Source organism: Rhipicephalus microplus, chromosome 2, assembly GCF_043290135.1.
Source record: "Rhipicephalus microplus isolate Deutch F79 chromosome 2, USDA_Rmic, whole genome shotgun sequence".
Lineage (NCBI taxonomy): Eukaryota > Metazoa > Arthropoda > Arachnida > Ixodida > Ixodidae > Rhipicephalus > Rhipicephalus microplus.
This window is the reverse complement of record NC_134701.1, coordinates 295006010-295124669: the sequence shown is the minus strand read 5'-3', so window position 1 is coordinate 295124669 and position 118660 is coordinate 295006010. Positions and strand designations below refer to the sequence as shown.

The window sequence follows — 118660 nt, the reverse complement described above, 5'->3', positions numbered from 1 at the left end:
ATACATCCGGCAATGGAAATATCAGCTTCAATGTTTCAATGCCTTGAGCGTAATGGAGCTCACTTTTCTTCTTGAGACACATAAATCTTTCTACGAATTTTGCATGGCCCTTGCCACTCTAATCTAGTAGTTACGGTGCTTGACAGCTGACCCAAAAGTTGAGTGGCAAAATGCGGGCCGCAATTGTTGCATTTCAATGCAGCTGACATGCTAGATTTGAATGCATAACCCCTGGAGGCTGATCTTTCCAGAGCCTTCTGTTACAGAGCTTCTCACAATCTTATTGTGGTTTCAGGACGTAGAACCTCAACCATTTTTAATTTCCTTTGGTAAAGCAGGGCCAGCCACCTTTTATGGCAAACAAGGGGCCTTAGCTATCCTTAGCCAGATTTCAAAAATATGTCAACTACGACACAACCAAATGCTTGTTGTTGACTGTTGCCTAGAGTGGGTCATTCTATTTTTTCGTGTTTCGTTAATTGCTTAGTTAAATCATTTTAACAAACATTTGAAGCAACAAAGCTGGATGAGAATTCTAATTAGAAAGTTGTAGATATGAAAATTTTTAACTTCCTATCTGTTATTAGTTTTTATATCCTTGCTACAGCTGCCCGTCAAATACACACAGAAAAAGCTTAACATGCCCGCTAGTGTGCCAGTGTGCACGACGATTCTATTACTCCATGACAATCCTCCTGCAAATAATCGTAGCATTTGCCTGGTTGTGCTGTGTCGATAGTCATGACAATGGTGGTGGCTGTGCAATGAACACGTTCTGCTAGTGACAACAACGGCGATGACTGCCAAGTCTGCTAATCACTTTTATGAACTGAAGCAAAGGAAGCATATCATTTATACACAGAATGTTAGGGAGCACAGCAGTCATGCCTTGCATAACACGCAAGTGGGTATGTAATGTAGTATTCCTTTTTTTTTATATTTCACGGGCATCTGTAGTAAGTCGTATAGCACTAATAATTAGCAGACATAAAGTTCGAAACTTTTATATTTGAATTTTTTGCCCAGCTTTATTGCTTAAAAAGTTGGTTAATGTGGCCTAATTAAGCCACTAATCGGAACACAAAAAATAATCTGGCATACTCAAAGCAACACTTGGCAACATGCCTGGGTCGTGTCGTCGAAGAGTGTGTCTGTATATTTTTGAACTCGGGCTAGAGATAGCGGGGACACTTTATATAGTGCAGCAGCTAATGCATGTGCGTCAATACTTTTTGCTTAAAAATTTCATAACTGCTCCAACAAACCTCGCATCATGCCTACAGTTTTATTGTTCTTCCTCAAGGCATAATGTTTACATTTCTAAATCATTTTTAGGTATCATGTTAAAATGCAAGTTGTTAGTATGCTGTGCTGCCACCAGTTTCTGCATGTTGCTCTTGTAATTGATGGGATTCACTGCTGAGGGTAGCTAGTGCATCACTGCACAAAATTCTGCTGTGGACTTTTTACCGTGTTTGTAAACATTACTATTTTCGCAGGATCATATAACCAGACAGGTGTACAACAGCGAAAACACAGGTAGAGACTTTTGCAACTTGTGTTTACAGAGAACACATAAATCAACCTGCAATGATCGTTCATATTCCACTTGTCGGGTGGCATAGATCATCCATTATAAAAATAACCTGCCACCCTTTTACGATTTTTCTCCAGTTGGAAAGCTTGGGATGCGTAGAAAGGCTCCGTGCATATTGGGGGACTGGCAGAAAAATTTTAAGTTTTTTTTTTTCGTCAATTGAAAGGTTAAGGCCTCAAGAGCCTAGAAAATGTACTGCTGAGCATGAGTGAATCCTAAAATAGTAGTGTGTTATTGAAAGTTACTTTTGGTTTTCACTGTACCCTAATGTCGCAACACTGCAAGAGCTTCTCGTCTTGAGCTCGCACAAGATATTGAGAAGTTTCCATGGTCACTCGGCACTGTGGCGCCGTTGGTGATACGCAAGTGGCCATTTTGGAAGTTTTGGTGCTTGATGCGATCACAACTAGCCAGACTGCTAATTTTCAAGCAATCCCAGAATCGCCCGCGGGCACACTAAGCTCTATGGAAAAAGCGTGCACGTCGGAATCGGCCGATTGCGCCGGCTGTTTTTTGTCTCTCATTACTCCTTGACGCCGTGAGAGGAGCACCAAACAAACAAAGAAAAAAGAAATGCGTCACCGCTTGTTGACAGTTGTCACTAGAGACTGGATTATAGGCAAATGCTGAAAAAATAGGGAGCCACATATACTCAATTTCATCAGTTTCTTTTAGCACTGTCAAGGCTACAAGGCCAATAGGAAGGCCGATTAGCCTCTGCACATGTATTCATCTGTGTTCTGTCGGCTGCTTGGTACATCTTCGGCGTCTGCTCGCATGCGTAGAGAACAGGAGGTGCTTCTGTGCTGTCGCAGGGTGATGAACAAAACCGAGGAGTGTCATCAGGTGATAGTAGAGTGTAGACAAAAGAAAAAAAAAAAGATGACCACGTGGTTTTTGTTTTGTTTGTCATTTACTTCTTAACCCTTTACTGTTGAATGTCACGAATTCATGACATACTGAAAATCGTCTGGCAAGTAGGTTGCAAAATGCATGCCACCTTTAATGCCGGCTGTCAAGTACTCATGGGACATGCAGCTTTCAACATGAAAAATCTAGCACTGTCTAGTCTAAGGTATTTTAAGCTAGAACCAATTGTGTTGGAGTGGATGGCGGAGAGCGCAAAGAGCGTACAACAGCTCTCACCTTTTCGTTTTTTATCACCTTGGTGACGTAAATTCTATCAATAAATCTGTTTGTTTAGTGTGTAAGCACTCGAGAGGTGGCACACAACATGTTATGAAGTTTTGAAGTGCAAGGTCCTCGCTTCTGTGGCATATGGAGAATTCACGAGATACATAAAAGTATGCATAAAAGTATGCATAATTTAACTGGCCCCGCCACGGTGGTCTAGTGGCTAAGGCTGCTGACCCGCAGATCAAATCCCGGCTGTGGCAGCTGCATTTTTGATGGAGGCGGAAATGTTGTAGGCCCGTGTGCTCAGATTAGAGTGCACGTTAAAAAACTCCAGGTGGTCAAAATTTCCGGAGCCCCCTACTACGGCGTCTCATAATCTTAAGGTGGTTTGGGGACATTAAACCCCACAAATCAATCGATTAGATAATTTAACTGTGGAATCATTTAAAATTTGCTTTTAAAGCTGGAAAATGAAAATTATTTTGCTCAGCAGTTTTATAAATCGGGCATTAAAGGGTTGAACGACGCATGACTAGGTCGCATGAGAAATTTTACTTAGACACTGGAAATTCTTGCATGCCCAATGAAAAGCTTCGTACCACTAGAATGTTTTCACTGGTTCATAACGAGTCCCGAAAGCATAATGGGAGGAGGTGAGCTTGAAACGTTTACCACTTGCCCAGTGTAGATTTTGCTAGACCAATTCCTTCCCTGCCCTCTTCACTATCGGAGCAACTTGGAGCCAGAAGTTCACAAGATGCCGGCGCATCAACACGTCGTGCGCACGCAAAGTTACATTCACATCACATGCCCATGCCAGGTCATACACACGAACAGTGTGGTGTCGCTTGTACTGCCCGTTTCCGTGCACGTTTGGTCAGGATGGCATGGATAATGTGTCCCTATCACAATACACAGCGTCGCACCACTGCGACTGCTCTGAGGGACGATGCTCCAAAAACCCGTTAAGCGTCGTAAATGCTGGCACCGACACAATGCAAGTTTGGCGAGAACACCAACGTAGACGAAATGGAGGCACCTTAGTCTTACATCTCACTCGGCATGAAGTTATGACCTACTCGTTATGCAATTTGCATTGTAGGACACCTGGTTGTTCCTTTACTGTTCTAAAGTGCTTTATTTTACTTATATTAATCAAAGTTGCCTAAGGTCAATTTGCAATGAAGTTTCATGCGCTGGCGTGGCTCTGTGGTAGAATACTTGGCTGACATGCAGGCGACCCAGGTTTGAATGTGTGTTTTGTGCATTTTATTTACTTTCTTATTTTGTGCGATAGTGGTTTTGCACAACTGCAGCGACTCTTGCTGTGATCCCATACCAGCTTTCGCTGTAAAATTTACATAGACAGCCAATTAGTATCGGGTACTGATATGGTAAGTGCATTTAATAAGTACTGTCTCAACAAGGAGACACAAATACAACCACACACGAACCTCGGAGCCAAACCATTTTTTCACTCAATCACGAATACAATATTTTTTGCCCAACATTGATGAGATCTGCACCAAAGTTAACAGAACCTGTGTTCAGTTCAAAAACTGGGTGGTGTTGAGTAGCGCCACCTGGAAGTGGCACTGCTGTCGCGACAGGGTTTAGCAAGTCCAGAAATGTGCGCCGGATCGCAGGTTTGACTGTGGTTGTTCTGTGTCCGCGTGTTCTAGTACGTAGACTAAAGTGATTTCGCGTGCTGATGTGTAGTATGAAGCGTGAATGTTTGTTCACTTGCAATGCCGTCTTGTCATGTGCCTGTATGCCCAAATGGATAGGACTACGTAACAGTTCCCTGGGACACTTCTGTGCTCCACGTGATCCGGCGCTCTTTGCAGCATAGGGTTGTGCTATCGCCCTTCTTGACAAAAAGCTGTTGGACAAATCAAGAGTTTGTGATGTGCATTTTTATGCCGAGGACATTTTGAAAAGGTACAGCCTCGTTGACGATGGGAAGAAAAGTTGCAATTGCAGTGGTATTGAAGGGGAGTCTTCATGATGTAAAATGTGTGTAAAATGCAGTGCATAAATACGACACATCCTATTTTGTGTGTCATTTTTATGTGCTCCATTTTACACTATCAGACTAAACCAACTCGCCCATTTTTGTACGCTGCTGAGGGGGAGTCTAGTGTAGGGAACTGCGCCTAAAGTTTTTCCTGACCTGTCATTGTATCTTGCGAGAACTGATACTGTAGTCTTAAGCAGAGACTATAGCAGGTGTGAAATATTGATACAGGATACTAAAAAAATGCACAATAGTCAAAGAAAATACATGAAGTGAAAAATACAATGCATACAGGTAAAACAATAAGGCTGAGAAGGTGAACAAGCACACATAACAGCAAATAGTAACTGCAAAATGCAAGAATACAAGAATAAGCTGAGTAAACACAAAAGAGAATAAAATTCAAGGAAAAAACTTGTCGAATAGATAATCAGATTGAATAAGATTATGCAATAAATAGGAATTAATTATAAAAAAGGTTTATTCAATGGTTTTAACAAGCTACTGCAAGCATTTATCAAAGAAAGTGAGATTTGTATTGCAGTACTGTCGGTTAGGTTATTCCAATTAATAATAGTTCTACACAAAAAAAGAGTATTTAAAGCAGTTATTTCGTGGAAGTTATCGTGAAAGAATGTCTTTGCCTGGTTTTGTAACCCTGAGAATAACAAATAACCGGAGAGGAGTCTATGTTGTAATGTCCTTTAGCTAATTGGTAAAATAATTTAAGTCTGCAATTTCTACCTCTATTGCTGACTGAGGGCAACCCAGATCGTTTGACGAGTTCAGTGATTGAGGAACAACTATACGAGTTATATGTCATGAACTACTTTTTTTTTATTTGCTGATCAGTACGGCATATTCAAGCATAGGAGATATAATGGACTGGTATGCAAGGAAACAAGCGGAAGGAGTTGATATTGCTACGTGCCAGTGCATGGAGCTGAAGAAGAGAAAGCAGATAGACTGGCACCAGCTAATCTGTGTGGCTGGCGCTGCTCGCCTAACCGGCTGTAAATACATCGATGACTACCCCTCTGAGTCAGTCTCCTTCCCGTAACATATTTGGTGGAGTTGTGCGATCCCCGTCCTCGCCACGGAACTACGAAGCGGACGCTCTCACAACATGACCACTCAAGACTCGGCTACATCCTCTCCGGTCGCTCCCCCTTCTGCCCGACCTGTCAACCCAGCGCCCACGACAGCTTTCGTGATGCTTCCCGCGCTCAAAAATCCCGGCGTGTTCTCGGGCAGCGAGGGTTCTGACGTCGACCAGTCGCTACGCCTCTACGAACGCGTCAGCGTCACTTACAGGTGGGATCCCACTCTTATGCTCGCAAACGTCATCTTTTATCTCGACGGAACCCCTCGTGTTTGGTTTGATAACCACGAGCATGACATAACAAGCTGGGACAGCTTCAAGGCAAAGATCCGTGAGCTTTTTGGCAACATCTCTGGTCGTCGTGAAGCTGCGAAAAATGAGTTGTCGACTCATGCACAATCTTCCACGGAGCCCTAGATCGGTTATATTCAGGCTGTCCTTTCACTATGCCGCCAAGCTGACAAAATATGTCTGAAACTGAAAAAGTTATGCATATCCTAAAGGGTATCGCCGACGATGCGTTCAACTTGTTGGTATTCAACAATGTGTCATCTGTTGATGCGATCATTCAAGAATGCCGCCGGTTCCAACAAGCTAAAAGCAGACGCATCTCCCATCAGTTCCATCGCCTCCCGAACACCACTGCAACGTCCTCGTGTCTCGACACATATCATCCACCAGACGCGAGTCATCAGGCGGGAGCTTGAAGCGGCTGCTCCAGCTAAGGTGGGACCAATGTCCTCTGACCCCTCTCCGCCAATTACGTTGCCTCTCATTCAAGCAGTCGTCCAGCAGGAAATCGCCAGCTTGGGAATCCACTCTATCTCACCGCCTCCCCACACCGACTACCAGCCCCGATACACGCCTGCACGTCCGTTCCCGACCGGCTCTCCCTCAACGTTCCGTAATCCGTCCGCATGGCGAACGCACAATGACAAACCGATATGCTTCTCGTGTCACAGAATCGGGCACATTTCTCGCCATTGCAGAAGTTGCTGGGGTCCTCCTGCACAACCGTCCTCTCGTCCCTTCTATGCACATCCTACCTATCGCCATCAGACTAGCTGCGACCATTTTGCCCAGGAACCTGCTTCTGAACACCGCTACTCCCGCTCTCCATCCCCCCAACGTCGCCAGTCTCGTTCTCCACAGCCCCGCCGACCATCTTCTTTCGCCTTCCCACGAGGTTCTCGATGGAAAACTAAGCGTTGCAGCCCCCGGAGGTGGCGCTGCATCGCTCGGACACACCGAAAATCCTCTTTTGACGATACCGTCAAAACGGAACCTCATAGACGTACAAGTAGACGACGTACATGTCACTGCTCTTGTCGACACCGGCGCCCAACTTTCCGTGATGACGAGCGATTTTCGCCGCAAGCTTAAGAAGGTTCTAACATCTGCGACCACTCAGTTCGTCCGTGTTGCGGATGATGGAATAGCATCTATCGTTGGAATGTGCTCCGCTCGTGTGAGCATTGCGGATCGACACACAGTTGTTCTCTTCACCGTCCTTGATAAATGCCCCCACGACGTAATCTTAGGCCTCGACTTCCTGTCTGCGCATTCTGCCCTCATAGACTGTTCGACCAGTACGCTCCGTCTACACTTGCCCGCAACAGAACCTCTTACACAATGGCCGAGTCGCCTCTGCATAATGAGACACGCGCGCCTCCCTCCACAGACACTGACCTAAATAGAGCTCGTCTCAATACCACCAGTTCCCGACGGTGACTATGTTCTGACCCCTATTACCGATGTTCTCATAAGCCGTGCCATTACATTACTGCACACCATTCTGTCCGTTGCAGGAAATTCTACGTGCCTCCCAGTTGTCAACTTTAGCTTGACACCTCAAGGTTTGCCACAAGGGATCTCTTTGGCGTCGCTCTGCACCTTAGAAGACAATACGGTAGATGTTTTCGCGATGGCCGCTCCTTCTGACCCCCATGCTTAACATCAATCTGCCACTTGCTCCGACAACGCTATTACTTCGATAATCGCTTCCAACTTAACGCCGCAGCAGACTGATGAGCTCCACTGGGTTCTGCTGTCCTACATCGATGTTTTTGACATCAGCGGCCGTCCGTTGGGAAAAGTTACCGGTATGAGCCACTGCATAAACACTGGTAATGAGCATCCTATTCATAGGCATCCATATCGGGTGTCGGCGGCCGAGCGTCACATTATCCAAAATGAGGTCGACAAGATGCTCGCCAAAGACATCATTGAGCCATCCTGCAGTCCTTGGGCTTCTCCTGTAGTGCTAGTCCGCAAGAAAGACAGTGCATGGCGTTTCTGTGTGGATTATAAACACCTAAACAAAATTACCAAAAAAGACCTCTACCCTCTGCTACGAATAGATGATGCACTTGATTGCCTCTATGGGTCCCACTATTTTTCCTCTATAGACCTTCGTTCCGGCTACTGGCAGATAGAGGTAGATGAAATGGACCGTGAAAAGACAGCATTCATCACTCCCGATGGCCTATATCAGTTCTAGGTCATGCCCTTCGGCCTTTGTAACGCTCCAGCCACCTTCTCGTTCGGTACGCTCGTTCGGTACGCCGATACGTTGCCACGTGTGAGCTATGCCAATGTCGTAAGACGCTGTCGCTGCTACCCGCTGGCCATCTTCAACCAATTGACATACCCGCGGAACCATTTTACCGTGTTGGGTTAGACCTGCTTGGTCTTTTTCCCACATCCACATTGGGAAACAAATGGATAGCCGTTATTACAGACTACGCTACACGCTACGCTATTACGCGAGCTCTATCGACCAGCTGTGTAACCGACGTCGCTGACTTCTTGTTATGGGACGTTATATTGATTCACGGTGCTCCGAGACAGCTTCTCACAGACCGTGGCTGTACATTTCTATCCCAAGTCATCGCCGACATTCTGCGTTCTTGTTCCACGCAACACACACTGACAACCGCTTACCACTCTCAAACAAACAGCCTCACGGAACGATTTAACCGCACTTTAACAAATATGCTCGCTATGTACGTGTCGCCCGACCACCGAGACTGGGACCTTGCTTTACCCTACACAACTTTCGCGTATAATTCATCCCGTCACGACACAGCGGGCTTTTCGCCGTTCTACTTATTGTACGGAAGAGAGCCGACTTTACCACTGGACACAGTCATCTCAGCTCACACCTCGTTCACTAGCGAGTATGCCCGCGACGCGATTGCGCGAGCTGATCATGCCCGTCAGCTCGCTCGCGCTCGGCTGATGGCGTTGCAAACCAACCAATGCCGTCGGTACGATGTGGAACATAGAGACGTACATTTCGCTCCCGGTACCCTCGTTTTACTCTGGTCCCCTCATCGTCAGCTGGGCCTATCCAAAAAACTTCTGTCTCATTACACGGGACCCTACCGTATATTGCGTCAAGTAACACCTGTCACCTACGAGATCAGCCCCATCTGTCCATCATCATCTACTATGCGGCCCAGTGATATCGTACACGTCTCGCGGATCAAGCCCTACAATAATGCGTCAGATAACGACTTTTAAAGCACCGGGACCGGTCATGCTACGTGCCAGTGCATGGAGCTGAATAAGAGAAAGCAGATAGACTGGCACGAGCTAATCTGTGTGGCTGGCGCTGCTCGCCTAACCGGCTGTAAATACATTGGTGACTACCCCTCTGAGTCAGTCTCCTTCCCGTAACAATATTTTTAAGGATCGCCTTAAGAAGAATAATTTATGCAATGCCTCATTCATAATATCTGTGTTTCTTGACCATGATAAATTATTTGTTAACCATAAATCTAGGTATGAGTATTCGTTGACCTCCGAGAGAGTGTTTTCCTTTGCCCCATAATGAAATAAAAGTGGTTTTTTTGTGAATGATTCGCATAAAGATCGTCTTGTCGTAATTAAGTCATCTTCCACTGCTCACACCATGATATTATTCTTTGGAAGTTTTCATTTAACGTAATCTGATCCTCGATTGACCTGTACCATAAATCACGTAGCCATCTGCATAGAGCTTAATCTTAACATAAACTCTTCCGTTACTGCGCGAAAATGGTTGTTTTTTATACATCTCAGGAAGATCGCTTTTGCTAGTTTAAAAAGTACTCCAGCATGCATTGCATCACACTAAACTTTGCACAATGAAATGGTCTTCTCTAAAAATATGTTGTAGAGCAACAAAAATATTTTACAATGAATAAAAATGTGAAAAGTGTAAAATTTTTTATTGCCAGTTAGTAAACAGTGGAATAAAAAGTCTTATATATGCAAAAGAATCCTAAGCAATGAAAATTCAGAATATACATTTTGTAGATAAATGACCCAGGAACAGTATAAATAATAATGTTGTACAATATGTTTCTCTTTACATAGACGAAGAAAATCGGAACCGAGGTGCTGCTTCATTGCTTATGCTATGGTTTTTCATGAGACGCACGTGTACTCTTACACTTTCTTAGTAAATTTTTGTTTTCTTGCAATGAGTCTCTAGGTGTACTAATATAGATGGATAACCATGATGTGAGTAATGCCTCCACACATGGCATGTCTGACGAACTTTGCCAATTTAGCGTCACCTGTTTCCATGAGCCACCTCACTCAGCCCAGGTTACCGTTCCAATATATGCATTCAAGCATATTTCTTTGCATTTTTGCGCATATCGTATTAAAGAAATGACAATATCAGGCGCAGTTATAAATTTTTTCACGCTGCTCTGTAGTCAGCATCAAGATGTGCTCCAGGAACCTTCTTGCCGTTAAAAAAAGCTCTGCAGCCAGCGCCAGGACACTTCGCCCCAGCGAAGTATAGACTACGCACGTTGCCAGAGTAGCTATAAGATTGCTACACACTTGCAGTGGAAGAGACATATTGAGGCCGTAAACAAAACAAACCCACGGAAGGATGTGGATGTCTCAGGCTGACACAAAGCCCCGCCGCGGTGGTCTAGTGGCTAAGGTACTCGGCTGCTGACCCGCAGGTCGCGGGTTCGATTCCCGGCTGCGGCGGCTGCATTTCCGATGGAGGCGGAAATGTTGTAGGCCCGTGTACTCAGATTTGGGTGCACGTTAAAGAACCCCAGGTGGTCAAAATTTCCGGAGCCCTCCACTACGGCGTCTCTCATAATCAAATGGTGGTTTTGGGACGTTAAACCCTACGAATCAATCAATCAGGCTGACACAAAACATGATCTCCATAAAATTTGAAGGTGAGGTGCTGTCATCCTCACGCTCTAAACTCTAAGGGTTGCAAGACAGTTTCAAGCAATGCATGTTCTTTGCAGCGCTGGTGCGCACCCATGCGTGCGTGACGGCTATATCATAGGAGCGACTAGTGACACTGCATGAGTGTTTGCATCAAATATAACAATGAAAACAAAACCAAAGCTGCTGGAAACTGTCAGAGAAGGCCACCTCGACACTTTAAATGCACGGCGAACCTTCGTAAACACGTTTTGTAGAACAAATTTTTCCAGACTCCTAGGAACAGCTCTCTATTAAATATCTGGCGAAAATTTCTGGTAATAATTACTGCGCAACATTGTCGAATTTCAAAGCTGACATTTTATTTCGATATTTGGCTTGCAAAGGTTCTCTTCATTACAGAACCTTAATGTTGCTGTAGCATGATCTCGAGGAGTATGCACTTCTGTCAAGTTCGCCAGCCTAGTGCACTTTTTCAACAATACAGGCATATTAGTTTGCGCTACAGTCTGTCAAAGATCACTATGTTGCCAAAATGGGCAAATTCGAATTAATTCTGAAAGTTGAGTGGCTAAACTAACTATTAGAAAGTGCTGGGTGCACGATAAACAAATTTAACATGCCAAAATAGATCATCCAAAAGCGTCGATCATTAGTGATCGATTTGAATAAGCATGGTAACAAAAGAGTTAATATCAGTGGTGATGTCATTTATAAACATCAAAAATAACAGAGGCCCAAGCATGGACGCCTGAGGGATGCCAGAAAGAACTTCGACACAATCTGATCAGGTGCCATATAGCGAAACATATTGGTAACGGCTCATCAGGTAAGCTCCAATCCATGCCAGTAGAGTATGATTTGTTATAATAAAACGTAGTTTTTGAAGTAATTTATTATGCAATACTTTATCAAAGGCCTTACTAAAGTTCATGTATGTAGCGTCTGTTTGATATCCTTTATTTATACCCTCGGGAAAATCATGCTCGATTCCAAGCAATTGTGTATTTGTAGAATACTCGCCTCTAAAGCCATGTTGTGCATTTGTTAGAACTTTATACTTTTCAAGAAATTTGACTATATCTTCATAAATTATGTGCTCAAAGATGTTACATAAAGTAGATGTTAACAAAATGGGCCGATAATTCGAGATGTCGGATTTGTCACCGGATTTTAACAGTGCTTTGATTCTCGTGGTTTTGCAGTCCTCCGGCAAGGCACTGTCATCAAGAAATTTTTTGAACAATACGAGTAAATACTTAACACACCACTCTGCATATCTTTTTAAGAAAGCGTTCGGGTATCGTCTGGGCCAGGATAACATCTATGTTAAGCAGAAGTTGAATATCCCGTTCAGCGATTCTCACGTCAGGCATAGGTGGAAAAGACATTGGAAGGAAGCCATTATCTGTTGTAAATACAGATCTAAAGTGAAGCAGCTGACACAGCTGTGTCATTCCTCTATAAAGTGAAAAGCGAGCTAGTGCTACTAGAACTCAGCTTAATTGATTTTCTAAACTTTTCAGCTGATGCCTTTATATAAGAGAGAAGTGATACACTATGGGAATCATCCTCCTGAGCTTGTAAATTCAGTTTTGTTGCTAATGTAGCAATAGAATCATCTAGTGAATAGCAAAAGGAATTTCTGGCCTTCTTCAGTCTCGTAAGTTTGCGTTGTAGCTGGAGCGTTTGTCAGGTAATCTAAGCATTTTTACCGGGTTATTTTTTAGTGGTACACAGCGCACCATACATTACTTAACGTTTTTGGAAGTTTGCCAAAGATCGTTTATATTGATTGTGTTTTTTGGGAAAGCATTAAAATAGAAGTCCAGAAAGTCAATAATGGACTCATCATCAGCGCGAGAAAAGCTCGGATACTGGCGACTGACAATGAGCTGATTATATGAAGTGTCAGTTACAGTTAAAACCACAGCTTCAAGATCAGATATTCCTGGTACAACATCACACAATACATCATTTTTTTTCACAGTACCACTAACAAAGAAGATATCTAGGATTGAAATTGCACTTTGAATTTTATTAGGTTCGAATACAATCTGTAGCAAATCGTAATTAAAAAAGCTATGTCTAGTATTCTAGTGTCACTTAGATCAGAAAACTGCATAGAGAAAGTAGTCTATTCAATACTCGAAAAGCGAGAATCGACCTGTCTTCTGGTATTATATGACAGCACATGTAATCTTAAGATTTTTGAGAACTGAGACAGAGGTCTCAGGCGGCCTATAAATAGCTCCGAGAACATATCCCATTTTGTTTATATAGTCAAAAAATGCTTTCAACTCATGAAATTTCAGGCACTCTTTCGAGTTGCAAGGGTGTTATAAATAATATAGCAACCCCGCCTCCTCCTCTGTCTCAATATTTACGAAAGCACATGTAGTTTTTTCGGAACAAGTTTGCGGTCGGGCATGTCATCGCTTAATTTAGTTTCTGTAAGCACAATGTGGTTTATAGGTAAGAAACAAGGCTTCAAGGAGGACAGTTTTAGTTACAATGCTACTAAAATTTACGTTAAGGATAGATAGATTTAGAGTACTCACTTTCTTGCGTCATTTGCTACGCTTCGAAATTTTATACCCGTTATTGTTGGTTTCATCCCAACGGTATAGAAAGTCGTTTACATACAGCTTATCATATACCAGCTTGACTTTTGAACCATGTTTCTTTTCATGTGTCGCAGTTTGCCCCAATTTCTTCCGGGTTTCTCTAACAAGAGAAAAAAAATTCGCTGCAACTGAAACAGATGATCCTTTTACTTAAAACATGCCTTAATAATCAAACAATTTTTTTATCACAGGAGAATTTTTAGCAGACTTTTTACGTATTCTATAGCACCGCTCTGCACCATTGACAGGAATTTCAAGACTTTTTGAACAAGTTCTCTTGGACATTAGTGGTTAGACTTTCAGTAGTTTCGGAGACTGCTTCTTTAATACCTTATATTATTAGGTGATTTCTTCTGCTTCGATTTTCAAGCTCTTCATGTATTTCGCTATGCGAGACACATAGCTTGTCTAAGCTTCGCAACTGTTAATTTTATTTCATCTACTGCATAAAGTAATGGAGGTAGCTGATGTTTCAAATTTTCAATACATTTGTTTAATTTGGTAATTTCACTTTCAAATTTATTTTGTTTAGCTAAAATATCATTGATTGACATAGTTATGTTAGATTGTCCTTAAAGCTACTGTATCGACATATCCTTTTCTGCTAGTCCAGGGTTAGATTCAACATCGCCACATGCCAAAAGGTTATCCTTGAATGTGTAAATATTTATAATAAGTTTTTGAATAAACTGGGCATGGCAGCAGCAGTAAAAAGCTGTTATCACTTCTGAAGTGACGGTACATCCTGTGGTACGTGCCAGATGCACTGCTGCCATGCACACTGATCTCTGCCGGCAAAGTTGGTTTTCTTATAGCAGCAGGGCTGTCCACGTGATGAGATGTTGTCCAGTAAAGAGCATGTGCAGACTGCAGTTTGTTTGGCAAAATGGCTTCACGAAAAATGAAGAAACTTGAGTTCAACGAAACGTTGACGCTGGCACTGCAATCCTGGTTGGCCATGTATTCTGAACTTGCGCAGGTGGTCGGCATCGGCTGTAGGTATATCCACGCAACTAGCATCTAAACGATAAAGGAAAAAGGGCTTGGCATCCTGTGTTACGCTCCAGATGCGCTGCTGCCATGCACACTGATCTCTGTCAACGATGTCTATTTATAGCAACAGGGCTGTTCATGTGATGAAATGTTCTCTAGCAAAGAGCATGTGCAGACAGCAGTTTGTTTGGCAAAATGGTGTCACAAAAAATGAAAAAACTTGAGTTCGATAAAACTTTGACGCTTGCCTCTAGCGTGGGTCCTAGGCGCGTGGTACCGCGGCCTGCACGCCGGAAGCCCTCGTTAGAAGCAACCATTCGCGGCAACCGCCATGCGCAGAAGAGACTCGCTCAACTCCTGCCCGCCACCAAGGCTTGCCTACCGCCAGGAGTCACCACCAGCGCTACCACTGTAACAACCATGATGATAGAGGTGCTCAAAGTGGACACAATGCCACCTACCGCCGGTGTTTGTAACCCGAAATGCGGTTTTGGGCGAGACATGCGCACCAAGCAGTGCAAACAACTTTACAGGGAGTGTCAGCACCCCCACACGGTTTAGAACTGGCCATAGCTTGGCCTTTATCTCTCCTGTTTCGGAGTTAGAATGTGTGTGTGGATGCAGCGAAAGTGGACGGGCCACTCGGTTTCCTACTATCACCCCACTGAGCCTTCTACGAATGGCACGTCGCCCTAGATCGCTTCAAATCGGCGATGGTTTCACTGGCGCCTCGGACAACGGAGTGTGATATGTTTCTGTCGTGGTGTTAATAGGGGGAATACTGTTGCTGCATTTCTAAGATTGCATCGTTGTGTTTTGGTTTGAATAAACAATCTTGAGTAACCGTTTTTGGCGAGATCGCTAAATATATCATGTTTTTTTCTCTTGTTTTAGTTGTGTTCTTCACTGGACTTAGGCTCTTCGCATTACTGTCCTTACTACTGATTTATCGTGCATTTTCGGGTGATCTGAAGTGAACTGAGGATATCAGTTAGGGTTGGTGTGTTTGCAGTTTTATTTTCAGGCTGCGAGAACATCCAACAGCGACAATGAGCCTTTGTTTCAAGAGGAACTGAATACTTGTTCAATAAATTTAGATGAGAGAATATATGCGACTTAGGATCTCGTGAAACCACAGTTCTTCAGATGAATCTGGTCCTTGAGAAGATGTGGCTATGGTTGGAATAGAGTAAAAACATGTTCCTTGATGCGTTTCATTGTTATATTTATCGCGGCGACATGCAGGCACGGGCTCAGAGTTCCTGAGAAAGTTTGTATATTTAACAAGCTTAATGCATTGTGATGTAGCAAAAAAATAAGAGTCGTACAATGTATCTGAAACGGCAAGGGTGCCTGAAGTACCTCTTTCCTTCTTTTTTTTTTTTGTTTCAGAGGATCGATAGTTAATTTGAGTTTATCCTGCCGATTTGAATTACACACCGTTTGCACAGCAATAGTGACACTACTTGGAAAGACTTTAAATCTAAAGAGCATTGTAGCAGCGAAACGCGTTTGCCTTCGTTCTTACTTCGTGTTTTGAGGAGCTCATTCATCATGCAAAAAGAATGTTTTTCAGCAAGTAGTGTTCTTATTGTTGACTACTTAAAGAAAAACAAGCTGTGAGGCGATAATTTAGTGGTATCTAGGCACTTGAGATCTTAATCTCTAATTGCATTAGGAGCGTCCAAGTGAACCAGGTATTCATGTATTCAATGCAGCAGATTTGCCCATGTGAACTGGATAATGTTATAAACGGCAAACAACATTGCGAACTCTTGTTCTGAACATACATGTATGAAAGGGAAAGAAGACAACCATTCGTTCGTACGAAGCCACACGGAAATTCATACAGATTTCTCAGAAAGAAAGCCTCTTAGTTACCGAAAAATTCGTCATGGTACGTGGTTCGAACAGGGACCAACACCTATCTAGGGCAGTTGCTCGGCCAATTGAGCTAACCAGGAAGCTAGCATTTGACAGCACAAAAGTGTACTCATTGACAACTCGAAGCACATGGACACAAGTATTACAAATGTATGCTGCAAATGTTGCTCATTTGCAACATACATGTAAGTAGCACTGCATACACAGCTGGTTGAGCTGCTAGATGCAATACATTTTGAAGTGACATACACTGTGCACTAAAGCCAAGTCACGCAGAGCATTGTCATTGTACACAGCCCCTCTTCCACCAAGAATAAAATAAAAACGGTCAGACTGACGACTCATGAAAGCACCCTTTTCTTTTTGTACAAAGCTGCTTCACTAGAAGCGAATGCAGCTCGAGCCACAGAGCATGCGGTTTCTGCTCTTTTATTATAGGAGTAGATATGTGAATATGACATAATTATTAGAATAAATCGGGCAGTTTCACCCTTCCGCCACTTCCTGGATTGAAACGAGAACAACTTGAAAACAAGGCTGCACTTACGAGAGGGAGGGGGTCGACCTCTGGTGGGGGAAATTAAAACCCCTGATTCCCGCCCCCTTTGGTGCACAACTGATGTAGGTGACTCGGTGACAAGGACATTAAGGCATATAAGAAGCTGGTTGAGCTGCTAGATGCAATACATTTTGAAGTGACATGCACTGTGCACTAAAGCTAAGTCACGCAGAGCATTGTCATTGTACACAGCCCCTTTTCCACCAAGAATAAAATAAAAACGGTCAGACTGACGACTCATGAAAGCACCCTTTTCTTTTTGTACAAAGCTGCTTCACTAGAAGCGAATGCAGCTCGAGCCACAGAGCATGCGGTTTCTGCTCTTTTATTATAGGAGTAGATATGTGAATATGACATAATTATTAGAACAAATCGGGCAATTTCACCCTTCCGCCACTTCCTGGATTGAAACGAGAACAACTTGAAAACAAGGCTGCACTTACGAGAGGGAGGGGGTCGACCTCTGGTGGGGGAAATTAAAACCCCTGATTCCCGCCCCCTTTGGTGCACAACTGATGTAGGTGACTCGGTGACAAGGACATTAAGGCATTTAAGAAGGGGCTAGGTCGGCCTCTGAGGGGGTTATAACCCCTTAACCCCCCTTGTCGGCGCGCCAATGTGCGCTGCTGCCATGCACACTGATCGCTGCCGATAACGTTGGTCTTCTTATAGCAACAGGGCTGTTTACGTGATGAGATGTTGTCCAGCAGGTAGCATGTGCAGACACCGGTTTGTTTGGCAAAATGGCTTCATGAAAAGTGAAGAAACTTGAGCTCGATGAAATGTTGACGCTGGCACGGCAATCCTGGTTGGTGATATATTCTGAACTTGCGCAGGTGGTCGGCATCGCCTGCTGGTATATCCACGCAGCTAGCACCTGAACGATAAAGCAGAAAGGGCTTAGCATCCTGTGAAACGTGCCAGATGCGCTGTTGCCATGCACACTCTGGCCTTTTATGCAATAAAAAAAAGGCAAAAGATTGCTCACTAGTCAATGAAAAATGTGTCACCGTCACTGAAGATATGCCAGTGAGTGTTGGTGCTCATATGTGTGGTGCAAAGACAATTAAGTCGGACGCTATTACCGCGCTTTCACAGCTGACAGAACTGCTCGCAGGTGTTGACACACTGAATGTGTGCCCAGGACCGTGGATAAATAATGAAAATTGGTGGTTTTTAAAACAGATACCTCCACCACACCCCCCGAAAAAATTTTCTACTCACAGGCCTGACCAGAACTTTTGGAGTTCTTTACGTTAGCTGTAAAAAACTATCACGCCATATCCACGAAGTGAGTGATGATGAGTGGTCGAAACCCTGGAAGTAAATCTGGTAAACCGTAAATTCTCCGTACATTATGCCCACTCAATCATCATGTAAATACGTAAGAAACACGGGGGTGGTACGAAACTGCGATCTATAAAGTCGCGCTTAGAGCGTGCATCAGCTCCGCCAACCTTAGGCAGGGATCGCTTCAGGCGCTTGGCTGCAGCATCCCTTGCCCGCACTGCCTCGAGGGCCCGCTTGCCGGTGCTTCCGTGCCTTCGCCGCTTTGCGAGTTCTCAGCTCCAGATCCATTTGTCTTTGTGCGCATTTCCCCACCGTTGCATGAGCCCTCGCTGCTTATGGATCAATGGCTCGTTGTTGTTGATGGAGAGCCCGTGCCACCCCGCCATCTCAAGCTCAAACCTCCAAGTTTGAAGGCGAGTCCGTCGCTCCGCCACCTTGTCTTTATCGTTTATCAAAGCGCAGAGAGAGAGAGGACACGTGTGGGAGTGGGGATGATGGTGATAGATGGCTGTTCCATTTGAATCAGTTTGTCACAAATATTGTGACCAAGCCGGTAAAAAAAAAAGGCAGATAGGAAGTCTCAGAACAGACAGTGGGGCACACACTTGTCACATGTCTTTATGCACTCCAGAAGTGCTGTGTCTGTCCTATCAGTGCTTATTTCACCGTAGCCTTCCACCACATTTGTAAACGAGCTTTTGTTGTCGACACGGCAGTGGCGTGGTTGGCATCGTGATCTATGGATCGGTGGCTCGTCGTTGTTGATGGCGAGCCAGTGCCACTTCGGCATCTCAAGCTCAAACCTCTTAGTCTAGATTGCGAACCCGCTGCTCTGCCACCTTGTTTTCATCGTTCAACGAGCGCCGCAGAGCTATCTAGTGGGCGTTCAAGTATTAGCGGCTGGCTACGATGCGACAATGGCATTGTTCGCTGCTGCATTGTTCGCTGCTGTTTCTGTCAACGTTTTTAGATACTGTCAGTTGGGTAAGCGCGCGTGGTTGCAGCGGCGAGAAGCGGCCCCCTCTCGTATCCCATGCAGCGGCGGCAGCTCAGGTCCTGCAATGCCCTGGCGTGCCTCCGATTTTATGGACGACTTGGCGTCGCGTGGAACAAGTGTACGTTGACGCGGCGGCCCCGGACGCTACGCCAGACGCGAAGAAGGCGTTGCTGCCCAACACGCTTGGAGTGGAGGGATTACAAGCATACAGGGCTGCTGATGAGCCGACGCTGCTTAACGGCGTCCAGGCTTCAGGAGATGGTGCAACATGCGACGCGTACCAGCAGGCCTTGGCCGTTCTGGACGCATACTTCGTGCCGTCTGACGATGTTTCTGTGTACGGGCCCGGTTCCGGCGGAGAGTTCAAGAACCGGACGAGACTCCCGTCGAATTCATTATAGCACTGCGGCGGTTGGCCAACAACTGCAATTTCGGCACCGCAGCAGAGAAAATGGTACAGGACCAGATTTTGCACGGCCTGCGTGACCTCGACCTGCTCAGGTCATTCGTTCAGTTGGGGGACGCTTTCACAGTTCAGGCAGTGTGGAACATGCCAGGGAAGAGGAGTGCATCGACCGCGCATTGCAGCAGCTGGCTGCTCTGCAGGCCAACTCGACTACGCGACGCGAACATCAACGCCGCGGCATTCGTCTTACTCGACCCATGCTGCTACGTTAGGCTACCAACCCTGCTGTGCCATAGGCCCCTCCAGGGTCTGCGGAAATTTCGGAAATTCTACCGGGCCATACTTCAACTTCACATGCAGCGACGATCCTTGCTCGTATTGAGAGCGTGCTCGCTTGTGCTGCACCAGTTAGCGTCCCAGCTGGTCATGCTCCTGAGGTGCCTGCTCCTGCCGTGTTACCGGCAGTTGAGCGTACCATGGTTCCACCTGGTTCAACTGGGAATGCTGTTGCGATGATGGCTGTTCCGATCCGGTCCACCACTGCTGACCATACTCTTCCTGCATCAGGTGTCCATCCTTCGCTTGAGCCTGCTCCCGTTCTGCATGCTGCTCCGCCCGCTCCGGCTGTACTTCCTCAGACTGGTGATCATCTTCGGGAGACTGTTTTTATTCAGTGTCCGATGGAGGTGCATCCGCCAAGCGTTCTATCCGTGATTACGGAGTCAGTCCCTATTCTACGTGCTGCCGAGGTGCTTCCGCTGGTGGTTGTGGTGGTGGAAACATTTCTTTAACAAAAAAATGGCCCGAATCTACATGTCACACTGTAAATGTCATCGAAAGACGATAGTCTTGTGTCTAGAGAGAGTGAACAAAACGTTTATTTGATGTTCTGCGCAAGAAAATCGGTCAATGGTATTCTGCAGGCGCTGCGTTAGAGTGCCTCGAGCGTGTGGCGGAGGCGAACGAGCGCATCTAGGCACATTAGACACAAGTGCCATCTGGCACTTATCTTCGAAAACGAAGTCGTGCAGCTCGCAAAAAGATGCGCGCCAGTCTCGAAGGTGATAAGGTGTAGAACGCAAAGCGACGGGCAGGTGCCACCACCTTGACGTCGTAGCAAAGCGTTGGAAACACCTTTTTGCGCATCGCGTTGCACTGTCAGCGCAGCTCGATTAAACACTACATTCCTTAGAGTTACTTGTGTGTGCCTCTTCTAGTATAAAGGCAGACATAGAAAACATTGAAGCGTTGTTGTGGGGCCTCGGATATGCGCAATAACTGCTTTTTAATTGACAATCACACAACTATGAACACTAAACCTTGAGCACTATTGGTGGGCACTGCAGATGAGGTTAGCCGTTTGGTGCCGTTTGAGGTATCGTTAGGGCAGACAGACAAATGTACAGCCAGACAGACGGACTAAAATTTTTTCGTCGAAGGTTTCCAAGAAAGACTTTAAAAATGGCAGAATATCCGCAGACTGAATAATGGAGAGTGCAGCGAAGCATCTGTCCGTCCATGCGTCTGTCTGTGGGACCGTCCGTGCGTCTATCCGTCCGTGCAGCTAACCATGCGTTGTCCGTCCATGCATCTGTCTGTGTGTCCGTTTGTCCATCTAGTCAACACTCCAAGTACCACCATCTCGCATCTTTTCGTCATATATTCCGCATATAGAAGCACCGCCATCCAGCGAACATTCCAAGGACTAAACGATAGGTGGCACACGCACACTTTCTTACGGCTTGCGTTTCGTGTCTACTTCCCACCTTTAACCACCTCGAGTTCATGGTATATACTAGGTCACTGTATTCATGGCACTGTGACCCAACGCTCGCTAAACCTTTCTAAAACCAAGCAGGTTACGCCCAGTGAGTATAACGTAGCAACCCTTTCTTGTCAGATAGTGCTCAATGTACATGCCCATGGCTGCTAATGGGGAATGAGAGACGAGAGAATTCTGCTTTTAGTTAACGTGCACGCTGCGAATTTTTTATTGTTCAACAACGCACAGCAGAAATCTCCCACCGGCACCACCTTGCAGGTCAAAACATAAGACCGGTTACGCGCTACAACGAGGGACGAACAGGTGCCGCTTTAAAAAGTTTTGCCCCTTAAAAAACACACAAAAAAACAGGAGGTATGCAGTGACCGCCGCTTGAGAAGGCAGCACCCACGATGATTGGGTGGGGATCCCTCGTACGGGCTCGTGGAACCAAGGCCTTTTAGGCCTGAAGGTTAGAGCAAGCCAAGCAGGATCACCTCCCAACCCTCCCTGTACAGCAGGGTTGCACGGGCAGGCCTACACCTTGTAGTAGATGTCCGAAGACGTCTCCCCAAAGTGTGAGCAGCTGCCAGAAAAGGCGGGATCAAAATGTTTGGGGGCTGCCGGGCACAGCATAGTATTCGTGAAGAGTCGGAGTAAAAGTCGCTGCTCCGCTTTATTTAGGCCTTTGCATGGGCGTGGATTAAGGCTGTGATCAAATTGGAAATAGTCCACAATTTCGCGGAACGAATACACCGGATTGAATTCAAAGTCGTCATGATCGGGGGAGGTGAGTAGGAATACCTGGTGAGAGAGCGCGCAGGTGTCGGCTGCCTAATTCCCTTCGAATCCCATGTGAGCAGTAGCACAGGCAGGGATTCTCTGATACTACGCACGTTGCAATAAACGGTAGGCCAGACAAGCGGCCAATACAATGGCTACTTCCATCGCATGGATTATGTCTCGGGCTCGAAACGTGAGCCCGTTAACTGTTTGGTTCTCTTGTACGACAATGGCCGTGTACCAGCCCCCAGAGTGTGGGCCGGAGGCGTCCACGTAGAACACGCCGGGTTTTGATCCATAGTAGCGGGCCAGGGTTTCCGCAGAAGCCAGGCGCTGGCCACTGTGGTCTTCTTTTGTCATATTTTATAGAAGAGGACGCACGTGAAGGGCGCATCTCCACTCGAATGGGGGTTGAACACGATCTTCCGTGATGTGAATGTGTTGTATGTGTAGGCGGGCTAATGGGTGGTGCCCCACTACCGTCTGTGAAAGTCGAGTGTACTGGTTTGAGAGGTGGGCCTCTCAAAGCTCCCGAAACGTATTCACCATGTCCAGGCCTAGAAGGTGCTGATTAGAGGTGTTCACGTGGAGGTCGAAGGCTTGTTTTACAATTTTGCAGAGGATGACTTCAAGTGCATCCTCGTCTTGCTTCTGCAGGTTCTACTGGTTACAAATGCATGCGCCAGCTGCAAGGAATCTCTGCACCGTAGCCCCCCACGTTTATTAGAGACCTGGCGGACCATGCGGCCCACCTGGTCGCCCACCTTTCGGAGTTTGACCAATGTGATGTCTGACCGCCTGTTTTGATTTATAAAGAGCTCCAGTACCCCGACTTCTTTTTTTCAGAGATTGGAGCTGTCTCCAGTGAGAGTGCAATTTTGGCCGTGCACTTGGGTGAGAGGCGTATGTGCACGAATTCTGATTTGGGTGGCGAGCACTGAAGGCCACACTGGCAGGCATAGCGGTCGACTATGCTTGCAGCTTGCTGCAGGTTCGCCTCAATATCTCCGAGTGCACCCTGCGTGGCCCAGATGATGATGTCATCAGCATACAATGCATGTTGTATACCGGGAACATCAGCCAGCTGAGCCGGCAGGTGCATCATGGCCAGATTGTATAATAAAGGAGACAGCACCGCACCTTGTGGTGTAACTCTAGTTCCTAAGGGGAGGAAGGGCCATGTTCCTTGTACTGTATTGAGAATGAAGGATTGTCTGTTGGTTAAAAACTGCCGAGTGAATTCGAATGCTCTCAAGCCACAGCCAGTTTTTGAAAGGTGTGTTAAAATTGCCCCATGAGTTACATTCCTGTTCTCGGCGCGAGTTCTGCATCAGTAGCGCCGAGCCATGCTCCATCGGAGCGTCGTTACTTGCTTGTTCCGGCCCCTATTACACCAAAAGTACCCTGGCTGCAGTGTTCATGGACCTATTCGCTTGCTCCACCGGACTGCTGTGGGTGACGACAGTCCAGCCGCTTCCTGTAGGAATGGCACCGGTACAGGCATCGGCGCCGTAGACACAAACAGTAGAGCGACTATGCGAACATTCTCTCTCGGGGGAAGGTATGATGGGTCGTATATTTCGCACTGTGCCTTGCTTTTATGTTGCGTGTTTGGGTAGATAGTGTGCCTGCCGTACATTCGTATCTTACATTGTGCTACGTGCAATGTGTGCTTGCTATTCCTTCTCAAGTGTGCCATTACCTTTGTATTTTCGTGTGTTTGTAGTGTAATTCTTCATGGGTTATGTTGTACATTTTCTTACTATTCTGTGTATTCTATGCATTGCATTATTGTGCATTGGTTGCGTGGAGGACCCGGCATCATCTTCATTTTGAGGGGGAGACGATGTGGTGTCGTGGTTTCGGTTCTGGTTTTAGAACCGGTTGGCTGGCCCCTAAATAGCGTTGTACATATTTATATAATATAAAAACAGTTGTTATAAAAACAGTTGTTGAGTGTAGGAGAGTTAGCGGAGGCGGCTGGATAACGGGATTAGGGTTGAACTTAGGGCTGTCGGGTGCTCGGTCCGATGGTCGGGTGGGCGATGGCTAAGGAGGCTAGGAAAACAACGGGTGAGAGTGAGCTGGTGCAGTGCGAAGAATGCAAGCGCTGGTGCTACTTGGACGAGACAGCATTTACAAGTTTGGCAACGCGCAGACGGCGAGCTTCGTGTGCAGGCTGTGCGAGGCACTGAAGGCGACCGTGCAGCGCATGGAGGCTAGCATCAAGGGGCTTCGGGGGGAGCTTAGGGCAGAATGGGAGCAGGGGATAGAACTCCAAAAACAGCTCGGAGCGTCGCGTGAGCTGGAGGAGGCTACCACCAGCTCATTAGAGCAAATGAAGGGTGACCTTCGAAAAGAACGGGAAGGACGGACCGAGCTCGAGCAGCGGGTAAAGCAGCTAAAGGCACTTTGCCCCAGCCCCGAGCAGTGTGAGATGGAACGCGTGGATAGCGGAGAAGGCGACAGGCGAGAAGGGAGGTCAGGGGGCTGCAGTGTCTGGCCACAGGACGGAGGTTCCGAGAACATACAGCTCGGTGGCGCAGCAGTCTTCGAACAGGGCAGGAACACTGGACAGACAGCAGAGAGAGAAACAGGTAAAGCAAAAAGGGGCGCCATCACAAACAGGAAGCCAGCGATTAGAGCGTAGAAGGGTCCTAGTGGTGGGGGACTCTAACGTGGCCAGGGTTAGGGATGGCGTCTTCACGACAGTGAAGGAAGATGGGAGAGTGAGGGTGGAGGCCCAGTCAGGGAAGAGCATGGTGGATGCACTGGCCAAAGGTCAGGAGGTTGTAGGGGACAGCATGGAGGGCAAAATCTCGCCATTATTTATGCTGGGCTCAATGATGTGTTGAAGGGCAAGGATCAGAACCTTCAGAGACAGTAAGAGAATGGGATGCGTAAGCTCCGGGAAACCACTGGGAGTGTGCATGTGACCATATGCACAGTCCCAGAGGTCTGGAGGCAGTCTCGTGGGACTGTAAGGAGGGCAGTGGAGGCCAACGGTGTGATCAAGGGTATGAGCCGGCAACTCGGATACAGCGTAATGGAGGTGAACCAAGATGTGTACGAGCCCGGCGCTCGCCCCTTTGCCCAGGATGGCATTCACTACAGTGGTGTGACGGGCAGGAGGGTTGGTAATAGGATGGGTCGTCAAGCGGCAGCTTTTTTAGGGGGGCCCAGAGCCCTGAGGCCAACAGTGTAGCCAAAGGTGGTTCTAAAAGGGCACAAATATTCAAGCCACACGGAGTCCGTGGGAGAAGAAATTGACGTAAGCACAAGGGCCGAGCTAAGTCAGACATAGGTTATATTAACATGCACGTTGACAGGAATAGGTTATAGTGGGAGAGATAGAAGAGCAGTTGAGGCAGGAGGAGCTGATGGTATATGGGGTTGCGGAGACACATCTTCGGGACATGGAGCAATCACTTTGCAATCCAGACTACGTATGGGAATATTGCAATAGGGCAGAAGGCAGCAAAAATGGGGGTGGAATTGGTGCATTCATATATAAAAGTATGGGTTGGCAATGAGTCAAGCACGGATGCATGGAACATTTATGTAGCTGGGCAGATGACACTCCTTGGTTTGTTGTAGTTGTGGATGGGAGCAAAGGCCAGAGAGGAAAACCAAGCAATGGTAGAGTGTATATCAAATGACATTCGGAAGTTATGAGGAGAGTACGAGATAGTTATGCTAGAAGATATGAATGCGCACATGAAACGTATGATGGGTATACTGACTCAACAGCCAAAATGATCGTGGATATGCGTGAAAGGCATGATTTGATCATTTGCTACAGTACTGAGAAGTGTGAAGGGCAAATAACATGGGAGGTAGAAAGGCTGCAGTCAACGATAGATTACGCACTGATGTCACATAGGATGTATGATAGGCTCAGGGGAATGCACATAGATGAATGTGGCTCCAGAAGTCTCGGTAATTATCACAAACGTATCAAGCTAAGTTTTGAAAGAGCAGTGAAAGTGGTAAGGAGACAGACAAGATGAGCAACTACAGAAAAATTTTTATTCAGAAAGGTAAATTAAAAATTGTTGGACCTCTGAGCCTTACTGCAGCGGCGTGGCTCACATCGAGCAAAGAACACGTCTTGCTAGATGAAAGGCTTTAATGGAACAAAAAAGAAATAAAAAGACAAGGGTGAGCCGGCGCTGCCACGAGGCCAAGCGTCAGCTCGTGAGGAGGCTCAATAATGATGATGAGTGCTCTTCTGCTGCGAGGAATGAATGAAGGAAGTCACAACAGAAATAGCTAAACAAATTGAGAAAATAATCACTGAGAATAATAAAACAGTGTGGACATACACGAATCTAATTAGACTGTTTGAGCTAGAGCTTGCTAAGGCACGTGACAAGTCACCCCGGAAAAGAAGACACAAACCCAAGAGTTGGTCGGATGAGGAACTTAAGAGAGCCATAGCAAAACCTCAGGAAGCCTCTAGGGAACACAGACATGCCAAGCAGCAGGGTGAACCGACAGATGATGTTGAAAGAAAATGGGACATCTTTCTAAGCTGTAGAAGGGAAGCATTCCTTCTGATCAATGAAAAGATTAGAAGAAAGAGGGCTCAGTGGCTGGCAGAAGTACATGAAAAAGGATAGAAAGGCAGCTGCAAAATTTCGGAACTATCTAAACTCCTTAAGAAATGAGACAATTCTAGAGCAGAGGTTTATAACTACAGCTCAAGATGCTATGCTAGAAGGGGACGAAGCTATTGAATATATAAGAACAAGGGTGACAGAAAAATTTCAACGAAGAAGTGCCTTATGCACCACAATAGACAAGGATGGATCATGTGGCGCGATGGCTCCATTTTCACAACGAGAGTGAAAAAGGGCTGAGAAGAGGGTTCTAAGAAAAGGGCTGAAAAACGAGTGACGCCAAAACGGTCCCGAAGGCCCCACTGCTCTGATTTCCACCGGGAAGGTCACCAGTTGTTTGGTAGCGTAGGTTTCTCAGCTCGCGACTGCTTCTGCGCAGAGTTGATAGATGAGCGGACAAGACGACGGTGAGTTAAAGCAAGGTTTATGTACAGCAAAGAAATAGAGGCGTTATAAATTCGGCACTGGGGCCGAAAGTTTAGAGACTCGAAGAGCCGAGCTCTCTTCTCTGACACATAGGTCTACTGCTGGCGACGCACTGCAGGGCTGTTTTTAAGGCACCGGGGGGATCCTTTGAGTAACCAAATGTACAACCAGAAGCGCCGCTGGCCATGAGGTCAGAATCCTCCAATGGGGCTCGCTGCTGGGCCGCGTCATTCTCATCAAATCCAGAGCCGCTGCGCGTGGCTGCAGCCAAGGACAAGTGATGTCGCCACGCTTTGCGTAAGACACGTCAGACTGGAAAGCGCTGATTGCTTCAACGGGCTCGCGGGCTGAGGGAGCTTATGCCTGCGAGCTTCAACAGGCTTGCAGGCATAACAGCACCCCTGCCGCCAGACAATGCGCCGGAGAGACGAGCTGCTTCCACGTGGCTCGGATGTCAGGCACGCTCGTTCGCCATGTCCCTCTAGGTTCGCCTTCAGGGCCATGGGGAGAATGCAGCTCCAGACTCCATTCCGGGAACACATCTTTGAGGACGGATCCCTGCTCCACTGGCTTGTCGCCACAACTTGCCGGCCAGCTTCGCTCGTCTCTTCTTACAATTTTTGGTCTCGGCACTTGTCGATGTTTGTGCAACTTGTCAAGAATGGTTTGACAACAGACAACACACGCCACAAGCAAGTGCCCTCGGTCACCCGACAAAACACCAGACAAAGTATATTAGAACATATACCTAGTTTCGTGTCTATCGGAATTTCGTTCCCTCTACATCAAGAGGCACATGTGGGACACAAGACTCTTAAACTGAGAACTCACATTTTTACACGTACAACAACGTAACTAAATAGGATACAACATACAGTTGGCTCCTTGAGCTCACTCTGGACGAAAGCGCTCAGCTAACCTTACAGGTCGACTCCTTTGGAAAATAGATATAGGCCTGCCGAACTGCTCATGGGTCGTTGGCTGAGATACAGGCTTTCTCTTTGTTCCACCAAACTGACACCCCAATTGCCAGATAAAGACAGCCTTCAGAATTTTGAGGAAAGATACAGAAAACATCAAAGGAAAGACTTCGACAGACGTCATGGAGTCCGCGACTTGCCTGAACTTCTTTATGAAGATGCCGTGTAGGTGACGAATCTCAAGATCAAAGGGACAGTACAAGCCCCGGCCGAGAAGCCTCGATCTTATCGGGTCAACACCGACACTGGTGCTGTGCGTGGAAACCGGACGCAGCTAGTCCACGTCAATCAGCCTCCTGCCTTCTCGCTCATCCCTGACGACTTCAACAGGATTTGATATGGGGAAAGCCACGCTCTCGAAACACGGACACAGCAGACGCTGTCGGAACGAACCAGAACAACACGCATTTATTTAACTGCTTTTAAATCGACAATATCGAATTATTATAACATCAATGGGTATCAACACGCTAAAGCAGCCTTACACAAAATTACATAACACTCAACAACATAACAAACACAATAACACACCCAAGGCGGCGTCGCCAACGCTTGACTTACCACGAGGGCCCCCGGCGCGCATCCCGCGGTGCCATGCACTGGGGACCCTTGCTAAAGACAACCGTTTGCGCCAACCACCACCGATAAAAGAGACCCGCTTATCTCTCTCATGTGCCTCCACCCAGGCTTTCCGCCAGGCATCACTACTGCCAACGCCACTGTTCTAACCATGATGATGATTGTAGTGGCAGTAACAAACGCTCGCGAGCACAACGCCACCTACTGCTTAATAGTTGGCAAGCCGAAATGTGGCTTCTTGTCAACCCGAAACGTGCTCCACACGGCGCAAACAACTTTACAGGGGGTGTTAACATAATAAGACAGATGCTTGGGCTAGTTGGTGATTGGGAATCAGGTTCTGTCGCAGTCTACACCAGACCCCAATAACCTGCCCTTTCACCGTGTTGTCACGTTTTTCAAAGAGAATTCACTAACCTTGTTGACCGTGGATAAGGGTGGGGGTTTTGCTGTGTTGCCGAATGAAGTGCTTCGCTCAAAAGCCAGCAATGCTATAAGTTCCGTGTTCGAAAGGCAAAGAGACTCAACACTGACAAAAGTTAAAACTGAAGCCAAGAAGTTGTGCAACGCGCTGAAAATAAGTAACCTTGCGAGATCCATTGACAGAAGCAAGAAGCTTAGCTTAGATTTATTCTTTACGGTGAAGACTCACAAAGTAGACTGGCCGCATGGAGTCTATGTTTCGGGAAATGGGACGTGGCAGAAGGAAGTCGCCTTGTTTTTACAAGATAAGCTAAAGTTGCTGACCATCGACGACCCTTTTCTGGTGAAATATTCTAATGACATCATCTCATTTCTGTCATGTAACAACAATGGCTTATGTGCTTGCTCCATTGACATCAAGAATCTTTACTACTCTTTACCACATGACACGCTACTACGGTGCGTTGAGGACTGCATTGACAACTTCGGTTCAGTTGCATTCCAGAATGCTGCTGGCATAACAGTCAATGGCTTTCTTGAGCTCGTTGGCTTTTACCTAAAGACAACGTTTGTATCATAGAATGAAGGCATTTTTATTCAAAAAAGAGGAGTGTGCATCGGTTCATGCATAGCAACTGTTGTAGGTGACATTTTTCTCGCTCACTAGACCGACTCTTGGCTAGCCGCCTCGACAAAACGGCTATCATAAAGGTGTTTCGTTTTGTTGACGATTTTCTTGTGCTTTTATACCGCGATGATCGGGGCTTTGAAACTGCCGTTTCTAACATATTACATCTTTTCAATGAGTGCATGGCACCTCTTATTCTGCAGAATGCTTCGTTGAGGTTTTTAGATTTGAGATTAAACATCTCAGGTGATCACCTTTGCTGAAAATGTGAGCTTAAAGGAAGCAAACCTCTTCTACCGTACTTGTCGGCTCATTCAAAGCTCATAAAGAGAGGGATTGCAAATCATTAAGAAATGCCCTCCGAACGTCTTGCGGCCACTAATTAATCAGCAGCTTCGTTGAGCATTCTTCCCGTCTGATCAGCGCTGGTTTCCCTGATCATGTGCTGGTTTCGGTGGCGGAAAAGATGCTTAGGACAAATCAACAGGGACGAGAACCACCAGTGAACTGCGTGGCTAGTAGCTTAAAGCATGTGGCTGTGATTGCCTATCTACATAAGATTTCTCACAATTTGAAAAATATAGGTGATAAGGTAGATGTGAAGGTGGTTTTCTCTGCCCCAGAAAAGCTTTAAGCGCTCTGCAAACAGGTGAATGTGCAGTCCGCACTAAGGAGCTGCTGCTCAATCAAACATAGAAGGCTATTCGTAGCATGTGTGATAGCCGTCGTTTATTTGCTCCCGTTGTCATAAGGCAAGATGTATGTTGGGCAAATGGGCTGGTGCCTGAATGAGCGTTACCATGTATTCCATGTATTCCGAATTACCATATATTCTCTGCTGTTCAAGGTCATTTGTGTATCCATTGTAGAGATTGTGGTTGCAGACCGGAATTCGAAAAGTGCACTGTTGTAGCCAAACACCGTCAGCAGCTAACTCGATCGAGAGATTATTGAGGTCAATCAAATGCAAATACTGGGTGAACGATGTGTCAGCATGCCCTTGCTTACTCCGACTAAAAAAGAAATAGAGTTTCTGGCTTCGACACAATAGATCGTGAATTTATGCTCAGCTGTGGTGTCGTAACCATATAATGAGATGGTGATTATCTTGCTGTGATGCAATAAGTTGCGCAATTGTGCGGTGATGTGCTGTTACGAGTATACATGTAAAGCGTTTTCGCTAATAAAATTTCAGTTGAAGTCAGCGCTTTTTCTGTCCTTGTCTGTTCTTCTGTAGTTACCTCGTAACTACTCGTAGTCTTGCGCTGTGTAAATATGTTAACACCCCCACAGTTTAAAGTGCTTTACTTTGTTTCATCTAACATGATACACACATTTTATACTTTGGAAACATTAATATGATATTCTATTTAGAAGGTTACGAAGACTTTTGAAGGGTTTTGTTGTAAGTGGTCCAACATACGAGTTGCATTATTTGCCGTGCAGTTGACGTAGGCTTGCCAAGAAGGCTTAGCAGTTATGTGAACAGCCAGACACTTAGGCAAGGTTACTTCACCTAACAAAAAGCCATCAATGTGATGCAGAGGAGGGTTACAAGTGGCCAACTTTCAGGAGATCCTCACTAGTTGACACTTTTTACCGTACAAATGCACTGGCCATGCATAGCACCTGATCGTAGCATTAACATCAGACTGAAGTATAGGTCGGCAAAAACTGTCGAGCTCACTCACATTCACTCATGAAATATATTTACCGCTTTGAACTCACTTGGACTCAGACTCGGCAAAATTTTCCTTAGCTGGACGCATAAAACTTTTCTTCACCCTGACTCAATCTGACTTCAAATTCACCAGAATATTACTCACTCGGATTCAGGCTTGGAGTGAGTCGGAGTGAGTAGACTCATGCGTTCATTAGCCTCGAATCAGTTCTTTGTCCATGGTATCAATGCTTTTTAGCACCAATGTCTCTTGGTGCTCTTTTCAGTGGAGTATCTTCCAACACGAGTTATAAGTGATTGCCAACTAGTAGGCACGTTTTTCTTGATAGAGGTCACAACAAAATATATATTTATCAAAAACTTGCCTATCACAATTGGCTAGGGGGGGGGGGGTTAAGGCACCTCTACAGGTGTTATAAGCCTGTGATGAACAAATATTTAAAAGGTGTACCAACACTACTGCTTCGGACTACATGTGAGTAGACGCAAGTATACACGTGAATCCAAGCAAGGTCGATAGTAATGCTTATGATGAGTAGATAGGACAATAAGTCAGCGAAAGTGAAACTCACTCAGACTGACTGAAGAAGTGTATCTCACGCTTTGGACTCACTCAGACTTAGGCTGACCAAACCTTTCCGCAGCCAGACTCAGTCGGACTTCTAGTTATTATCTTCCACCAGGCTCACTTGGACTCAAACTCACCGAAACATTACTCCGCTCATACTCCGACTCATGGCTCGGTTTCAGTCTGAGTGAGTCGACTCATGAGTGAGTTTGCCGACCTATCGACTGTAGTGCTCCCAAGATGATATTATGTGGCAAATTATGCAGTCAGCAGATATCCTCACAGATGACTCAACTACACTCGCCAGGTTGTTTTTCCAGATTAAAACTGAAGGAAGGCTGAGAACAAAACCTTGTTGCACAGCAGAAAAAAAATAATAAAATCAACCTCTTATTGCTGTCCATTTAACTATCCTATAAAACTGCCTACTGATATAAGAACACAAGCATGTCCTTCGCTTTGAAAACAGGTTTTGTTGTTAACTACACAGTACTTGCAGAGATACCACAATAGTGTTTAAAGGTGCCCTGAAACACTTTTTCAAGTAACCATGGAATAAATTCACTGGAAGAGCTTATTGCCTAACAAATTCAACACCACAAAAATTTTAAAAATTCATCCAATTCAACTGTAGTTACAGAGATTGTGGCATACTGCAGTCGCAATCTCTCTTCTTTCGTCCTAACGAAAGCGCTGGAAGCTAAACAGGGAGTGATGGCAGGGGCAAAGAAAGATGTCATACGCGCCTCGTGACTTTGAGCACATTTTTCTTTCTTTTTTTCTTCAGATGCGTAGATTTTTTAGTGTGATAGCACGCGCACGCGTGGACAAGTCACGGCCTTTTGCGGCAATCTCTGTAACGACCAAGCGCCATGTTTGAATCAGCCAATGGCTGATAGATGGGCTTGCTATGAGTTATTTTTGAGCGTCTTGCATGATTTGTCGAGAGAACAGAAAGCAACATTTAGCTGTTCTTGATAACTTACTGTGAATTCCACGCCGCATGCTGTGGTATAATATTTGGTTCGGGTGTTGTCGGGAGCCTCTACTACCGATCGGCTGCGTTTTCTGACTATGCTCGGATTTCTCATGGCTTGATAGTTGCAAAATACGATGAGCTTTGATGTCTGCATTCCTGATCTAAAGTTCAAAAGACGTTACAAATTAAATCACTTATTACGTTCATCACTGTAGTCGTCGCAAGCTTCCATTTTTTCCTGCTGCCAATTTCTTAACAATACTAACAGGAAAGAAAAAGAATTCAACAAAAATTAGTAATAAAAGTGGTAATTCGATGACTGTTATGCTGGCACAAATAATTGGTACTGGAGTGACATCAAAGAAAAGACATCAAGCAGGAACTTTTAGCTAGCACAAAACAAATTACAACCATTATCTGGTTTATACAATGTGGTGAGCAGGCTTGCCAAAACCATGGTTTACTGTAAGTGCTCTAATACTCTTGTTACACAGGCAGCCTAAACTGCGGTTACGCTAACCGCGGTTTTAAGAAACCAAGCTCGGCAACCTCAATTTGGCATATAATCGAGAAAATGACGAGGGCGCGTGGCGTTTTTTTGTCGTGGGAAACGCAGCGTTTTCTGCTCTATAGAAGCTGTGTAACATCGGCAAACTATGGTTGGCACTAACCGCGGTTCAACATGTTAACTGTGGTTGGTTGTAACCGCGCTTAGCTTGCCTGTGTAACATGGGTATATGGGGAACTCTAGTGCTGGTGTCTATGGGAGCTGCAACACACGGAGCTTTAGCGAGCATAGGAATGAGGGTAGTACATGAATTTGTCTAATCTTAGTTTTTTTGGCTTCATCTGGCCTGAATCCGCTTTGCCGCAAGACCAAGTTCACCAAAAGTCAAGCAGTTATGCTTCACCTTGATTTTGTAGGCTTCACAACAGTGCATTCTTTCACTCGAAACAACACAGCATAAACAAAGCCACAAGTATGTTCAAAGCCTGCATTTCCATGGTGGCCGAACGATCACAGAGTTTCCTCTAGTGAATTACAGGCAGGCCCAAATGGCCTTTCTCTTCTCCCTTCTGGTTGAAAGCACAGGGGTACAGTTATAAACATGCATCAGCTGAACTACATTTTGACGATCTGATTAAACACCAGGAGTCACAATTGCTTTAGCCAAGAACGTATGGGGATTTATTTCGTCGCTTCAGGTGGGCACTAAGAATGCGAGCAAATGGTTCACGCCTGAGAAGCTTATAGGCAAGGCCACCCAACATGTTGACGATGGGGTGAAGACTGGCATGGCCGGCACAGAAGAGGGCAATGCTGAACTCAAGACCCATGCCATAGTCGCATTCGTCATTGGCAATGTGGATCCACGTCACAAGTTCCTGCAGTCTGTCCTTGTGAGCTCCTTCCTCACGGTCATCGGAGAATTTAGCCAGAAGTTTCTTTAGTTCAGCTGTAAAGTGAAATACGGTGAAGGGCAAGTTTCTCCGTGGTACATTAAAAGAAGTTGCCAGTCATTTCACTCAGTGAAAGTGGATTACCAACACAACACAGAATTTTGACTCACAACCACACCATGCAGCTAAATTCAAAATGTCAGTCCAGTAAGTGCTTTCAGAATTTAACGTAATCAAATTTTGTATTTCACATTTTGAATGTGCATTTCAAACTTTGAAGCTTGTTTTTTGAGCAGCACGGTGACTGCAATCATAAAAATCAGCCTGGTCTCTGCTTGGTTTTCAACTAAGAAAACTGTGACAGCAAAGAATCCACCTACTGTCTGAAAGGGGCAACTTGCGATAGCCAACGCCCATTTTGCTGTCGTAGGGAACCACCAGTCCAGCCCCATGGAAAGTAGCGCTCTGTGGCTTGGGTCGCTCCTTGGAAGACTCCAGTAGTGAGTGGCCTTTCTTTTCAGCAAACTCCACCAGTGCCCCGTTGAGCTTGCGTAGCTTAGCCTGAGGGTTGTCACACTTCTTCAGGGCTTTGGAAATCTCTTTGCTGGTGTAAAGAAAATAGCTCCACTTAGACAGCAGGTACACATGCACCACATGAGAAGAAGCATCTTCATCAAGGAGTGTATGCAATTTTGTGGCCCTAGGGGCACTTTTCATTTCTTGGCATGCAGCCCTAACGCTTTCGAAGCACTGGACACATGTGTCAAATATTTGATTTTAAAGTCAGTCCAACCACAATGAACATCATCACAACATGTCTGGGCAGTTCACTGGGTTGGTTCTGCATGCAACCAAAATCGATGAAATTGCTATGAACGATTCACTCATCATTGTTCACTTGCACTTCATGCAAGTGACAGCAGATGACAGAGCCGCTGCAAGTACATAACAAGTTACTGTACCCACAAGGCTTAAACCTGAATCCCAGTGCACTCACATGTCACAGTGAAGCTATCCCCTCTATATCCAAGTCAAAATTGTGTTTTTGTTACTAGAATTTAAAATATACGATACTTTTTTTGGTTAGGCCTTTCAACAACAGGCTTTTGTTTAGAGCAACAATATGAAGGTTTCTGAAATTTGTGCCGGTACTTCTTGTACAGGAGTACCAACATGAATTTAAAATTTTTCAATTGTTGCTCTAACAAAAAAAAAAAGGACGTGGTGTAGAGATGCCTAAAACGAATATTGTAGTGCTTGGTAATGCATTGAGATATAGAGAAGCATCTTTATTTAAAAAAAAAAAAAGTACGGTGAGTTATTCGAAGATCTGGGCAAATATTCCTGCCCAGGTGACGGCCCACAGTTGATCCTCGTGGGCATGGCTGAGCAATGCACTCTCCTCCCAGCGCGTTCAGTTTGAGGCTGTGTTCCCGTCTGAAGCCTCGCCTCTGTCACACTCCCACAACATTTGCAAAACTTGCAGCATGACGGATAAAGCACAGGGGTAACAGAGATTCCAGGTCATTGGGTTCAGAAACGTTTTGGTCTGCAGCTGTTGCCACCTGATTGCCTGCCTTTTGTTCAGTTTTGGTGTTCTGGCAGTCTGTAATGCTGTGTAATGTCCTTAAATCTCGTGAGGCAATCCTCCCACTCCCATTCCTCACCTGACACCGCGGCCGAGGTGGCAGTGGTGCTGGCGGTGCCAGCTCAGTCCGTAAGCCCTCAAGCCGCCTCGTTGCCGGCAAGTGAGGTAGTGTGGGCGGGTGCCCATAAGACGTAAAGGTCTCTATTTTCACTTTTGTCGGCAAGTAAAATTCATAATGCTCGGGAAGACATGGTGGTTGGCGAAGTTGCAGACTGCTATCTGAAAGTAGCTGGCTTGCAGATGCTCAGCGACGAAAACATTAAAATTGAAACAAGATATCTTATATGTGTTACCTGACTGGGGTGTGTAGAAAGTGTTGACGCAGCATACGAAGGAAACAAGAACTGTCCCTTTTGCTATGTCTTCAAATCATGTCAGTACTCCTTTAAATGAATGAATTGGCAACATACTGTCACAGTGAGGCAGAGCAGGTGTGCAGCACCATTCGTTCAAGGCCAACAGTGAAGCATGCAGACATTTTATATTTGTGGCTTTCTTCATGCCTCGACATCCTGTTTTGCTTAATTAGTTTGGCTTAATTAAAAGCCATGCTTTTTGGATCTAATCAGCCACAAGCTGACACATAACATTTGAAACTTTAATGGAAAATGTATGTATGTGTTTATGCTCTAAGAGCATCTATTTCAACTTATTTATATAAACGAGTTGAAACATCATGTATATGGTTTGTGAGTTTCTTTTTTCAAATGCTTCTTATTGCTCTAGGAAGCATGGCACAATCTTGAAGATTTGTAATTTTCCATTATTAACGTATCGGTTCCGGGTGCTAAGTTGGACAGTGAAGTTATCATTTAGGTAGCATCATAATGTGGGCCTCAAACCTGTCATGTACACACAGCTGCATTGTCTGCACACACATGCAAGCAACTGCCCTGGTGCTTTCAACACTTTCTACAATTTTTAACACAGAATTTAGATGTGCAAGGTATGTGCAAAAGTATTTGCGGAGTATTGGGTTACCAGACAAGAGCACATACACCTCCTGTAGCTTTAGACGACCACTATTACTGACACATTTCTCTGTTTCCCATGAATAAATGTCTCAAAAGGTAACACATCTGAAATCATGCCACTACCAACAGAACACACCAGCAGTGAAGTACAACACACTAGGTTTCTGCAATAATAATTCTGTGCTTGCTGGGTTCATCTTAGAACCGTCAGATGGGTCCACCTGTCCAGCCTCTTACGTTTTCTTCAAAAGTCCTGAACTAGTGCCCGCCCTGCGGGGAAAGATGACTGGACAAGATTTGTAGGGAGCCCTTGCTCGGACTAAAATTCAAGATGGCAGCTGAAGATCCACAATAACAAATGCACACTTGTTCTTTTAATGAAATGCTTTATTGAATACACATGCATTTGTAATAGTAGGGAAAGTTGGGCGAGTTCGTTTGATGACATTCTTGGAAACATTTCAGGGCGCACATAGTAGATGAAGAAAGGCATTTGTTTGTGTTCTTGCCTTCCGTTTTCCTGTCCACTGTGTGTGCGCCAAGATGTTTTGAATACACATGCATTATTTGCTTTTTTTTTTTTTACTGAACCAGAGGCATCCTTTAAATGTTCTGACAATTTGACTACTCAAAATGCGACCCCAAGGCAACACACTGTAAAAGCAATAAGGAATAGAGCACATATTTAAAAACCTTCAGAACTTGCAATCCTAGGAATCACTGCAGCAGGATTCTGTATCAAAAACAGGTTTAAACAAAAAAAGTGGCAGTTGCAAAGACAGGAGGGGCTCAGTCACTGACTCATCTTTCAAATGTCCTAAAAAAAGAGCAAGGGGCGCTCGGCATATTACGGTAAATGCAAAGTGCACGGACTGATACATAAAAGTGTGCTGAAAGAGGGGCGCATGGTATGCTCCCTTAACACCCCCCTCCCTATGTTGATTTCGGTGAGCTTGCTGGTACAAAAAGACAGAAAGCACTCAAAGCTGTGCAGCGAATTCTCCACTCGTACTTGACGGATTCTAGACATTTTAGTGAGCCACTGGAAATTGCTTGGATAAGTTTCGCAGAGACACTTAATGACAGTAAAAGCAGAACGCTTGACGGCTATTTACATTAGTCACTTTGTGTAACAGTGTTGGACACAGGCCTTCAAAAAGGTGGAGCGGCCATTTACACTTGCGTTGTAGGCAAACTAGGCTTCAACTTTCGTCATGAATTTGTTAATTGTGTGAGCACTATCTATAATCACGTATCCAGAAACTGCGGTGTCATCAGCAGCAGCTGAAACAAGCAGTAGTTTCTGGTTTCTTTGTCTGCACTGCGTAGTTCCCAGCCGTGAGAGTGCATTTAGGTTTTTTATACTTTGGCTTCATTGCTCAAAAATTTTGTTTCAACTTTGTGGGTGTAGGCCGCACACGTGCCTTTCAAACTGCGTAAGTGCTGCCCACGATCGCATTGTTAGCGACCATCGTTTCATCCACAGCATATGCAGAGGTTGCTTCGTTTTGACTCGATGCAATGCATGTGTAATGCAAAAGACACGACAGAAGTCACTGAAAAAGAGGAGCTTTCAGCCACGGTATGCATGATGGCATAAAACTCATCTGCAGCATTGTAATGAATGAATAATCAGTTTCCGGCAAGAAAAACACCATGCGCATGTGGTGGTGTTGGTAATTGATAATATCTGGGGTTTAATGTTCGAAAACTGTAACATGATTACAAGAAAGGGCTCTGGATATTTTGACCATCTGGCATTCTTTCATAGCACGCACAGATATCACACAGTACAAGAACCTTTAGCATTGTGGTGATGTTGGTCGTGGCGGTACATAACAAGGGAGGAGCGCTGAAGACTCCGTATTGAACATAGGGGTCTTGCACTGCAGTTACATTGTGAACAAAGCAGGGTGATGGCAAGCACTTCCTACACTGCTTTTATGACAAATAAGTAAAGAATTTTGTGGGGTCTCGGAATGAGAGCCGCCGGTTTCACAATACACGGACACAGTAGGCGCAGTCAGACCCGAACCAAAGAACACATTTATTCAATTACTTTTACATAGACAATATCATCAGCCAACTCGAATACATCACTAGTAATTAAGACACGAAAACAACATTACACAATATTCCAATACACTCAATCAACATAACAACAAACAAGATAATGCATATGCAGCGCCGCCAACGCTCTACTCACCACAAGCCCGGCCGGGCGAGACTGCACCTGTGCGCTCCCTTCTTACGGCTTTCGCAACGGGTGTAGTACATGCCTCTCACCACTCTTTGAGGGGGGCGCTGCGATTCTGCTATTTTCCGCCGCTTTGTACAGCGTGCGAACACATGAGTTCGGGCGCGCTTTTCCATTTACCGCGCGTTGAAAAACAAGTTGCCTAATAGTTGAAGACACAGAAATGGTTTGTTTTGACTTCTTACTTGCGTCAGGTGTATCGAGGTTAAGTTTATTGAAAAATGTAAGAGCCCGAAGTACAGCTTTCCGCCATCAAACGTGTAGACATTCTGAGGTTTGAAAATAAATATTTATTGCTCATAAGCACTGGCAATAGTTGAACACTTTCAAGTGAAAAACTTTCCCGGACTTCACAAATGTCTTGTTCACAGCCTAAAATGCTTCCTAGTCGGCTTGTGTGTGTAGGTGGAATGCTTGTCGTTTGCGTCAGTCAGTTGGTTGGTGTGGTTGACGAGGGGAATTCTTAAGAATTTTTCGGCTATGAGATCTGCGGATAGTCGGGAGTGGCTGTCGTCAACGCTTTCAGGGCAGCTTAAGATGATAGCGTGTTGCAAGTAGGGCTGGACTGCTGTTTGCAAAACTTCTAGCACATTTCTGCGTGGCAAATGTTCAAAGGCCTTATCGGAAAAGACCGCTATCTTGCCCAAAATAGCTGGAAACTCAGGCCTCGGGTAGTGTGGTAGCTTGTACAGCTGATGCTGCTTGTTGTTGGTCGTCAGTAGCGCAGCGGAAGAGTCGCATCCGAGGTCTGTATTAAGCTTGGCGATGTAACCGCCGAGGTATGCTAAGCCAAAGAATGTGATAGATGGAGACGGACAAGTTTGGTACTCCAACAAAGACCTCAGGTCCTTATCAATTATATTCGATATCATCGCAGCCTCTTCCTCAACTTCTACATTTGATAACTTGATTTCTTTCGGTCTTGGGATGTGCAACTTAACGATGTGGTCCAGAGCAACGGTGATCACTCTAGCATCCAGCATGTCATTCCCGCCGTACATTGACCGCACCCTTCTGAAGATTGCTTCGATGGGGTCGCTGTTCAATTTCTTTGTCAGGACAAAACTGACGCCTTGCTCAAGGAGGAATTCTGTTGTTTCCACCGTCGACCTTGTGGTAAAAAGCAAGGCTTCGTACATCTGGTTGGTGAAGCCAGCACTCACTGATCTGATAGAACTCTTCTGTATTTTTCCACATATGAGATAAACTCATTCTTCAGCTACAGTAGGCGATTGTCATCATTCGTAAAAATGGGAGCTTTGAAGCCGCTTCCATTGAATAAAGTGTCATGGATGTCAACCCATTTCTACATAGACTTCATGAAGGTGCTTTCGCTGAAGGTGCGAGAACTTGAACTGCTCGCATCATATTCATTTTTTTCCTAATTGGAAGGGTAGACATATTTCCTCGTCAAATTTCGGGCCAGCTTCACAGTATTGTGTTTTTGATGCTCGTATAATTTCTGCACAAACACACCACTAATCACTCCTGTGCCATTTGAAAGTTCACATTCGAGTGACTGGTTTCTAACGTTTTTGAGCACGTGGCACAGGTAAAAACTCGGAAAGACAACGCGGTTGGCGTCGTGTGGATGATGTACAACTGTGTTGACGTTGCCATTACCCATGTGCTTAAACATCGTCACATTTACTGAATAATTTTCCGCGACAATGATAAAGCCACATAATTCCACGGCAGCAATGACCTCCTCCGTCCATGCAAAGAGGTGTCTACCACTCAGTTGCTTCGTGAAGTAGTACGAGCACGGAATCTTGTACCGACTAGTCGTACCATGCAGCACAAAGCAGAGGACTCTGTTCGGAAGGGCTTCTTTCACTGTATTCACCATGCTACTCTCTTGTTTGTCCTTGAGGCTAAAGACTGAATCAGCCTTCCTATCATAGATGCACTTTTGTTTTATGCTAGCTTCATCTATTATTAATAAGGCCATATGTTGTTTGCTGCTGAGTAGCAAGGCCACATGAACCAGACAGTCTTTCATAGCATTGCTCATACCCGATGATGTTGGGCTTGGACCTTTGTGCCGCTGAAGAGTGCACATTGCTGGCAGTGTCTGAATCCCCGAAGTGCGAGCGCGATTGTAGCCTTTTGGGGACAGAAAGCGCCATATCACACACTCCCTAACAACTTCTTCTGGGTACAATGAATGCTTATCTGTGTAACATTCTATTTGATGAAAAAGAAATACGGCTTTTTTCTCTCCTTTTATGTGCATCTGTTGTGATTTTCTCAACACATGCGTGATGGTTGATTTTGTGATAATATGCGGACTCCTTTTCCACTTCTTTTAACAACTGCTACAGCTTCTCACATTTCGAACGATAGTACGACACTTGGGAGCGTAATCTTTCTATCATAGCCAGGCATCGACCCGCGCGATGAGCATTGTTGTTCATTGTTTGCGTACAAACACTTACTGTTTCTTCTTTAGTGAAAGCATCTTGTGAAGTAGCAACATCCAGGTCTCGTTCGTTCGTCTCCGCTTTTCGCTTCCTTGATGTTTGGCGTAGGGGCGAAGCTCGTGAAGCAGGATCTTTGCGGGGCTCCTTTGCACTTGATCTCATGTAGGAAGGATACTCCTCGAAGAGAGTGGGCGCAGAGTCGGGAAGAAGTTTTCTGATGTGCCACGCAGGCACATAGTCTACACCGCCGAAGTGTCTGCCGCATACTACAGTCGATGCAGACTTGTCTTTGATAATGAGGTTCTCTCTCCAAATATTTTTTTGCCATTTAGCACACAGTTCAGCATTGCTTGAGAATTGGTGAAAAGAAACACCTGGTGTTTTTTCGAACAGGACCTTCAATATGGAACACAACAATACACCATCGCACATCTAATATATATTCATACGTACTGCTCATACTGAAGGTTGTACGACCGTCTTCCGGAGTCAAAAAATCACTCCAGAAGCTCTGAACAAAATGCAGCCGCGGTGAGCAAATACCAGAGTAAAGCAAGTCTCACTACAGGGAAAGAGAAATCGGCAACAACCTGTTTGTAGAGCCACAAGAGAATTAAAAAAAAAAGCTGTTAACTTGCCGAAAAGTTGGGAAGTGAGTTTCTCTTCCTAAACATGTTCTTCAACAAACTCGAAGTATAGCGCAGAAATTATTTGCCCTAAATATTTTTGTTCGAAAGCAAGCGGCTTGCGAGCTTAAGCATCCGCATTCTTCACATTATTCATAGATGTGGCTAGCAGTACGAAGGAATGCAAAAAAGCTCGGGGTCTCCGAGCTCTTTTAAATTAATGTTTACAGGTGGTGTTAACATTTTGACAATGTACGCCACTCCTCCAATGCATGCCGTCCTAAGAGGTTATTCAGCAGCAAAAGTCCACTTTTTTTTCCTTATATTTTTTACCGTTAAAGATACAAGCCACGTACGTGTTTCAAAGAGCTGTCAAGCAGCAGACTGTAGCTTTTAGCCCTGAAAACCACTACAGATGTATTTGTAAAAATAAAGAAATAGAAAATAGCTAGAAAAGGGAAGGTGTGCTCGTTATTTCTGTAAGCGACCTTTAATTGCGGCCTCGTTGTCCGACGAGAGCAAGTGCCAAAGGTGTTTGGTACTCGCAGCTTGCAGAAAAGATGCAGTGTTGTTTATCTATCTCTCTCTGATCGTTGTCAATGCTTTATGCTTCATGCATTATACCTCGTTAGCCAATTATTTTGCATTTTTATTGAGCTTCAGCTTGTGTCATCACAAGCACATGCACACCTAAATTATGCATCGAGCTGTCTGATAACATTAGTTTTTTTTAGAGGAGAGATGATCCCTTCACCCCCGACTTCTTGAGTAATCCCCCTCCCCCTCAACGTCGAGAACCCTTGTTCCACGGCTTCACATCGACAATCTACCTTGCGCCGTGTGCGCGGCACAGAAGATGCAATGGCAAGGTCGCTGCGCCACTACCGTCGACAGGTGGCAATGTACTCAGAAATTCTCCCATTGTTTTCGCGACGGCTGAGAAGGCCGTAAGGAAACAAGCGCGTGCAGGTTCCAGTCTAGCCTGACTGTGCCACGAGAAGCCCACGGGAAAACGGTCCACGGCGTCATCCCCACGATCCTGCCGCGGGAAGGCGATCGTTCGTGCCCATCGTCACATGCCAAAGAGACTTTCTTAAGTGCCATGTTGCACCACCCAGCCTCGCTGCCAGGCGTCACTGCTGTCGCTACCCCGCTAACCATGATGATGATGGTAGTAATAGAGGATTGATAAATGAATGAATGTATAAGGCTGTGCCCTTTAGATCAGGCGGCGGTTCACGCCACCTAGCTATAAAGTTAAGTACTATCATTGTGTGTTGAAGGATTGAATTTCACTCGCACCTTGATTGTTGCCGCCAATCACTTCCTCCTGGTTATTTCTAGCCGTTTAAAGTATATTTTGCCTTCACTGTCCCTAAACCACAACATTTTGAAAAATTCGACGCCATTATCTTGGATTATAGGGTGAAGCCCTTTACAGAACATTATCAAATGTTCAGCCGTTTCCTCCTACTCTCCACACACACTACATGACGTGTCTGTGCCTTCGTATTTGGCTGGGTACGCCTTGGTCCGTAATACTCCTGTTCTGGTTTCGAACAGCAGAGAACTACTCTGAGAATTATCATAGATAAATGCTCGCCAGCACAGTACCACCTACTGCTTGATGTTTGTGAACCCTAAATGCGGCCTATGTGCGAAACACGTGTGCGCCATGAGGTGGGAACAATTTTACAAAGGTGTTAGCCCAGCTCAATTTGCATAGTCATCCATAAAATAAAAGTGAGTTGATATGGCTACATACCAGTGGCATAGCGACCAACACAAAGAAGAGGACGACAGCAGATAGACTGGCGTGAGCTCTTCATATTGCTACATTCATGTTGACATTTTGTGGGACGATGCACGTGTCTGCCTGACAAAGAGGACAAAGAGTGGTCTACGCTCGGTGTCTGGTCAAGCGTTAACGCCGCTGCTGCTGGTTTGAAATATATTACATCCACAGCCTCGTCGATACGGCGTCTCTTCTCTTCCATAAGATATTTGGTGGAGGTGGAATGTTCCCCGTCCTCACCATAAAGCTTCACAGTGGCCGCACTGCCCAGCCTCCGGGCATGGCTTTCAATGATAACAACCAGTCACCGCCTTCAGCTGGAGCGCCAGCTACTACGTACCTTGCGATGTCCCAACCTCGTGATCACGGTACGTTCTGCTCCAAGTTTGGCTTTAATGTCGACTACTGCCTCCGAATGTACGAGCCCGTTAGCGATGGGACCCTACCATGATGCTCGCTAATGTAATCTTTTACTTGGATGGCACTCCGCGTGTATGGTTCAACGCTCATGATGCCGAGCTCATCAGACATCTTCAAGGAACGACTATGCGACATTTTAGGGGACCCATTCAGTCAACAAATGGCCGCGTGACAAGAACTCACCACCCGTGTACCGTCATCAACCGAGTCGTATGTCTCGTACGTACAGGACGTGCTCGCGTTGTGCCGCAAAGTGGACGAGCAAATGAGCGAGAGCGACAAGGTGAGCCACATACGCAAGAGCATCGCGGACGGCGCTTTCAACTTGCTCGTGTACAACAACGTCATGACCTTCGATCTCATAATTAAGAAATGCCGCCGCTTCAAAATCGCAAAAAATCGCCAAGTCTGCCTAAATTTTCGAGGCTCCCAAACACGGCTGTCACGTCAACCTGCACCAATCTCGGTGCCACACCATCCTGGCACGAGAATGTTACATGCATCGTTCGGCACAAGCTTGAGGCGGTCCGTCCGGAGGCCTTTCATCCACTTCCACTCAACCTGGGCACCATGCAAACACCTCCGGTGGTGTAAGTTATTCAGGTAGTCGTGGGGCGAGAAATTGCTAACCTTGGTTTTCCTGTCGCCAGCTCCGTCTCCCGACCGGACTACAGACTGATGCTAATGAATGCACCACATCATGACCCATATTTTCTGCCTAGATCCTGCAATCTGATGGAATAGAGAACAGCAGACGACAGGCCAATCTGCCTTCACTGTCACTGAGTTGGCCATGTGTCCCGCTACTGCCGCAGCACATGGACACCCCCCCCCCCCCCCCCCCCCCCCGTTGTAGCCAATTTCCTTCTTTCCGCCCATATTTTTATGGGCCGAATTTCTTTGTAATAATGAACCACCATGCGCTATGTTGGTTTTCGTCACTGAAGAATCCTACTGCCAGCTTGGGCGCTGGGCTCTGCGACTGCAAGAAAATACCTATATAGTTACGTACAAGTCGGGACGCCTGCATCAGGACGCAAACTGCCTTTCCCGCTACCCAGTTGATAAACTGAGCACCATCCCTGACACCAACACCGATACTTGTGTCTTCTCCGTTTCGCAACTGACCCACATCAGTGACGAGCAACGGCGTGATGCATCCTGGCGTGCCATAATCAAACATCTCGAATCACCATTTTCGGACAGGTCTCATCGCTCATTCGTCCTCCACGATGGTGTCCTAAACCGCCAGAAATTCTACCCAGATGGACCAGCCCAGCTGCTCGTCATTCCAAAACACCTCCGCTCGGCTGTTCTCAACGAACTCCATAACCTTCCAACTGCCGATCACCTTGGCGTGTTAAGGACTTACGACTGGATTCGCCGACGCTTCTTTTGGCCAGGGCTTTCACGCTCAGTCAGAAGATACGTTGCAGCTTGTGATAAATGTCAGTGCCACAAAACACCATCTACGCTTCTCGCCGGACACCTTCAACCACTTGACATTTCGTCAGAACCTTTCTTTCACGTTGGCTTAAACCTCCTGGGCCCTTTTCCTTTGTCTTCTTCTGGCAACAGGTGGATAGCTGTGGCCACAGACTATGCCATGCGCTACGCCATCACACGAGCACTTCCAACAAGCTGCGCCGCAAATGTTGCCGACTTCCTCCTACAAGACGTAATCTTGCAACATGAAGCTCCACACCAGCTGCTTACAGACCATGACCGCACCTTTCTATCGAAGATCATAGCCGATATCCTTCAGTCATGTGAAACAAGGCACAAGCTCACTACGTCGTGCCACCTGCAGACAAATGGACTCATAGAGCATCTGAATCGAACACTTATAGGCATGCTTGCGAAGTATGTTTCTTCCAACCACTCTGACTGGGACCTTGCTGTGCCATACGTGAGCTATTGCATATAATTCTTCTCGCCATGACACTGCCACTTACTCTCCATTTTTTTCTGTTGTTCGGCCAAAAACCTACATACAGTCATTTCATCTACCGCGGCACCGACCAGCGAATATGCCCTTGACGCTATCACTCGGGCTGCCCACGCACGTGAAATTGTCCGCACTCGCTTTCTGGCCTCTCAAGAGAACCAGCGGCGTTAGTACGATTAAAGGCACTGCGACGTACACTTCTTACCCGGTTCATTGGTCCTGCTGTGGTCCCCAACCCGTCAAGTCGGCTTGTCAGAAAATCTTTTTTTCTCGCTACACAGGTCCATATCGAGTCCTTCGTGAGGTTACTCCTGTGACATACGAAATTACCCCTGCTGCCTCATCGCCTTGAACTGCCCCACAGACCACTGATATCATACATGTGGTACACTTGAAGCCTTACCACTTTCCTGCTGACGTTGACATCTAGATGTGCCGAGGCAGCACTTATGCCACCAGGGATTATGCTACATGCATGTTGAAATTTCGTGGAACAATGCCCGTGTGTGCCTGACGAAGAGTGGTCTCCGCTCGGTGTCTGGTCAACCGGTCACGCCGCTGCTGCTGGTTTGAAATATATTTCATCTACAGCCTCGTCGATACGGCATCTCTTCCTTTCCGTAACAATATTGGCAGCTCGGCTCAGCTAACCGGTTATAGACACATATATTCCCTCAGGTCTGCGCCTGCTGGGTCTGTATTCCTCGTAACATAATTGGTGGAGATGCAGGGCTTTGGCACTGCTTTCCACCTTAGAAGAAAACACAGTGGGTGTTTTCACTGTGACCGCTCCTTCTGACCCCTCTGCCCTGCCCCACTCCACTCATTGCCCCAACAGTGCAATTAGGTCGATGATTGCTACTAATTTAACAGCGCAGCAGACTGAAGAGCTCCACCGTGTTCTGCTGTCTTACATCTATGTCTTCGATCTCGGCAGCCATCCATTGAGAAGAGCCACTGGTGTGATCCACCGCATAAACACTAATGATGAGCCTCATATTCATAGGTGTCCGTATCGTGCATCATTGACAGAGTTGCATTATCCAAATCGAGGTTAACAAAATGCTTGCCAAGCACATAAAGGCATTGAGCCATCATGGAGTCCTTGGGCATCCCCTTTCGTGCTAGTATGCAAGAAAGACAGCACATGGCGTTTCTGGGTCGATTATCGCCATTTAAACAAAATCACAAAAAAAGATGGTACCCTCTGCCACGAATAGATGATGGTCTTGGTTGCCTCTACAGTGCCTACTATTTTTCCTTTATAGACCTACGTTGTGTATGTTTAGTTGTTTCCAGGACTTTACGAATGCTGTCACTTTTTCTGCCTCGTATTGATGGGATGTGGGGCTAGTCAAGCTGCGTTTTTATCGCAGCTTTTTTCCCACATTCCACACCACACATTGTACGGTGTAACACTGTGGTGAAATAAACTTCAAACTTCAAAAACTTCAAGTGCACTGGCAAAATGAGGTGGATGCCATGGATCGCGAAAACACGGCATTTATTACACCCGACGGCCTATATCAATTCAAAGTCGTGCCCTTCGGCCTCTGTAACGCTCCATTGACGTTTGAATGGATGATGGACTCTCTGCTCAGAGGCTTTAAATAGTGCACGTGTTTGTGCTATTTGGACGATGTCGTTGTTTCTTCACCTGCACTTGAAACTCACATAGAGCGCCTATCAGCCATCTTAGATATCTTTCATCGCGCTGGCCTCCAGCTGAACTCATCCAAGTGTCAGTTTAGGCGCCACCAAATTACATTTCTTGGCCATTTGGTGGATGCTAATGGCGTACAACCCGACCCAACAAAAATCGGCGCAGTCAAACATTTTCTAGGACCATGATCTTCAAAGGATGTATGCAGCTTTCTCGGACTGTGCTCCTACTTCTGTCGCTTCATCAAGAATCTTGCGGACACAGCGAGGCCTCTTACACAGCTCCTCAAGCAAGACGTCCAATTTTCACAGGGCTCCGAACAGGTATCTTTCTCGAATCTAATCACACACCTTATTTCTCCTCTGATTTTGGCCCTCTTTCACCCTACTAAGATTCGTATTGATGCAAGTGGCCATGGCATTGGCACAGTTCAAGCTTAACGACGTGGCCATGACTGCGTTATCACGTACGTCAGCCGCCTCTTATACGCATTTGTACAATTATTAATAATTAAATAAACTCTATCACAGAGCGCGAGTGTTTGGCTCTTATCTGGGTGCTCCCCAAGTTCAGGCCATACCAATACGGACGCCCATTTTCTGTAGTTACAGACCACCAAGCGCTCTGCTGGTTGAATTCTCTGAAAGATCTTTCAGGACGCCTAGGTCGCTGGGCTTTCCGTCTGCCAGAATTTTTTTGCTCAGTTGTGTACAAATCTGGTCGCTTGCACTAGCATGCTGATTGCCTCTCCCTGTTGACGATCTTGCTGACCCCAACACGGACAAGCTGCACTCCATCTTCTTAGTGTCCAACTTCATTGGGAACAAAGAAAGGATCCACTCCTGCTTGACATCATCAGCCACACGGAGTTGTCCCCAACAGATGCCTTCGTCCGTCACTTTGTGTTTCAAGACGGCGTCCTATACATACCACCACAATTTTCAAACTGACGGGCCTGACTATCTCATTGCCTTCCTAAGCATTTACGGCGCAGCGTCCTCGCTGAACTTCACTATGCACCCACAGCAGAACACCTTGGCATATCACACACGCACGAGCGTGTACGGTGCCGTTTCTACTGGTCAGGTCTTTCTCGCTCGGTATGCTGATGCGTTGCCACGTGTGAGCTATGTCAATGTTCGCGAAACACCATCGCTGCTACCCGCTGGCCAGCTACAACCAATTGGCATACCCACGCAACCATTTTACTGCGTTGCTTCAGACCTGCTTCGTCATTTTCCCGAATCAACAGCAGGCAACAAGTGGATAGCCGTGGCTAGTGATTATGCCACAGGCTACGTACTACTTGAACACTACCGATGATTTGTGCAACCGACAATACTGGCTTTTTGTTATGTGATGTTATATTGACTCACGGTGCACCAAAACAGCTTTTTACAGACCATGGCTGTACATTTCTCTCCTAAGTCATTGCCGACATCCTGCATTCCTGTTCCACGCAGAACAATGTGACCACAGCTTACCACCCGCAAACCAACGGCCTCACGCTTTAATTGTACTCTTACAGATATGCCTGAAATGTATCACTGTAATATAGAGACTGAGATCTTGCCCTATGCGATGCGACGTTCGCGTACAACTCGTCCTGACACGACACAGCAGGCTTTTCACTTTCTACTTATTGTATGAAAGAGAGCCGACTTTACCCTTGGAAACCATCATTTCAAGCATGATGGTGGTGGTAAAAACATATTTATTTATTTATTTACACGAATTTTTCTGCGTAGAAGCTCCGAGTAGTCGGAGATGCTTGGCTTGCGGTGGGGGGCCCTTAGTCCAGGGCTCCACTTGCAGCAGCCGCTCTGTGGGCCCGGTTGATCAGACTCAACTGATCTTCCAGGTTCTCGCTGGCCAGCAGCTCCTCCCATCGCACCGCTGTCGGATTTTGTACCGGTTGTAAGGTTGTAATGGCCCGACACTCCCACGTGACGTGGTACAGAGTGGCTTTAGCTGAACACCATGGGCAGAGAGGAGAGTACGCCGAGGGGTGCATTTTACTCAGGATGTGCAAATTTGTAAACGTGCCGGTTTGAGTTTGTCTCCAGCTGACCGATTCCTCTTTATTTAGTGTTCAGTGTGGTAGCGAATAAGCTTTCCTAAGTCCTCTATAATGGTTCAGGATGGCCGAATAGTCGAAAGAGACCGGAACGAGTTCCTCGGGGGTGGAGTTGGAAGGTGCTCGGCTCGCATACCCTCGAGCTACCCTATCCGCTGTCTGATTCCCCTCCAGTCCCATGTGGCCCGGAGTCCATATAATCTGATGCCAAATTCTGAGTGGATGTGTAATGAAATGCTCGCCAGTGTCTGTAGCGCTCAGGATGACGTTGAGAGCGGGTTGGCTGATGCGCCCTTGTAGGTAGTTGCGGCAAGCTGCTTGAGAGTCCGTGAGACCTGTCAGCGACCTTTATTGTCTGTAGCCGAGGGCAAGCGCGATGGCAGTTTCTTCAGCCTCGGTGATGTTGTGGCACCGCACGGAAGCGCTGGTACGTTCTGTGAGTGTGTGGTCCACGACTGTGGCCACAGCCTTATTGTTTGCATGGTCGTAGTTGGCGGCGTCAACGTAGTACGTAGTGTTCTTGTGTGCATAAGTTCACTCGAGGGCTTCCACTTTGGCTTTCCGCCGGCCCTGATGTAGTCGGGGATCCATATTGCGGGGGATGCGAGCGACCTTATAAGTGGCACGAAGTTGGTCCGGAATGGGCTTGCGACGAGCTGCGTCGTGAAACTGGCTGATGTAGCCAAGGCTTAGGAGCAGGTCAGAGCCTGTAGGTGTTTGCGTGAGCCGCTGCAGTTGTGTGGCGAGTTGCGCTTCACAAAGTTCTTCAAAGGTGTTGTGTAGAACCAATGCGAGAAGCTTGCTAGAGGGAGTGCCCGGTGGTAGCTTGAGTGCCGCTTTGTAGGCTTTGCGTAGCATTGCGTCTACTTGGCCCTGTTCGCTTTTGGTGAGGCGTTGGTAGGACAAACTGTATGTCACCCTACTGACCACGAGGCTACGTATGAGTTTCAGGGTGTCCTCCTCGCGCATGCCATGGCGACGAGTGGTTACCCGAGATATCATTCGGGCCACTAGCAGTGTAGTGGTGCGGAGAAGAGAAAGTGTATGATTCACATGGCGGTTCAACTGTACCTACATGCCTAATATTCAAATGGTGGATTTATCTGGGATTTGTTTGCAAGCAAGGACGACCTGGTGGCGGGAGCCTTGGTTGTTCTGCGCCGATGGTGGGAGCTTGCGTCGATAAATTCGTAGAAGCTCCATTTCAAGCATGTCGTCCACCAGCGAGTATGCTCGTGGTGCTATTGCACGAGCCGACCATGCCAGTCAGCTTGGCGGTGCTCGTCTGACAGCGCCGCAGAGGAAGAAACGACCATGTTACGATGCTTCACATTTCGCTCTATGTACCCTTGTGTTACTCTGGTCTCCTCATCGTCAGGTGGGCCTATCTGAAAATCTTTTGTGTCATTATACGGGACCTTACTGTGTATTGCAGCCAGTAATGCCTGTTATTTAAGAGATTGGCCCCACCTCTTTATCATCACCAGTTCAGACAAGTGATGTTCTCGTGTCATGACTCAGGATCTTCAATTGTCGTTCTGAGGACGACTTAAAAAGCTTAGGGACTGTGGTTCCGCCGCCAGGGGTCATGCTACGTACTAATGGCATAGCGATCAACATAATAAAGGACGACAGCAGATAGACTGATGCGAGCTCTTCGTATTGGCAGCTCAGCTCAACTAACCAGTTGTAAATACATATATTCCCTCAAGTCGGTGCCTGCTGACTCTGTCTTCCTCGTAACAATATAAGGAACATTTTTTTTTATTTTTGCTTTAAATAAACTAAAATTATTTGTTGTCCTGTGAATTCTAAATTATTGAGCTTTTACTTTAGTATTTACCTTTTGTGCTAGTGTCTATGAACAAAGGTTCACAGCACAGTACCATATACAAAAAGCTCTTTAAGTCAGATATAACTGGACCGATGTGCCAATTAACCGAATGACAAATTATTCAAAGTACCATGAGAACAATAAGGAAGTGTCTTACATCAATGCATCTTCATTTTCTTTATGAACACATAAATCCAGTATGTATTTTACACAAGAAAAGCCACAATTTTCATCACAAGTGATTTCATTCATTCACAATCTGACCGCTGCTCAAAACCCCCATGGTGTGACGTCCTCGCAAACACGGACTGAACCGCGGACCTTCCTTGATGTTTTCGGTCGTTTCTCAAACCCACAAAAAAAAAGAAAAAGAAAACCTTCAAGGTAAAGAATGGGCATTCCGGAGTGAAGTACCAGAAGGATTAGTTCTACTATTCTCGCGGGCTCCCCCGCGCAAACACGAGGACCGGGCGGCGCCTTGTCGTCTACAGACCGTGTGACAGCGTACGGTGGAGATAATCGGCGCGCACCCTTCAGATCTGTGGCATGGAGGAGCAGCAGAACACATTTTGTTGGTTCGGAGAATTCGACCTTTGCCGCAGCGCCTGTGCCGGGTCCGGTCTGACTTCTGTCAGCCTCCGTGGCTCTAGGACTCATTACTGCGTTCTGCACGGATGGACCCCGCCAGTGAATGACGAAGAAGCGGCGGCTACGGAGAATTTCGCGGAAGACGCCGAGCTGCATAGAAACGTTTAGACTTGGTCTGGACATCGGCTCACCAAGTACCGGAAGCATCGAGACCATTGTTCGCCCGTAATTAAAGTGTCTTCGGTCGGCTCGCCCATCACTCTCCCTGAGGCTTGAGTTTGTACCTTGTTACTTGCCCGGCTTTGTTTAGGAGAGGGTTTTCTACTGGTGTAGGCCGCGGGAGCAGCCGTCGAAAATGACACACACCGACTGAGAGAGAAATATGCCGCATGGATAGTGGCGATTGTTTTGGTGCCCCGGTAGGGCGGAGTCAGGTCCTACAAAAAGAGACTACGAGACGATGCGAGGGGAGTCAGAGAGACTCCCCTCTCTACCATTGAGATGGTAGAGAGACGGAATGGAAAAGGAAGATAACGGTGCGAAGAGATAGCGACGAGAGGCGATGAGATGATGACTGGGACAAGGACGGTACGATGAGGAATGAAAGTTGGGGATAGGAGGCGAGTGAATGGAACGTTACGTAAGAGGGCTAAGATGGAAATCACTGAGAGGCACGACGAAGGCGACGATGACGAAGACGATGAAGATGCTGTCGAATTGTACAATGACCCCAGGAAGAAGCCCTGAGCCCGGACTCGAACAACCAGCTCCGAGGCCCCGTCAACATGGACCTTTCGTGAGACGGACTTTATGAACCTTAATTAGATTAGCTTTGCGGGAAGGGAGGTGACAAATCGAGACATTGTGCGGTTTTATTAATTTATGACTTTATCATTTGTGTCGTCGTGTATTTAGCCTGTATTGAGGCACCCTTGTATTGTCACAGTTACTTCGTTTATGTATCCCATTTCGCGTGTCCCGAGTATTTGCTGATGTGTTACAATTTCGTGTAACAGAGATATGTCGTTCATGGACAATATGTGTGTGCGCCATTTGCACTTGCTATTAAATTAAATGAATCAGTAAACAGAAACAGGTCGTAGCGTCTCTTACTTCCCGGCCCCAGCACGAATCCCTGTATGTGGGAAGTGATTGAGACACGTAGCCAGGAGGGAACCGAATAGAAAAAGGGTTGAGTGACCTTCCCTCTCTTTGGCAATCGGTGGCGTAGCGGGGGACGTCTCAATGGCTTATCTTAAAGCAGGCTTTGACCCAATCCCTTATGATGTACCGCCACCGCCAATATTACAAGCATGTGACACCAAGAAATGGCCAGCAACTGAATGTTCAATGCAGCAAGCAAGTCTTACACTGGCATTCAGTCGGCATTTCAAGCTTTTCAACCTCAACAGCTTCCACCTTGCTTGAGTTTTGTGACATGCATTGCCTGACGCCAAACGAAGCTAGAGTGCTGTATCTGCAGTGGACAAAACTGTCATTGCCTGTCACAGTTTTACTTTAGTAGCCACTGATGCACTCATAGATATAGCATGCATCAAGTGAAAGCTCAAACAAAGCAATTTTGTTGCAGCCGCTGAAACGTTAGTCACCAACAACACGATTGTAGATGGTGACCACATCTTTTTAGAGACCCACGGCTGCTTTAGTTGTTTAGGGAGAAAGCTTTTGCTCCTTTGCAGTGCTTTGCATGCTGCCCAAATTAATGAGAGCTTGTGCCACTAAACAATGCCTATGCTTGCCAGGACCAAAGAACATCCAATTTAACTTATAATAAGGGTTTGGATTAACAGCCTCTTACTGCATTAAGAATCTTTTAAACAATTTTGGTCTCCTAGTTCCTTCTGCTGCAGTGCGCTGTCATATTGGCTACAGACCAACTTTTTCAACCTACTTTCACATTCAGGCGTGAATCCAACGAAAAGAAGCACTGCAAATTAGTGTGACAAGAGGTGATGGTGCAAATACAGTGAGCTGACTTCACCATAAAAATATGACAAGTCGGCTGGAACATGGTCCAACTACTGAACATGGCTTTTAATGATGTCAAAGTATAACATCTTACCTGAGCACAGCAAACAGGTTTCCAGCTACTTTAACAATTTTGCAGCCTTCTGATGCAACATTTGATGCCAGGAATACAGGCATCTCCTCTGGGTCATCCCTAAAGAAATTCCAGAATTAAATTTTCTATGACAAATATGCTCTTCATCTTCAGCTAGGGAACATGAAGAAACTTTTGCCCAACACATGAATACGAATGGACAGTTAACAGAACGTTAGCCAGAAGCAAAAAAAAAGGGGGGATATTGTTGGAAATGCACATTTGCATGAAATGCCCACATCTAGCCCCCATTTTAGGACTATGAGGTCAAAGTGAGCAAGGAATGTCTTTTTTGTTATTATTAAAAGCAAAATAACACAATCCAGACAGTAAATTTGGCTATTCAAGCATCATAGTTGCATTCAAGAAATGTAACCGAATATATACGCCACTAACTAGGCATCTTTATTGCTTCACCTTGCAGTGACAAACAAGAAGCATTAATACTGCAGAAACCCTATTAATTAGTGGCTCCATTCAGTTTTAACACAGCCAGTGAATAAACTTTGCAGAGGTGCGCTTCCACAAAGACAGACTTATTCTGAGCACCTCCAATACAGCAGACATGACATTGGAAAAGCCTCCGGCAGCTTATGACCACTGTACAGCCATGCAGAATGCCTTACCTGAAATAACCAATGTGGTACATTGTCTCGTCATCTCCACTAAGGACAGTCTGCATCTCAGGAGGATCGTAAAAGTAACGCCAATGACAGAGAAAGTCATCAGACATCCTAGCCCTCTTATTCGTGAGTTTCCCAGCCAGTACATCAAAGGGGCCAACAAGCCTCAAATGAAGCAACTCGTAAAGTGCATCTGTAGAAAATGAGAAGAGCTATAAAAAATGCAAGCAACTCTCAAGGGAACTCACACATAACATGAACTAGCAACAAGTTGCTTGAAGCTACCTCTGAAACATTAGCCTGTACAACCAGTTACTATGTAACACCATCAAGTACCTAATATTTCAATGAAGTGATCGGCCATTTGACAGCTTTGCATGAGTGCCACCATCCTGAACACTACTATAGTAGACACACAAAGACAGCTGGGCTGGTCCATCCAACATTTCATGCCCTTGCAACATACAAGCAAACCATTTGTTTCACAGCCCAAAATGGCATTGCCCATTAGCCCACATCCATAGAAGAAATTAAGTACGAAAAAGCCAACACAACAGTCTGTTTATCAGTTAGCCCTGCTTGAGCACAATGGAAATGCCCAATGCCTATGAGAACAACTCTGTTCCTGTACATGTCCTACTGACATCTTAATTGAGAACTGACAGACAATTATGCCAAAGAAAGTATATGAGACGTTATTAAAAGTAACTGTAATGTAGATGTGAAGACAGAAAAGTAGATGAAAAGATAGCTTGCTGTAGGACCCAACCTGCGACCTTTAAAGAACACATTCGATGCACTACCAACTGAGCTACCATGGCGCCATCCCTCCATCCACATAATTGGGTATGTATATGCATTAAATGTGGGAGCGTCCGCCAGCGCCGCCTGTTGCCATTGCGGTGAGTGTAGGACACTCCTTCTTTTTTTTGCCTATTAGCATTATGTAGTACGTGATCTTAATGTGAGCTGGCAGCACTTTAAATGCTCCCACGTTTAATGCACATACATACCCAATAAAGTGGATGGGGGGATAGCCACCGTGGCAGCTCAGTTGGTAGAGCATCAAACTTGTTATTCGAAGGTTGCAAGTTGGGTTCCTGGCTACGGCAAGTTCTCTTCATTCACTTTTTCTTTCTTTACATTAACATTACGATTACTTCTAATATCTTCTTTACTTTCTTTCACACAATTTTCTGTCAGTACTAATTAATAATGTTTCTAACAAAGAAAACGAGCTCTTATGTGTACACTTCTTTCTACTATTCACACCTGTAGTATAAAAAAAAGGCCAATGGTTTCCCGAAGGCAAAAATAGCACATTACATGCACAAGATTGTTAATTTCTCATTGATGTTTGTGTGAGCAGCAAAATTTCCTGCAGATGACCTTCTGATAAGACCACCTTTTTGTGATGAACTTCATTTTTTTTTTTGTGCACTGATGCATGTATATATGTAAATGTAATGAATTGTCCACACTTTTGGAGATTTGGGCAGCGAAATTTAAGAGGTCTGGTCAGAAAGCAACAAGACTGTTTCTTGACGCAACATAATTGAAGCTAGTGATTTTACTTGCACACAGCAAAACCAGATTACCAATTATATGGTAACTAAAGCCTAAAAACAGAGAATTCATACAGCTATGTGGACAATGAGCCATAAAGATGAATGCACAAGCACTGCAGTGTACTTATTGACACTGCAGTGCTTGTGCATTTATCTGTGTCTTGGATCAAACCTTGTGCTCACCTAGATTACATTAAAAGCAAACTGGTATGGCTGACCATCAGAGAATTAAAATTACCAGGGAATCAAAATTTGCCTCATTACACCAATTAATATTCTCCCCAGCCTAATGAATCCTCCAGTACACAAATGTAAAAATAAGTACCATATGCAAAGGAACCCAAAAATACCCCACGACAATGCACAGTCCACTGCAGAAACCTACAGACAACGCATAATTAACAGCACCTGCGCAACATTTCCGTAATGTTGTCGACAACAATGCCACACCCAAGATTCATCCCTCCCACTATTTATTGTCCGTTCCATTTCTTACAGGCAATGAACATTTGTTGTGCTTTATAATGCAACATGCTTCTCAGCTGCCAAATGCCCCTGTCTACAGAGCAGTTTTTCTGCATCACTGTCATCAGTCTCAACATTTCACGCCAATTGACATCTACGCATGCACGACACTGCTATTGGAGCACAAATGTCCAATGGACTGAGTGTTTTGCATAAAAACAAATCAACAATGTCTGTAAATGACAAGACCCAGGCTCACGGTGGCAAGTGGCATCGACAGGGTATGACCTCACCATCATCAGTGCATATGTAGGTACAGGGGCCTTTAACAAAAACTAATAATAATAGTGTACGGTGCTTTGATGCCAGCATCACTGGTAGACAGCCTAGTTGAGGACACACCTTTGCATGGCCCATAGACTTCTGCGACTGAGTGCACAAATCCAGTAGTGGGCGCCGTTCACAAAGAATCAAACCTTGTGCCGTATCTTTTGGTACAGTGAAGTTAGCAGGATAGTCAAGCAACTGCACAATGAACCTCTTCCTTCATTTTCGTGTGCCACCCTGTGCCGTTTTGGTAGGGGCAAGACAACCGGTATTGCCAGAAGCTAGGCCTCCGAGATTTTCGCTAGGGAAAGAGCGCATGCACCGGGGCATCGTAAAAAGCCCTTTTCGTCATTCGAGTGTTCCAAGCATGCCGCACCTGAAGGGCTCTCCTTCTTCAGAGAACAGCAGAAGTCCCAGAAATCATAAAAGTCTTCAGGCATTTCCACCAAGAACTTTTGTTTAATTGATTCCCGCACGTCACCCGGCGAGTCGGGAAGACTGCTGTCCTCGCCTGTTGGTTTCTCTGGCACCTTATTGTCGACCGGTGCTGCGTTGTGACAACAGAATAAGCAACAGCGATGAAACATTACACAAGAACCTTACGTGCGTCTTGAGAAACCCCGGCGTCACGCTGCAGCCCCTGAAGAAGAGAAAACAGTCGCTGAAGAAACGAGGTAGCCACAAACGCAAGTGTCATACCATCTCCGGGTGCCTAAAATTTTTCTTGTGATCGGTGCTTTTGCGATAACATTTGGATCCATATTTGCAGGGCGGCCTATCATCTTTTGCCGGTCGCTTTCGACCATGAGCACGATCTTTCGGCATCCCGTCGTAATGGGTCGAGTGAACTGCTTTCGTGGCAACTTCGCGACTTATTTCTCAAAATCGAATTCAAATCCACGAGTTGCGCTTTGTGCTACCATGCGCATGTGCGCTGCTCAGTGTTGCCATAACAAGTGCAAAAATAGTCAAAATATTTCTACAATCAAAAAATATGTTTTTTCATTCCGCTAGAGACTGCAAAACGAGTGCTTCCGAAAAATAACAGAACACGGACAGCAAAGTTATTGGTTATACAGTGGTCATACCTGGTTCCTTGGTAGCATGATCTGCTTTGCACCAGCCAAAACCACGACCAGCCAGTTAGGTCGTGACCAAAACCCAAAGCATTTTTGTTTATAGTCGTTATTAATACAATCAATTCTGTTGAATATGCACGTATACTTAGGTAAGAAATATCACGTTAATTTGTTTCATTTGCGATGGGGCGGGATGGCTGTAGCTGAAAATTATCGCCGCCAGGAGCAGCCTTACTGCCATCATGGTCGAAATGATTTTCTGCATAGCCTCCTATGTTTTCTGTCGGTGACGAGCAGGGAGTGTATTGTTGCTTGTCATCAGCGGCGGCATCTTATCCGTCTTCTCGTGTGAGGTGTAGTACTGTCGATACGCGCAGTCAAGTTTGTGTTGGCCTTGAACAGCTTCGCATCAGCACGGCTTCATCAGCCAGTGGGCTCGGCCGCGAGACCGGAAGATGGCCGCTATCCGGAAAAAGCTTGTGATAGTGGGCGACGGAGCCTGTGGAAAGACCTGCCTTCTCATCGTGTTTAGCAAGGACCAGTTTCCTGAGGTTTACGTCCCGACTGTTTTCGAAAATTACGTGGCTGACATCGAGGTGGACGGGAAGCAGGTGCGTACGGCCGTCGGTGCTCCCTTCGCTCATTAAGCCTAATGAGGCGGCGTCCCTCGCTCAAAACAAAATGCATGCATCTCGTCGTCGCGATCGTGTTGTGCTCAGAGCGGCTCGCTTGACAAGCGCTGTTGCGAATGCTCTCCGTTTACTACTCGACGTGGAGGGCGTCAATTTGCCGTCTTTTGGGGCATTCGGCGTCTCTCGCCGGCACAGCTTCGCCGATGCGGTGTCGTGTCCACGGGAGCGCCCCGCTTTGCTCACCGCTCCTTGTGCGATGTAATCTTTTCTGGTTGATTCATTTGGCGAACGCCCGTACAACACGCCGATAGCCTTCCTACCGTTTTTTCCCCCTTTCTCGTCCGACAATTTGCGGATATTTCGAGTTCGTCGGTCGCGCAGTGCTCGAGTTCGTGATGAAATTCCCCCGTAATTTGGTTTTGGTTCCTGGTGAGGTTGCCTGTCACATGACACCAGCGGGCGACCGCTCTGGTCTGCACCGCTCTGCACGAGAAGCTTCGTTCTTTTGTTGCGGGACAAAATGAAAGAAAAAAAAACTAGGCTCACAAGTTGATTTTTACCTGTTGTGTCGGTATAATAGCGCAGCAAAAGCCACACCAAGCAGTCCCCGTTGAGGCAGAGCCAACGCAGTTGCTTTTCGACCTCGCGCGACTGGTTCCAGTCGCAGCTGATAGGGCGGTTGTGTGCATGCTACTTGGAATTTGGAAACAATGGAGCGCTGACAGATCTAATAATGAAAACTGACGGCGGGTAAATTTTAGGAAGCGAAGCTGTTTAACCAATCTCACCCAAAACATTCGTCATAATGCACCGCAGAAATCGAGTCGCTACGGGTCCACCTAAAAGGAAGGCAGCCCAACATCTCGTTTGGGCCACAGAAATTTGCGCGGCCTATCAAAAAACTGTTGTCGCCTTAAACGCGTATGTGTGTTGGCCAAAGGTTGGTCAAACTTAACTGTCTTGAGAGATGTCACTGCCTTGATTGAATGGGTTTCTGAGAGCGCCAGCTTGGAGCCACACATCAATGCCATGCATGTTAAACCCATAGTCACACCACTGTCGCGTGATGGGTGTACCCTTGTCACACAGTAATTGTAATGTCATTTGTTTGCTGTCACACGGGAAAACCAATGTCATTTGATGAAAAGGGTATTTTCGGTCGAATGAGTTCCCAAAACACAATCGCATTCGATTTTGGACCGAATGAGTAGTCTTGACGCCAGGGACTTTTATGCTGTTAACTTAGGTATACGTAACTTTTATCATTTGTGGATATCTTGTTCTTTACTAGGTCAACTTAATACTGGTTTGATGACATAATAGCATGTGCAAAATATTCTAAGAAAAGGCTACTCTACAGTGGCTGGATGCCGACCATGTTCGATTTTTGCTCTGTTGTCGTTGTGGCCTGTATTGCAGATGTTGATTGTTCGATTGCACGTGTTGCGATTACCAAAGAGGTGACTACGTGAAATCGCTGCTGCCGTGTCATTTCTGCATTCGGGAAGTCATTAGTGCGCTCCGCTTCAGCTGACTGTACTCGTGCCCGAACGCACGTATTGTCGGCCATGTTGGTTTTCGAGTGTATCGTGCAGCTGTGGCAAGTTGTGTAAAACAGCCATGTTTATATTCTAGGAGCACCTTTTTACCCATAAAAATTATTTTTGTGGATACATGCATGTTGCATGCAAGTTTCAGTATAATTTTATTCGTCCCCAAATTTGTTGCTGAGGAAGGCTAAGGTCATGGTCATCATTTCAAAGCGACATTTGTTTTCGTCGTGCACGCAGGTAAAATATTAGGTCTGCTTAATGTCATTCGTTGTAAATGGCATTAGGTTTGCCGTGTTACAGGGGTATTGATGGGTAGATGCGCTTAATGGAATGGATAAAGTTGACTTTGTCAATGGCTGTCGTGTTGCAGCTACAGCCAAGTTGAAACAAGAGTTCTGTCTCGATACCACGCAATAAATAAGCATGAGTTCCACTGTGTATTGTCGTGAAGTGACCCCACCGGTCTCTTGGGTAGCGTGTCGCGAGGGCTAACGTCGGGCTGGGAGCATCCAGGCAAGTGGCAAGACAAAAGGCAGCCAGAAGGAAACAGCAAAATGTTTCTATTTACAACGTATGTACAGAACGCGGACGAGGAAGCCTTCAACGCTAAATGCGCCGGCCTTTTGTGGGTGCCGAGACTCTCTAGGAGGAGGGCACTGCCCGCTGTTAGACGCCTCCGGCGTCCTTGAAGGACGTGTCAGTGTCTCCAAGAGAACCCCAGTAAGGGAGGTGAGAGAGCACTGCCCAGTGCGTAGTGAGTTTATAACAGCATCCCCTTCGGGGTGCGATGACTTGATGGACAAGGGTCTGCAGCCACTGTCCAGAGGGTCCCTGTTCCGCAGCCCGAAGTCTACACTCTTGATGGCTGCATGTCGTCGGCCCCAGCTCACTTGTCCGGAACTCTGCACATAAGGCGACGGAACACAAAACACACCACTGCTTCGTTGGCTTCTCTTGTGATGGTTGGGAAAGCTCGGAATGTTTTGGCCTCCAGGTTTGCTTTCAGCAGAAACACCATCACAGGGATGCCCGTAAGCACCGGACAATTCCCCCTAAGACCTGCCAGGCTCACTTTACTTCAATCAATAAAGCTGGCAGGCGAGAGGGAGAACTCCCTGCCTGCTCAAGTTATTGGGTGCCATACCAGACGGGGGAGAGAACCTTTTTACATCCTGACCTGATCCGTTACAGAATGACGCTTTGAACCAAGTCCTTTAGCGTGTGTTTCTCAAGACCCGCGTTTGATCACTTGGAATTGCCCTCCACGACGGAGCAATGACTGGGCTCAATGCATGGAACCGGTTTCCGAACGTGCGAAGGCAGAAACGTCTCAACGACCTTGGCCTGCATGCAAATGCCTTTCTCTGCCTCAAGTCCAGAATTTCAGGCACTGCGCCGTGCTCCCGACCGGGTTGCAGAAATTAGGTGCCTTTTCTCATCTTCTAACCACTACCACCACCAAGTCCAGAATTCGATTCCTCTGTTTCTACCACCGTATTATTGCGCTTCTTTCGGTCATGCTTATGGTGTCCACTGTAGTAACCAGCAATATACCACAATTGGCGGCCACTCGCTTAAAATCTGCTTTGCGATGTTCGCTGACGCTCTCTGAGGGACATTGCTGTATTACCCCAATTGTGCCATTCGGTAGAAAGTTTACCTCTTGCTCGTTACAAATGCCTGCTTCCTCTTTGTAGCATCGGATGCCGTTTTAACCATCTAGATCAGCTGCGCATTCATTGTTCTTGTGCCAGGTGTGTTCTCAATTTCTACCTTGACTGCACCCGGACCACCGTACGTTCCAGTTTTTTCTTAGGGCTATTGCTGTGTTGCAGTTCGCTAGAGGGCCTAACGCGTGCTTTTTCTGAGTGGCACCGGCCGCCTAACTCACAAGCCACCTCAACTGCGTGTTCAGCGTTTGCGGCACCCACTTCATCACGAGCCGCTGCTCTATCTACACACTGAACATTAGTGCGTTTCGCTAGCACAGCCTGAAGCTCACACTGCTTTAATTCGACCTGAAGCAGTAATCTTTTCTATTTATGCGACCTGCCTTTTTTGCCATCCGCGCGCTTCTTTTCATCAATTGCCGAGCGCTTTAATAATTTTTCATGATTTCTGAAGCTTGCTTTCATTTACTCCTGAGGCAAATAATGCCTGAATGATGTGCGGCTTTCTTTCGGCGTTCCCCACGTCCACCCCCAATTCCGGGCATAGCAATAATCAGTCGGGCTTGCCTAGTGAATTGAGGTCCATGAGCTCAGACTTCAATCTCTTCTCCCTGTGTATTCTCCATCAATATCCCCAAGTGCAATTATGCAAAGGGACTGAATATTGAGGAATAAAACCTGTCAGCATCAAATCTGTCTTTGAAAAGCCTGGTTAATCACGAGGGAAAAGTCCGAAACGTTGTCCACGTTTCAGTTGGCGCAAGTTGCAAGGTCCACTGCCATCCCACTGCTGCAAACCAGTTGTTAAGAAGTGACCCCACCAGTCTCTTGGATAGCGTGTCGCGAGAGCCAACGCCTGGCTTGGAGCATTCAGGCAAGTGGCAAGAAAAAAACGCAGCCAGAAGGAAACAAAGCGAAACGTTTTTATTTACAACAAATGTACAGAACGTGGACGGGGAAGCCTTCGGCGCTAAATGCGCCGGCCTTTTATAGGCGCCGAGACGCTTGAGGTGGAGAACACCGCCCGCTGTAGGACACGCTCACAGCGTCTCTAAGGGACGCGTCCAGTGTCTCTCAGGGATGCCTCCGGTCTCTGTGAAGGAGAGAGAGAAAAGACTTTATTGTACACAATGGGCCGGCAATTTGGTCTCGGTGGCTTTGGGTGGCGGCTCGTAGTCCCTGGACACGGGCGGCATCCTCAGCGTGCCGGACGGCCCAGAGTTGGGTCGTTCAGCTGTGGGCTTTGGAGGGCCGCCTCCCAGCGGCGGCGTCGCTGACGAAGAAGGTCCCCCGCGGCTCCCGCAGCGAGAGCGGCGGCAGGAACGAGTGAGCTCGAGGCTTCCTGTAATTTGGTATTGACGTGAAGGACATGTACCCCAGCAAGAGAGGCGAGAGCAATGCCCAGCGCATAGCGAGTTCGTAACAGTATCTAGCATTGCCTGGCTTAAAGGGCCCGTAAACCACCCAGAGTTCAAAATTCAGTTGTGGGGAAATTGTACCCGATTTCACGACGAACACAGAGCCATGAGGATTTTTCGAAAATGTGCTGTAATAGTGAAGTTAAACGCGTTTGCTCATGGGAACTGTGACGATCACACCTTTCGCTCTCTCCTCCGCTGGTCTCTTCCACGCTGATTTGCCCTCTCGCCAAGCGCCCCTCTCAATCTCGCGCGGCTTACGTCATCGCTGACGCGCTGCTTGAAACACAGTCTACTTCTGGTTACCGCGTCTCCAACCGTTGACTCCGTCAGCTGCGTGCTTATTGGCGAATCGGCTGCCGTAATCGTGCCGGTATGGAACCTGCATTGCGCTCATGCGTTCATGTGTTCAAAGGATTTACAACGCGATGGATCCGTACGGGGACACGCCGTGCCCCGCACGTGTTACACAGACGCTGGCAACATGAACAGCAGCAAGCAGCGCGGACATCTGCTTGCAGACTGACCGGAAGTCGTAGACTCTTGCTCGATAGCATATTTGGCTCGACGCGTCACGCGGAGGGCCGAAAGGTCCGGAAAGGAAGAGGAATTGTTTCTTGAAATTTGTGGCGCGCTGGCGGCTCATAGCGCTGCCACATGCAGAATCCTTGATCGCGACGGCATTTCGAACACGATGCGCGCGTCTACTTGAAATGCTTGAAAAAATATTGGAGGTGGTTTACGGGCCTTTTAAAGGCAAATATGAAGTCTATTTCGATTGTTGAAATAGTGGTCCAGAAACCTCGTTGTGCTACTTTTGTGTCAAAGACGTGCTTATTTTGAAATAAAATGTTTTGGTGGTCCGCATCACGTTAGCGCATTCTAGTCACTTGCCTAAAAGTGGTCTTTCTGTCGTCACAGTTTACGTGACCAACATTGCCACGCCTTTACTGGTGGCCGCCAACACAAGCAGCAGCAGAGCGAAAGAAGTGGGAGCCACCGCAGCAACAACGGCTATTGAACACTACACTGTATTTGAACAATTTTCTGCTTGCTTTGTTCAACTGGGCCCTGTTAGGCGGCGGCACCTATACAGCCTATCCAGGCGAAAACCGAACTCTTGAATCACTCCCGCCTATCCCCGTAGCATTGTCAGGCAGTTTTTCTATGAATAGGGGTGGAAGTGCTGCGTCATTCCACGCCAAGCAGCGCTCAAACGGTAATTTGCATGTGCAATGCCAAATTTAGTCGAGTTTTTATTATCAACCGGGCAACACACGTGGGCTACACAAAAGGTGCAACTGCGTTCATATCAAATTAGTTCGGTGACGTATTTTGGTTCATGCATAAATATTGTTAAGGTGCTGTTTGTGAGCATACCTCATTATGCGCCTCAATATATGTTTAACAGCAAAGCTGTTAGGTAAACCATATAAACTGAAAAAAAAAACAATGTCAATTTCACCGGTGAAGTGATGATTGCAATAGTAAAAAATTGTAATGGTAATGCAGCACGCGCTTTCTATTTTTGCTATCGCACCGTTACGCGTGTAACGGTGCCTTGCGCGGTCCGCTCCCGAATTATTGGGAACAATCTAGATAATCTTAGAACCTTCTGAAGAGTATAAGAACTTACGCAGCTGCTAGCGATAACACGAGAATCTTCGATAACACATGTATAAATGCCGACGCACTTTGCTGCTTGGCAGATTATCAATGGCTGACGTTTTGGTTTGCAGCTACAGTCTACAGCTTGCATTGCTTCTAGAGTGACGTTTTGTTTTCCAGGCACAGGTTCGCCCAAATAAGGTTCACTGATGAAAACAGCGGCTGCTGCCTTCGTCCACCTCACGACCCCGTGACAATGCGAAGGTTGAAAGCTAACGCTTTTGAATCCGACATCGCTACACTTTGCAAATTGCTGGTGTAAAAAAGGACGTACGGCCGCCCCAGGGAGTAATTCTCTTACTGCACAATCTTTGATAGAGGGGGCACCAGGTCGAATGGTTATACGAGCGGCGCGCCAGCTTATCACAACCACGTCCTTAGAATCAAAGTTCACCGCTGCTGCTCGAGCGACCCCCCCCCTTCGGGTATTTTTTTCATGGTCATTCAAGACGGGCGGCGTGTTTGCTTTCTGCTTGAGCATTCGACGGCACGCCTAACACGCGGTGAGATAGTATCGCTAGAGTGTACTAGCGCGGGTAGAACGTATGATGCGCGCGGAATGTTACCAACTTGTAGTTTACGCAGAACATGGCGGCGGCGACGGTCAAAACCCGTTAAGTGCCTATGTAGTTCTGATCCCAATAAAAAAGAAAAATCACTTATTTGCTTAGCAGTGGCGTGGCGAGCCCATCTAAATTTATTCGCGTTTCTCACGTCGGCTGTGGCACTTCAATGACCGGAACAAAAGTTTTTACATTTATTTTTATAGAGCCCTATTGGTTTTGTATAAAAATAACTTTTATTATATTAGTTCATCTCTAGTATTGAGTTGCTCTGCTTGCAACTTTATTGCTGTAAGGTTTAATATATATATATATATATATTGTCATACCACCAGCTACAGTGATGGAATTCCTCCGTAAACCGACAACAATGGAGCTAATGCTAAGACAGTGGTCTTCGCAGTGTGAGCCGTCCGACAACCTTGCATGTCTGTCGGCACCCTTGGCAACACCCGACGTCACAAGCGTGAGAGACCTTGCTGAGCTAGTCTGTAGCATTGTACGTGTCTAGCTGCAAAAGCTTCGCGCAGTGCCTTCACAGCCTCAAGTGCTCTGACAGACGTCGTCCGTGAAGGAGTGGGGCAGCTGGTGCGACCATTAGTGCCACCTCCAACTGAAGCTCCTCTGATAAAGAATGCGAAAGCTGCACGCACTCCTGCAGCGGCAGCCAGCTATTTGCCCCGACTGGCCTGCAGACGCCGTAGCACTTCTCGGGCCTGTCGCACTATGAATACCCACGACCGACTTGCCTGCAGATGCCGCAGTACTTCTCAGGCCCGCCACACTATGAAAATCTGCGACCTAATGTGCAGAAATCTAGCGTGTGATGCGCTTCCGACAATTGGCCACTTTGCTACCACTGTGGTGAGCCAGGTCACTTGTACCGGGAATGCTCGTACAGACAGATGGGCCTACCTGGATTTTGGCCAGACGCTCGTCGGCCCAGGGATGGGGATTGACCCCGCGCCATCGCAGAATACTTGACAAGTCTACCGTCTCCGAATCTTCAGTCACGCTCTCCGTCTTCTCGACGCTCTACGTCCTCGAATCAATACTCTACTTTCGCCGTTGTTGCGGGACGATCCGCTAGGTCCCCAAGTCCACGCCAGGGAAACTTGAATCAGCGGCCTCCGGGGGTGGGACCGCTGTTAAGCTATCGTCAGATGCCTTCTCCGACCCATTGGCCAACCTTCGACAATTCCTTTCAGCCAACACCTCACATCGCTGACAAACCCGTTTCTGCTGACATTGCCGTTCTTGTCGACAACCTTGCAGTAACGGCTGTGGTCGGCACCGGCGCCGACTACTCAGTTACCAGCGCTGAACTTGTGGCGGAACTCAGGAAAGTTACGACTCCTTGGGGGCATGGACCAAACCTTCGGACAGCAGGTGGTCATCTCTTGACACCAATCGGGAGATGCACCGCAAGGCTGCAAATCTGTGAGTCGACGTTCATTGCTTCTTTGGTTGTGCTTCCCGAAGGCTCCCGGATAGTTATCCTTGGCATGGATTTCCTTTGCGAGCACGGCGCTGTTATAAATCTTCGAGACTGCCTTGTAACGTTTGCTGACGACTATGGCCCGAAGCCTAGAGATACCGATCCGCAGAAGACTGCGCTTCGTATTGTCAATGACACCGTCACACTTCCGCCACGCACCAGTATGTTTGTTACTGTACAGGGCGACATAGATCATAACAGTAGTGGTATAGCTAAAGCCAACCTTTCGGTGCTCGTCTTGGCAAATCTGCATTGCCCGCGGCCTAATTCAATTGAAACGTGGGACGACTGAGTTGTTGGTCACAAATTTAAGTGGAGCACACCAACATTTGGCCAAGTGAACAACTATGGCTCATTTCGAATCCATTGACAATGAAGCGTGTATGACGATAGCCCCAATTTCTGCAGCCATTGAAAGTGACACTGCGGTAGCCGATACAGTCGATGTCAATCCGAAGCTGTCATGTGCGCAGAAAGAGCAAATTCGTTGTATCCTCCGCATGTTTAGCGTCCGTTTTGCATCTACATCCAAGATAAAGCAAGTGCCAACCGTAAAGCACTGCATTGTCACTGACCATGCTGAACGACTCATACGTCAGCACGCCTACCGAGTATCACAAAAGGAACTAGAGGCAATACGTTCTCAAGTGAAGCAGATGCTGGAAGATGGCGTAATCCAATCCTCGAACAGTCCATGGTCGTCCCCCGTCGTACTAGTAAAGAAGGACGTTACTCTTCTATTTTGTGTTGATTACCGCAAACTTAACAAAGTGACAAAGAAAGACTATCCTTTTTCGCGCATCGACGACTCATTAGACCGCCTCCAACGCGCCCTATACTTCTCCTCTATGGATTTACGCAGTGGCTACTGGCAGATCGAACTTGATGAATGTGACCAAGAGAAAACAGTATTCATAACGCCTGACGATCTGTACAAATTCAAGGTGCTGCCCTTCGGTCTGTGTTCTGCTCTTGCGACATTCCAGAGGATGATGGATACAGTGCTCTCTGGTCTCCAAGTGGGAAGCATGCCTTGTTTACTTAGACGACGTCGTTGTCTTCTCCCAAACGTTTGAATAGCACTTGCAGCGACTTAGATCTGTGTTTGCTGCAATTCGCACGGCAGGCCTATCACTGAAACCAGAAAAATGTCATTTTGGTTACAACGAATTAAAGTTCCTAGGCCACCTTGTTAGCCATGATGGTGTTCGGCCGGACCCAGACAAAACATTGGCTGTCGCAGATTTTCCACCACCTGCCAACAAACTTGATGTGCGTCGATTTTTAGGCCTCTGCGCATACTACAGACGTTTTGTGCAAAATTTCGCAAACATTTCCGAACCCCTCGCTTGTCTGACAAAAGAGGATGTTCCCTTCGCGTCTTCCTGTGGAGCCCTGAGCAAACATGCGCTTTCCCCGAGCTCCAGCAGCGCCTCCAGGCTGAGCCCTTACTCGGACACGACGATGAAGGTGCTGACACTGAACTACACGCAGACGCCAGTAACATCGGCCTTGGTGCAGTCCTCGTCCAGCGGCAAGGCGGCGTCGAACGCCCTATTGCTTATGCGAGCCGGATTTTATCATGTGCGGAGGCGAATTACACAACCACTGAAAAGGAGTGCCTCGGTGTTGTCTGGGCAACTGCTAAATTCAGACCGTACCTGTATGGTCGCCCGTTCAGAGTTGTTACCGATCATGCGCTCTGCTGGTTGGCGAACCTTAAAGACCCTTCCGCACGTCTGGCCAGGTGGAGCTTACACCTTCAGGAGTTCGATTTGACAGTCGTGTACAAGTCTGGCTGGAAGCATACTGACGTGGACTGCCTTTCCCGAGCTCCTCTTACAACAGTGTCAGGTGATCTTGATCTTGACGGCCGTTTTCTCTGCGCCGTCAGTGTATCTGACTTCGCTGAACAGCAGAAGAACGATTCCGAGCTTCTCGTGCGAGGTGTAGTAATGTCGATACGCGCAGTCAAGTTTGCGTTGGCCTTTATCAGCTTCACATCAGCACGGCTTCATCAGCAAGTAGGCACGGCCGCGAGACCGGAAGTGTATCTGACTGAACAGCAGAAGAACGATTCCGAGCTTCTCGTGCGAGGTGTAGTACTGTCGATACGCGCAGTCAAGTTTGCGTTGGCCTTCAACAGCTTCACATCAGCACGGCTTCATCAGCAAGTGGGCTTGGCCGCGAGACCGGAAGTGTATCTGACTGAACAGCAGAAGAACGATTCCGAGCTTCGACAATTCATGGAATATCTTGAAGGCCGTACGCCGCATCCATCACCAGCATTCGCCCGCTCGCAATCATCGTTCTGTGTTCACAGAAATATCCTCTATACAAGAAACTTCGACCCTTACGCGACTGAGTACCTTCTCGTCGTCCCGCCAGCGTTATGAGCGGATGTCTTGTCCGCCTGTCACGATGAGCCTTCCTCAGACCACTTAGGATTCACATGTATCCTGGCCCGGATTCGCCAACACTACTACTGGCCTAAGCTCAATCGAGACGTGAAGCATTACGTGAAAACGTGTCACGAGTGCCAGCGCCGTAAAGCACCACATGAGCGCCCAGCCGGCTTTTTGAAGCCCGTCGCTCCTCCGACACAAGGACGTCAAACTGATTCGAACAACGGCAATACAACTTTATCGTTTTTCTCTGCATGGGCATGTCCTCTTTTGAAGAGCGGCACATACAAGCCTGCCAGCATCTATGGAAATAATACCTCAGAATTTGTACTAGTGGCAATATAATCAATTTGGGCTAAGTCTGGTCACTTGATCAGCATGAAATGCTTAGTAAAAACCACCGATTTTTTTTGTGTTGTTGAGAAAGCAAAGAGAAAACGAAAATTCTGATCAACTGTGATGTGCGACCCAAGAAATTTGCCCCAAAACCAAATTTTGTTGCTCCAAAACGCGCCTTTTGGTGCTCCAGAGCTGCTCCAAAAGATTGACGCTCACTTCCACCCCTGTATTAATAAAACAAATAAACCAGCACACTTTCATTACGTCTCTTGATGCACGGAGGGTTCTTTTATTGCAGGTAGTTTGATTCATCGTCATCATCAGCCTCACTACACGCACTGCAGGGCAAAGACCTCTCCCATGATACATCAATCTACCCGGTCTTGTGCTTTCCGTTGCCACGTTATATCTGCGAACTTTTTAATCTCATCGGCCCATCTTTGTCTCCCCTTCGTGCATTTGCCATCTCAGGGAATCCACTCAGTTACCCTTAATGACCAGCAGTTATCCTGCCTACGTGCTACGTGCCCCTGCCCATGTTCATTTCTTCTTTGTTTCAACTATTCCTTTACCTCGGTTTGTTCCCTGGCCCACTCTGCTCTCTTTTTGTCTCTCAAGGTTACACCTATTATTTTCCTTTCCATCGCTCGCTGCGTCGTCCTCAATTTAAGCTGAACCTTCTTTGTAAGCATCCAGATTTCTGCTCTGTGTGTAAATACTGGCAAGATGTAGCTGTCATATACCTTCCTCTTGAGGGTTGATGGCAGATCACCATTCATGATTTGAGAATGCTTGTCGAATGTGGTCCACCCCATCCTTATTCTTCTAGTTATTTCACTCTCGTGGTTCGGCTGCACTATTATTACCTGTCCTAAGTAGACATTCTTTTACAACTTTCAATGACTCTCCACGTATCACAAAGCGCTGTTTTCTGGCAAGACTGATGCACATAACTTTAGTTTTATGCACATTGATTTTCAGGTCTCCTTTTCTGCTTTACGTGCCCAGTTCTATAATCATGAGCTGTAATTTGTCCCCTGAGTTACTCATCAAAGCAATGTCTTCTGTGAATTGCAGGTTACTGAGATACTGTTCATTAACTCTTATTCCTAACTCTTCCGAATATAAGGCCCTGAAAACCTCCTGTAAACACATGGTGAATAGCGTTGGTGAGATCGTGCCCTGCTTATACCTTTTTTTTTTATTGGGATTCTGTTGCTTTCTTTATGGTGGCTGTGAATCCACTATAGATTTCTTCCAGTATATTTATGTAGGGCTGTTCGATGCCCTAATTTCATAGCGCCTGTGTTACTGCTGATGTCTCGACAGTCAAATGCCTTTTCGTAATCTATGAAAGCAATGTATGGTAGTATTTCGCACATTTCTCTATTACCTGATTGATAGTATGAATATGGTGTGGAGTAGCCTGTACAAAATCCAGCTTGGTCCTTTGGTTGATGGAACTATGTCACCTTAATTCTATTAGCTAATATTTTTGTAAATAGTTTGTTGAGAATGGACAGTAAGATGATTGGCCAGTAATTTTTCAAGTCCTTGACGTCTCAAAAACTTAATTTCAGTGCAAGCGCACGACACATTCACGCATACACACACACAAATGTCACACGCACAGCACTCACTTTCAAATGATTTATTCATAGCACTAAGGCTTGAATATATACACGTGCACATTAGCATTATAGAAGGCCGAAAGCATACACTATCAACCTACAGTTTTTCATCTCACAGCCTAGAACCGATAAACTGGGATTCATTTGGGAATGAAGATAGCATAGGGGCACTTGCACAAGTGATCTTTTTTTTTTTGCTATAAAAAAGGCCTCTAACATTTCATGTGCAGTTTTTCTTGTGCTTCTGTCTAGAATCGATCTCAAAGAATCGTGCCTCACAACCACACCAAATGACGTGCGCAACCAGGTGTGCATATTTGTCATTTCGTTTTAATTTTCGGGCCTGTTCTCTTAACCGTTCTCTTAACCGGTCATTAATACATTTTTCGGTTTGGCCGAATACCTTGCCGCAGGATAATAGTATCGAGTACATAACTCCCGTGGAACATTTCACATAGGGCCTCTCATGTTTCTTCTCGCAGCCGCGCTTTTTGCTATCGCAAATACGTTGGCACAGTTTCCAGATTTTCTCGGGTGCCGAAAACACTGCTGCTACACCGTGGCTACTCGAGACTTTCTTGAAATCTGTACGTCTTTGTAGTGTATGCTGTTGGCCCATGATGCTAGTGTGTGCATGTATATATTCAAGCCTTAGTGCTATGAATAAATCGGTTGGAATTTGAGTGCTGTGCGTGTTTGATGCCTGGTTGTGTATGTGTGGGAATGAGTTGTGTGTTTGCACTCAAATTTTTTGAAATGTTCTACCAACTAAGCTAGCCCAACAATAAGTTCTTTTACTTGACGTTTTCTTTCTTATGGATCAAGATGATGTTGGTGTTCTTCCAAGATTCTGGTACCCTCTCCGTCAAGAGACATTTCGTATATAATGTGGCCAATTTTTCCAACACAATTTCTCCACCATCTTTCAGGAGGTCCATTTCTACCTTATCCTCAACAGCGGCTTTGCCTTTTTTGCATTTCTTCTAGGGCTTTCTTTACTTTCCCATATTGTTACTGGTAGGATGGCGAATTCTCCTGGACTATTATAGTTTTTCACAATATCATCCTCGTTGTTTTGGCTTCTGAACATCTCTCTTTAGAACTCCTCAGCCATCGCGACTGTACTATCCATATTGGTTATGACGTTGCCTTCCTTGTTTCTCAATGCATACATCTGATTTTTGCCTATGCACAAGTCTGCCTTCGCAGCTTTGAGGCTTCTGCCACTTTTTACAGCCTGCTCAATTCTCTCCATTTGATACGTTCTGATGTTGGCTACCTTACGCCTTTTGTTTAACTTCAAAAGCTCCACTAGCTCTATTTTGTCGGTTGCATTTGAAGTTTTCAGGGTTTGTCGTCTCTTAATAAGATTTTTCCTTTCCCGGGATAGTTTGCCAGTGACCTGTCTGGTGAATGTACCTCTAGCTTCCATTGCACATTCTTTGATGATACTGGTAAGATTACCGTTCATTGTGTCAACGCTAACGTCAGTTATTTTGTTGGTGCCTGGAATCTATTCTGAAACGAAACACTGAATTCCTGTTCTTTACCTTTCACCGCGAGTTCATTAATTGCCTTGCGTATCAGTTTTTGTCTGCTTTTTTCAGGGTAGGGGAATACAAGCTCTTAAAATCCTATGGTCATTGCATCTGATATTGCCAACTACTTCTATATCTTGTACAATACCTGTGTGTACACACAGAATGAATTCTATTTCATTTTTAGTTTCGCTATTAAGACTTTGTCACATCTACTTACGGTTAGCCCATTTTCGGAAGAAGGTATTCAAGATCTGTAGGTTATTACACTCTGTGAACTCTACGAATAACTCCCCTCTGGCATTTCTAGAGCCGATGCCATTTCCCCCCGCTGCATGGTCTCCGGGCTGCTTCTTGCCTAGCATTAATGTCGCTCATCAGAATTGTATACCGTGACTTTACTTTATTAATGGCTGACTCTACGTCTTCATAGAAGCGTTCAACCAAATGATCATCATGGGTTGATCTAGGCACGTAGGACTGTACCACCTTTATATTGTGCCTTTTGTTAAACTTAATTATGATACTTGCCACCCTCTCACTGATGCTATCGTATTCCTCTATGATTCCAGCGATATTCTTGTATATGAGAAACCCTACCCCTAGCTCTTTTCTGTCAACTAAATCACGGTAGCATAGGACGTGTCCATTCTTCAGCACTGTATAAGCCTCACGTGCCCTCCTAACTTCGCTCAGCCCTATTACACCCAATTTAACACCCTCTAATTCCTTGGATAGCACGGATAGACTAGCCTCGCTAGATAGTATTCTGGCGTTGAAGGTAGCCAAGTTCAGATTCCAATGGCGGCCTGCCCGCACACAGTGATTCTTAGCACCCTCTGCTGCGTTGCAGGTGTGGCTACTGCCTTGGACAGTTTCTTCGCAGCCGCTGGGGACTGAGGGCCGAGGGCTAATTTCTTTTTGTAACGATTCCGTCATCACGCATTTTAAGTAAATACACAATAGGAAATGGTGTGGCATCTGCATTCAAAGCGAATTTTGACATGGCATGCTATGCTGCGCTATCTATAAGTAGGGGTTTCTATCGCACTTTCTAAGCGCTGTAGGATACCACCTGACTCGTGGCTCGCCTGGCCTTCTTTTCTTAACTGTTTGGAAGTCCATTTTTCCTTTAAAAAATAAAAGAAAATATAGAGAAAAAAACATGCAGTTTGGAACTTCTGACCTTGCGAGCTTGGCCGGTTTAGTGCCCTGAATGACCCTGCTTTTCACACGTTTATTCTCGCCTAACTTCTTCCTGTCTCACTCAATTTTGACATTGTTGGTTTTAGAATGTCCGTAATGTCGGGACTTTTGCTGATTTCGAGTGGTCGCACTCCCACTTTGAGGTTTCCTATCAACTGACGAGTTGTGCGCAGCTGTTTTGCGACTAGTCTGCTACTTTCATGTGATTCTTACGTTAAGCGTATACATCGCGAGCGGTTGGATTGCTGGAAAATTAAGTGAGAACAGTTTCTTACTGCTAAAGAGTAGACAGCCTTTAAAGCTGTATGTTATTTTGTTGGCATTTTGGGGTAGTAATTAAAAACTTAGATAAATAGACATAGAAATAGACAGTGGTGCTCAGTCAGGAGTCAGATATACGTATTAGTAATTACATCTACGGTTGGTTTAATAACGTGAAATAGTGCATGAAAAGGTAAGGAGTGAATTATTTCTAGTTTTAGAAGGTGGCGAAAGGCAGGAAACTTCGTACGAAAGCAATGACGTGTTTGCATCACTCACCACAAAGCGTCAGCGTGAATTGCTAGACCCTGACGACTCTCAGCACCACACTCACAACAGTAAGTCCACGCGAGACGTTTCGGCTCGCTAGTGCTTTTCGGTACTGTACTACATTGGGGAACGTTAACTGCATGGTGCTGGTGGGAGCCTATGCTTTAGGATAAATGTTTTTTAAAGTTTACCTGTTCGTTTAGACAGTGTACAGTTATAATGTGTCGGAAGTAAGTTAGCGTAAAATTTTAATCAAATATTATTTCAAAGAATATTAGCATAATACCACCTCGTTATACAGGTGCATGGCAAGAAGTTCAAAACAGGGCACAAAAGAACCGTTGCGCCTTTAAGTGTCTGCAAATCTGTGCAGTAAAGAGGTCACAAAAGATAGTAAGTGTCCAAGAAAGTTACTAGCAGCTTGTTTTACTAACTCTATGCTTGTGGTTACAGGATTTCTACATTTTTTTTAGAGTGCACACTTAAGGTACAGTGATTCGGCTTTAAACAGACATGGATTTGTTCGAATGCAGTTCAAGTTTAATGAACTCCTCAATATGCAAAAGCGTGGGCCACATCAGTCAACCTACGTTGTGGGTGAATTAGAACACCAGCTCGAATTCCACGCGACGGGCTGCATGAAGACGTTGACATGAATTCAAGTTTTGTGAGCATTACGTAATACAAAGCAACGTACTGCAACGTGCAATAACTCGAGTATCATGATGGTTTAAAGGTGCATGACGTTGCGGATGAATACACCGATATACGTTAGGTCACCCACAAGGAAAACTCATTCGATAGTAGTCAACGTATAATGACCCCGTAGATGCTGAAATTAGAACGTACCGCAAATAAAACTTAGACAGTGTTACTTCTTAGCATACAATGAATAAGCGTGCTAAAACAATGAACTCAAGTTAACAATAGGTCCCTGCTTATGCACCTTAGGCACAATCAACACTTACAGCTAACGACGTCTTTGTCATAATTATTAGTCACTTATTGTAGTCTGACTATCATGTTATAGGGATTATTTACGAAATTTCCAACCTGGTGGCCCACATCATGAGATAAATTTATCTTAATTTCTTCGTAAGTAGAACACTGCTGCTAATATTGTCACGTTAGACATCAAACATAGAGCTTTCACTCTGACACAGTTATTTGAAATTAGTGTCCCTGCAGGTAGGTTACCACCTTCAAAAACACATTTTTTGGAAAAATGCATTTTTTCAAATTTCGCATACACGGTAGACAAGGAAAGTGATTAATAGTGCAAACGACAGGAGGGGATAAAAGAGACGAAAACAGAGCGCTGATCTCGTCTCTTCTATCCCCTCCTGTTTGCACTGTTAAGCAGTTCCTTCGTCAACCATGCAGCACCAACCAGCCCAAGCAAGCACTTTGTTTCAGTTCATATACACAGTGTTCATGTGACGTCACAGACAGCTTCTCGGCTGGGTACCCAAACGTGGCGGTCACCCGTCTCATTTAAGGGGGGCAGTGCAAGGAAGAACGGCGTTTTTTTGTGCTCCCCCCCCCCCCTTTCTTTTTTTCGCTAGCCTCACTAAGAGTGAACAAAAAAGATTCCAGGTTTTTCCTTCACTCCGCCTCGCTGCCTTTTCTCGCAGCACCGTGTTGCTAGTTAATCTGCTTTTCCCTGCTTTCAGCTTCGGCCGTGTCCTAATCTTCCGGCTTTCACCTCTGGCAGATGTCTTGGGCTTCGGTTCTACGCATTCCTTCGGTTTCGATGTTTTTTTTTTTTTTTCAGTTCTTTCGCTCTCTCTGTCACGCTGTCTTTTTCTTTTTCAAGGAACAGTGTTGGGAGTTGGTTTGCTTTTCTTTGTCCCGATCTTTGGCTTAATCCTTGTCTTTTGGTTTTCTTACACCCTCAGTTTTGGCTTCGTCCTTGTCCTTTGGCTTTCCTATTGCTCCGGCAGACATCTTGGGCTTCAGATCTTCGCCCTTCTTCGTTGTCAGTGTTTCACAATCTCCGGAGTTCTCGGCGTGCGACAGGGCTTCTTTGAAAAATAGGTCTACATGTCTTTTGTTGGCCACAAATGGTGCGACTTCGAGTTCTTGTAGACACTGGGTGTCTCCTGCTTCCGCCGCGACACTTCCGGTAGAGAGTAGATGATGGCCTGTCGCGTAAACTCTGGAGCCATAGTGAACAAAGGTATGATGCGATTTGGGAGCTCTTTGAACAGTACCAGTCATTGGCATCTTCAACCAGACAGGCTTTGGCAGTTTTCAGCGTGTAGGCAGCTGACCAGGTATCAAGTTTCGATGTCTGACCAACGTTTTCAATCCACTCGCACGCTGAAGGAGCATCTCCGGAACCGTAAAAGGGGCTGATGTTGCGGCTAAAGTCACTTATCTCCTGGAACATTAGCACTGGTTGAGGCTGTGCTGCGCCGACCAAAATCAGTCGTTCTAAAAGGGTCGATAATAGACGGTCCCTTTCTTGGTTAGCTTTGAGTAAGTTGCAAGCCGTAATGGTTTCTACATTGCCAAAGTTTGTACCTCCTCCACCCAAGTTGGGTTGTTTCTTTCGTCACTGCATTGCATCTCGGGGCTCGGGTTACATTAATCAGCTTTGTAGAATGACAGAACTCACATTTTCTCTCCGTGGCGATTGGATGGCGATCCCACTTCTGAAATGTTGACTTCGACTTCGTAATAAAATAAATAATTTGCTCTCACATAATAAAACACATTTCATGCAGGCTTACTCAAATGTCACAGGCGACACAGGCCAAACTACACTAGAGTCTCTCCATGTCGTCGTCCTCTTTCTTCACCATCTTCCTCGAGGCACGTGCATTTCCAACATGCATCATGTGCAAAAGAAACAATAGGATTTGAGAGTACTATATGTCACTCTATTCACACAGTATAGTTAGCAATAAGTTTACATTAGCAGTCCCACCATAGGGAGTGGCTGCCTTACATCCAAGTCCTTGTACACTAGAGCAATGTGCAATCACAAGAACTAATCCTCTCGCAGGTGGAGTTGGCCCTGTGGGACACCGCAGGCCAGGAGGACTATGACCGGCTGCGGCCACTGTCGTACCCAGACACGGACGTTATCTTGATGTGCTTCAGCATCGACTCTCCCGACTCCCTGGAGAACATTCTCGAGAAGTGGCACCCAGAAGTCAAACACTTCTGCCCAAGCGTCCCCATAGTCCTGGTTGCCAACAAGAAGGACCTGCGATCAGATCCGGCGACAATCAAGGCAAGCCACTGTTTTGTCTTGTAAGACCTGATAGGATTGTTGCAAAATTAAATACACCACCAAGTTCGAATTGGCATGCTTCAACATATGCCACCGTTACCAATAATAAAATAAATGCTGCACCACAGTCTCCCGCCTAAAGCACCTGCTGCTGATTGTTCTGGCTAGCTGCACGTTGCCATTTGAGCTCACTTCATCGCTCTTGGGCCACGGGTGTAGACACTTGTAATGTAAATCGGCTGTAATGCGGTATTCCGTGTAGCCTCCCACAGAACTCCCATGTATATGCATACCACTTTTTGCACAGCCCTTTGTCCACTCTCTCTAAAATGAAAGACTGGTTATAATTAGGGCTCAGTGTTTGGGGGTGTATTTTCTCTTTCTTTAGGCAATTCATCCTTTATCCATTTTCCCTAAATTCCCAATTTTCGAAATTTCAAAGGTTAACATTACATTAGCATAATAATGGTTTGAACTAGTTCATACTGGTTCATAAATGAAGAAACTTTTGTTGTGAATTGAACACAGAAAAAAAAATTGAGGTGGGTGCCCACTTCCAACTATGTGCTTGGTTTATACTTTACTGTGAAATCTTCTTCCCACTGTGGAATAAAATCTGTTGGTGTCAAGACCCATCCTGTTCATTTTTATGTGTCCTCATTCAGTTTGCGCCAAGTTTCCTCAGTTATGAACATCCCATTATTCTGAATACTTAATTTAAAACAGTATCGTAAAACGAGAACATTGACCACATGCAGTACATGCTAGTTGTCTGGAAAGTTTGATGCTCGTGCACTTAGTCGAGTCCTGCTATAACGAATTCCGCTGCAATGAAATTTCCGCCGCAACAAATGATTTTCGATTCCCCGTCAGCCTCCCATAGAAAACTAGGTGAAAAATGTCTCGTCACAATGAATACTTTTCCTGGATATTTCCACTGTAACAAAGTTTTTGCGAGTACTATACCATAAGAAAAACTAACTTGCTTTGGATTTCCGAGAAATCCAGATTCTAACTCGGCAATTTTTCGACGGCTCCTGATATACAGAGCGCCAACTGTATCGCAACAACTGTGTTTTCATCGGATACACGCTTTCTGCCACCACACGCGCATCCCACTAGATTTATCGCCATTGAGATGCTCGGTGACAGCCTGCCCATTCGCCATGATGCTGCCGGTGGATTTGATGTACATGCGGTCCGCAGCAGAATTTCGATTTTCAGGCTCCCGCCATATGTTTCTGACGTCGCTGTCATAACTAGCCCTCGTCATCACTAGCCCTGCAATTGTGAATGACAACCACGCGTGAAAGCGCACACGCGAGCAGCGTGCACCTTGTCCCAGCATAACTACATTCTACCGCAATTGCTGCGAACACAAACGTGTTCGTGTCAAACGCGATCCTGGACAACTACAAAAGTATGCGCGCAGTCGACGCGCACCGACTCAACTCAATATTTCTTGCCGTAATGATGCAAACAAAAATAGCAACAACAGTTTTTAGATCACGCGCACGGCCAATGCAGCGCGCACTAATAAAAAACGGAACTTGTGTTTGCCGCAACCGCTCCACAGGAATTGGCCGTCTCTATCGCGTGTTTCATCAATAGCAAATACAATCCGAAGGTGTGCAGCTATCACAACCGTAGATTCGAGGCGATTAAGCCATAAAATAACACGAAGTGTTACGGCTTTCCTGTCGTTCACTTATGGCCACGGTAAAATGGAGCTTCGTCACTTTCAGTTGCAGTTATCAGTAGGCCTCAAGCAAAGCTTTAGCACGCTCATTTGCGGCACTGTGCACACGGCAAGCCCCAAGGGTCGTCTGAATGTCGTATTTTCTTCTGCATGACCCACCTCTGCATATAACCGGGACGCCTGGCCGCAAACTGCGTGATTGCCACGAAGCCGTGCCGTGATGCCAACTTGTGCGTCAAATTATCTTATAACCCGCACCCTGACTTCAGCTCTAAATTTTCTGTGTATATTTATCAGCTTGCAGGGACCAGAAGATGAGTCATAATCATCAGGCCTTACCAAATTTTGTGGTCTATAGATGAAAGTTTGCTACGACGAAATTCCGCGACAACAAATTTTTTCACGCGTCTCGTCAATTTCGTTACAGCGAGATTTCACTGTATACGCACAAGCACCTGTGCTTGAATTCAAAACATTCACACATTGGTGCGTATTACAACCTTAAAACGTTTTGCAATAGATGCAAGCACATATTTGATACTCTGGCGTATTTAACGGTCTTCATTATACTTGTTTTGTCACCTTCAAACTTACGTGAAGTCTCTCTGCGCAGATAATCTTAAAAGCAGTGAGTTTCTCCATTCCTAGAGAGCAATTCTTGAACTGTTCGTTTTTGACACTACTGATTTTCCATAGCCTGATAAGTAGTGCAGCCTGTTGTTTTTAGAAGTCGAGGCTGGTCCGTTCATGAAGAGCAATCACATTCCAGACCACACATCCTCTTTCTGCTGTCACGGCACAGCATATGCAAGGTGCCCAATATACGCAATGATCACGGACAATGACTGGCTTGTGCAGTACGATGCATTTTGTATGACTACAATCAGCCAAGAACCACCAGGGTATGTGCTCAGACCTCGCCATTGCCAGCTTCAGGCTAGATCAGATACCACGACGCAGTAATAATGAAGGCAAGACGAAATTCACAACTAACACGACATACCAGTTATGAGCAATAAACATTGTAGTACTATATAGCTGTGCACTGCTTGGCACTCGTTTACATACACGAGTGGTTAATGAAACGGTTCAATTACGGTAACACCGAACAACCCCACTGCTTTGCCCACTCATTATTCACTTCGGGGATATGCTGCGATTTTTTTTACATCATCCTGATGTCGCAGAGCGTTCACCACTACCAACACAAATGAGAGGAGTGTAATGCACTTCAACGAGGCAAATGCAAGCTTCCCAAGATCCGCGTCTGGGTTCACAATTACTGGAGACCATTTATCCGATATTCGTCACAGGTCCCGTTAATTAGGGAGACGATCGCCAGGTTGATATCATAGGTTGGAAGTACCGGCCCCCCCCCAACTGCATCACGAAAGCACGGACAATTTAAAAGTGGTCCTATTTGGGGCGCAAGCAGACGCCTGCTGTGGTTCAAAAAACGAGTCAAAGCTGAGAGTTGATAAACAAAACAAAATTATATTCTCAAATATGGCAGATCAAACTATACACAAACATGCACACTCGGCAATAGTTCAGTACAATAGTTCACCAATCTAACAACAGACTACACAGTACAATCGGATACACTAGAAATAATGTACACAAACAACAATACGCACTACAATGCATACACATGCATAAAACAACCAAGACACTTATTCAGTCGAAAGTTCTTGGATCAAAGTTGAGTGTTTCTTTCCTAGGAAAGACTCGCTCAAAGTCCTGCGCTGTTGTCGATCCGCTGCCCCCGAAATTTCTCTTCCAGGAAACTTCGTCTTCCGATTTCCACACTCCAAGCACCAAACTTCCTCGCCGGTAACACGTCAGCTTCTCACGCTTTGCGATTGCAGGACGCTTCTTCCATCGCTCTCTGGCGGTAGATTCACACTATTCTTCTGTTGGTAGCACCAGCCTTTACCCTTCAGGCGGAAACCCTCTTCATTACCTGCTTTATTACTGACGACAAAAGCCTTCACCCAGACTAACTGGAAAAACCGTATGCACACTTGCGCAAAACTTCCATAATCTCCTGCCTACGCACACTGGCGTAAATTGTCTTCATCTCCTCCCTACGCATACTAGTGTGAACTGTCTTCATCTCCTGATCACCACTCTCCGCTGCTCAAATAAATACCTTTCGCGCTAGATTGCAGAAAATCCTAATAGTTTCATCAGCGCGATGCACAGCCAAGGCTGGGGAAAGGGCGAGACGTTTCGAGAGCCGTCTGCGACATGTGACGCAACTTTGCATTACCACACCCCTTTCCTTCGAGATCTTTTCAGGGCTTGCTAGGCGGCCGATGTGAAGAGGTTGGTCGGCGAAACTGCGCTTTCGAGGCAGAGAGACAGCACGTCCGGAGAGTCATTGGATGCTTGTTTTTATTCTTTAGCGTTGACCTTTGCGCCTCTCTTTGGCGCCTGGTATCGTCACCATCGCCAGAATTCGGTGGCTTGCGCTTTTCTGAGCGCTCGTTTGTGACATTCGCTAAGGAACACGGTGACGAAAACTTTTGTTATTTGTGGAGGTACAGTAATGAAATCCGGCATTATTCGTGATTCATTGTGCTGATATCACAACTAAAATCTGTTGTCAACCATCATTTATAGTTTCCGAGTAACAACGCTTGATCATGGTTCATACCCGTCTTTGAAACCCTCAAAAACACTGCAGTTTTGTTGTCCTTAAAAGAGCACTAAAGAGAAAAACGTTTTTTTTTTTTGTTATTAGTAAATTACCCTTTCACAATTCTAAAATCACCGCGCTCACCTTAAGAAGATGCAAGCTAAAAGAAAAATTGTGCAAGAACGAAATGCGGGTGACGACGCCACCTTGAAATTCCTACACCAAAAGCTGTGTGTCATAAATCTTGTCAATGTTTACTAAGGCTTACGTAGCTCCCAATCAGTACAAGTTAAGCACGTTGTCTGCGAAATATGTCTGACATACCAAGTTTCAAAAAATTTTGTCGGACCAATGTGGGCAGCAAATTATGGCAAATGCACTTTGAAAATCATGATGTCACTCATGCATATTTCGGTGTGGAATTTCATAAGGGTACTTTGACTTTCTCCAAATAAGGAACTTATGATGGCAATAAGACGTCCCCCGCTACGCCACCGATTACCAAAGAAAGGGAAGACCACTCAACCCCTTGTCTATCCGGTTCTCTCTTGGCTGTGTGTCTCAATCACTTCTCACATACAGGGATTCGTGCTGGGGCTGGGAAGTAAAAGTTGCTACGACCTGTTCCTGTTTACTGATTCATTTAATTTATTACTAACTACATACATCGTATACCCGCGTACATCAACCACCACACAGAATTATAACACATGATTTAGGCACTCGCGATGTTTGACACAGGGCAGGCACATAAAGTAACAATACAAGGGTATGCATATAAAAAAAACACGACGACACAAATGATGAAGTTATAAATGAATAAAACCACGCAGTGTCTCAACCCGCCATCTCCTTTCCCGCAAAGCTAATCTAAATAGGGTGCGTAAAGTTCGTCTCTGAATGGTCCCTGTTGTCAGTCTTCATCGTCTTCGTTGTCTCTCTCAGCGATTTCCATCTTAATCTTCTTTCATAACGTCCCGCAATCACTCGCTTCCTCGTTTCCCATCATCTCATCAACTCTCATTGCTATCTCTTCACACCGTTATCTTCCTTTTCCATTCCGCTTCTCTACCATCTCGAGCTCATCGCATCGTATCTCTGACCCTCTTCGTATCGTCTCGTAGTCCCTTTTTGTAGGACCCGACTCCGCCCCTTCGTGGCACCTAACCAATTGCCACTGTTGACACGACACATTTCTCTGTCAGTCGGAGTGTATCATCTTCGACGGCCGCCCCCGCGGCCCACACCACTAGAAAACCCTCTCCCAAACAAAGCCGAGCAAGTAACAATGTACAAACTGAAGCCCCAGAGAGAGAGATGGGCGAGTTGTCCCAAGACACTTTATTTACGGGCGAACAATGGTCCCGATGCTTCCGACAAAGTGTGTCATCTGTGATGGCCAACGTCCGGAGTTTGCAGTGTTGTGCCAAAATAATTTCGGCCAAACCGAACCCCGGTTCCTGGTACTTGATGAGCCGATGTCCAGAACGACTCTCCACGTCTCCATGCAGCTCGGTGTCTCCCGCGAAATTCTCCGCAGCCGCCGCTTCTTCGTCATTCAACGTCGCGGGTGGCCATTCGCGCAGAAAGCAGTAATGAGTCCTGGAACCACGGAGGCTGACGGGAAGTCAGACCGGACCCGGCACAGGCGCTGCGGCAGGGTCGCATTTTCCGAACCAACAAAAGGTGCTCTGCTGCTCCCCCATGCCACAAATCTGAAGGGTGCGCGCGGATTACTTCCACGTACACTGTCACACTGTCTGTAGACGACAAGGCGCCGCCCGGTCCTCGTGTTTGCGCGGGTGGCCCGCGAGAACAGTAGAAATAATCCTTCCAGGTACCCCACTCCAAAATGCCCATTTGTTACACCGAAGGTTTTCTTTTCCTTTTTTTTATGCGTGGGTTTAAGAAACGAGCGTAAACATCTTGGAAGGACCGGCGTTCAGTCCGTGTTTGCGGGGACGTCATTGCAAGATTAACGACATTAGAGTTCTGCGAGAATACTTCATCAGTCTAAACTAATTGTTTCACTCTAGTGTTCGTTTAAATGTGCTTGAATTCTATGAGTGCACTTCTGTTCATTCTGTTTTCTGCAGTTGCTTTTTTCAATAGGAATGGGACAATATATTAGGGCATTCTACAACTGTCGAATCTGCTATGACATTAATTTAGATGAAAGTATTAAAAACCAAAAAATAAACTTATTCTGCTACACGTAACCCCACCTAAAAGCTCTTTCACTGTAGCACAAGGCCGCTGTGTTGCGACACCTATTTGTCGGAGAAATCCGCGTTACCGCAAAGGTACCCTTCTGCCCTTTGGTTTTCTTACAGCGAAAGTTCTTATGAGATCACAACAAGGGTCATTTTTGGTGCCGCAGTTGTCCACAGTCATCATTATCTGTAACCTCAATGGCACGAAATTAAAAAAAAAAAACTAAGCGAATAAAGAACACCAAGGACACAACTGGATTCAAACCCAGGTCCCCTTTGTGCCAGCCAAGTATTATACCACCAACACACGCTGGTGCTTTAAACTGCGTTGCTAACTGACCCTAGGCAGTCTAAAGTATTAAAGTGGTAAAGTGTAATAAAGTGTATAGTAATAAAGTGTTATAGAACAGCAAAGGCAACAACCAAGCGTCGCACAATGTGAATTGCAAAACGAGTGGGTTACCAAATGCTCCAACCCATTACAAAAAGCTTTAGGTATAATTTGTCAGCCATTACATCCAAAAATTGCACAAAATTTTTTGCATGTGTATAGCAGGTACCACAGTTGTCCGAAGAATGATGAAAGGTGGCACAGCAAATGCCTATCTACTGCACGAAATTCATTCAGTATTGGGTACCCTGCAAGTGTGCTTTGTAGCAGTTACCCAAAGAGTGTTTAAAAAGGCTCTAGAAAGGCCGCTCTTCCAGCTTTCGCTGGCACTATGTTGAGCATTTTATGTAGGCCTGGCAGGTTTTAACATGACCATGTTGAAGAGCTAATTTCACAGAAATTCTGGTGTCAGCATCAGCATTATTTGCTAAGTAAAACGTTTGTGTTGTCTGTGTGCTAAATATCAACGTGGATGCAAAAGAAGTTAACTAGAAAATAACAAAATATTCAGTCCGAGCTGCAATTGAACCCAAGCCTTCTGCGTGGCAAGCAGGTGTTCTACCACAGAGCTTAAAACTATTTCGAAAAAAAAAAAAACGACAGCTTAAAACTATTTCGAAAAAAAAAAAACAACAAGAATTTCATGTAGTGCAAGGAGTCTCCTGAGCGCTTGTAATATTGAGTGTAAGTGTAGAATTGCATTTGTCATAAAGGCACGGGAATTGCGCCATGAGTTGGTGGTTTGAAGGCCTACCCATTACGAAGTGCTCAGGCCTACTTGTGGGGTGGGGGCCATCAACAGTGACGGCAGCCACCCCTTAAACAGGCCTGAGCAATGGAACCTGACTGAATTTCATTCCTGCGTCAAATTAGATTCACTCTGCCATCCTGATAATATCAAATGAAATTGCATAAAGTGCACTAAGGTCTCGGGTTGGCGTCGTCTGTCGTCAACAACAACCATGCCAGCACTTTAAAAGATGTGCAGCTTGGCTGCCAAGATCACAATACTGTACCAAGAAATATTCTCTTGGACAAACAGCGGTCACGCGTGCATCCCAAGTAATTCACAGTGTTATGCTCCGTGCCAACAGAGCTTCTGTTGTGCAAGGTGAGTTATGGTGGCAAAACACACTCTCCACGGAGGGCCATGGCTTTTAGGCTCATTGGTAGTTGTGTAAGTGGCAGCGATTCATTGTTCCGGAAATTCTGCGGACAGCTTGTTCCGAGAGTCGCACTGCATGTTTTTAAGGCAATTTTCACTAACTGTATGCGTGCGTCCAGAATGTCTGCCATGTCTATTTGTGGGCATCGCAAAATGAAATCTGGGGACGCAGTAGTGATAGATATCAGGAACAATGAGGAATTTTCGCCCCGCCATGGTGGTCTAGTGGCTAAGGTACTCGGCTGCTGACCTGCAGGTCGCGGGATGGAATCCCGGCTGTGGCGGCAGCATTTTCGATGGAGGCAAGAATGCTGTATGTAGGCCTTTGTGCTCAGGTTTGGGAGCACGTACGTTAAAGAACCCCAGGTGGTCAAAATTTCCGGAGCCCTCCACTACGGCGTTTCTCATAATCATATGGTGGTTTTGCGACGTTGAACCCCACAAATCAATCAATCGATAAGGATTTTTTTGTGCTTCGCGTCCAGCTTTCTGTTGCGCGAGATCGGGTCCAATAGAGCTGCCAGTCATGCTTCATAAGCAGCACAATTTGTTAACTCTCAACAGTGAATGAGATACCAACAAATTGTATTTAAAACAAAGTAAGGCTTGATGTCATCCACCAGGAGGGTTGCCATTTTAAAGGGGCGTGCGCTAGCAGAAAAACTTGCTGAACACACTGTGTTCAGGATCCATACAGTGACTTGGATGACACGACACATCTGGAACACTTGTTGCATGCCGATGCACATATGAGACGGGCGGTAAATATGAACGGACCTCCAAGATTGCATGATGTAGGTGTTCAGGCTCAGTGCACATCCTCTATGTGGCCGCTTTTGGCTACTTCAGAAACACGTTGACAGTGTAGATGTGTATTATTTGGCTCGCCTGGTACAGTGGAGCTATGAGCCACTGCTAATGGCATGCAGCATTCTGATGTCACTAAATCTTTCATTACGCAGTGACATTGGTGTCAGTCACACCAGCAATGAAGCTTGATCACAAGAATGAACATTAAGGCGCACTTTTGCAGCAGTTAAATGTCTAAACATTTGCTGTAGTTTAGTTGGGTGCTGTCTCGCCTTTGTTGCTTTTCTGATGCTAGTCCCTGAAGGCATTGCCACAGTCCAAAGCTCGAATCGATCAGTCTTTGCACTTGCCAAGAGAGTGGTGAACTTTCTGCGACACACAGTGAGTAGAGAAATTCAGTTACCCTTTATGTATATGAGAAAGTGTTGCCTGGTGCTAACATGCAACTACGCAGGCCAAGATAGGCCAGCAAAAAAATTGAACACTGGAAAACAAGACAGTGCTTAACAATTGTGCTTCTTTCTCTCTCCTCAAGTTCTTTTCAGTTATTTTCATTGTTGGCGTATCCTCACCAAGTCTTGTAAAAATATTTAGGCACGCCACTTCACCCATCTTCGTCACTATGCAGTGATTGCATAATTGACATTGGTAACTGCTTGCAAGGTTGCTCATGTCGTAACCTTTGCAGCACTCCTTTTGCCTGGAAACAGCCACGTTTTGAAAATGCACAACCTGAGTGTGCAGTTTCAGTGTTGGATGCTGGTTATGTTAACATAATTAAACCTCTTCATTTTCAGTGTATTCCTCTTACTTGCCTGTGGTGGCCACATTTTCAAAGGAGGGGAAAGTGCTCGAGGCCCATGTACTTTGATTTAGGTGCCCATTAAAGAACCCCAGGTGGTTTATATTTCTGGAGCCATCTGCTCTAATTACCTGCCTTGGCAAGTCTGTGTTACCTGTCTTCTCACAAGGCAGCTAAAGCCCTCTTGCACTTTTTGAGGACTACGGGCCTATGTGAACACCTTTGACCTTTGCATAGTGCCACCGCTGTATACGCGTCAGCCCCTGTACTGACAGTTTTCTCGAGTCTTTCCTCTCTCTTATCCTTATATTACTCTCCTTTCCCACTCTTAGTGCACCGGGCATATCCTGGTTAACCTCCCAGTCTTCTCTCTTCCTTCTTTTCTGAGGAAAGCAAGCATCAGCATACCTAACCCTCGCTATGTTGCAAAATTTTGCATTCACTTATGTTTTATAATGATTCCACTGACACCACTATGCAGTGATCTCCTACCTCTACCGTACTGTATTTCTGCAATTCACTGTACATTGGTTGAGTTATCGGCGAGCTCGAATCATTTTATTACTAGGTTGTATCTTCACTCATTCCTGCCTTGTGCATTATGAAACTGGAACCACTTTGACACTAGTGTAGTAACCATCTGTAGCATTGAAACTTTTCGTGATGCATTAGAAAGACTCTTATGTATCCCCTTCAGTAGCGTTGGCTACGTTTAAGAAACTTGTTCGTGATGGTGGTGTCGTCTACTTGTGGCCAAAAGAGATGCATTGCTAATTAGATAATTTGAACCTTGTCAATATGTTTCGACTTAATTCTTGTGTACTCTGTTTGATCGTGACCAATCACTTAACCCTTTCAGATGCCACCTTTGAAGAACTGTTTGTAAATGTGTCAAATTGCTACAACGTTACTCAAAGGCACTCAATATGCAATTGCGACAAGAATAATTAGATAATTTTTGAATTTAAAGGCACTCAATATGCAATTGTGACAAGAATAATTAGATAATTTTTGAATTTAGTGGTGTTATAATAACAACTCATCTTAATTAGCATTTAATTGAATATTTCTTTACCCAAAAGTCATAGATGCTGACTTTTCACATAAATAAAATAAGCTCTCAGGCAAGGAATGTATTACAAGTTCATTTTTTGTTATGTTCATTTTGAGCACAGAAAAATTCTTTTCACATTGCTCGCAGGAAGGGGCATGTCGCACAACTCGTCGAACATGGTAGTGCCTTCAGAAAAGTGATCATATGTATTGGCACTGTAAAATGAGGTCAAACAAAGACTAATTTACTATGCAGGAGGTTCAACTGAACCAAAGTAAATATCTTGCTCTTCCTTAGTATCTACTTGATGCAAATAGTGAAGACGGGTAATGCACACAATTGTGTACATAGTGTTTCAAAGGGTTAAAGGAATATACTATGTGTTCAACATGCAGTGTTTGAGAACCAACGTCAAAAGTATTATTATTTTAGTTTTTGAATAAATTCAACCAGAAACCTATTGTGCACACATTTGCAGCCTATCATTTTATTCTTTTTGTGCGAAATGGAACCTGACTGAGTGCCAAATATGTATTCAATTACATTTTAGTTACAATTCATTACTGAAACTCGCCGAAAACAACTCATTACTTCATTTTCTTTCATGAAATGGAGTACTGCTGAGTGCATTGGAATATGGTATGTGAATTTGACACATTTAAGACAGTGCATTATAATTCGGGCTTGAAGGCAGGGGTGACACAGCTGCGCCAAACCACCCCTGTTGCACCAAACTCGTTTATCAGCGCCGTACTGTGCCATACCACTCTAATTTTGCCACAAGGTGCGACAACCATCAAGTGCAATGCCCGAAAATGTGGCCGAAACACTGTGTTTTCAGTTTCGTCGTAATGGTTATAGTTTCTGTTTCGTCAAGGTTGTGATCTCTTGAGCAGCAACTGTGAAGTTCGATTCAAAGGGCACGGGCGCAATTACATTCACGGATGCTATTTCAGCAGGCCTCAGTGAAAATGGCTCGTGAACGTGTCTATGTGCTGGGCTCTCAATGCAAAGAGATTGTGCTGAAAAGAGCATCTGCCCTTGGCACGGTCATGTACTCTTACACCTGCGTTTTCTAGAGTTATGCAGTATTTGATATAAAAATATATCTGCCAGCTTTACAATTTGTTGCTCTCGCATTCCTTGCTTTGCCGTCCCTGTAAAACTGATTTTTTAACTTAATGACACTGTTAAAAAAGAAAAGGATGACTGTAACGGTGCTTAGAAAAAGTGAGGGTGTGTGAGGTTCTTGGGGCACCCTAACAAAGACAGGTGCACAGGACTGCTCACCTAGCGCATGAGCATGTTCTCACCTCTGTATACTGCGCTTATCGAATTGGTGGTTGACGGTTGCACATGCATGTTAAAGAGACCCGCAACTGGCCTGAACGGGTTATTAGATTCTGGTGGAAAAGAAAAGAGCATCGATTATGGTGACAGGTGACAGCATACTTTTCGTGATCCGAGTAGGATTTATATGTTTAAATCGTGTTCAAAAGTAACCGAAACCGGCATGTCACTCCCCTAGCGCTATAGCCATAAACTGCAATTATGAAGTCCTAATAACTTTGCGGTGATTACTTAAAGTGCACTGGAATATGGGCTTGAATTTTGAATATGTATGTTATTGTTCATTTTTGTTTGTTCCTATGTAGCTTGCAAAGTAAAAGTAGTACACCATGAAAAGGGGTGCTGCTTTCGGGGCTTTTGCAAGGAAGCGAGTGCAGTCGCACATACGCGTGGTGTTTCCAGAGTAGCTGGATTCCTGTCACGTCAGGCGCGTTGAAAGAAATACGCGAGCTTTTGAATGAGATTGCTGCGATGCGCGAAACGCCGTTGACCTACTGCTCTGTGGATAATTTCTTCATGCGTGCTGCTAGGGGTGGTGATGGTGGCGGTCTGTCGGATTCATCGCTACCGCTGTTGTCCGTCAAAGCATGTCGCTCTGGCACTGCTTGATGGGGCCCAAAGTTTGCGCTCGCATGCGAGCCAAAATTTGTTCCTCTAACTTGCTCAAGTTGTCAAGTGATGTTTCCCGCAGGGGCGCCTGCGCAAGTAGGCGTTTGGTGTGTAGCGACACCACGGACCCGAGCTAACGGGGGAGTTTCTACTCCCTCCCACGCCTAGCCGTGCGTGGCTTTGCCGTGTCCGGGGAAAAGGAGATCCTGGGGGTTGAGCCGACGCTGGGTGATTAGACCTTTAAGGCCCCCCGGCAGAGGCAACACACCCCTTTGGCCCCGGCTTCACGTAGACGGCACCCCTGGGCTGACCCACCCAGGGGAAATCGGCAGTCGCCTTTTCCTATCTCTCTCTCCCTATATCTTCGTCTTTTGTTCTCACTTTACATCTTTCCTGTCTCCTCTTCACTTCATTTTACTTCCAATTTTTCCTGGCGGCAAGGGTTAACCTTGTGTGGCTATCCAAACTAGGGTAAACCATATTGGGTTATAGTAACTGCGTACTGCTGGCGTTGCGCAGACATGCCCACATGCTCTGCCACGTCCCCTTGTTGGACTCCATGGTGGGTGGTAGGCGCCGTTACCGAAAAATCCACATTTTCCCATGGGATCCTCGACCCCCTCGCTAACTGATCGTGCCTCGAAAAGGGTACGCACCGACGCAACTTTACAACTTTGGCCTAAAAACAGAGAAACTTTCCCAAAATACCATGTACTTCACTGCGAACAATCGTCTACAAAAGCTAGAGCAATCTCACCCTTCCTTGTAGCCAAGTGCTTGAGAGAGACTATTGGAACCGGTTATAAGGCCACGAAGATGGCAAGTGGTGATCTGCTTCTTGAATTAAAAGACAAAGAACAGTACAATAAACTCTCGCACCTTGTAGCCTTTGGTAACATCCCCGTCTCGGTGAGCGCACATCGTACGATGAATACAGTGAAGGGCGTAGTATCGGACGAAGATTTGATGACGCTGAGTGAAGAAGAGCTTCTTGATGGATGGAAGGACCAAGGTGTGATACATGTCCAGCGAATCAAAATCAGACGTAACAACAATGAAATAGCAACAAAGCACTTGATACTCACCTTCAATTCAACCACTTTACCTGAAACTCTCGAAACTGGCTATGTAAAACTTCATGTCCGACCCTTCATTCCAAACCCGAGGCGTTGTTTCAAATGCCAGCGATTTGGTCATGCATCCCAGAGCTGCCGAGGGCAGCTGATCTGTGCTAAGTGTGGCACAACCGGCCACAGTGCTGATGAATGTAGACATGATGAGGTCCTCTGTGCTAACTGCGAAGGTAGCCACCCCGCATACTCCAGAGCGTGCCCAGCCTGGAAAAAAGAAAAAGAAATAATAGCTATAAAAGTAAAGGAAAATATCACATTCAGGGAAGCAAGACAACGGATGTCGTTAACACTGGCACTAAAAACACCTTTCGCCGAAGTGGTGCAACGAGGGGCGGCACCACAAAGGCCCTTGGCAGTTGCCCGGACCGCGCCTAGCGTGCCGAGGCCAACGCCACAAGCCCCTACGGCGGGAGCAGCCAGCGCTGCCCTGCCCACATTCACCCTGTCCACACGAGTGGCCTCTACAAGCTCTGGCAGCAGCCAGAGCAATCACGAGGCCAAGGGGGCTTCATCAACCCCCAGCTCGGTGGGGACAAAGACTTCGTCGATCGAGGCGAAGTCTAAGCGACGCACAGATCGCTCTTTAGAGCGGGTGTCCAGTGCCTCGCAAGAGGCTATGGACACCAGTTCAAGCCAAACGGCGCAGGAAGCGCCGAAGGAGCGGCGAGCTTCGCTCGACCGCCCCAAAAAGGACAGAACGCCGATTACAGGGCCTGACAAAGGCCCTGTAAAATGAGTTAATTCTCGTCTTCTTTGCACACAGCACTTTTTCCTTTTTTATTTCCACAATGGACAAAATCATACAGTGGAACGTAAGGGGAATGCTTAGAAATTTAGATGACATCCAAGAGCTTCTGTGTAAGTTTAACGCGAAAGTGCTATGTGTGCAAGAAACGCACTTAACTCCTAAGCACAAGGACTTTCTACGACAATATATTATTTTCCGAAAAGACCGGGAGGATCCTGTCGTACCATCTGGCGGTGTGGCCATTATAGTCGATCGTAGTATAGCATGCCAGCATTTGAAGCTCCAAACGGCCCTGGAAGCAGTGGCCATTCGAGCTCTACTTTTTAACAAACTCATTACCATATGTTCTGTGTACATACCACCGCATCAACAGCTACACAGACGTGATCTGGAATCATTAATAGATGAACTCCCAGAGCCATTTCTGGTTCTAGGTGATTTTAATGCACACAATGTCCTGTGGGACGATGCTCACTGTGATGCGCGAGGACGTCTCATTGAGCAGCTCCTTTTCTCTTCTAGTTTATGTCTTTTAAATATGAAGGAGCCTACATATTTTAGCCTTGCAAACAACACATACTCCTCCATAGATCTTAGCATTTCATCACCGGCCCTTTTACCTGTTTTTAAGTGGAACGTTCTTAAAAACCCTTATGGGAGTGATCACTTCCCAATCATCCTGAGTGCGCCGAACAAAGATCAACTACCCCCGCAGGTTCCTCGATGGAAGATTGACTCAGCTGACTGGGAAGGGTATAGAACCCTTACACACATGACATGGACTGAGCTGTCTGCCCTGACCATAGATGACGCTGTCACGTATTTTACAGCTTTTATACTTGATGCCGCATCTAAGTGTATTGCCAAAACGAGTGGCATGTGTTCTAAACGGCGAGTCCCATGGTGGAACGACGCATGCAGGAAAGCGCGGACCACTCAGAACAAAGCATGGGCGTTGCTTCGCGATTCCCCTACAGCAGAAAACCTGGAAAATTTCAAGCGGGTCAAATCGCAGGCAAGGAGAACGCGTCGACAAGCTAGACGAGAGAGCTGGACAAAGTTTATATCGAGTATCAACTCGTACACAGACGAGGGAAAAGTGTGGAATAAGATAAAGAAAATTAAGGGCCAACAAACGTATTCTCTTCCACTAGTTAATAGCCTCGGGGAAAGCTTGGAGGATCAAGCCAACTTTCTTGGCACACATTTCGAACACATATCGAGCTCCTCAAACTACTCCGAATCCTTTCAGAATTACAAGGCACGAACAGAAAAACAAAAGTTAGAAGGAAAGTCTGCAAGAAATGATGCATATAATGCACCATTCTGCTTAGCAGAACTGTGAACAGCACTCAGCTGCTGTAATACATCTACCCCAGGTTCTGACAACGTAATGTACGCGATGCTGAAGGAACTACCCTCCGAAACTAAAGAAACCCTCCTCTCTCTCTATAATCGCATATGGTTTTCGGGTGTGATCCCCTCCTCCTGGAAGGAGGCTGTTATAATTCCAATTTTGAAGCAGGGAAAAGATCCCTCTACTGTATCAAGTTACAGACCTATAGCGTTAACAAGCTGCCTCTGCAAGCTATTTGAAAAAATGATTAATTGCCGCTTACTCCACTACTTAGAAACAAACAAATTGCTCGACCCATACCAATGTGGGTTTCGAGAGGGTAGATCCACCACCGACCATCTGGTGCGTATCGAGGCACAGATCAGAGACGCCTTTGTCCATAAACAATATTTTCTCTCTGTGTTCCTCGATATCGAAAAGGCGTATGATACAACATGGCGTTTTGGAATCCTAAGAGACCTGTCCCACCTTGGTGTGCGCGGAAGAATGTTTCATATATTCGAAAGCTACCTGTCAAACCGGACATTCCGTGTCCGTCTGGGCAGTGTGCTCTCTCAAACACTTGTCCAGGAAACAGGCGTGCCACAAGGTGGCGTGCTTAGTTGCACACTTTTTATTATCAAAATGAATTCTTTGCACTTGTCCATTCCCCGTAATATGTTCTATTGTACATATGTCGACGACGTTCAGCTTGGCTTCAAGTCATGCAACTTGGCCATGTGTGAGCGGCAGGTTCAGCTGGGTTTAAATAAGGTCTCCAAATGGGCAGATGAAAACGGATTTCGACTTAACCCACAAAAAAGCACGTGTGTCTTGTTCTCTCGAAAGAGAGGCATGCACTCGGAACCTGACATTCGACTGAACGGGCAACGTCTGTCTGTCAAAGCCGAGTATAAATTCTTAGGCTTAATCTTGGACAACAAGTTAACCTTCGTACCGTACATAAAGTATTTAAAAACAAAATGTTTAAAAGCCATGAATGTTATAAAAGTGTTGTCACGTACTACGTGGGGCAGTGATAGGCAATGCCTCATGAACCTCTATAAAAGCCTCATTCGCACCCGCTTAGATTATGGGGCCGTTGTCTATCAGTCTGCTACTCAAAGTGCCTTGAAGATGCTGGACCCTGTGCACCATTTGGGCATCCGCCTTTCTACGGGTGCTTTTCGCACCAGCCCCGTAGAAAGCCTTTATGTTGAGTCAAATGAGTGGTCGCTTCATCTGCAAAGAACTTACATGTCCTTTGTATACTTCCTTAAGGTGAAAGCAGACAACAGGCACCCCTCATACTCTACTATTAATGATTTATCGAGCTCCATTCTTTTTCAAAACAGGCCTTCAATGAGGTAGCCCTTCTCAGTTCGCCTGAAGGGTCTAGCTGAGGACACTGGAGTGTCACTCGAACACAGTTTAATGGCTCCTGTAGCATACCCGCCACCGTGGCAGTGGCAGACTATAGACTGTGATGTGTCTTTTTTAGAGGTTACAAAACATGCGCCCATTGCCCATATCCGAACATATTTCCTGGAACTTCAACACAAATACACACGTCCTGAGTTTTTTACAGATGCCTCCAAGTCTAACTCCTCTGTGTCCTACGCTGCTGTTGGCCCTTCCTTTTCGGATGCTGGCCCTCTACATCCAAGCACAAGTATCTTCACAGCGGAAGCTTACGCGATACTTGTGGCAGCTAAACACATTAAACAATTACAAATACAAAAAGCAGTAATTTATACAGACTCCCTCAGTGTGGTAACGGCTCTGCACAGTCTTAAAAAACAAAAAAACCCTGTCCTCATCTCACTTTACTCCATTTTATGCACACTCTACACACTCAACCAACATGTTGTAGTGTGCTGGGTGCCAGGGCATCGTGAGATTCAAGGCAACGTGATGGCGGATCAGCTTGCTGCATCCGTCCACGAGGGCACCGCCACTACACCCATATCGATTCCGGCCCTTGATCTTAAGCCGTTGCTCAAACGAAAACTCAGGGACTACTGGCAGAGCAAGTGGGATACACACACACAAAACAAACTACACGTTATCAAGCCACACCTTGGCCATTGGCCACCAGTATCAAAATCACGTCTAACAGAGGTAACACTAACAAGACTCAGGATAGGACACATATACACGACACACATCTTTTGTCTGGTGGTGATCCACCATTGTGTGATAAATGTGGTGAGGCATTAACAGTTATTCACGTTTTAATTCAATGTAATCATTTAGACACTCTAAGAAGACAACACTTCCCACTACCCTACCGACAACATATACCTTTACACCCTGCAATGTTCGTCGGTAGGGAACCGCTTTTTAGTCACAAATCATTATTAGCGTTTTTAAAGGAAATTCATAATTTTCATATCATATACCCGGGCATACCGTAGCATGACCTCTCTAGAGAGGTTTTTGCTGCGGTGGCTACACAGGAAAGCACTTGCCTCACGACCCTTGCACGCAAGGGTACTAACGTGTGAGGTACTTGTGCTAATGCCACACATGTCCACCATCGTTTTTCATTATCACCAACTTTTGTCACCTATTCACACCATGCACACCTTTCACGGCATAGTCATGATTTTATTACTTGTATGTTTTACCCGCTTTACTGCGAGGAATTTTATGGCCCCTATACAGCCGCTAATCACAACCATTGTCCACATTCCTGTCTCATGAACTGGCGCTCTTTGGCCATCAAATGGCCCTTGCGCCAAAAAACACCATATATCATCATCATTATCAAAGCTGTCCAACTACGGCCGCCTGTGAACTACTGTGAGTGAATTGTCAATCACTTGTAAAGACTTCGTTTCATTTTTGAAGACTTGGCTTAACTCTACTTGGCTAAAGTCGAAAGAACGACCTGTGCACGACCAAAAGTAATCGCATAAGAAGCTTCGGGAAAGGGCTGTAGCTCTTGTAAAATAATTTAGCAAACTAGAAAACAGTGGTCGCGGGACTGTAAGCTTGATAAACAAAACATTACGTGTTTGTACTTAGGTCTTCATTTTTCATCACTGCTGGCGTTTCACTGGTGTAAAATTGCTATTGCAATCACATCCCCTGTTTGGCAGCATGTCTCTTTAAGACTGCATAATCGCCGCAAATAGAAAAAGTTCAGATTATAAATGCTCTACGGTGTTTTCCGCGTTACAATTGCATGATTACAAGCTCTGATCGGTAAGCTTTCTGTTGCACTCAAGAAAACGGGTACCATAAATATTGGTTGCGAGTCCCTTTAAAAAAAAACGGGCAGCTGTCTGTTTTATTGCAAGGGTGAAGCAGAGAATGCAATAGCAACAAATAGTGATTAGAGTCTTGTAGATGACTATTTTGAACCCGATCTCACGTTAACTCCACAGAACACTGGTGTAGCGCAGCACCTAGAAGTGGCCACCCGCTGATGCCGAGGTAGCGTGCGTGCCAGCAATCGCAGTCAAGCCTTTAGAAGCCCAGTTCGCTGCTCGAGCGACACCACATATGCCTCCTACACCCCTCGTGTCTTTTCATGCTCATTCAAGGTGGGCAGGCCCCCTGAGTGGGGTGATGTTATCGCATGCACCCTCCCAGCAACAGAGATGGGATGACTCGTTTGATCTCTGCTTCAGCCGCGGCGCTTGTCACCCCAACTCGCGCACTTTTACCGCGAGTAGAACGTACAATAGCAGGGACATGCTATCAATTTGAACTTTAAACGGGACATTATCAATTTGAACTTTAAACGGGACATGATGGCCGTGAAAGTATCTATAGAATTGCTATCACAATAATAAGGCTAGTGCTCAGTGTCACTTAGTGTTTGAAAAATGCAGCATTACACAAATTCAAAAGTGCTGTGCAATGGGGCTACATCTGCAGTGAACATTCCCTCGGACTGCTCCAGAATGTCTTTGTTGGTGCTCCAAGCCAGCTACAAAGGCACATTTGCCTGCTCCCAAGAATGCTCCAAAACCTATGTACTATGTACCACCACTGCTGTAGGGGAAATGCACTTCCAATTAAACTCTGAGGATGCTTGTTTAGAAGCAAGCAATATCTTACTTTTTCAATCATATCAGTTCAGAAACTGCATTTCAAAACCCAGACTTGCCTGTGGCCAATTCCTTGGGGGTCAACAGATTGTTGCACCATGTGGGAGCAGAGATAATAAGACTAAAGTATGTTATTAATTTGTTTTTTGGTCAACAGATGACTTTACAATCTGCAAAGTTTATAATTTTGGCAAATGGCATATCTTAATTTTGATACATGGGGCCTGTGGGAAGTTTCATAACATGTATGATTGAAGAACTTAAAGCAAAATTAGTTATCACCATTTGTATATCCTTGAGGGCCTTGATGGGGCATGGCACGAGGGGAGGGGGCATGGTAACAAATGGTATCAAAGCGTCACAGGGTTAAAGGGCATAAATGCAGCCTGCTTAAACAGGGAAGCACAATGCACACATGAAAAATGAGGTCTATGAGAATACAGAGAGCTACTACTGGGGCAGCTGGCAATATTGCTGTAATAAAAATTTTTGTCTCAATTACGATACCGTGGGGAAGTACATTCCGGTCCGATATAGACGTCGGGAGAATTGATTTGTTGAAAGCATTAGCCGAACACTGCGAAAGTTAAAGGAAACAGTTTGGTTTTGATGTTGGTATCGACAGCTCCTTGGTGATCCAAGTGCATGCTGGCAAGGCGAAGGAAGAGTCGTAGTCGGGTTGAAGGCAGCTTTCATTCAACACGACCATCCATTCGGAGTGTGGCAGCTTGGGCTAGTTGGTATGGCATGACGATAGTTATAGCGCGAGAACAAAACGACGACACAGAGACAAGAACCGTCACAGAAGACAAGAAAAGCGCTCGTGTCTTTCGTGTCCTTCTTGTCTCTGTGTCGTCCTTTTGTTCTCGCGCTATAACTATCGTCATCCATTCGGGTTGAGCTCAATCAACCTCCTCTGTTCCGTCTACCAATCGTGCAGCATTCCCAAGCAGTTGAAAGACAACCATACAAAGAATGTACACCCCCTCTCCTTGCACTCGTCAAGGAGAAAAGGAATTCGCGGGACGCTCTCCTTCAGCAGAACCACCCGCATTGACCATTATCGCCGACGAACGCAACACAATATCCCACCTCTGCTCTTTGGTCACCTCAGACACATGGCCCAGACCATGACGCTCGCCTGACTGTTTTTAAGTCAACTGTGGTGGTTCGCTTCCCTCAGAATAGCTCTCAAAGCAATTATTCTAGGAAACTGTTAGCGCTTTCTAACTGCCTCGCCCGACAACCCCCCGTGGCCCGCACTACCAATCCCTGTCATCTGCAGCCTGCTAACAGATTCTGAGAGAAGTTCACGCACGCTGAGACTGACCGACCCCTGACACCAAATTTCGAAACTCGAGGTGCTTGTGTTGTAGTATGATAGTCCTGCATGTGGGGGCCTCTTGCCAGATTATTAGTGGCTGGCATTGCCAATAAGATGTTTTAATTAGCTTTAAATTAATGATGAGTGCTTATTCAAGTATTAAAGTTCAATCGACATTTTCTGTTGTTTGAGGTAGACAGTAGTCTTCGCGTGGCATTGCAGAGGTCAAGCAAATATTCTCAACATCAGAAAACCTTTGCTGGGCACGCACAATACCTCGAATGGTACATGGTGAGGACTATTGTTTGTTAACCCTCGCTCTGAAGGTGATTTTGGCTGGTTACGCTAGGAATGCTTTTGTTTTTTCTGAGGAGGACAGGCTCAAAACACCCACATTGTTCCATTCTTCATCGCCTGCGGGTCTTCTAATTTAAACCAACTCATTCAGCCTCGCCAAAGCTTAAGTGCACGTCGTCTCAGGCGCTGCCCTGCAGTGGGGCGCTATTTTCTTATGGTATTCAGGTGAGCGTTTCAAACTAATACAATATTGCTCTGAATTAACCATGCTACCATTAGTTGTATGATGCATTGGAGCATTGATTTAATTTCGGCATTACCAGACTCTAAGCTACAAATCGCTGTGAAAATGCTGCTAACAAATTTTTCGCTGTCAGGGCTCCTTTAAGTAAATGTTGTGATAATCTCTTCGGATCTAGGATTAGGCGCTTGTGCAATTGAGTATAGTTGTACTGTAGCTTATGGAAAAGGCAAGCTTGCTGTAAGATGACAGGATGTCATCGGGGCTAGACCGTTTGAAAGTCTGATGTTAGTGATGATCAGTCAGCATTCATATTTCAATGTTATAAAAACAAGCAGCTCGATTTTGTATCACCTTTAAAGCCTGGATTAGGTACCCCTTTAAAAGCACAAAAATTGGGGCAAGTGATCCATAGTGGTATAGTGATCCATAGCACAGACCTTCCATTTCGATAAACAATCCAGCGCCTGTTTTTCTCGCCTGACCAATCCCCCTCATATGCGCAGTCCGACTAAAGCGTGCCCATGGGCCAAGTTACGCACCACTGAGCTTGTCAATTTGCCCTACAAAACGGCATCTTGGTCCTGCGGCGATGTAGTTTCTGCCGTGCAGTCCGCATTTTCATTTTTCTGTGCTGTCCTCTGCCGTATTGTAGATCCTGAGACTCCAGGAGAAGTGGTATTGCCAGAACTAAAGCTTACTGCTACACATTTTATGGCTGTGCGGCCATGACACGTACTTATGTGCGGGAAGCCCCTCTCAGTCATTGTTTGTATGCTCATGACTTATCGCGGATATCATGGCAAGTTGCCGAAGTGGCGGAGTCGCGACGATGGGATGGCCGCTTGCCACCCTTCGTGGTGAAGGGTGGCAAGCGGCCGCGTAGAAATTTGAAACTGGCTGAAACATGTTGTTACCCTGTAACTTCCTTATTGAGGCACATATTTGCAAAATTCTTTGGCAGCTTGTTCACATAGCAAGAGTTCACATATTTTTTTAAATAAAATGTTTAGACCTCGGGGTTGTTTAGTGGTCCTTTAAAAATTTTAGCTGAATTTTGACCTAAGGTGTGTTCAAATTATAATTTGGCTCAGATTTTGTCTGTTGATGTATTCAGTGGTGGCATTAGAAATAAATTTGAACTGATGCCTGGGGGAAAGTAAATGTGAAGTGGGCATTCATAATCACCAGTTTAGTAGCAATTGAAAGTGCCGCTCGAAATAGAGTTGAGTGCCCCGCTGACATTATGTGGGCATGCATTGCCTATTAGGTGCAGTAAAACCTTTCCAGAACGTGCAGACTAGTCTAGTTGATGACCACCCACTTTAAGTGGGATTCCAGTAAACATCATCATTCAGGGACATTAGCTGAGCAGAAAGTATGGTGCTATTGGTGGGGCTTTCATGAGAGACTTACTAGGCAAATAGAGACATGTTTCATGGGAGCTCAGTTGACAGTAAGCCCTTGTTGCAGGAGCTGGCGAAAATGAAGCAGGAGCCTGTGAAGAGCGAGGAGGGTCGTGCCATGGCGGACAGAATCAGCGCCTTTGGCTACCTCGAATGCTCGGCTAAGACTAAGGAGGGCGTGCGGGAGGTGTTTGAGATGGCCACAAGGGCAGCCTTGCAGGTCAAGAAAAAAAGAAAGAAGAGGTGCTCTTTGATGTAGGCTGATGCCACAACCTCTCCCCCTGCCGCTTGCACAGACTGGCAGCCACAAGCAACAAATCCTTCTCTCTACTTGCTTTTTTTTTCACTCCCGTTAAATGCTGTTTTCGCCAAACTGCCACGAGTTTTTGCCCTTTGCGCACAATTGCCACAATCTTGTGGTTTTTGTCTTCTCCTGTGTGGTCATTATGGCTGTGCAAGTTCTCATTTTCCCGCTTAGGATCTTTTTTTGGTAGTACAACGTGTCATGTTTACCAACAGCTGTTGCAAAGCATTTTCGCTCCTCCAGTCTATTGGGAGGAAGTTGGCCACTCTTTGAACCTGGTTATGTACTCAAACCATTAGTGGAGGCTCCTTCCTTGAGATGCCAAGTGACCCACTTGCGCTTCGCCAGTCACACATTTTTCATCCTGACTCGTGCCTTCTTGCTACACCTTTGCTATGTGCTGTTTGTTGCTCAAAATGCAGCAAGATGCCCTGTGGCCAAATTGACTAGCAGATCACACCAACTTGAGACTTCTTTTTGTGTGTGTTTTAAGATCGCGGTTTTGCGCGTTTTTCTTGTACTGCTCTTTATTTTTATGGCATTCAGTGTCAGCAAACAATGTTAGCTTTCCTTTCCTTCTACTGTGAGATCATGACTGTCATTAAAGAGCAGCTTGATGCTGGCCACTTTTTTTTCCCCAAATCTTGTGTATGATCTCCTTGGTTGATGAATAAATGTTGTCTTAAAGCCTTTGATAATGATTTGAAATAAATGTGTTAACTGTATCTCTGAAGTCACTGTTCCAGTTTTCTTCCATTCTTATGCTCAACTGTTGACACGCAGGTCACAAGATCGAATAACCCTCCTGTGGCATTTTCAATGGAGGCCCATGTGTACCTAGATTAACGTGCACATCAAAAAACCCCAGGTGGTCAAAACTTTTGGAGCCCTCTACTACAGTAGTTATAGCGCGAGAACAGAACGACGATGCAGAGACAAGAAGGACACGAAGGACATGAGCGTACATGTCCTTCGTGTCCTTCTTGTCTCTGCGTTGTCGTTCTGTTCTCGCGCTATAACTATCATCATGTCATACCGACTAGCCCAAGCTGCCACACTTCTACTACAATGTCTCTATATTGTGGTTTTGGGATTATCATCCTTATATCCTTAGTAATGACAGCTGGTTGGCTTAAAGCATTCCTGAAATGACAGCCTGTGCAATAATAGGCTCTCTTGAATCTGCTTGTAAAGTCTTCCCAGCTGCGACTGTTCTTTCCCACTGGGGAAAGGACAAGTTTTATAATAATCATTTAAGAGAACCCGCAAAGATGTCAAAAATCATTGTAAGCTGGTACATATGTTGGATGTGACACTCCTAGCTTACCTTAAAGCAAAAGATGATGAAGGTTGCTGTGTGCAGGTGACCCCCCACGTCATGACCGCCCTTCTTTCACAGCTGTTTGCTGCGTCCCTGTAAGTCCAAGTTTTGTGGACGTATTTACTTTCCAAGTATTAGGGGCCTATGTGTTGGTAGTAAGGCATCCCAAAGTCTCTAATGGTTCTTTTGTGTGCGCTTCCCACACCTCATGCGTCTTCAGCCTTTTTGTCCCACACCTGTGTGCTTCTATGGGATCACTTTGCGTAGCTTAGGTAGTCGAGTGCAGTGTTAAGTGATCAAACGATGCCTTTGTTGTTGAAAGAGGCTTAAGACCACTAGGTCTTTTGGTCTGCTGCAACATTGCGTACAGGTCCTTGCAAATTCATGAATTTGAAAAATGCATTTTTAAGGCCCTTTAAAGTCCTAGAAATTTTTTCTTTCTTCGAAAACCCTTGAATTTTCTGAGCAGTGCACCCTTGTATCGACCTTGGCACCTGCTTAATGGGGTAGAAAGGCATGTTGACCTGACAAACTCATTTCAGAAGCAGTAATGCGGTGCGAGTGTGCATGTTTGCTATTTGCAGAGTTGCACAAAAAAAAAAGTCAGCTTCACACTGAGGGTGAAGCAGGATGGATGGATGCTTCGCATTTCAAAAATGTTTTTGATTGCTCAAGTAGTGCTGTGAGTTTTTTGCACATGTGGCAAGTGCGAGGACCAGCAAAATACGAACTCCACAACTAGTGCTGTAATTTAGTGCATACCTCCTATATATTCATCTTTGTGCAAGTGAAATAACATTAGGCTGGATCTTTTGATTGTGCTTGGTGAACTTCTCCAAGATTTGAGAAGTCTTAGCTGCTGTTATAAGAGTTCATTGCATGTTGCAAGCGTTTTTTTATTTATTTGCACTGTTAGGAAGAGTTCCAGGCATGTCATCATTAACGTCATTGTGGTATACATTCACTTATCCTTATGTAAGTAAAATAACTCTGTGCAGGACGTTCTAGATACATTCAGTGAACTTGAAGCCTGTACTGCAGAAATCTCAACCGCTTTTATATGCGTTGATCGAGTTTTGGGATCTCAAAAAGTTATAGGATAGAAAGGTGGGCTTATTGGTAATTCATGATGGTTCAGTGAACTGGGAGCGCGGGGGTAAACACACACAAAGCAAAGAAGAGGCACACAGCACGAGCGCTCATCTTTTTTGCTCTTTTGTGCCTCTTCTTTGCTTTGTGTCTGTGTTTACCTCCGTGCTCCCAGTTCGCTGAACCATCTTGAAAAGTTACCAAGATGTAGACTAATTTTTAAAAATTTTGATATCTATTGACTTACTGTTAGTGCAATAAAGTTAGTCATTTCTGATAATTTTATAGTGAAAAAATTCCAGCTTTGCATGCGCTTCGATCCTGGAAAAACCTGAAATAGGTCCTGGAAAGTCCTTAATATCCTTGAATTTTTGTTTTTGAAACCTGTACAAACCCTGTGCAGCTCAATAGGTTGAGTTGACTGAACTTCATTTGTCCAACGGTTGTTGCTGTGCACGGGGCTAGGCTGCCAGGGACACATTGTTCGAGGAACATCTTCCGAGGTCCTCGGTCACGGCTCTGGCCCTCTGGACGGCCCACACCTGGTCTTCAACGGCCTCTTCTGTTCAGCACTACCAAAGCTACAGTTTGTACGAAAGCCACACGCTCGCACTGTGAAACATAGTCCCACATACAAGTGCCCTAATGATGACAAAGTTGGCTAAAATTGGCATTTCTTTGGTGTGTTTTATGCCACATCAATACATGTTTATTCTTCTTTGCATTTATTTATTTGTATCGGTTACCGCTGATAACTGTGTTTACGAATCAACATGGCAGCACCCATGCAGAAGTGACTGCACGCTTCGATCCATGCTTGCTCTTGCAACATGCCCACTGCACTGACGACAGTAAACAAATCAGCCATTGATTTCTTTCATCTCACTCTGGCATTAAAGCATGAGGTACGTTTTGTCGATATTAGCAAGATATGCTGCTTGCTTAGCCGCCACTACTAAGCTTAACGCATCGAGGCATCGTTTTTGGTCTGACGACGCAGTCGTCAGACCAAGAATGATGCACCTCCATATATTGGACGTGCAACCTCGCACAGCATTCCGTGCACATCGGATTCTCCTTTGGTGCAAACAAAAAATAGAAAAGCGTTGCAATAGGAGAAGCGAAGGAATGCGTCGACAGAGAAACAAGTATTTGAGAGCCTTGAATAGCATCTGAGAGAAACAGCCACAAAGTTAAGTTATCCACCAGCTTGACACACTACTGATCTTCAACAGAGCACCAAATTCACGCTTTTTCAAGTTCGCGGTGAGCAGAGACACGGGGCAAATGAAAACGTGTGGAGGGCCCAAGTGCCCTTCCTATTGGCTGAGGAGCCTGTAGCTTCCATAGTGCTGAAGTGAACTTCTGAACAGAGTATAGGCACCGCACACTAACCAGTGGGAGCTGCATTGCTCACACTGCCCCGTTTCAAAGACTTGACATTCGCCGCTAGGGGCGCGCAGAAAATGGATGCGTGCGTGCTTCCCCAATGTATCCCGGCCACAATCCGCCGACAGATACAGGGCGCGAAACGCGCGTGTCGCGTTCCATTTATCATTGACACCATATCAAGGTTGCTTTTTTTTTTATCTGCTAAGCTATGTATTCTGGCGCTGCATTCATACTGGAAAACTCTACTGAACAGTGCCTATAGGTGTAGCGTTCAATGCGAATGCAAGGAATGGTGCAGAGCTCTCATTTTTTTATATGCATGTTTCATGAAAAGTCGTTAACATCGGCTGAAAACAGTCTGCAAAGTGATGTAGACTCGTCATCACGCTCCACTAACTCCTCTTAAAGGAACTCAAATGTTAAGAACAAAATTCTATGTTGGTTGAAGCGTTACTCGCGGAGCCTCGCATAGACTAGTGCCAGATTTCCCTATAGATATAGTATATTAGTGTGAAAGTGACGTAATCATTATTTCGTGTTATCTGGGCTGCAGGCTCGGACAGCAGTCTAAAATTGTGCTGTCTGCACTCTGGTTAGATTGAATCCATGGTCCCAAAAGTCTTATAATTTCTGTACTTTCGATATGCGCACCCACGCCAATGTGGCTGTTAGGTTGACTTTGTTACCTTGTCTCGGCCTGTGCGCTTTAGGTATTTTGAGGTTAAAGCATTAGGTGCCTTATCAAGCATGAAACTTGACCGTCTCCTATTATCCGGGATGAGTCATCCAATAAAGGGATGAGATGATGTCACCAGAAAACTGGAAAATGTGTGACCTCAATAGGAGAAAATGGAGACTGCATTGGCAGTAGCACGTGAAGCCACGGGCAATGTTCCCTGGTCACATTGACTGAGAATGGACAGCTTCAGGCAAAGATGATAGTCCTTTAGCTTTTGTGCATTTGTACACACAAGTGGCGGCCACTTGGAGTGTCGGCAACAGTATCCAATCATGGTGGTGGCACCTTGGTGTAGATACTGTTGACGGGTCTGGTTTCTTGAACTCTAGACTGGATGTAGAACCTGTGCTTCTTAGCGAGAACAACAGAACAACACGAAAGAGACATGTAAACAGAATGGGCACTCATCCTTTTTAAATGTCTTTTTTTCTTTTGTGTTTGTTCCGCAGCACTCGCAAAGGTGCACAAGTTCATTTCTCAACATAGCCACCTCAAAAACTTTGCAAAACTGCGTCATGTATTGGCTTCACAATGTCTAACACTGCATAATGGGACTCAAAAATAAGTTTTAAATAGGTTGATAAACCTATGGTTTGCCTGTCCGACTTCTGACACTGGGCAAGCCTTGTAAACCCACCTACTCGCCAAATGAAGTCTCGCAGCGAAAGTTGAGCCAGTGCCAACCACGCTATTTACTATCTGAACACCTATGGCATGGTACATGAGGGCATTACAAAAAAGTAAAAGCTCTAAATTCCTGTGTTTACAGTTTATCAAAACCAAGCTCACTCTGCTGCCGCCTAACACATATAAAATTGGCAACATTTGAAATCGGAAATGACGAACCTTTGGCAAGGTAACGACCATGTGCAGTGTGGACACACCCTGATCTCTGGGGTCTATAGCCAAGCCTCAACTCCGACCGTTCAACCAAGTTTTGTTTATTTTCTGCGTGTAACTTTGACAACGTGTTACGTGCACAATATTGATTGAGCGAATGTGTGTCACACTTAACATTGCACTGCGTAGCAAAGGCACTTGGTTATGGTGGCACCTTCACAAATCGCGGCGTACGCTATTTTGACTGCTTAGATGAACTACTTTTGCACAGTGATCGATGCAATGAAATCATTGATGAAGACTGCTCACAAGGCAGACTTGATTAAATGAGACGAGGCCGTGTTTCTCTAATCTAGAGAAAATAAGCAAATGTGTTCACAAGCAAAGCTCTGGTTCTCTTTCAATTTATTCATAACGTGAAAAACGCAACATGGGCAAAATACCCAAAAACGTGCCAGGTCAAGGAAGTGCTAAATCCCACTGAGTCCATACCTTTGATAATTGCCTATTTCAATGCATATGTTTGGGAACTTCACACTGTCAAACCACCAATTTACAGGAAAAAAGGCAGAAGTGCTATGATTGAAAGAGAGAAAAAATACTGGAAAATTACCTCGGCAATCGGATTGCTATGAACGAAACTACTTCTAGCATAGAAAATCTCTGTGTAAGGCCAGCAAATGAAGGCAGCAAGTTATTGAAAAAAAAAAAAAGCAGACTGATGCAAACCTTAAAAAAAGGGGGGACTAAATTTGCTTACATTGAGTAAACGAAAATAAGAGAACAAATGCTTGTTTTTAACAACCGCAAACATCGAAATAATAACGCTTAATAAGCTGGCAAGACAGACAGACAACTTTATTGAGGTCCTGTGGGCCGACTAGGAAAGTCTAGTTATTGGGTAAGAGCCGCCGCGGGCAGCTCCCACGTCGGAACGGGCAGGTGGTGCCTGACTGCCGCGTCGTGGGCCCTCTGGACGGCCCGTAGCTAAGCGGTGAGGTCGGAAGCGCCTCCTCCCTCTCGGCTTCTATGGTGAGACGATCATTGTGCCACAAGTTTTGCCGGTTAAGCCCCATACCAGGCTAACGTACCATGGTGAACCAGCCGTGCTGGTTCACCATGGTACGTTGGGTTTTTGTGCAGTGGCCCTGGTTTCTGCACCAAACTATAGTCCCGTAGTCCTCAAAGGATGGATTGAGTCTGACTGCGTCCTATAGCTGAAATGCTCAACAAATTCGAAAATAATTTTCAATTACCGAAAAACCGCAATACCGAAACCCAACTTTTTAAAACAGTGCCAATAACGAGGGACAAGAAAAGGAGGAGACAGACAGCGGCACTGTACTTACTCTAAGGTTTGGCAGTTTTGTAAATAAGCATGCTGAGAAAGTGGTGGTGAATTTTCACCCCTCTGCTATGCGCCCTTTGTGAAATAAAGGCCTGCAAACTGGACAGGAAAACTTTTTATGTTAAATTTGAGAACTTTTATAACAAAGTATACATTATGCAGACACTCGGACTATGATTGAACGTAAGGACCAGAACGCCCATATGTATCCAAACAAATTTGAGGTACGTAGTAATAATATATTTTGTGTAATTAATTCATCAGCAAATTCGAAAAACGCAGCAGAGCTGATAATTAAGCGCGGCATTCCACATCACCGTCATCATTGGTTTACTGTGCTTCCAAGAAAATTTTCACGGCAAAACAAATTGCGGATCTCTTCTTTACACAGATCAGGCAGCAATATATAAAATTTTGAATGAAATTTAAGAGGTCGACCAGCCATGCTGTGTTCGATCTTAAGTGGAATCACGCAGCTTACGCCAGCTGCGTCGAGCGGACGAATCTATAGACGAAAATGTCGGGGCCTGCAGGAATAAAACCCAATCGTTCTGCGTTGCAACCAAGTATTCGGCCGCCGAGCAGCCGTCCGCGCCGGCTCAATTGCTACACATCAGCTTCCCGCTACTGGTGTTGATAATATCTATGTCGCTGTTGGCATCGTTACGCAACAGTACACATTTGACTGTTCAACATGTCAGCGTACACTTGTACATATCTTTAGCGAGACAAAAAATGCAACACAGCTATATTTCATTAACGCCGATACTCAAGGCACGTGTGACCATCCGAAGTTGTTTCGCAATCGGGGCTCTACGACTCGAGATGTGTATACACGCATGGTCGCAACACATACCACCATCCTGTGCGCAAGTACGCTGCTCCGAGAGCGTCACATCACGTACGTTATCCCAGAACAACCACGGATTGCACTACCTTGCGGAATTCATAACGTCGTTCCAATTCTGTCATTAATGATTCATCCTTTGGACCAGGGACATAACGCCATAGAGATTCACACTATATGTCAGAAAGCGACGCGCGCACAAGGCGGGCCTTTAGAACTGGTTCAAGAGAATGTATTTCCAGATATATCTTGCATAGCTTATGTGCACACAGAGAGATAGACAATGATGATCATGCGTATGCACATGCAAGCTGTACATATACAGCGAAAATAACTTATTTGCGTATGCAGTGATATGTACAATACAAAAATTGTACAACAAGGACAATACATTCATGAGCATCGAGATGATTAAACTTATTTAATCGGGAAGACTATATGCACAAACAGGGGTTCACATAAGTTCATGGGGGGGGGGGGGTGAGAAGTGGGTATTGATTTAAAGTACAAGGTACTCTACTATGGGAGAGCTTAAAGACCAAACCTCACTAACGCAAAAATGCACGCGACGAGCGACGAAACAGGGCGTTCGCGCGACGTGTCGCGGGGTAGTTTTCGCGCGATCGCTCGGTTCTCCAGATTTGGAAACCGTCGCCCATCGCCCGGAAGTGCCGTGCTCAAAGCACCGGAACAGGATGTACATGACTGACGTACTGCCGGTTCTCTTCATGTGCCGCTAAATCACCACCTCCTCTCACTCTCCGCCCGAGTCAGGGCCAAACTCCATAAGCGCGAAAATGCACGCGACAGCGACGAGCGACGCGACGTAGACCGGCGTCGCGCGACCAGTCGCTAGCGCAGGCAAACCTCATTCACGCGACGGCTTCGGCGAGCGAATTCCACTGTTGCTGGCATGAGGCCGTCAACTCGCACCAAGAAAACCGCGTAGCGAGCGGTTTCCAATTTAAAAATAAGATATATTGTTGTGTAATGGAACAGAAAGTGCTTATTATTGCCTTGCAGCATTTTTTATATGCGCATGCTTAATAAACATTGCGTTATTTCTTGTTGCGCATACGTGACTCGGGCAGGGTCACGTGCACCTATGTAGTCTTCGTCTTTTCCGGTTTTTCGCTATTGGCTGCTTGAGCCCAGAACTTCCGGGTGATGAGCGACGGTTTCCAAATCTGGAGAACCGAGCGATCGCGCGAAAATGAGCACGCGACACGTCGCGCGACGGCCCTGTTTCGTCGCTCATAGCGTCGCTCGTCGCTGTCGCGTGCATTTTCGCGCTTATGGAGTTTGGCCTTAACACGCGTGCACAACGAAGAAATAGCGTAATGTTTATGCACGTGCGCATAAAAAAAGTGCTGCAAGGCATTAATTAAACACTTTCCGTTTCATTACACAACAATATATCTTATTTTTGAATTGCATACCGCTCTTTACGCGGTTTTCTCGGTACGAGTAGACGGCCTCATGCAAGCAACGGTGGAGTTTGCTCACCGAAGCCGTCGCGTGAATGAGGTTTGCCTGCGCTAGCGACTGTTCGCGCGAAGGTAATCTGCGTCGCTATCGCGAGCATTTTCGCGTTTATGAGGTTTGGCCTTAAAGCCGTCCCGGAATCAAAAGGACAATGGAAACACGGAGTTATCGGCGAATGTCTAAACGCCGGTGTATAGAATAAGGGGTTAACAATTTAACTGGCAGGTGTTCTGTGAAAGTACTCAGTGCCCTATTATGGGAGAGCATTAAGCCGTCCCGTAGACCGTCCCTACATGTACTCATAGAGAAATGATGTACTGCAGTTCCTCTGAAGCCTGTGTTTAGAACGAATTGTTTAACGATTTTGAGTGATTGGTACTCAACCATCGGAGAGCAGTAAGCCGTGCCATTGTCAGATACCCCACTTGTATACAGTGTTAACGGAACAAATGCGTTCTGAAACATCTACAGAAACAGGTTCAATGAAATGGTCATCATCCAAGTGCACAAATGTGGGGCTGCTTTTTCTTGTAAAACTCACAAATGCAGAAATATTTTGTCTGCTACTGTGACATCCATCCTTGGTGCGCAATAATGCCTTGGTCATAAAACGCAAACCTTTATTTACAAGTATACCAAATATTTATTGTCAGCGTGAAACAAGTTATGTAATTCCCTGCGCTTTTAAACCCCTGATGAACGCAGCCTCTTATTTTCGCATCGAATCTATGTGGGTATAATGGATTTGGAGAGGCTGTGTGGTAAACAACAACATACAAACTGATAAGCTAACAAACTTTAACGCTAAATGTATATATTTCTGTTCGCTTTATTTTATCGGAATAAGTTTGTGAAAGAAAAAAATGTGAGTTTTTTTTTCTTCCCAAACGTTGCGACGAGCGCAGTTATTTCCTTTCTCCATGACGAGCACAATACGAGCGTCTCTGTTTGCTTTGAGCGCGTTTGAAGCATTTACTGTGCGCGTTTTGTAATTTGTATACTGTCTGTAGTAGCACTGGTTCTCGTATGGGCTGAATGTTTTTATAAGCACATATGGCCAAGTTCAGGGTAAAGAGACGGTTACAACGAAAGTTGATTGATATGTGTGGTTTAACGTCCCAAAACCACCATATGATTATCAGAGACGTTGTAGTGGAGGGCTCCGGAAATTTTGACCACCTGGGGTTCTTTAACGTGCACCCAAATCTGAGCACACGGGCCTACAACATTTCCGCCTCCATCGGAAATGCAGCCGGGATTCAAACCCGTAATCCTGCGGGTCAGCAGCCGAGTATACCTTAGCCACTAGACCACCGCGGCGGGGCAACAAAAAAAGTTCTAACGCCAACCTTTCTTCTTCCTCCATGGTTCGAACCAGCAATAGAGGAGGCGCTGTTCGAACCGTCTGCCATGCGGAACCTTGCGAACTTGAACGAGACTCTTTACGGCTCAGTAATGTGATAAAGCAGAAAGTTTTATTGAGCTGTATTCTGGAGCTGCGATTCGCCCTTGCCGGCACCACTTTACGAATTTTTTTAAAAAAAGGCTCAGCTCTGCCACGCATTCCGTCTCCATGCTTTCTGTGCGCATGTAGCGTGGTTCGCCGTGTCACTACTCTTTGTTAGAGGTAGCCCTGCTTCCCACATATACCCCAGAGAACACTTTTTTCCCAGTGGCAGCCATAAATAGGCTGTGAAAGGTTTGCACCAGGTCCAACCAATGGCTTCACAATCAGGAAATTGCAACCCTTGCTTTGATTGGAGGCTACCTAGCTCGACTCATTGCAGAAAAATTAAACTGCCAGGGCTGCATAGCAGCAGAGAAATCGAAAGGAAACACGCCTGTTGATAGACTGTTCGCATGTCAGGACTAGGGAGGACTCAAGTACCCCACAAAGAACTCGTAGCACTGCTAATAAGCCTCAGGAATTAAGTTTGTGAACATCGTTCTTGACTATAGGAAACGAGTTGTAAGGCCACTGGAGACAAGTGTGGAGCGAGCTGTAAACGTTTTGATAGACCTCCCTGTCCTAGAGTGCGAGAATGGAGACCGTGTCCACAGGAAAGAATTTTTTGAACTACTCTGCAGGAAGTTCATCAAGCCACTCCTAATTAAACATGCGATGAACATCACTGACAACAACTGTGTGTTCTAATTGTATGCTAAAAAGCCATTGTCGCGAAAAATTCACAAATTGTAGTGTGGAGTGTTGTGCATGTGTTTGGTCACTGTTAATTTTTTGTGAACTAAGAAAATATATGAAATCATTTGGTTGACTCCGCATATTTTTGTCGATCACAAATTAAAGAAATAGAGAAGCATTAGTTACGGTAAACTGCATGGAGGTTTGCCTTCAGGCGCACACGTACGTTGAGTGCTAGTATAAGATTCGTGATAATAAAGCGCCAGTTTTGAAAATTGGCAGCTAGGTTGAATGTAATGTCAACTTTTGGGGGACATCTCCAGCACCTAAACATGAAACATAAAGAACATGGAATCAGGAAAAAATGTAGGGCTTGCCTGTCCCAACTATTATTGAGCTCTAAGGTACTGCTGGGATGAAACATGCCTTAGCAATTTCCCAACGCATGATCACAACAACGACACTATTTCTTGCGTCAGGAGGGCAATAGCTTTGCTGTACAGTGATGCCACTTAGGAACCACAATTTGGAGCAATTTTTGGAGCACAAAAAATTAGAATTTGGAGCATTTTGGAGCACCAAAAATTCAATTTTGGAGCAGCTTGGAGCAAACGGTATCAGTTTTCAAGGTTGTTCGATACGGCGAGAAATGCATATGAATGAAGAACATACATGTACTCATGAAGTCAGACATTTGTTTCACATTTTTTGAAGCCAGCATTTGCATGTTTTGAGTGAGGCTCGTATTTGCCTCAACCAGGAGCACTTGGCCACTTTCAATTTCTTCCATATTATAAGGTCTTGGTTTGGAAGACCTTTATTAGGCCCGAGGAACTGGCAGCCGACAGCTGAGATGAACGAACCAGGATGATAATGCTACGTTACAACGATGAGGATGCATGAGCAACACATGATAATGATGATAATGTACAGGTGAAGCGGATTGGTACTCTAAATGCCCCTCACTAATTTCCCCCACGTGAAAGCGGCCAGCCTGGCCGCGGCAAGTCAAGGGGACAAAGAACGTCGCATGAAGGGCTTCATACGGGAGACATGGACGACCTCAGTAGTTCGATAACGGCGATCTGCTGGGGCTACAAGTGGCGTCACGCGATAATTCACTGGTGAAGTTTCTTCAAAAACTGTGTACGGCGCGATAAACCGTGGCTGAAATTTGTCGCACAAAACAGGTGTGCGAATAGGCGTCAAAAGGAGCACTTCGTCTCCAGGTTGAAAGGATACAGCACGATGCGATTCATCATAAACCAGCTTTCTGTCTTGCTGTCGGGCTTCAGTGTTTATACGAGCACGTTGGCGGCTCTCTGCGAGTAGTAAAACGTATTCCTCTGAAGAGGATGGAGATGAATCCTCGTGGCAGGTAAAGAAAGAGTCGTCCAGGAAAGAAGTAGGGGAGCGTTCATAAACTAGGTAAAATCGTGAGCAGCTGGTTGTCCTCTGAATAGCCGTATTGTAGGCGAAAGTAACGAGTGGTTGAACTACATCCCAGTTCTTGTGGACTGGTTGAATGTAGGTGGCGATCATGTCAGCAAGAGTGCGGTGGAATCACTCAGTGAGGCCGTTAGTTTGGGGATGATAACTAGAGGCAGTCTTGTGAGTTGTGCCAGAGGCGCGAAGAACTTCGTTCTCTAGTTGTGAAAGGAAGGCCCTTCCACGGTCACTGAGCAATACACGTGGAGCACCATGACGCAGTATACTGGCTCTGAGGATAAAATCGGCAATTTCAGAAGCTGAACCGGTAGTGACGGATGCCGTCTCGGCGTAGCGCGTCAGATGGTCAACGGCTGTTACTATCCATCGGTTTCCAGCAGCACTGACTGTAAGGGGGCCATAAAGATCGATGCCTACAACTTCTAATGGTGTGGCTGGGCACGGAAGAGGCTGTAGTGTACCGGATGGAGCAGATGTGGGTAGTTTTCTACATTGGCAGGTAGTGCAGGACCGAACGTACCGAGCTACACTAGTGGTAATACCTGGCCAGTAAAACCGACTTCGAAGGCGATCGTAGGTTTTGTGGTAACCAAGGTGACCAGCCGTCGGATGGTCATGAAGTGCTCTGAGGACTTCGGACCGAAGTGATCGGGGTAGAACGGGAACCCAGCGCTGACCGTCAGGATGGTAAATTTTGCGGTACAGCACCAAGTTGTCCAGCTTAAACTGCGAGAGTTGGCGACGGAGCCTCGCAGTAGGTGGACAGGAACTGCCAGTGAGGTAGCCTATAATACGTCGACAGTATTGGTCAGCCAGCTGTCGAGAAGAAACATCGTGTGGGTCGTCCGAAGGCAGCTGGTCCATAGAGGCGAGAGAGGAAACCGCCGTAGACGTGGACTATGATGGTGTGTTGTGCAAAGTGATTCCGGAAACGCTGAGGGGAGCCGCTGGTAGTGGGCAGCGAGAAAGACAGGGGCGGCGCCAGGGGGGGGCAAGGGTGGGCTGGAGCCCCCCCAAAATTCTCGCCTGCCCCCCCTATGCCCACCCAAGTGCCCGGAAGCATATATTGAAAACCTAGTAGGAGCAGGGCTAGCTTGCCCCCCCCCCCCCCGGAGGAACTCACTTTTCGTGGTTGCCCCCCCAGTAAAAACATCCTAGTGCCGCCCCTGGAGAAAGAGCGTCGGCGTCGCTATGCTTTCTGCCACACTTGTATACGATGTCAAAACCATACTATTGTAGGCGTAGAATCCAGCGGCCGAGGCGTCCAGACAAGTTGTTGGGTGCCGAAAGCCAACATAAGGCGTGGTGGTCGGTCACAATGGTGAAATGGCGGCCGCGAAAATAGGGACGAAATTTCTGCACTGACCAAACGATGGCGAGGCACTCCTTCTCGGTGATCGTGTAGTTCCTCTCGGCTGCGGAGAGGACGCGGCTGGCGTACGCAACGGCTCGCTCTCGCGAAGAGTTGTCGCGCTGGAGGAGCACGGCTCCTAAACCGTGGCCGCTAGCGTCTGTATGGAGGAAGGTTGGTGCACCATCGTGAAAATGAGAAAGTACAGGATCGGTCGTGAGGGCACTCTTCAACCTGTCGAAAGCCGATTCACATTCCTGAGACCACTGAAAGGGCGTACCAGAAGCAAGTAGCTTATGAAGTGGTGCGGCTATGGAGGCAAAGTTTTGTATGAATCGCCGAAAGTAAGAGGCGAGACCAAGGAAACTTCGCAAATATTTCGGCTTGTCAGGGCAAGGAAAGCGAAGCACCGCAGCAGTTTTCTCAGGGTCTGGACGAATTCCGTCCTTGCTCACAACATGACCGAGGACCTTGATAGATCTGCTGGCGAAATGACACTTCTTCGTGTTAATTTGAAGACCAGCGCCCTCAAGGCAAGTCAGGACCTGGTCCAAGCGTTGCAGATGTTGAGGAAACGTCGATGAAAAGACAACAATGTCATCGAGGTAACATGGGCAAGTCTTCCATTTCAGGCCGCGCAGCGCGGTGTCAATCAAGCGCTCAAAAGTTGCGGGCGCATTGCATAGACCAACCGGCATAACATTGAATTCGTATAGGCCGTCCTGGGTTGCAAACGCAGTTTTTTTTGTCATCTTTGTGCATGGGGATTTGCTGATAGCCGGAACGCAAGTCGAGGCTTGAAAAGAATTCAGCACCTTGTAAGGAATCGAGGGCGTCGTCGATACGTGGCATGGGGTATACGTCCTTCCTAGTTATCTTATTGAGCGCTCGGTAATCGACGCAAAATCGTACGGAACCGTCTTTTTTACGCACCAGAACCACTGGAGACGACCAAGGACTGGTTGAGGGTCGGATTATCCCCCGTTGCAGCATATCGTCTACGTTTTCCTCAATGATTTTTCGTTCGGCTAGGGAGATGCGGTACGGACGACGATGCACAACGGATGTTCCGTCGGTCTGAATACTATGTGCTGTAGCTGTTGTCAGGCCCAGGCTGGATGAATGAACGTCAAAAGAGCTTGCATGCTTTTGCAACAAATCAAGCAGCTGCTGCTTCTGCGAGTCTGTCAAGTCCTTGTTGATGGCTGCTGTAGAGGTCGAGGAGGCAGCATGATCTCCAGGATGGCCTTTAGAGGAGGCAGGGGTAAGAGGAACGACGCACACAGGCTCCAGATCGGGAACGCAGGCGACAGTAGTGCCCCGCGGCAGTAAAATTTTATCTGGTGTGGTGTTCGTAGCAGTCAGGACAGCTGATCCATTGTTGAAGCGAGCCACACCTGATGCGAGAGCTATGCCTTTATTAAGGCAACGGGGTAATGGAGTGACCAAAATGTCACCAGAGTCGACGTCGTTGGACAAAACAGTGAATAATTGATGTTCGTTTGGGGGTAACTCGATGTCTACAGCAGCGATGAGTCGAAGTAGCCTGTAGGTTTCGTCACTAAGCAAGTGGTCTGTGTCAGTAAGATGGACGGCACGTTGTGCACAACAAATAGCCGCGGAAGCAGATGAAAGAAAGTCCCAGCCTAAAATGAGTTCATGGGAGCACAGGGATAGCACAGCGAATTGTATATGATGAAGAATGTCGTCGATTAGCACACGGGCAGTACAGAGAGCGGAAGGGCGAATCATTCTTCCCTGGGCTGTAACCAGTGTTTGTCCGTCATAAGGCGTCGTGACTTTCCGAAGACGGGTACACAAATCAGCACAAATAATAGGAAACCCAGCAGTGTCCACCAAAGCATCAACGTCCACTCCTTCAAGTGTGACTGCAATCATATTGTAAGGGCGCGCTGGAGGAATTGGAGTACTGTGTTGGAATGCAGTTTGTCCTCCAAAAACTGCATCGCTTAATTTTCCGGACGCCGATCAGAAGCGAGGGAAGCAGGCTGAAGAGAAGAAGAGGAGTGACGGTAGGGCGATGGTGAACGGCGTCGAGTTGATCGATGACTACTGCGCAGTTCACCGGATGCTGGCGGAGATGGAGACCG

General features: G+C 45.9%; 2 protein-coding genes across 3 annotated transcripts; one reads left to right on the top strand and one right to left on the bottom strand.

The window, feature by feature from the left end:
* Window positions 1–34392: 34392 nt before the first annotated feature.
* Window positions 34393–58915, bottom strand: Hpf1 (Histone PARylation factor 1). Of its 2 annotated transcripts, XM_037429663.2 has the most exons (7): window positions 58689–58915; window positions 58593–58629; window positions 58366–58536; window positions 55633–55822; window positions 54968–55066; window positions 35012–35235; window positions 34393–34687 (listed from the first exon to the last, which is right to left on the bottom strand). In XM_037429663.2, exons 1-7 carry the CDS (start codon window positions 58812–58814, stop codon window positions 34398–34400), a joined length of 1137 nt encoding a protein of 378 aa, XP_037285560.2. In that variant the 5' UTR covers window positions 58815–58915; the 3' UTR covers window positions 34393–34397. The 2 variants fall into 2 exon arrangements, with proteins under 2 accessions (XP_037285560.2, XP_037285567.2); XM_037429670.2 differs by lacking the exon at window positions 58366–58536.
* A 380-nt stretch (window positions 58916–59295) lies between these two features.
* Window positions 59296–103270, top strand: LOC119178445 (ras-like GTP-binding protein Rho1). The gene is made up of 3 exons (XM_037429652.2): window positions 59296–59679; window positions 78731–78961; window positions 102309–103270. Exons 1-3 carry the CDS (start codon window positions 59524–59526, stop codon window positions 102498–102500), a joined length of 579 nt encoding a protein of 192 aa, XP_037285549.1. The 5' UTR covers window positions 59296–59523; the 3' UTR covers window positions 102501–103270.
* Window positions 103271–118660: the final 15390 nt, after the last annotated feature.

Excerpts from the sequence above, each read along its gene's own strand:
- Hpf1 (XM_037429663.2), bottom strand. The coding sequence starts at position 58,814 with ATGCCGAAAGATCGTGCTCATGGTCGAAAGCGACCGGCAAAAGATGAT. Across the intron at positions 55,067-55,632 it reads TACCACATTGGTTATTTCAG|GGATGACCCAGAGGAGATGC; the intron begins GTAAGGCATTCT and ends GAATTTCTTTAG. Across the intron at positions 35,236-54,967 it reads AACCTGTTTGCTGTGCTCAG|CAAAGAGATTTCCAAAGCCC; the intron begins GTAAGATGTTAT and ends TCTTTACACCAG.
- LOC119178445 (XM_037429652.2), top strand. The coding sequence starts at position 59,524 with ATGGCCGCTATCCGGAAAAAGCTTGTGATAGTGGGCGACGGAGCCTGT. Across the intron at positions 59,680-78,730 it reads TCGAGGTGGACGGGAAGCAG|GTGGAGTTGGCCCTGTGGGA; the intron begins GTGCGTACGGCC and ends ATCCTCTCGCAG. Across the intron at positions 78,962-102,308 it reads CAGATCCGGCGACAATCAAG|GAGCTGGCGAAAATGAAGCA; the intron begins GCAAGCCACTGT and ends CCCTTGTTGCAG.